This window comes from Phyllobates terribilis, unplaced genomic scaffold (genome assembly GCF_046119375.1).
Source record: "Phyllobates terribilis strain yellow unplaced genomic scaffold, ASM4611937v1 Scaffold_258__1_contigs__length_2716348, whole genome shotgun sequence".
Classification (NCBI taxonomy): Eukaryota; Metazoa; Chordata; class Amphibia; order Anura; family Dendrobatidae; genus Phyllobates; species Phyllobates terribilis.
The window spans coordinates 1,285,148-1,429,326 of record NW_027363018.1 but is presented as its reverse complement, the minus strand read 5'-3'; the positions used below and the strand labels follow the sequence as shown (position 1 = coordinate 1,429,326).

The 144,179-nt window shown below is 45.5% G+C and overlaps 1 protein-coding gene across 1 annotated transcript; it reads left to right on the top strand.

Annotated features, from left to right (window-relative positions):
• The first annotated feature begins 41,886 nt into the window (after positions 1–41,886).
• Positions 41,887–126,603, top strand: LOC141219263 (SH3 domain-containing kinase-binding protein 1-like). The gene is made up of 7 exons (XM_073666032.1): positions 41,887–41,962; positions 48,248–48,337; positions 106,353–106,465; positions 115,678–115,803; positions 117,487–117,740; positions 120,742–120,805; positions 126,562–126,603. The coding sequence occupies exons 1-7, from the start codon at positions 41,887–41,889 to the stop codon at positions 126,601–126,603; spliced, it is 765 nt and encodes a 254-aa protein (XP_073522133.1).
• Positions 126,604–144,179: the final 17,576 nt, after the last annotated feature.

The following is a 144,179-nucleotide window of genomic DNA, read 5'->3' as shown; positions in this document are numbered from 1 at the left end:
TCTTCTTCCAAAGTTGGGAGGTATGCCTGTACACACCTGTTTTCTGTTTGGAAGTGACGGTCAGTCTTTTGATAGTCATATTTCTATATTGTGCACTGACATTAGATCATATAGGCCCTGGACTGATCCTGCACCGACTACAAGACATCACTTTGTAGAGATGGCGGTATATATATATATATAATCTGTGTTGTCCTGTAGTCGGTGCAGGATCAGTCTTGGGCAGGGGTCTTTATAGTCAGGTCTGCAGGGTCTCTATCTCGGGTCCGATGTGATTTGAACATTCATACAGATGAGGGGCGATAACCTCACACTGACAGCGCGACCCCAACCTGCATGAAGGGTCCATCTGCTACAATAAATCTTTCTGATCATCAGCAGAACGTCCATAGATCACATTCAGGATCCGGCCTCTGGACTTGTCAGGAGGTGAACAGCGTCCTGCCACTTCCACACTCTACAAAAAGCATAAATCTCCTGTCCCAGCCCTATCCGGAGCTCAGACTTATAAGAATCAAAGATGTCTGCTCTCCGGTACTGCTCAGCGGATGAAGCTTCTCTCCGGCAGGCAGAAGAATGTGAGCAGTGCCTGCTGTGCTGCGCTGCAGACGCCCGGCCGGCACATGTACACATTTACATATACAGGGCCACCCTGCGTTCTCTAAAGCAGCAGATGGCTGGGCGGCCCTCAACAGCTGCTTGGTGGCCGGCCCGGTGAGCATGTGCCCCTCTGCCCCCTGGCCCAGCCCGCCCCTGCTCAATATAATACCATTTTTTCCATTAGTTGGTTAAGTTAGAAGAAGTTTCACTCAAAGACAGTGGATTTGGTACTTTATTACAGTATATTCATACATAGAAAACATGGTGACGGAAAAAAAAGTGACCCCAAGTACATAACATTGTCCCACCATTAATTAAAAAAACTTTATTAAGATACAGATAATACTTGTATACAAAAATAACACATTTTCAAATTGTATATAAAGTGCACAAAAGTCAATAGCCCTGACATATAGTGTACACAGGGTCCCCCACATGGTATACACAAAATACAATGTCATCCAGGAAATAACAAACATTAAATACATTTAATCTATTCTGAAATCCCGTGTCTATACAAGATAATAATATGCAAAATTATAGTGTCAAAGAAATGGCATAGAGTCCAAAAAAAACATATAAACATATTTTACTTTATACAAAAAATTTCCTTCAGAGCAATGTATAAGTCATATCAAGAAGGTGATGACGGCAGGAAGAGGTTCTGCAGCAGCAGGTTGAATATTACAAAGAATATCGAGCCTCTTTTGTAACAGCCCTGATCACAGAGTGGATATAAATGTCCATAGACTACTACATGGCATTGATGCCTACGAACGAGATAATGCCCAGCTAATACTGTAAATGATACAAATATTACCAGTCACCCAATTAGAATCATGAGGTCCGGGGGAAGTGAATTTTTACAGGTCATTGACCTCTGTGATTACATCTGATATTTTCAATAATTTATAGTGTGGGGGACATTGGGCCTCATTAATAAATCTGCCTACTAGAAAACTAGTTACCCATACTAACCAATTAGAGATCAGCTAAGATTGTTTTAACTGACCTGGAAAAGTAAAAGCTTTTAATAAATGATTCCCAATGTACCGCGCCCCACAATGAATTATATTAATAACAGTAGGGGCCACAATATCCCATGTGTATAAGTGTCACATTAACCTTATATTCTGTGGTTACCTTGGGACATGCTACATTGAGATGTAAGAAGATGATATCAGTGGGGTCCATGAGGCAGAGCAGTGTGTGGTACGTGTGACATTTCCTAATATCCAGCAATCGATACTGTACCTTGGTCTGGAATGCAAAGTCTGCGTGGACAAGGAAGGGGCTCCCAGATGCCAGCTGTAAAACCCGTCGCTCCACCATCACAAGCTCATCACCTTCAGCAAGCAGGGCTCTTTTGCCGATGATCTTAACAGCAAAATGTTTGCGGGTAGATGAATCTTCCGCCAGCAGGACCGTCCCAAAACTTCCCTGGCCAAGCACATGATGGAATAATAATCTCCTCTTGATGGTATCAGTATCAGAGACTGTGCTTTTGGAGCCGGTTGGCCGAACACCGCTGCTTCCTTCAGCTTCTTCAGCTTTCTGGTTTAGATCCATGGCTTTCTGTCCTGATGTAATCCTTCTTCTTTTCTTCTCCTTTTTGTCCCCCGATGAGATGAAGATGGCTCCTCTCTTCTTGGCTCCCATCATCTGACTTTCTACCTCCTCCTTTTCTTCCACTTCCTCTTTCTTCTGGACTGGTTGTTTGACTGAAGACTTCCTCTCATCATCAGATGTGTCATGGGAAGGTCTTCCAGTCTTCAGTCCTTCTCTCCTCACCACGTTCTCCTCTACTTCTTCTTTCTTCTGGACTGGTGGTTTTGTCCTGTTGACTGAAGACTTCCTCTCATCATCAGATGTGTCATGGGAAGGTCTTCCAGTCTTCACTCCTTCTCTCCTCACCACGTTCTCCTCTCCTTCTTCTTTCTTCTGGACTGGTGGTTTTGTCCTGTTGACTGAAGACTTCCTCTCATCATCAGATGTGTCATGGGAAGGTCTTCCAGTCTTCAGTCCTTCTCTCCTCATCACGTTCTCCTCTACTTCTTCTTTCTTCTGGACTGGTGGTTTTGTCCTGTTGACTGAAGACTTCCTCTCATCATCAGATGTGTCATGGGAAGGTCTTCCAGTCTTCACTCCTTCTCTCCTCACCACAATCTCCTCCTCTTTTGCATCCATATTATTGCTTTGCTTTGGGTCAGACGACATCTCCTCCACTGTCGCTGGGCAATTCCAACTGTCTCTTCCAACTGTCACTCAGTGCAATTCATATGGAATCATCATGCATGCACCACCGCTGGTCATGTGATCACACACTGATGACACACTGATCGCACACTGATGGCACACTGATCACACACTATGGCACACTGATAACACACTGATAACATTAATGGAACACTGATTACACACTAATGATACTGATGACACACTGATCACACACTATGGCACACTGATGACATTAATGGTACACTGATCACACTCTAATGATACTGATGACACACTGATCACACACTGATCGCACACTGATGGCACACTGATCACACACTATGGCACACTGATGACATTAATGGTACACTGATCACACTCTAATGATATTGATGACACACTGATCACACACTGATGACACACTGATTGATGACAAATACAATTCTGGGATGTATTAACAGAAGCATACAGTCTAGATCACGTGAAGTCATTATCGGACTTTACTCCTCTTTGGTCAGACCTCATCTGAAATACTGTGTACAGTTTTGGGCACCACATTTTAAAAAAGACATAGACAAACTGGAGCAAGTTCAGAGAAGAGCGACCAGAATGGTGACTGGTCTGCAAACCATGTCCTATGAGGAACGGTTGCAGGATTTGGGAATGTTTAGCTTGCAAAAAAGAAGACTGAGAGGAGACTTAATAGCTGTCTACAAATATGTCAAGGGCTGTCACATTGTAGAAGGATCATCTTTATTCTCATTTGCACAAGGAAAGACTAGAAGCAATGGGATGAAACTAAATGGGAGGAGACACAGATTAGATATTAGAAAAAACTTTTTGACAGTTAGGGTGATTAATGAGTGGAACAGGCTGCCACGAGAGGTGGTGAGTTCCCCTTCAATGGACGTCTTCAAACAGAGGCTGGACAGACATCTGTCTGAGATGATCTAGTGAATCCTGCTTTGAGCAGGGGGTTGGACCAGATGACCCAGGAGGTCCCTTCCAACTCTACCATTCTATGATTCTATGATTCTATGATTCTATGATCACACACTGATGACACACTGATCGCACACTGATGGCACACTGATCACACACTATGGCACACTGATGACAGTAATGGCACACTGATAACACACTGATAACATTAATGGCACACTGATTACACACTAATGATACTGATGACACACTGATCACACACTATGGCACACTGATGACACACTGATGACATTAATGGCACACTGATCACACTCTAATGATACTGATGACACACTGATGACACACTGATCACACACTGATCGCACACTGATCACACACTGATGGCACACTGATGACATTAATGGCACACTGATCACACTCTAATGATACTGATGACACACTGATGACACACTGATGACACACTGATCACACACTGATCGCACACTGATGGCACACTGATGACATTAATGGCACACTGATCACACTCTAATGATACTGATGACACACTGATCACACACTGATGGCACACTGATCACACACTATGACACACTGATGACATTAATGGCACACTGATCACACACTGATGACACACTGATCACACACTGATGGCACACTGATCACACACTGATGACACACTGATCGCACACTGATGACACACTGATCATAAACTGATGGCACACTGATCATACACTATGACACACTAATGACACTGATGACACACTGATCGCACAGTGATGGCACACTGATCGCACACTGATGGCACACTGATGACATTAATGGCACACTGATCACACACTGATGGCACACTGATCACACACCAATGATATTAATGGCACACTGATGGCACACTGATCACACACGGATGACACACTGATCACACACTGATCACACACTGATGACATACTGATAGTACACTGATCACACACTGATGGCACACTGATCACAAACTGATGACATTAATGGCACACTGATCACACACTGATCACACACTGATGACACACTGATCGCACACTGATGGCACACTGATCATACACTATGACACACTAATGACACTGGTGACACACTGATCGTACACTGATTGCAAACTGATCACACACTGATGGCACACTGATGACATTAATGGCACACTGATCACACACTGATGGCACACTGATCACACACCAATGACATTAATGGCACACTGATGGCACACTGATCACACACGGATGACACACTGATCACACACTGATGACACACTGATCACACACTGATGACACACCAATGACATTAATGGCACAGTGATGGCACACTGATCACACACCAATGACATTAATGGCACACTGATGGCACACTGATCACACACGGATGACACACTGATCACACACTGATCACACACTGATGACATACTGATAGCACATTGATCACACACTGATAACACACTGATGACATTAATGGCACACTGATCACACACTGATCACACACTGATGACACACTGATGACATACTGATAGCACACTCACCACACACTGATAACACACTGATCACACACTGATGACATTAATGGCACACTGATCACACACTGATGACACATTGATCGTACACTGATGGCACACTGATCCTACACTATGACACACTAATGACACTGATGACACATTGATCGCACACTGATGGCACACTGATCACACACTGATGGCACACTGATGACATTAATGGCACACTGATCACACACTGATGGCACACTGATCACACACCAATGACATTAATGGCACACTGATGGCACACTGATCACACTCTAATGATACTGATGACACACTGATGACACACTGATGACACACTGATCACACACTGATCGCACACTGATGGCACACTGATGACATTAATGGCACACTGATCACACTCTAATGATACTGATGACACACTGATCACACACTGATGGCACACTGATCACACACTATGACACACTGATGACATTAATGGCACACTGATCACACACTGATGACACACTGATCACACACTGATGGCACACTGATCACACACGGATGACACACTGATCGCACACTGATGACACACTGATCATAAACTGATGGCACACTGATCATACACTATGACACACTAATGACACTGATGACACACTGATCGCACAGTGATGGCACACTGATCGCACACTGATGGCACACTGATGACATTAATGGCACACTGATCACACACTGATGGCACACTGATCACACACCAATGATATTAATGGCACACTGATGGCACACTGATCACACACGGATGACACACTGATCACACACTGATCACACACTGATGACACACTGATGACATACTGATAGTACACTGATCACACACTGATGGCACACTGATCACAAACTGATGACATTAATGGCACACTGATCACACACTGATCACACACTGATGACACACTGATCGCACACTGATGGCACACTGATCATACACTATGACACACTAATGACACTGGTGACACACTGATCGTACACTGATTGCAAACTGATCACACACTGATGGCACACTGATGACATTAATGGCACACTGATCACACACTGATGGCACACTGATCACACACCAATGACATTAATGGCACACTGATGGCACACTGATCACACACGGATGACACACTGATCACACACTGATGACACACTGATCACACACTGATGACACACCAATGACATTAATGGCACAGTGATGGCACACTGATCACACACCAATGACATTAATGGCACACTGATGGCACACTGATCACACACGGATGACACACTGATCACACACTGATCACACACTGATGACATACTGATAGCACATTGATCACACACTGATAACACACTGATCACACACTGATGACATTAATGGCACACTGATCACACACTGATGACACATTGATCGTACACTGATGGCACACTGATCCTACACTATGACACACTAATGACACTGGTGACACACTGATGACACATTGATCGCACACTGATGGCACACTGATCACACACTGATGGCACACTGATGACATTAATGGCACACTGATCACACACTGATGGCACACTGATCACACACCAATGACATTAATGGCACACTGATGGCACACTGATCACACACGGATGACACACTGATCACACACTGATGACACACTGATGGCACACTAATCACACACTGATGACACACTGATCACACACTGATGGCACACTGATCACATACCAATGACATTAATGGCACACTGATGGCACACTGATCACACACGGATGACACACTGATCACACACTGATCACACACTGATGACACACTGATGGCACACTGATCACACACTGATGACACACTGATGACATTAATGGCACACTGATCACACACTGATGACACTCTGGTCGCACACTGATCACAGACTGATGGCACACTGATCACACACTATGGTACACTGATGACAGTAATATCACACTGATCGCACACTGATGACACACTGATGACATTAATTGCACACTGATTACACACTAATGATACTGATGACACACTGATGGCACACTGATCACACACTGATGACACACTGATGGCACACTGATGACATTAATGGCTCACTGATCACACACTAATGATACTGATGACACACTGATGGCACACTGATCACATACTGATGACACACTGATGACATTAATGTCACACTGATTACACACTAATGATACTGATGACACACTGATGGCACACTGATCACACACTGATGACACACTGATGGCACACTGATGACATTAATGGCTCACTGATCACACACTAATGATACTGATGACACACTGATGGCACACTGATCACACACTGATGGCACACTGATCACGCACTATGACACACTGATGACATTAATGGCACACTGATCACACACTGATGACACATTGATCGTACACTGATGGCACACTGATCATACACTATGACACACTAATGACACTGATGACACACTGATCGCACACTGATGGCACACTGATGACATTAATGGCACACTGATCACACACTGATGGCACACTGATCACACACCAATGATATTAATGGCACACTGATGGCACACTGATCACACACGGATGACACACTGATCACACACGGATGACACACTGATCACACACTGATGGCACACTGATCACACACTGATGACTTTAATGGCACACTGATCACACACTGATCACACACTGATGGCACACTGATCGCACAGTGATGGCACACTGATGACATTAATGGCACACTGATCACACACTGATGGCACACTGATCACACACCAATGATATTAATGGCACACTGATGGCACACTGATCACACACGGATGACACACTGATCACACACGGATGACACACTGATCACACACTGATGGCACACTGATCACACACTGATGACTTTAATGGCACACTGATCACACACTGATCACACACTGATGGCACACTGATCGCACACTGATCATACCCTATGACACACTAATGACACTGGTGACACACTGATCGCACACTGATAGCACACTGATCATACACTATGACACAATAATGACACTGGTGACACACTGATCGCACACTGATTGCAAACTGATCACACACTGATGGCTCACTGATGACATTAATGGCACACTGATCACATACTGATGGCACACTGATCACACACCAATGACATTAATGGCACACTGATGGCACACTGATCACACATGGATGACACACTGATTACACACTGATGACACACTGATCACACACTGATGACACACCAATGACATTAATGGCACAGTGATGGCACACTGATCACACACGGATGACACACTGATGACACACTGATGACACACTGATGGCACACTGATGGCATGCTGATCACACTATGGCACACTGATCACACACTGATGGCACACTGATCGCACACTGATCATACCCTATGACACACTAATGACACTGGTGACACACTGATCGCACACTGATAGCACACTGATCATACACTATGACACAATAATGACACTGGTGACACACTGATCGCACACTGATTGCAAACTGATCACACACTGATGGCTCACTGATGACATTAATGGCACACTGATCACATACTGATGGCACACTGATCACACACCAATGACATTAATGGCACACTGATGGCACACTGATCACACACGGATGACACACTGATCACACACTGATGACACACTGATCACACACTGATGACACACCAATGACATTAATGGCACAGTGATGGCACACTGATCACACACCAATGACATTAATGGCACACTGATGGCACACTGATCACACACGGATGACACACTGATCACACACTGATCACACACTGATGACATACTGATAGCACATTGATCACACACTGATAACACACTGATGACATTAATGGCACACTGATCACACACTGATCACACACTGATGACACACTGATGACATACTGATAGCACACTCACCACACACTGATAACACACTGATCACACACTGATGACATTAATGGCACACTGATCACACACTGATGACACATTGATCGTACACTGATGGCACACTGATCCTACACTATGACACACTAATGACACTGGTGACACACTGATGACACATTGATCGCACACTGATGGCACACTGATCACACACTGATGGCACACTGATGACATTAATGGCACACTGATCACACACTGATGGCACACTGATCACACACCAATGACATTAATGGCACACTGATGGCACACTGATCACACACGGATGACACACTGATCACACACTGATGACACACTGATGGCACACTGATCACACACTGATGACACACTGATCACACACTGATGGCACACTGATCACATACCAATGACATTAATGGCACACTGATGGCACACTGATCACACACGGATGACACACTGATCACACACTGATCACACACTGATGACACACTGATGGCACACTGATCACACACTGATGACACACTGATGACATTAATGGCACACTGATCACACACTGATGACACTCTGGTCGCACACTGATCACAGACTGATGGCACACTGATCACACACTATGGTACACTGATGACAGTAATATCACACTGATCGCACACTGATGACACACTGATGACATTAATTGCACACTGATTACACACTAATGATACTGATGACACACTGATGGCACACTGATCACACACTGATGACACACTGATGGCACACTGATGACATTAATGGCTCACTGATCACACACTAATGATACTGATGACACACTGATGGCACACTGATCACATACTGATGACACACTGATGACATTAATGTCACACTGATTACACACTAATGATACTGATGACACACTGATGGCACACTGATCACACACTGATGACACACTGATGGCACACTGATGACATTAATGGCTCACTGATCACACACTAATGATACTGATGACACACTGATGGCACACTGATCACACACTGATGGCACACTGATCACGCACTATGACACACTGATGACATTAATGGCACACTGATCACACACTGATGACACATTGATCGTACACTGATGGCACACTGATCATACACTATGACACACTAATGACACTGATGACACACTGATCGCACACTGATGGCACACTGATGACATTAATGGCACACTGATCACACACTGATGGCACACTGATCACACACCAATGATATTAATGGCACACTGATGGCACACTGATCACACACGGATGACACACTGATCACACACGGATGACACACTGATCACACACTGATGGCACACTGATCACACACTGATGACTTTAATGGCACACTGATCACACACTGATCACACACTGATGGCACACTGATCGCACAGTGATGGCACACTGATGACATTAATGGCACACTGATCACACACTGATGGCACACTGATCACACACCAATGATATTAATGGCACACTGATGGCACACTGATCACACACGGATGACACACTGATCACACACGGATGACACACTGATCACACACTGATGGCACACTGATCACACACTGATGACTTTAATGGCACACTGATCACACACTGATCACACACTGATGGCACACTGATCGCACACTGATCATACCCTATGACACACTAATGACACTGGTGACACACTGATCGCACACTGATAGCACACTGATCATACACTATGACACAATAATGACACTGGTGACACACTGATCGCACACTGATTGCAAACTGATCACACACTGATGGCTCACTGATGACATTAATGGCACACTGATCACATACTGATGGCACACTGATCACACACCAATGACATTAATGGCACACTGATGGCACACTGATCACACATGGATGACACACTGATTACACACTGATGACACACTGATCACACACTGATGACACACCAATGACATTAATGGCACAGTGATGGCACACTGATCACACACGGATGACACACTGATGACACACTGATGACACACTGATGGCACACTGATGGCACACTGATGGCATGCTGATCACACTATGGCACACTGATCACACACTGATGACACATTGATGACACACTGATCACACACTGATCACACACTGATCACACACGGATGACACACTGATCACACACTGATGACACACTGATCACACACTGATAACACACTGATCACACACTATGGCACACTGATCACACACTGATTGCACACTGATGACACACTGATGGCACACTGATCGCACACTGATGGCACACTGATCACACTATGGTACACTGATCACACACTGATGACACACTGATCGCACACTGATGACACACTGATGACACACTGATGACACACTGATGACACACTGATCACACACTGATGACACACGGATGGCACACTGATCACACACGGATGACACACTGATCACACACTGATGACACACTGATCACACACTGATCACACACTATGGCACACTGATCGCACACTGATGGCACACTGATGACACACTGATGACACACTGATCGTACACTGATAACACACTGATTGCACTCTGATGTCATTAATGGCCTAAGTGCAAGAACCCCAACAAGGACCTGTGATGACTTTGATTTGGATGTCAGAATTGATAGAATCCCTTTAATGTAACTTCTAAATTCCAATAATGTTTTGCAGGATAATCTCCACCAGCTTTGATCTTACTTTGCCTGTCACTTTACTTGCCAACACATTATACTGTGCCACTTACGGCTGGACTTATATTTTGTGACTTGTAAAGTGTATAATACCTCGGTGATGATTCGGGGGGCCGGCTCCATGCTGTTTTATAAGGACTGTGTGCAATCATTTAACACTCTGGCATTGTTGCTATTGACCTGTTGACCCATGGGTGATCGTGACTCATTAGGAAGCATCTGACTTTAATGAACAACTATAACTACGCATGACCTGTTACGCCCAATGTGGTTTCCTACCTGATGGCTTCCCTCTTCCCAACATACCAAGGGATCCCATGATCCCGTCCCTGAAATAAAGACGCTACAACCTGTTATTCGTTGAATAAATTTGGCCACAGCGGCCGTTTATTAACAAACAACAAATAACAAACAAAATAACAATGGAATATATATATATATATATATATATATATATATATATATGGAGGGAGGGTTCTTGGAGCTAATAGATCTGGCTTTAAATTAACTTAAAAAATCAACCGCCATGTTACCCTCAGCCGTTCAGCACCAGCTCAAGGGCACCAAAAACTTCCACATTCCGTGAAAGACCAACCAACTAAATGCTCTCGAGGTAAAGCCCCGTCCAGAGCCCAGAACCGACTGCCAGATCACCCCCCACTCAATTTAAACGACCTGGAATTTTCCCAATTCCTTCCACCGACAATTCGGTACCAACTCCAAGAACCCCACCCCCCGCCAACCACAAACAGCCCTGAAACCTTAGGCTCGTGAGTGCCCCAAAGCTACCAACACCCTTCAATCCCCTCCTGTATTGCAAGGGCCCAAAGATCAATACCGATATCATTGAGATGAACACCGTCCTTCAACCAAAAATTACCAACCCCCGATTCCAACTCAAAGTGCCTAAAACTTATCCCACCATTCCTTGACACAAAGCTAGACACGGCCCTATTTAATTTCACTCTTGCTCTATTTATACCTTTTTCTGATCTGACCACCCGCCATTTCTTCCTGGGCTCTATATCTGACCAAACCGTCAGAACCCCCGGGAACGAAGTCCACAATCTCAAAAAATCAAAACGGATATCCCGAATTAACTCTCTCACGGGCCTTGCCCCCAAATCGTTCCCTCACAACTGCACAACCAGAATATCCGGTGTTCTGTCCAATCTGGCCGCTTTATGAAACTCCGACAAAAAACGGCTCCATACCATCCCTCTAAAACCTAGCCCCCTTATAACCACTTGTACCCTCGGAAAGCCCAACTGCCTACCGTCACGCCTTACGTCAGCATGCAGCGCCCCCCAATGCACGTACGAATGTCCGAAAATCCAAGCTAACACGGGGAAGCCACCTAAAAGAATAAGAAACAAGCATATTCAACAACTCACAAATGAACAAAGTCCTGCGTTATTTAACGGCGAACATACGTCAAATAACGGTCCGAACTCCACCTTCCAATCCGCTTTATCACCTCCGCCCCCAAACCGCGCCTATCAGCCTCATACACTGCGCCAATCCTAAAGGAATGTGAACCATAAACACCCGGGCTAACGCCCAACTCCTGCACCCCCTTTTTTAGGACCACTATACACTGGAAACGGGAAAGAAATGACCCGTTGCAATGACGTAACAGTAGGCCGGATCTACACGACCACACTTGCCAATAAACCTCCAAGCACCTTCTTGGACACATCAGAGCGCCGTCCACTCTACCTCAAACGACGCGCTTACCTCTACCCAACTGATCAGTTTTTGCGCGTCTAATCCAAAAATCGATACCCCAGGCCCAGCAACTCGTGTCTTCGGCTAATAAACCTCCCGCCCTATTCCTGCTGGGGGCGACCAACTCGCCTACTCTCATCGCCCCAAAAAAAGCTAAGGAAAAGGCTAACGTAAACAGAGCCGCCTCAAAAGTAGAACAACAAATCCTTTCCAAAACCAGACCTAACCTTTCCAACATACTAAACGTGACTGGCCTACGCTTATCCAAACTCTTGCTACCTTTTCGAAAACCTCTAAGTGCCTGATTGACCAAAAAGGATTTAGTAACATCAGTCAAACCCTGTAACTTGAAACTGAATGCGAGCCCAGCAACAAATTTACTAATTCTAGATGCCGACCACCCTAAGTCCGCAGCCTTACCAACCAAAAACAAGACTGCCAACGTCCTATCCTCGTCACTCTCTATCGCCCCCCAATGCGACACCCAAATTACCACAGACAAACGAATCTGGGGGACCTATGAACAAAAAATCATCCAGGTAATGAATAACGGACTGCACACCTGCAACATCCCTGACCACCCATTCCAGAAAAGTACTGAAAGTTTCAAACAATGAACATGAAATAGAACAACCCATAGGCAAACACCTATCTAGGTAATAACCTTTGTTCCAAAAACAACCCAATAGCGGAATGCTAGCCGGGTGAACCGGAAGTAGCCTAAAAGCTGATTCAATGTCAGTTTTCACTAACAGTGACCCAGGCCCGTACCTACGAACCCATGACACAGCCGCATCAAATGATGTGTATTCAACTGAACATAATTCCGGCGCTATACCGTCATTGACCGAACAACCTTTTGGGTACGACAAATGCCGGATCAGGCGAAATTTATTTGGCTACTTCTTAGGCACTACCCCCAAAGGAGAAATGATCACGCCTTCAACCGGTAGACTATCAAAAGGCCCCGCCATACGACCTAACTCAACTTCCTTTACTAACTTAACACCGACAACCTCTGAATGCAACAAAGCAGACCTCAAATTCTTAACAGAAAAAGGAAACATATGGTCAGGAGGCGGGATCCTGAAACCCTCCAAAAAACCATCATTAATAATCCTGGCCTTCGATTGATCGGGATATCTACTTAGAAAGGGGGCCATCCCTAGCAGATTCACTGGAGTCACCCCCTTGACCGGTACCCACGACATCCTTCCTTTTCCTTTTTTGAAGCATTTTGCAGCCCCATGGGAGCTCCAGTTGCAATGGGAACAAACGTGCTTGAACTTACAGCCGTTCTCTTATTTGCACTAGCCATCATTAAATTGCCAGAACGTTCCCGACTTTTCTTTTCCTCCCTGTGCTCCCTGACTACCTCCCCCCTGTCCCGACGATTGACTCCCGCTTCCCCCGCTCCGGTGAAAGGACTGCCCGTATCTAGCAGGGGCCATCACTTTTAACCAAAGGCCAATATCTTTCTAGTCCCACTTAATCTCAGGCCGCACCGCCTTCCTGTGCCTGAATTGCTCGTCGTACCTCAGCCATGTTTGTCCCCCGTAAGTACGATGCGCTTCCCCAATCGCTTCTAAGTAACAGAATAGACAATTTTCAGGAAACTTTTCCCCAATGACACCAGCCAATATAGCGAATGCTTGAAGCCAATTTGCAAAAGTCTGAGGGATCAAGCGCCACCTGCGCTTCTCCTCCTCTTCCTTTTTGCTATTATCCTTCCTCCCCTTGTCTAAATTAAACTTCTCCAAGGGAAGGAGGGAGAAAATTTCGACATATTCATCACGCCAAATTTTCTCCTTCACCTCTTTTTTTAAATGTGCCCCCAGTGGCCCCTCGAAGCACACATACACCTCACCCTTTGCCCTATCATCCAGCTTCACCGTATCGCCCTTGTCCTTTTCCGTCTGAACCGATACTGAAACGCCCGTAGATGCTACCTCTGTGCCCGCCGCAGACCCTACCGTAACGCAACTGGGTTGCAGCAACACCTCCTGGCCTGGTAACGAAGCTCCTACGGGGGATGGACTTGCCCCACCCGCTGCACCGCTCTCCATTCTAAGCAAAATCTGTGACATGCTATGCAAGATATCCCTAATCCCCGATACCTCTGCACCCCCGGGACCACCTAAACTCCTCCCCCCTGGCCCTACAAACTGACTGCTACCTCCCCTTAGCAAAACAGCCCCTGCGGGCGACAAACAAGACATAGAATCATACTCACGCAGTTGCGCAGGTGCTGTGTCCCCGCCAGCCGGAATTCCTGAGTCCTGACGATCACCTCTTCCGTCACGGTCACTGCTGGAATCGGACCCTTCTGTGTCCATTCGCCACTCAAGGCCCGCGCCCCTGGCCTCCGCGTCACCAGGGGGACCTGAATGGTCACGGATGCTGCAGACTGGCTTCTCCCTGACGATCGCCTCCCGCCAGACCGTCTTGCACTCCTGGATGCAGCTCTGGGCCTCCTCCGGCAACCAGACCCAGACGCACAGGCCTGGACGCTGCCAGGCAGAGCGGTGTCGCTACCCGCCGCTCCTTACCTTCCGCGTCGTCCATGTGAGCCAGGCAGCAGTGGTTCCCTGGACTGCTGCCTGCCCGCAGATGCTTGCCTCCCTGTTGTCATGGCGACGTCTCTGAGCTGGCCCACCAGGGATTCGACGGACGCCATTTCTGGGTAAATCACTCTGCTGCTCCTCAGGGAATGGCGGTTTTCCCATACTTTTCCCTATATATGCGCCTCTCCCACTACCCATCCCCCAACTTCCCATTATCCAATCCCCAAGGCTGCCTCATTCAAAAGGGGGGGGGGGGGTGAAACCTCCAGACCAATCCCGGTCATGGGTGGCTTCCCCCTAGCTGTGCTGTCTCCAGCCCCCTCCTTGCTGATAGTTTTTGGTTTGCTTTCTTATTGCCTGTAGCATTTTACAAGATATGGGTATATTCTGTGAAACAGGACAAGTTTATCTTGGGATATGAGTTTTTGAATGCAAGATTGTTGTAGATATGTGAAAGCTGACATTGATTTTGAATTTAAGGCTGCATTCACACTTTGCTTTTGCAGGGTTTTCTTCATTTTTTTGTTGCTGCAATCGAGATAGAAATGGCAAAAAAATGCAATGCAGCTGCAACATGTGAACTTTTTTTTTATTTTACTTATAGAGCGTCATTAATTCCACAGCTCTTTACAGACATTATCAACACTATCCACATTGGGGGCTAGCAATCTAGATCCCCTATCAATATGTCTTTGGGGTGTGGGAGGAAACCCATGCGAACACGGGGATGTGGCGCCCCTGAGGGTTCGACCGCCACAGGAATGCTGCACTTCTCTAATGGAGTGTAGTGTTCCTCCTCTGAGGTAAGAACAGTGCGATGGTCAGGACCCTTCTTTCACATCCAACACCACACTTCTCCCACCAGAGGGGGCTAGAATGCACTATGTGCTGCCCTCCTGGTTACAGGGAGATTGGGGAACCAAGAGTTAGGGGAACCATTTAGTGGGTGAGGGTGGAGGACTCACATTTTAGTGACACTTTAAATTTCATATTTAGTAAAAAGCCATCTTGGTTCATGGTCTTTTGGGAGGTCCTTTGGTCTTTGACCAGTCTTGGAACTGTGAACACTGTGATCTCCGACCCTGAGTGTGGATCCTGTGTGGACTTGCAGCGGATGGAGACACAGCCCTCGTACCTTGGCCTTGGGACGACTGGAGATGATGAACGTCTCAGCCCGGTCAAGGACCATGACCAAGAAGGCCCGGAGCTTAAGAGTGTAGCTCCATGGCAAATGGATCCCAGGGAGGATGCAGACGGAGCGGTAGACGCCACCTGTCCTCGCCCACCTGATATATTCAGAGGGAGTCCGGCTGCAAGAGGGGTACCGGCCCCCGACACCCGAACTTGCTACTCCACGTCCTGGTCGGTAAGCCCGGTAGGCCCTGAGGATCCCACCGGGTATCGGAAGGAGCGGAGCTGCCACCCGTACCCTTTTTCTGAGAAGAGCTCAGAGGGAGACCCGGCCTATCCACACACACACAGACGGGAAAGGACCCGGTCTGAAGTCTAGGAAAACTCTGGTGCAGGATCCTGATTTAACACTGGACTTGCTCGGAGGTTGTCGGACCCCCGTCCCTGGTGGCCGCAGAACTCCGCGAGGAGCAGGGAGTCGCCTTCCTTCTGCCATCTCTTATGTGAGTAAAGCCTTGGAAGTTCACCCCTATGGCCTCCGGACTTTCTTTAATCGGCGCTACACCGCACGACACAGACTTTCTAGACTACTACCCCGCCTCCGTCCTGTCTCTCTGCCCTGAGGCCTTGCGCCACCTGTGGGGAGTAGTAACAACGCCAGCTGCCCTAACACCAGGCCTCAGCGGACTGCGGCAGCGCTGGTGGCCTTCACCAGGTGCCACAGGTGGCGTAGTTGTAATCAGCCACTCAACCCGGATGAGCCCATACCATCCCTTTTAAATTGTGACGGCCCTGAGCACGGAGCGGGTCCGGGCCACGGCTGCACCCCATCTCTCCATCTTAGGACCCGACTCCGAGTCCCCCATCTCCCAGGGTAAAGAAAAGGGCTTCCGAGAAGAGGCGTCACAGGGAGAACATACAAAATCCTACATTCATGCAATAATGAACCCTTTAAAAATGTTTTAAAATATAGCATCAACCACAAGTATTAACTTCTATCTATTTTAAGGGTTATTCCCATCTTCAAAGTCAGGTATAATTGGAAAGCGCTTGTAAAAACAAGCAACTTTCTAATTTACTATTTATTTAATGCGGCTCAAACTGACAATATAAACTTAGCACATAGACGGGTAGATATATTTAGTGGTACAAATCACTGCCTCTTTTCTTGAGAAACTGAAGTTTAAAGGGAATCTGTCACCTGCTTTTGCTCTGTAATTTGAGAGCAGTATGATGTAGGGGCTGAGAGCCTGATTCCAACGATGTGTCACTTACTGGACTGTGTTTTGCTGTTTCAGTACAATCAGAGTTTTATCAGCAGGAGATTATCACTATAGGACAAGCTGCCCGCATGCCTCCTAGGCCATCCACACACCCCAACATTGAATGGCAGCTTTTTGTCAATATACATTGGCAGCTTTCTGTGTACAATCAGTGGTATGGGCTGGATTACATAGGGCTCAACATTTCAAGGTCTGCTAGACCTTTAGCAGAGAAAATTGTGACTCTATCATAAGTGCTGGACCCAGTAACTAAGTTATACATTGCTGGAATCAGGGTCTCTGTCCCTACATCATGCGGCTGTCACATTACATAGCAAAAACCTGCTGATAGTTTCTCTGTAATCATATATGCTTATTATAGTTCACTGTGCACCCTTAGAGTGGTCTAGAGGCTCAGTGCACCGTTCCGTACACTGGTTTTGCATGCCCCGCCTCCCTCATTAGTGATCGACAGCGCTGCCTTGCCTGGAGCTAGAACTGTCTGCAGAAAAAGCTCAGGCTGACAGTCACCAGTGAGGGTGCAAAATCAGTGGGAGATCGGTTTGCAGAGCCTCTTGGTCACACTAAGGATGCATCAAGCTCCCTAATTTGCTTATTTGATTAAGCTTCAATTACTGCAGAATAGAGGCAGGATTTGGAACTATAGGTGTAATTTTTCGAGTGACTATATCCCCTACAGGGTTTTGTTTTATAATGTCAGATTGGGCTGACAGATTCCCTTTAATACCTGCCCCCTGATAATTAAAATTGCATTTTTTTATTGTTTACTGTTCATAGCCTAGACAGTAGCAGTGGCTAAAGATGCACTTACAAGCTCTTACATAGTGAGCTTGCAAACACGGCACTGAAACTGGACAGGATCTTTGGAACTTGCTATTAGTTCCGATTCTGGCCAGCTTCAGTACCACTGCACTTCTTTAATGCTGCCTCATATAACATCAGGGAGCGCTAGATTCACATCTGGCCTGAACTGTCAATCAAGCAGGAGCGCACTGCTTCTTAGCAAGTAGGTAGCTGTGAGCCTGGAGAGCGGTGCGCTCCTGAAAATAAATCACGGGACAAGCCCTTTAATTCAATTTATGTTGTGCACCATTTTATTTGACCAATAAATAACAGATTAGCAGAATTTCGCGTGCTGCTAACACACCCTCCAGGAATGCATTAGGGCAAGCATAACTAGCGGATTGCCAGATATAGTGGTGCTCATCTTGAGATAAAACAGTACAAAATTATGAGCAAAAACAGCATGAAAAACTGAATGAGAGCGACACTCACAATTGATACGTGAAAATACAGCACAGTATTGTGGTCGTCATATGAGGAGACATAAAGACAGTGCCGGACTGGGGTGCCAAAGGCCCACCAGTAACATTGACTTTGGGGGACCCACTTTTCAACTGCATGCAAATATTACACTACCCTTGTTCACAAATTTACCTATACCTCTATATAATAATAAACTGGGTATTTTGGTGAATGAATGATGGTATGCTGCTTTTTTTCTGTTCCAAGTAAATTATGCCAAGTACTGCCCATATAGTGGAGTTGGGGCCCACCAGAGGATTTACCTGCTGCCCTATGGGCCAGTCCGAGCCTGAATAAAGAGGAATGTAAGCTACAGCTGTTTCACATAAACTACACTTCTTCAGGCTCAGCCGGAAAAAGCATAGTTTACGTGAAACAGCTGTCGCTTATTTATGTCTTTATTAGAGATGAGCGGTGTTCGACTAGAACTGTTCGCCAATCTCAAATTCGAGCTGTTTTGGGCGGTGTTCGAGTTGTTCGACGAACCCGAACGATTTGCAAAAAATTCGGCTGTTCGAGGTTATGTTCGATAACTGTTCGTGCACCAAAAGCGTGTCCTGCATGTCTGGTGCTATTTAGAGCACCAATCATGCAGGGATTGTCTGCCACTCACTGTAATGCCACAGCCATGGTGGTTGTGGCATTACAGTGATTGCCCAAATCGATGGGAACAGTGCCAACAGTGAAACATGAAAAGCCGGCAATTCAGCAGCGGCATACACCGGTACCCGACAATTTAGAACCGAAAGAATAGAGCTTCACACATAGATTAGATAGATATAAACATGTCAGCCACATATATACGAAGTACAGTGACAGTGCTGCTTACTGTACTTGTCATTTAGCGTAAAGGATTTATCAAAAAAAATAATAGTGTTTTCATGCACCGTCTCTTTAAAAAAGCCGGCCGGCAATTCAGCAGCGTTACCCGACAATTTATAACAGACAGAATAGAGCTTCACACATAGATTAGATAGATAGAAACATGTCAGTCACATATATATGAAGTACAGTGATAGTGTTGGTTACTGTACTTGTCATTTAGTATTAAAATAAAGGATTTATTATTAAAAAAATTGGCGTAGGGTTCCCCTTAATTTTAGGCTCTAGCGGAGGTTAAGCAGACGGCTGGGGCAGATGTTTGAAGCCTGGGAAGGGGGTAATACCCACGGAGCTTCCCAGGCTACTAATATCAGCCCCCAGCTGAATACATAGCCTTTACTATCTATTAAAATGGGGGACCCCCCCAAAAAAATGACGTGGGGTCCCCCCTAATTTAATAGCTAGCAAAGGCTAGGCAGACAGCTGGGGGCTGATATTAATAGCCCAGGAAGGGAGCCATGATTATTGGCCCCCTCCCAGGCTAGAAACACCAGCCGTCAGCCGCCCCAGACATAGGATGCGCCAATTCTGGCACTTAGCCTCGCTCTTCCACGCTGCCCTGGTGCGGTGGCAGGGGGTAATAGGGTTGGGGTTGATGTCAGCTTATAATGCCAGCTGACATCAAGCCCAGGTTAGTAATGGAGAGGCGTCTATAAGACACCCCCATTACTAACCCCATAGTCAAAGTTAAAAAAAACACAAACACCCAGAATAAAGTCCTTTAATTGAAATAAAGACACATTCCTTTATTGTTCTAAATTAAACCATACTTACCATCACGCCCATTCCAGCTGAAGCCAACGATCTCCTGCAATAAAAGAAAAATAATAAAGCAACCTCATCCTTACCTTAGAGAGTGTCTTCTGAGCAGTTTGTCAGCTTTTGGACACCTTTGCAGGTGTTTTCTATGTGTTTCTATGTGTTTTTGTTTGCCTGCCATTGGTTTTAACGGTGTTCGACGGTGTTCTAAGGTGTTCCACGAACCGAACCGAACCCGAACACTACGGGGGTGGCTCAACACTAGTCTTTATGTCTCCTCATGTGACAACCACAATAAAGTGCTGTACTTTCATGTACTAGTGGTGAGTGCCGCTCTCATTCAGTTTCAATCTGTTTTTGCTCACCATTTTATTTGCAAATTCTTATGAATGACAGTAAATCACGTCTTATAAAAGCGCTTTGTGTTTTTCAGCCCACTGAAATTGGCATCAGAAACTGTTGGCCAAATGTAAAATTCTGCCTTTTTTTACCATCCTTGGCCATTTATTGGCTGTGTTCTTTTGTGCAAAGAACTGGGTAGATGGGACAGATAATAAGTTGAAATTTCGGCATGTGATGTATTTTAGTCTGTGTTGGTCATCGGTAGCCCAGCAGTTATAGATTAACGTACATCATTACAACTAGAAATCCTATTTATACAAGCAATACATATAAAAACCCAGGATACAATGATTAGAATAGTGTAGAAGCTTCATGGCAGTAGATCACTACGTTGTGGGAAACCTCTGCTCCTGAATGGAGTAAATCTATAACACGAGGCCGATCTCATCATAGAACAGAAGTTCCTCCTGGTTCTTTATATTTCTGGGGAAGTCGACTGAGTACTTATAATACTGATGAAAAGAATAAATGCCCGTGTATAAGACAGAGAAGCTGTTTGACCGTATCCAACTTGAAGAGAAAGAGATGTCACTTAGTTGATAGATTTGTTGCCATATCTGTATTTTATCTGTTAGATGTTGAAGGCTTTGATTCCCTTGTGTCAACTGGAGAGAAACTTAGTCCTCCTACTGCTTCAAGGCCTAAATCCAGCGGGAGACGTCCACCTTCCCAGTCTCTGACGTCGTATGTATGTGCCGCAATTCATGCTCCACACAACTAAATGCTGCTCATGACTAAGGGACGGCCTATAATGCAATCTACAGAAGTGTCCTACAGAATAGGAGACCTGAGCGGCAGGGATCACTTTACACCACTGACAGACCCAGCCTGATACATTCTTCTCATTATTCTGTTTGTCCTGGCTATAAGTCGTCACTCTCCTGAACCCAGCTGGTAAATGTATAGACACGTGCAATTTTCAAGGAGTGTAAAGACTTCTCATGAGTACAGATGCCTTAAAGGGAAGGTGCCATCAAAAAAAATGTTTTCAACATTTGCGAAAATGTAAAGTATTATTGTTTTGATTCGTTTCTCCAATATTATCTTATTTTTTAATGGAGTAAAATATGAAAAATAATTTAAAAAGTTTGACATGTTCCACTTTGAAACACTAGGGGGAGCCGCTACTGAAATTTGGCATGAAAACCTTGTGTAGAGCTGGCATGCATTACGACTGCTGAAAATCTGGGCTGGATTTGCTCCATGTCTGATGTCTCCTCCTCCCCCCTCCCTTTCTGGGTGTTTACAAATGGATAAGAGACAATGAAGTTTAGGAATTAGGATCTCTCACAGTGAGGAGCCATTTTGTTGTAGACACAAAGTGATACCAACACACAACTACATGCAGATCCTTATGCAGCAAGGTCTGATATTAGAGCGTCAGCTCTGCGGCCTAGGCCTGAATATACAGGAGTATATAGTACAAAGCGGTCACTGAGGTCTGATATTAGAGCGTCAGCTCTGCGGCCCAGGCCTGGATATACAAGAGTATATAGTACAGAGCGGTCACTGAGGTCTGATATTAGAGCGTCAGCTCTGCGGCCCAGGCCTGGACTGAATATTGTCCTTGTGTTCTTACTATTTATTTTGTATATAATGTATTTAAATGTTTCAGTTTTATTTAGTAATTTGCATTTTCATTATTAATGCAAATATAAAGGGTCGCCGGTCATGTGACCTCTCATGTTATGGATTAGGTACCAGTGACAAGTAACAGTAGAATAGTGACTGCAGCTCTGGAGGTGACTGGAGGATAAGACGTGCTGTCTTTTTCTTCAGTCACCTCCAGATCAGAATTCACTATTCTGTTACATGATGACACAGAATAGTGAGCGCAGCTCTGGAGGTGACTGGAGGATAAGACCAGATGTAACAGCAGAATAGGGAGTGCAGCTCTGGAGGATAAAACCAGATGTAAAACCAGATGTAACAGCAGAATAGTGACCGCAGCTCTGGCAGATAAAACCAGATATAACAGCAGAATAGTGACCGCAGCTCTGGAGGTGACTGGAGGATAAGACCAGATGTAACAGCAGAATAGTGACCGCAGCTCTGGAGGATAAGACAAGATGTAACAGCAGAATAGTGAGTGCAGTTCTGGAGGTGACTGAAGGATAAGACCAGATGAAACAAAAAATGAATACAAAAAAAAACCAACTGCGGCAATCTTCACTTTAATGCTGTGAAAATAAGAAGGAAGCTGGGGATGGAGGAAACTCAAATGGTCCCAAAGGGTAGACTATAATAAAAAGCGCAACACAGCACTTAGCTAACATATTAGTGTTGTTCTCTAGTCAATTCATTTTCACTAAAGAAGGGGGCTGGAGGCAAGGAACCTAGATGGAAGCCCCACATGACCGGGAGGGGACAGGAGGGTGTAATTTGAGGGGGGGGGTAGATAAAGCAGAAAGGGTGGGGTGAGAAACGGTCAGTTCAGAGAAGAAAGCATTGGAAAAGTCCCAGAGACAAGAACATTGGAGAAAGTCCTTTTGTGTGAAGACACTTACCAAGAATATGGAAACTGTAGATTCCTTGAGCGCAAGACTGAGGGAGGCTGCAAGATCCAGAAGTGGAGGGTGGCTGGAGTCCCAGCTGTCTGGATTGCTGGGGAGTGATGGGGCAGAAGCACCTCCATCGAGATCTGGAAGGGCCAGCAGGAGGACGAGGCCCCCCGTTAGGATTTCTCCGGACACGGTTAGTGCGGGCAGCAGGCGCAGGCCGCGGAGCCCCTCAGGGGACCCTGCGTCCGGTGAGCGTGTTGTTGGAACTCCCCGTCAGCGTGCCCGCCGCGGCAGGAATCCGCCTAGCCGCCCTGCGGGCTCCATCTGCAGTGTATCGCAGTCCTCAACTGAAAGAACCCGGTCGGCTGTGCTGCGGCCTGCTCCGGTGTCACGCCGCAATACCAGGGCCCGGGCCGCGCCAGAAGCAATGCCCACGATACAGCCACGTCAGCTTCCGGTGGGCGGGACATCACCGGAAGTGCTAGCAACGTCACTTCCGGAACCGGCATCACGTGACGGGGCTACTCAGGAAGTCTTCGACGGAGATATGCACACGCCCCCCAGTTCAAGAAAAGGCGCCAATTCAAAGCACCGTGACCACAGAGGACGCGTAGCGGGGGGAGCAGCAGAAGGATCATTTGCACGGCAGGTACACGTGGCGATGCTCCAGTCGGGGTGCCTGCTAGAAACAATGGGACAGGGATGCAGCAGCAGAATTTCACGGGCAGGCAGCGGCAATTTGAAGATCTGCTGCCTGGCTCGATGCAACACATTCAAGGCGGTGGAGCGGCGGGCATTAGCACTGGGATGCCTGGCAGTCAAACTTGGAACACGACAGGCCAGACACGAGAGTCGGGGTCTGGAAATCAAGGAAGGTCACGGACGGCAGGAAGGACCAGAGCCAGGATTGACTGAGGATGAGCAGCGGAGACGGAGGCGAGTGCTCAGGTCCCCCCTGGTGACGAGGAGGCCAGGGGCGCGGGCCTTGCGCTGCAGCAGGAGTCGGACGGATCGGAGAGTGGGGAGGATAGAGGTGAATCCAGGCGTCGGCAGGACACAGGAATTTCGGCTGGCAGGGACACAGCACCTGCGCAGCTGGGTGAGTTTGCTTCTATGTCTTGTTTGTCGCCCGCTGGGTCATTACTGTATGAGGGAGTTGATAGGCAGTCGGCGGGGCCCAGCGGGCAAAATATTAGGGGAGGTTGCGGGTCTGATATAATGGGTCTTAGAGACATTTTGTTTAATATGTCGCAATTTTTGGCTAGAATAGATAGTGGGGGGAGTTAATCAGGGTGGATTGGCATCCGCGGCAGCGACGTGGGTGCCTAGTCAACCGGTGTCTTTGCAGGTGGGAAGCGAGATGGGCAGGTCGGGGGTCAGTGCAGACATTATACCTTCTGGGGTATCGGTTTGTGTGCAGACAGAAAAGGACAAGGCGGATAATGTAAGACTGGGCGATAGGGCAAAAGGGGAAGTTTATGTGTGCTTTGAGGGGCCGTTGGGGGCACACCTAAAAAAAGAGGTAAAGGAAAAAATTTGGCGGGATGAGTACGTAGAGATTTTTTCCCTTCTTCCATTGGAAAAGTTTAACCTGGATAAGGGAAAAAGGGATGAGAGTAGAAAAGAGGAGGAGGAGAAGCGTAGGTGGAGATTGATTCCTCAGACGTTTGTAAATTGGTTACATGCTTTCGCAATATTGGCTAGTGTTATTGGGGAGAAAGCTCCTGATAATTGCTCAGGCTTATTCTACTACCTTGATGCTATCGGGGAGGCCCAGAGGACTTACGGGGGTCAGGCGTGGTTAAGATATGATGAGCAATTTCGGCAGAGAAAAGCAGTCTGACCGGAGATCAGATGGGATCAGAAAGACATTGGGTTGTGGTTGAGGGTTATGGCTCCAGTGAGGTATGGGCAGTCCTTTCACGGGAACAACAGTAGCGGGAATCAATCAGCTGGACATGGGGGAGGTAGTAAGGGGGCGCAAAACATTAAAAAGGAAGCGGGAACTTGCTGGCAATTTAATGATGGCCAATGCAAGTACGGGAACTCCTGTAAATTCAAGCATGTGTGCTCCCATTGTAATGGCATCAAAATGCTTTAAGACAGGAAAAGGAAAGCCGTCGGTGGTTACCGGTCAAGGGGGTTACTCCGGTGAGGGTTCACGCGATGGCCCCCTTTCTAAATAGGTATCCGGATCAGTTGAAGGCTAAAGTTATTGAGGATGGGTTTTTGGATGGTTTTAGAATACCAGCTCCTGATCATGTAGTCCCTTTTTCGGTTAAAAATTTAATGTCGGCTCACCGTTATCCAGAGGTGGTTAAGACGAAGTTAGCTAAAGAGGTTGAATTGGGCAGGATGGCGGGACCATTTCAGGAATTGCCTAGCAACAAGGTGATTATTTCACCGTTAGGAGTTGTGCCCAAGAAAGAGGTGAATAAGTTTCGCTTGATTCAGCATTTGTCATACCCTAAAGGGCTTTCAGTGAATGATGGCATTGCGCAGGAGTTGTGTTCGGTCCAATATACATCTTTTGATGCGGCGGCACAATGGGTACGGAGGTATGGGCCAGGCTCGTTGCTAGCTAAGACTGATATTGAGTCTGCTTTTAGGTTGTTGCCAGTTCACCCGGATAGCATCCCGTTGTTGGGATGTTTTTGGGAAGGGGAGTATTATGTTGATAGATGTTTGCCAATGGGTTGTTCAATTTCGTGTTCTTTGTTTGAAACTTTCAGTAGTTTTTTGGAATGGGTAGTGAAGGACCTGGCTTCTGTGAAGTCGGTCATTCATTATTTGGACGACTTCTTGTTTATAGGTCCCCCGCAATCATTGTTGTGTAGGAATTTGTTAGGTACTATGGAGTGGGAGGCAGAGCATTTTGGCGTACCTTTGGCAGTAGAAAAGACGGAAGGCCCTTGCACAACCCTAAGTTTCCTGGACATTGTAATTGATACTGAAAGGATGGAGTGTCGGTTACCAGATGATAAATTGATTTTGCTTAAACAGGAGGTCGATAGGATCGGGAGATTGTGCAAGGTGACACTGAAGGAGTTACAGTCACTGTTAGGGCGTTTGAATTTTGCGGGCAGGATTTTGCCAATGGGTAGAATATTTTGTCGCAGGTTGGCTGGAGCGACAGCAGGAGTGCGGGCTCCGCATCATTTTATTCGCTTAAATAAAGAACACAAGGAGGATCTGAAAGTTTGGAAGTTGTTTCTGCAAAATTATAACGGAAGATCGTTAATACAGGAGGAGTTTTTGAACAGTTATGATTGTGAGATATTTACGGATGCTGCAGGAGGTGCTGGTTATGGGGCATACTGGAAAGGGCGGTGCAGTGTAGGTGAGTGGCCGAATTTGTGGAAAGAGAGGGGTCTTACAAGGAACTTGGCATTTTTGGAGTTGTTTCCTATTGTTGTGGCGGTGAATATTTGGGGGGAGTGTTTTGCCAACAGGAGAATTCGGTTTCACTGCGATAACATGGGAGTTGTATCGGTCATCAACAGTTTGTCGGCCTTGTCGCCGCCTGTGATTAGGTTGCTGAGGGAACTTGTACTTTGTTGTCTTAAGTTGAATGCTTGGATTACAGCAGTCCATGTGCCAGGTGTAAAAAATTCCATAGCAGATGCCTTGTCTCGTTTTCAGTGGGATCGTTTTCGGGCACTAGCACCAGAGGCAGAGGACGTGGGTCAAGAATGCCCTTCGCGGTTGTGGCAGATGGTTATGGAGGAGTGGGACGGTTAATACAAGAGTCTATCACAAGGCAGACCTGGGCATCATACGTGGCATCGTTGCGAGTATGGCAAAGTTGGATTCGGGAGTGGGGTGGAGGGGAGAGTGAGGTAGATAGAGAGACGGCTGTGTTGTTTCTGCTGGGAAGGGCGGCAGAGAGCGGATAGTCGGTTTCAAAAGTTGGCAAGTTTGTGGCAGGATTAGCATTTGGTTTTAAATTGCTGGGTACGAAGGATGTTACGAAGGCCTTTTTGGTGAAGCAAGCTTTGAAGGGCTTTAGGAAAGGAGGTAAAGTGTTGGATAAACGTAGGCCGGTAACCTTTAGTATCTTGGAACGTTTGGGTTTGGTAATGGATAGGATTTGTTGTTCATTTTTCGAGGCCACATTGTTTAGATTAGCTTTTGCTTTGGCATTTTTTGGTGCACTAAGGGTAGGTGAATTGGTGGCACCAAGCAAGAATAAGGTTGGGGGTTTGTTTGCTGAGGATATGAGCGGTCGAGATGGGGGCATTGAATTTTGGATAAGACGGGGGATGACAGATCAATTGGGCAGAGGAAAACGTGTGGTCTTAAGTGAGGTTAAGGGATCTTTGGTTTGTCCTAGGACATGTTTAATGGCTTACTGGCAGGTTTGGTCAGGGAGGAAGGGCCCATTATTGTGTCATGAAAATGGTGAATTTTTATCGCGTTTCCAGTTTATAGCAGTGTTTAAGAAGGGTATTGCTGAGTTGGGCCTTAGCCCTGAGGTATATGGGTCACATTCCTTCAGAATTGGTGCGTCGTCGGAAGCGGATGGTTTGGGGTTAGGCAAGGAAGTGATAAAACGCATTGGGAGATGGAGTTCCGATCGATACCTGTCTTATGTAAGGAATTAGGCATTCGGTCTAATGTAATTATCTTTTGGTTTTAAATATTTTTGGTTGTCTTGTTGCAGGTGGAGTCCCGTTGTTAGTGTGGATTATGGGGCACTCTTTTGTCCACTGGGGGGCACTGCGGGCGGACGTGAGGCCCGACGGTAGGCAATTGGGCTTCAGCCGAGAGCAAGCCGTGGTTCGGTGGTTGGGTTTCCAAGGGATGGTGTGGAGAAGAGTACTGCCAGAGTTCCATAAAGCAGCTCATTTGGATCGGGCACCGGATATTTTAGTGCTGCACATGGGAGGGAATGATTTGGGGGCTCGACCGGTCAGGGAATTGATGAGGGACATTAAAATTGATCTTTTAAGGCTATGGAGATCGTTTCCTGAGGTGTTGACTGTTTGGTCTGAGGTGGTGCCCAGAAAAACATGGAGGGAGGCCAGATCATTGAAGGGAATTAATAGGGCACGTATAAAGTTGAACAGAGCCATATCAGCTTTTGTTAACAGGAATGGGGGAGTAAGCGTATGGCATCTTGATCTGGAAGCGGGAGTTGGAGAATTTTGGGCAAAGGATGGCGTGCATTTGAATGATATACGCATCGATTTATGGGCATTGGCCATACAAGGCGGGATTGAAAGGGCTTTGGCGGTGTTGGGGCGCTCACGAGCCTGAGGTGGTCAGGGCTGTTCGTTTGTGGCGGGGGGGGGGTTGTGGCCAAATTCATCCAAAGAGAAAATTACAGGTGCAGTGTTTTATTTGGTATGGGTGAAAAGGGGAGGGGGAATGTGAACCATGGAACCCGGGTTGGCCGTACACGGTCAAGAGTCTCTTTATAGCTGTGCTGGTAAGAATAGAGATGGCTGGCTGATTACGCATCTTCTTGTCATGTAGGAAATATTGTTACATTCAGTATACTTTTATTCACTACGATCTTTTGTAGTCCTCCCTTTCCAGTCCTGATTTCTTTGACTCTCCAAGTCCAGAAGATGACAAGGATGATATCAATCACCTGTCACAGAGACCTATAGACTCATCCAAGAAAGCCCCACGTAGTCTTACATCACAGGTAAGTAAGGGGAGCGTGCTCTCTGTTGTGGATCAATACAATTAGGACTGGGAGGGTTAAAAGTCAATCTGTAATCTTACCATGGAGGAAAGGTGTAGATGATCCATGCTTATCGGGGAGTATAGCAATATAGCTGCCTACTGTAGCTGCTCTATTTCCTGCTGCGCTGATGGTCCCTAATGTCACGGGTGTACTCTCTTCCCTTATAAAAGCTAAATAAGTAATTGTGGGAAAACCTTTTTCTAGAAGTAGATTTTTACCAGTTTATCATAGATTGCATGCTTTAAGGCATTGTCCAACTTGACTAAGTTATTACCCATACATAGAATGGTGATAATTTGTTGATTAGAAATTATCAAAAAGATTTGTAGGACCCTAGTCCAGCTGCCATATTGGTAGTCCATGGCTGCCAGAGCAGAGCCCTGTGAACCTCCTCCTACCTGCTGGTGTTCCCAGTGTCTCTTCTGATCCGTAGGCCTGGCTCACTGTCATTGTTCTGGTACAACGCACACATGACGCTTAGCCAGGCCTGTCGATCAGAACAAGCACCAGGGATCCTGGCCGTTAAAAGGAGGTTCACAGAGCTCTGCTCCGGCAGCCATTGACTACTGAAGTAGTCGTTGAACAAGGATCCCGCAAATCTTTTTGATCATCTCTATTGCAGATTGCTTGAGGTCCCACTGCTGTGATTACCACACTCTCAAGATATGAGCACAGCACCACTCCATTCATTGTCTGTGGAACTCTGGCAGGCCATAGAAATTGAATGGAGCAGCAGTGCACATGCACAGCCATCACTCAAATCCTGTACATAGGTGGTAACTTGCTACTTGGGACAACTCCTTCAAAGGAATTATCCTACAAACAAGGTGCGGACATATCATTGGTGCAACCAATGGGGCCGCACAGGGGCCCAAGAGATAAGGGGGCCCATTTCTACCTCCAAAGCAGGTGCAATTTTGCATTCTTAGGAGCTCTTGGACTGCAAAGGGCCATATATTGTTCTTGTACCCGGGCCCTTTTCTGTCTGTATACACCAGTGCTACAAACAACAGGTGATTATATGATGATGCAGGGTCCAACTGCTGGGAGTCCCACCAATCCTGAGGACTGTATTTCACATGTGAATGGAGCATTAGGGCATATGCATGACCGCCGCTCTGTTGACTGCCTATGGCACAGGTGGTCACACATACTGCTGTTCCACAAAACCATAGAAGTGAATGGAGCTGTGGTCACACACTGTGGTGCACTGCTGCTCCATATTGCAGAAATAAGACCCCTGTTCTCATGACTGGTGGAGGTCCCAGCGAACAGACCCCCAGTAATCTTACATTTATCCCCTATCTAATAGATAGCTTATGCTGCATTAGCCAAGTCAGCTCTGTACCATCTATGGGGGTCACTGTATACATTAGAATATTAAATGAAAGTGTTTTTTTTGTGTTTTTTTTCTCGTTAATCAGAGCATTGCCTATGACTGAGCTGTAATTGTGGCTGCAGTTGTGCCTGCATTTTCTTAATATCTTTCAATAATGAAGACCACCTAATAGCACATATAATACCGCTGTATTTAGGCAATGATTTACCAGCATATGGGAAATATTCATTTATGATTACTACATGTGTCCTTTTAATAATAATAGTTTTCTGTACATATTCAGTGTATTCCTGTCTTGTAGGTACCAGAGAACAGAGCTGCATTGCCCCCCAAACCAGGAGGCTTGATTTCAAGTGTTAGTTTCTTACACGGCGCTCCTGGAGCCCCATCAGCATTTCACATTGTCACCTCAAGTAGTCACAGGTCAAACTCTCCGTCCTTTGGTAGCTCCGATGCAAGACACACAGTTGAGCATGGCCAGTCATCACTAGAAGAGCTGCAGGCACAAGTCAAGGAGCTTCGAAGCATCATTGAGACAATGAAGGACCAGCAAAAGTAAGCTTTATTATACCAGATGCCGGCAGCCGGGAATTAAAGGACTTGTTCTGATTTAATATTTTTGTGTAAAGTTTCAAAAATGTCATGGATGACTTTTTTATAATGTACAAACCAAATGAATGGCTATCATGTCATACATAGATAGCCCGAGTCCACAAGATGGAGAGCCGCTGCTTGTCAGGGCTCAAAAAAGAGGTTCCCTGGAGGTTGTCCTCTCTAACAGGTTTTCCTGATGAAAGAAACTCTTAAAATGTCATGATACATTGTATTATTTATGGAGTATTTGTTTATTAATAATTAATCCATACCATTTTTTCCCTCAGCGTGAATTCAGTCGGAGCTTATTTTCATCAGATCGGTGCTAAGAGACACTATAATTGTCACAGTCAGTGATTTCCATCTGGCTAAAAGAAGAATGTGCAAAAGACGAAAAACAAATCTGCAATTATGTTCAAAATATCAATTTAGCAGAGAATAGGAAGTAATTAACACAAACTATTCACACTCATCTAATAACAGCCTGTAATGGATGTTATAAGACTTCATTCAGCACATTGGAAGCAGACAATTTTGCTATACGTTCAGAAAATGGACCTTTTCTCTAGATGGATCTAAAGGTGCAGTGAGCAAATGTACAGCCATATACTTAGGTCCATTTACTATTAGCTTCCAGCATTAAAAGAAATGAGTTGAGATGCTGTTTATGACAGGGCAGAATAAAGCCTCAGACTGTGTGACTATATGACTATATTTTTGCTATAGTTTTTCATACTTTTTTACATTTAGTACATCCCAGTTTGCAAGTTCCGTGAATGTACCTATCTTTCTTCTGCTGGTATATAGTGAGATCCACTGGGAATCTAAAACATTGGGACAGTGCTCTAAGAGGAGAAAAAGAAAAATGAGATCTTGTACAGTACAAGGTGTAGAAAAGGGCTCCCCAACCTGTGGCTCGCAGACCTATAATGTGTGGCTCGCGGCTGTGTGTCAGCTTGTTGCCTTAGCACCATGTCTAACAAACAGATATGAAGAGCAGGTCTCTAGTTCCTGACGTTTGTGGATAACCCCATACAGAAGAGCAGGTCTAGATGCACATATATAAGAGGTTGTCCACTACTAGGACAACCCTTTATCACTCTGAATGTTTGCCCTCGTTAAAATAAAAACCCCTGTCCTCACCTCCCGTGCTGGCGCAGTTCCAGTGGTGTCCGCACTCACGTTCTGGGGCTCTCGTGCGGTTATGTCACGTGAGCCCTGCATCATATAAATACTGGTGTCCTAGTCCTAGTAGTGGACAACCCCTTTAAGAGTTGGAGAGATAAATGAAGTCTGGAGATGAGACTGGAGATAAGATGATACTGCTAGTTAAAGGGTTGCTTGAAGTTGGATGCAATAATGTGGTGGGAGTGCCTGCTGCGAGAATACCGAATATGAGTGTGGTGAGAACCCCTGTATGTAAGCACACTGCCTTGGTTTTATTTCTATGGGGAAGTTCTGGCTGTTATTATACCAGTAATGGGGCTCTGGGTGTAACTACTGTGGGATGGGGAGCGGGATCTGGATGTCACTAGTCGGGGGGCTCTGGATGTTGCTCATGACCCTCTCTCAGAGCTGAATGCGATTCCCAAGGTAAGAAATGTTGGGGATCACTGATCTAGAATTACTCAGGCCTGAGTGCAAAGGGGGGGTAGATTTCTTGATGGTAGTGACTGTAGACATCACTATGGTGGAGCATTTGGGACAGACTAGTTCTTTCTTGGTAGTGAAATTCTGGGATGCATGATATATTATAATCTATACAATCTGTGAGTTCTATTTGCCAACGATAGGTAGCACCAAAGTAATTAATTTCAATAATTTAAATGGATGGTCAGTGGAACAAAAACGTCTTTATATTTAGTGCCATATTAAAATGCGAGAAGGATGGAGTAAATTGAAATATAAGACAGTGGAGTCTCTTGGCTAATGTGATGTAGTGTCTGAAGCAGGTCGTATAGTCACTGAGCATATCACCAGAGCAGCAATAAGGAGCCTGGTGTATCTGGCAGCAGAGTAGAGGAGATGATAGGGTAGCACATGTAACTATGGCACAGCAGGGATTGACCTAGGTGTGATTATAGTGGACGCACATAAATACATAACTGATTGGTTCAGTTGATTCTCACTTGGTTGCCTGAGTCTCTCCTGGAGATGAATACTGTGTCGCATCTCCTCCTAGGGATCCAGTACAATCACCATAGTGGGTAATCCTTTTGTGGACTGTCACTGCCATGTCTCCTCAGAACCTGCCCCCTTGGGTATTTCCAGCCTCAGAGGTCTCGCAAGCCAAACAAACCAAACTCCAACCCAAAGATGAAGGGTTTTTTAGGTGGTAGGTGTAGGTTGTACCACTGGTATCTTGCAATGGGGTGAGAGCTCAACTATGAATTTGAGGCTTCAGCATCAGAATTATTCAGATCCTGTCCAGACTAGGCTTGAAACATTGGTCCATGCGTAAGCAGTAAATTCATGGGCTCTATGCTTAAACATATGTAGGCCTAGGATTATTAAGAGGCTCGATGTGGAACCCAGGATGATGTGTCCACATCAGCTGACTGTTATTTTTTTATATATATTTGTTTTTTTTGCAAATGAGTATTTGTCATTTGAACATTTGTTGCTTTTCTGGTGAACATTTGTCTGTGTCCAATATAAGCACAGGGTGATATATTAGATGAAAATTATCTGAAAATAAGATGCTTCTCCCTATGTATTATTCAGTATATGCAAAGAAGACTGTGAAATAGATAATCTGTGGAGCACATATCATCTCAGATCTCAGCACAGCTTACCCCAAGCAGTATTTCAGGAGTCAGATTCCTACTCAAACTATTTGGTTATTCGGATTCTCCACATGTTTCATTGTCCTTGTTCTTCACTTTGCTGCCTTTTAAAGTATAGTTTAGTATACTCGAGGTTACCCCAGAAAATTAATTCCATCGTTCTTGTATTTTTATTTTAGAAAAGAAATAAAACAATTACTGTCCGAGCTGGATGAAGAAAAGAAGATTCGTCTTCGATTACAGGTACACAATATTTGACTTGAAGCCCTTCCGAAATAGTAGTTTGGAAATGTATGCTGTAGTTGTGCTCTGACCACAGGTTCCAGTGATATGATAAAAGTCTGAAATTCTCAGAGTCCTGTTAGTACATCATCAATCATAGGCTTACTCATTAAAACGGTGTAAAGAAAATCCAGTTGTCTTTTTTCAATAATATACTTTTTATTAAGGGATGTTTTACAAAAGAAGGGAAAGGGAAAATAAAATATGATAAAGACAGTATAGTAGTATTACAACAGTTACATCATCCTAACAAAACTTTTAACTTGGAGGAAAAATCTGGAAAAGGATAGCCGGAGAGGAAGAAAGGAAAGAAAGGAAGGAAAGGGAGAGAGGAATGGGATGGGGAAAAAAGGGAAGGACGAATGAGGAAAACAGGGGAAAGGGAGGTGAAAACAAAATAGATCATCTATAGTATAAATCCTTGTTATGGCATCACAGGATTTCAGTTTAATTATGTTAAAATAATAAATGATTTGTATACTTTCTGGCTAAAAGATGTTATTTGTTTGGAGAGGTATTCTTATTCAGGGAAAAGTATCCAGTATCCAGATCCAGAAAGACCATATAGAATAGTATTTCTTAAGAGAGCTGTTTCTTAACGCATAGGAATGTTCTAAAGAATTGTGAACTAACATCTTATCTATAATTTCTGAGATAGTAGGAACATTAACTGACTTCCATTTAGATTCAATAAGTAGCTTTGTTATAGCCAATATATGAATGGAAATATGTTTTATCTTCTGTGGGAGTAAATTTGAGTCAAGAGATAGAAGGGCTAGTTGTGGTGAAATATTAACTGTAGAGTTGTTGATTTTATTCAACAATTTAAAGATCTCTTTCCATATTAATGCAGCTTTAGAACATGTCCAAAAGATATGAAATACCGTATTTTTCGGACTATAAGACGCACCGGACCATAAGATGCACCTAGGTTTTAGAGGAGGAAAAAAAAAAAAATTAAGCAAAAAATGTGTTCATGATGCACTTTTAAGGGGGAGGGGGTCTTCTGCTGACACTGGTATAGGGGTAATGTTCCCCATTTCTGACAATATCCCCCATCCTGGTATATATGTCTCTCCCCTTCCTTTTATACGTGGTCCCCATCCCCATCCTGGTATGCCTGGCATCCCTCCATCCTGGTATGCATGGCACCCCTCATCCCTATCCTGGTATGCATGGCACCCCTCATCCCTGTCCCGGTATGCATGGCACCCCTCATCCCTGTCCTGGTATGCATGGCACCCCTAATCCCTATCCTGGTATGCATGGCACCCCTAATCCCTATCCTGGTATGAATGGCACAGCAATCCCCATCCTGATATGCATGGCACCCCTAATCCCTATCCTGGTATGCATGGCACCCCTCATCCTTATTGTGGTATGTATGGCCCCTCATTCTAATCCTGGTATGTATGGCCCCCTCATCTTTATCCTGTTATGTATGCCCCCCTCATCCTTACCCTGGTATGTATGGCCCCCTCATCCTTACCCTGGTATGTATGGCCCCCTCATCCTTACCCTGGTATGTATGGCCCCCTCATCCTTATCCTAGTATGCATGGTACCCCTAATCCCTATCATGCTGCACATTAAAAAAAAAACACTCCTACTCACCTTTCTTCTCTCCTCCAGCGCTTCGTCCTGCCTGCCCACACTGATCTCTCCATGTGAGCCGCGCATGGCGTCACTACCATGCGCAAGGAGAGATCAGCTGCCGGAAGTCACTGCTCCCAATGCCGGTACTGTGTGCACGGGGAGCAGTGACTTCATACTCCTTCATAGCCGACACACAGCGTAGCCGCGCTGCGGCTCCTGCTGCTGCCGGGCTACCGCGTGATCCTGCTTATTAAAGGGCATGAATATTCACCCCCTCTCCATGCCCATGGGCGTGGAGAGCGGTTGAATATTCATACCCTTTAACAGCGGGCACAGGTGATTCCGGCAACAGCAGGAGCAGCGCTGCGTCTATACTGTGTGCTGCTATTAAGGAGCGTGGGGAGCACTGAATATTCATTTTCTTTAGCAGCGGGGACAATGTAGGCTGCAGCGGGCGGCTGCTGCCTCCTGTTCCCCGCTCCTCCACCGCTACTGCTCCCCCCACACCCCACATATATATACAACCCCCCCCCCTCCAACATTCGGACTATAAGACGCACCCCCCATTTTCCTCCAAAATTTTGGAGGAAAAAAGGGCTTCTTATAGTCCGAAAAATACGGTAAGTTGGCTTTTTGTCCACAGTATCTCCAACATGAATCAGAGTAGTCCACAAAGGCTTTCTTTAGTCTGGCTGTACAATTCCTCTTCTGGAAGATTCTGAAAAGTTTTTAGGGAGAGGAAGTCTATAATTGATTTGTTTTCTGCTATTTTCTGCTTTGAATAATAATATTCGCTTCAGAAGAAGCCTGGATATTTGGTAGGGCAATTCCCCCTTTTATTTTTGAATAGTAACATTTTTGCAATTCTCTGAAACTTTTTTTGCCATCTATAATTTGACAGTTGTTTATGAAGAGATTTAATCCATATTTCTGGGACTAGGATAGGAATTGTTCTGAAAATATATTGTAATTTTGGTAGTATAATCATTTTGTAGATAGTAATCCTACTCATCCACGAAGTGTTAGATTTATCATAGTTGCCAATGCTTATTTGGATTTGCTTTTGCAATATGTTTAAGTTCTCATCTAGGATTTTATGTAAAAGGTTAGTGAATTTGATTCCAAAATAGCGATTATGGGATTTTTCCATTAATTTTGTAAATTGATAATCTAAGAAAAAAATTAACATTTTTGATTTTTTTGGCATTTATTTTATAATTGGAAACCGCTGAAATTTCTTTGATATTTGGGGTAATAACTCTTAGTGAGTTGATAGGGTCAGTAATGGAAATGAACGTGTCAACCGCAAATAAACTAATTTCATGTTGTCTAAAATTAAGTGGGATTCCCTTTATGAGGTCGTTGGTTCTGGTAATTTCAGCAAAGGGTTCCATTATGAGATCAAATAAGGGTGGAGATAATGGACTTCCCTGACGTTTACCATTAGTAATAGTAAAGGTTTTAGAGAGTAAATTGTTAATTTGGATCTTTGCTGAAGGGCATGAATAAAGAGCAGTAATAGTTTTAAGAATTTGTTCTTGAAATCCAAATTCGTTTAAAGTGGCGACCGTGAAATCCCAGTTGATGCGAACAAATGTCTTTTCGGCTTCTAAAGATAGTAGTATGGAAGACAATTTTTGTTTTTCCACATATATAAGTAAATTTAAAAGTCTTCTTGTGTCATCTGAGGCTTGTCTTCCTTTAATAAAACCCTACTTTATCAGAATGAATTAGTATAGGCATAATTGTAATGAATCTTTCAGATATTAGCTTAGCGTATATTTTCAGTGTCTGTATTTAGAAGAGATATCGGCCTTTGGTTCGACATCTCCTCAGAATTACTATTTTGTTTAGGTATAACAACAATGGTGGCTATTCGGGATTCATTTGAGAATAGGCCATTGTTGGTCGTTTGATATAACAGAAGTTAGGGGGTTAGAGAGATGATGTCTAAATAATTTATAATATTCGGTGGGTATTCATCAAGTCCGGGGGATTTATTTTCCTGCAATTTCTTGATGTCAATATCAGTTTTGTTAGTAGAGAAAGGGGAATTTAATCATTTAATTTGCTCTGAGTTTAATTGCGGGAGTTCTTCTGAAAGGAAATTATTTATTCATTTAATATTTAATTGGGTAGTTTCTTTATCGTCTTTCAGATTGTATAGGGAAGAATAAAATGTAGCAAATTGTTCCACTATAGCTTGCGGGTGTATGTAGTTGATTCCATCTTGGATTTAAGTTCAGCTCTAAGACTTATTATGGCAAAGTGAGTTTTTTTCCGTCGGATTTTGTTGTTGTTTTGCCACTGCCTTGCTAATCTTTTGGGTGATTTTTTTTATATATTTTCTTTTGTTTTCCTTTTGTGTTGTGCATTGAGTTGGATAAGGATCCCTCTAAGTACTGCCTTATGGACATCTCAAATACTAGTATTTGCGCAATAAAATAATGATGTAGCCACTTACGGTTAGACCTTTAAAATGAATTTACTCTGAGGGTCTACTTTTCTTCCTTGTTCTGGATTGTGACCATTCTCGGACATATTCCGTCCGTCCTTTGGGTCTTGAATAAGGTTGGCTTTTCCATTGAAGAAGACTATGAGTCTAGCAGAAAAACACCACTATACGAAATGTTATTCGCTCTTAAGATGCTAGTTATGCCAGCAAAGGATTTTCCTAGCATATCTCTTTTGAGAAGTCCAGAAATATTTTTATTGACTGGTAAGGAGGAGGTAGATATTAATTTTTCTTTAGATAGTCCAGAAGGCGACCGGTCCTTAGTCTGGAAGAAATGTATTCTCGCAATCGCTTCTCTTGAAGTGTCTCCTGACAGAAAACTAGGTTTTGGTAGCCTATGGGCTCTGTCTGTTGTCAGTTCTGCATTAGGAACCGATGGTAGTGTTTTATATATTAAGTCTTTAATATATGGAGCCATTTGTGACGGGGAAACATTCTCAAGTATTCCCCTAAATTTTAGATTGTTCCGCCTGTTGCGGTCCTCTAAATCTGTAAGTTTTAATTTTAATGTTTTAACTTCGCTTTTAAGTAAACAATGATCCTTTTCCAAAGCGTATTGTGTGCCAGATATGGGGATTTTACTTTTTTATTTGTGTCATTGATTTTCTGATTAATATCTTTTCAGTATTGCATTTAGGCTTTGGAATCCATTGACCATAATTATGTTCAGTTGTTGAATGAAAGATGAATGGAGGTCTAGCAAGTATTTTTCTGATGGAGAAAGATTAACAGGTTTCTCTTTTATTAAAATTGTGTTTGCGTTGTCACTATATCTATTAATGGGTATCAGAATAGGAGACATATCAGGAGAAGTTGTATGGTCCCTTTTAGGTCTATGTTTAGAGGGGGTCAAATTGGGAGATATGTCCTCTGAACCATCATCTGTTTCAGATGAGTGTAAGTCCTTTTTATTATCATTGTTACCCTTTATGCCACTTGCCTGCTTCTTTCTTTTATTCCTTGTATGAGATCCACCTAATGTGAACGATGTGTCCATATTAATAGGGGCAGTACGGGAAGTATATGTAATAATATTATCAGACAGTTCCTCATCTTTGCCTGTCATCATTTATCTTGGAGCTGCGCTGTATGCTCAGTATCCAGAAGCTCTGCTATTAAACAGCGTGATTGCGGCGCGTTGCTAGTGTCTGTCAAGAGGGGATTCTCCAAGTGCAGGGACTTCTCCTGAGCTGGTAAGTAGCCCGGCTTCTGAATGACATTGGCGCTGCCCGCTCTATTGCTGGCACGGCGCTCCGTGTCATTAGTGAGGCGTGCGGTGCTGCTCCGGGGTAGAGGGAGTTTACTCACTGCTGCTCTTCAGTGATTCCTGTCAGCGCTGGGCTTTTGCTTCCCACGGTGAGTTCCTTTCTTTTTACCTCAGGTGGAGGTAGTGGTCCCATTGGATCTTGATGGTGGGCCTCATAGGTGGGTCCAGGACTATCTTGAAGGTCCAGGGGGTTCTTCTTTTCTTTGTACAAGAAACAGTTGTTGCTCTAAACATTCTCTATCCATTTTTATTCCAGATGGATGTCAATGAAATTAAGAAATCTCTACAATCCAAATGAGAACAATGGATATGTCACAGCCCACATCAGAAGTCCTACAATCATGAACTTTTCTTCCCTCCAAGGCCAAAATACTTTTGGTGCCAAACGATCTAAAATTTGCCTCAAACGCGACAAGCACAACAGCCGTTCACCTACCAAGGACGCCCTGGTGACTTTTCTAGCTCTCACCCACGTGAATATCGGTGGACTCCACGTTGTGCTCAAGTGTTCCTCCTCGAAACTGCGCATGAAGGAAACTCCGGCAGTTTTACTTCAGAGTGGTACTTTTTTATGATATTTTTCCATGAATAAAGAGTATTTCCAATTGTCTGTTTACAAGCTTTATAATTTTATGGTTGTTTTTTCTTTCCTTTTTTATTACGTCTTTTATCTTGGATTTTCTGAAATCTCTGTGCAGCTGAGTAACCCTTTCCTGTCCTTTCTGTTACCTTCTGAGACATACTATATGGGTTTGGATCTCTGACTGGAAACGTTCATGTGCAAAGTACTGTTCATACAATGTGATGAAACGCTTTGCTTTTCACTGTACTTTACGAATGTGTTCCCTAAGAGAGAAAAGTATGGCGTTTACAGATAATTTGTGCCTTTTTTTAATTTTTGATTCCTGCAGAAACATAGTAGTTACAAGTTGGCCCTAACTATATTGGTGATCGGACCGGCCAGACGAAGCTTGTAGGGTAAGAACGCCCTTCTCCGGACGTCACCTGAGACAGGAGGTTCATAGGACTATTATAATAATAGAAAATGCAATAAAATAACTTAAAAATAAACTTTATCATTTAGGAAGTACGGTTACATTTATTTTAAAGAGACAGGATGCAAATTAAAAATACAAAAAAAAACGATTATCATTCTAGTAATGGAGGAAGAATTATAGATTTATGCTAAAAGTAAAATAAAGATGCAAATGGTTGGTGAGAAATAAGTGACCACATTGAATATTTCTTTAGATTCAGTAGTAATGGAATTCTAATTGGACAATACTTTACAATAGTTAAGTATGCATTACAAGGGATCGTAAATGTATTTTAGGATAGGGCTTTGGATTAGTTTACATTATCTTTCCAAGTAATGAAATAATAAGAAGCAATGAAGAAAGACAATGATTGTGAAAGCCAAGGCGTCCCTTGTTTACAAGCAGCTGAGATTTCTGAACTTCACTCTAGTGGTGACGTTTGGTACTGCGTGCAGCGTATTTGAAGCCACTGGATAGAGTACAACAGAGACCTCTAGTGGTACAAATTGTAAAAGACATGTTATACGAATGACTATATTTTTAATTGCATAGTGCGCAAATGTTTAAATCAAAAACAGCAATATAAGTATATACTGTATTGATGTCCAACATGTTATAGAAAAAATGTATAACAAAACCCAAAAATAAGCATTAATAATCATATTCGTAGACAAACTGGTTAAGATTCTACTCAAAATAGCTTCTTGTGTTGGAGGCGACAATTGTGTGGATTATCGGTGTTGCCATGAGGTCGGTTGCTGCACTTGTATTATTAGACTTGCCTCTTTAGGTTGCAAGAATGAAGAAGATGCTGAATATGTCTCATTTTCTGTCATCCTCGAGTGAACGCAGATGGGAAAGTATAGAAGACAAATCTAATGTGACATGTCCCTCCCATATTTATATGTGACGTTGCCCTTTCTCAAGCTGCACCCCACATGGGGTCTAAGAATCAGGACAAACACCTAGAAATCTGGGTGCTTGAGTGTTGTATGTATATATACAATAAAATGTCTTTAATTCAGCTTTGATGGGACCTGAGAGGTGACAGATGAACTAATACACTGGATTATTGGACTGCCATGTATATGTTGTGGATGAACTCTACCTAGAGAATCTCTAGGAAGAAAGTCCAATGTACAGGTCAGATGCCAGATAATCAGAACTTCTGGACTATCGGATGCCCGATTAAAGGGATTTTGTTGTATGTATATATTTCATCATTTGTATGTAAAGTTAATGTGCAACCAAGTGATCTCAGTGAGAGCAGTGCATGGGGTTATAAGGAATTGGTGACATTTATATAGATGTAACCCATTTTGTATATCACGGTATAACGACGCACTGGTTTTTGCCGTCACTCGCTGTTTCCGTAATTGGCAAATACCACAAGTCAGTGCAGACGATGTGAAGAGGTGGAAGATGACATTACTGCTGAGAGAGTTACGCTAGTTTGTCATAGCATGGAATGAATGTCCCATCATTACAACATGTTATACTTACAGGAACGTCATTGTGTTACCAGTGTATGTTCCTTATTATAAGTTACCACTTCACTGTCATTTATACTCATCACCCAAAACTAAGTGTGAATTATGTTTTACATTTTTTGCTCCCCTTCTCCTATTTTGAGCAAATAAAACTACAGTCTCTTGGCTCGTACAATCGATTCCCTGCATATTTAGTGATGCTGTTTTTAACTTGGATTTTGATAATATCTCTGGTATTTATGTCTTGTCACTTGCCACTCTGTTGTAAGCTTCATAATGAAACAGAATGTTTTTTATATGGATGTGCTGTCATTATGTGATTTATTTCTTCCATGAGCCGTGATGTGTCCAAATAGAATATCCAAACTATTCAGAAAGTGGCCGGACAAGGGGATTTGGAGGATGGTTACTAATGCAAAATGTAGATGATAGATAGATTAACAAAAAAAGGAGCTGGAAAAGCATAAAGAAAGGCTCCAGCACACAGACTGCAACCCACCAAGCTATGGCACATAAGTCAGCGAAAAAGAGGGTAGCACTTTATAGAAAATTACATCAAAAATGGTGTATTTATTGGCCCATGTGAACAGGTGGAAATGCTTCAGCTCAAAAGCAAGTGGATTTTCAACGTAACTAAACAAGCCTCATCGGGTCTAAGAAATCTATGTAATAATGTGAACAGCTTGTATTGTGGAGTCTGCTCCACTTCAGAGTTATCACATATATTGGGAATAACCCTTTCCCGTCTAAGGTAGTTTTCACCTTCCTGACCAGGCCAAATTTTTTAAACCAATGTGCTATTTTATGTGGTAATAATTTTTTTTTTGACACGTTGTATTTTATGTTAGTGGTAGATTTAGGTTAATATGATTGGCATTTATATTAAAGAAATAGAAATTTGATGCATATATTTTGAAAAAATCTCCATTTTTGAACTTTGAAATTTTTATGTCCCTAAAAACTTTATTTTTGTGCCATACTGCAGAATTTTTTTAAATAAATAACATTTACCATATGTCTACATTAAATACGCTCTATTTTTAATTGATATTTTTTTGTTAGGATTTTTTATAAGGGTTAAAAGTTTAGCAGTAATTTTTCTTTTTCTCAATGAGATTTCCAAACTCTCTTTTTTTAGGGGCCCTTTACACATTTGAAGTGATTTTGAGGGGCCTATGTCACGTGTACCCCTCAAGATATTCAAAACTGTATTGAGAAATTTTGTATACCCCACAGGGCTTCATGCTGTTAAATGAAAAATTACTTTTTATGCACAAAAATGTTACTTTAGCTCCCAATTTTGTCATTTCAGTAACGGAGCAGAAGAAAATAGACAATTAATTTTGGGCCAACACCCCACATGTGGCTGGAAGATACTTTTTGGATAAACGGCAGGGCTTGAAAGGCAAGGAGCAAAATTTTACATTGGAGCACAATTTTGGCTGGAATAGATTCCATATGCCATGTCACATTTGCAGAGCTCCTGAGGTGCCCAAAGAACGGAAAGCCCCTAGAAAAGGCCCCATGTTAGTTACTGCATTCCTCAAGGAATTCAACTAAGGGTATGCTGGCCATTTTAGATCCAAAGATGCTTCACAAAAGTTTATAACATTGGAACAAGAAAAATGTTTTCTATGAAAATGTTACTTTAGCCCCAAATGTCTCAGTACACTGAAATCCCATAAGAGGCTGAAACCTATTTTTGGGGCCCATAGCTGGGTTCAGAAGGAAAGGAGCGCTATTTGGCCTTTGTTAAGCTATTTTGGAAGAGATAGACTATAAACATCATGTTACATTTGCGGAGCTCCTGAAGTGCTAAAATCCAAAACCTCCCACAATTACCCAAATTATAAAAACTACACCCACTATGAATTCATTTAGGGGTGGGGTGAGCATCTTGAACCCACAGGCATTTCAGAGAATTTTATAACACTAGGCCTTGAAAAAGAAAAAAAAAGTTTTTTTCCACTAAGATGTTGAAGAAGCCACAAATTTTCATTTTTACAAGGGTAACGTTGAGTACATCAATACTCCATATGTGGTCGGAGACTACTCTTTGGGCTCAGAAGGGAAGAAGCGCTATAAAACTTTTGGCTCACAATTTTACCTGGAATAGATTGCAGATGACATGTCACATTTCAAGAGCCCATAAGGTGAGAAACCCACAAAAACTCCCATAATTGAACCCATTTTGGAAACTGTATCCCTCAAGGAATTCATTTCTGGGTGTAGTGAGCATCTTAAACCGGGTGACAAGTCACTAAACACTTGGAGGTGAAATTGAAGGATGACATTTTTTCAACCAAAATGTTGGTTTAGCCCCAACGTTTTGCAAGGATAACAAGAAAAATTGGACCCTATAAATCATAATACAATTTTCTCCTGAAAATACAAATCTCCAGTATGTGGCCAGAATGGTTTGGGGTGCCATGTCACATCAGCAGAACGCCTGATGTACCAGAAAAGCAGAAACCCCCAAAGTGACCACATTTAAAAAAAAAACTGTACTGTTCAATGAATTTAGAGGTATAGTGCACATGTTGACACCATATGTGTTTCACTGAATTTTATTAATTTATCAGCAGGAGATTATCACAGCCTGACTAGGTCTCATGTGCAGGCCAGTCAGGTTAATCTGTGTAACCCCGCCCCTACCACTGATTGGCAGTTTTCTGAAACTGTACAGTGTACATAGGAAGCTGCCAATCAGCGGTGGGGGAGGGGTTACATCGAGCTCAGCATTTATAGCGCTGCTATATCAACAGCAGATAAAGCATGGATTATATCAAAACTGTACCAAGCAGTCCAGTCAGTGATACATTGCTTGAATCAGGCTTTCTTGCTCTATATTATGCTGCTTTCAGATTACATAGCAAAAACCTGCCGTCAGATTCCCTTTAATAGTGTATATAAGTAATAAGTTGCTTGTAAACTAAAATTTGGTTATACTTTTTTGTTGGTGCCTTAAGTTTTATTCAGTTGAGGCTTCTCTGTGTACATTTAGAAGCACATTCATTTAGACTGGCGTTACGCACATAAGTTTTAATGAAGGGGCTTGCTGGAGTACAATGTGCCTTATTCATTAAGTAGAGTATGACTCTTCATGGACTAGGTGTATCTGATAACCAGCATGCGCTGTAGCCAAACGTGTCCTCCAATTAGTGACTGGAGTACACTTCTGGAGTAAGTTACACCACTAGAGTGGCATAATGTATCATGATTTGAGTAGCCGCGCCCCGTCTATATCCTGCACATTCTATCTCATAATAGTGGAGCTGGCGTTTATGCTAAACATTGCAACTTATTAAGGAGTAGTGATGAGCGAGCACTAAAATGCTCGGGTTCTAGTTGCTCGAATCAAGCAAATTGGAATGCTCGAGTGCTCGACCCCAGCAATGAGCCTAATTTAAGTCTATGGGAAACTCGAGCATTTTTTCGGTGGCACCCCCTCCACCCCGGAGGTCTGCAGGGGGCCAAAAACTGTCCATGCTCAAATGGCATGGGAACAGCATGGGGAAGACCCCTGGAAGCATCTCTGACTCCCAGGTCACTGCTGTGAACAATGTTGTCAGAGTATTACCCCACTTTTACGGATTCACAATGAAACATACAAAAACTAAACCAAAATGGATTTTCGTGGGAAAAATGTCAAGGAACATCCTTTCCAAGGTAATGACTTGTATATAAGGCAAAATAAATAACCAAAAACAAAAATGCTCCTCAATGCGCCCTTGTGAATAGCTTAACTGACACACTGCTACAAACTGTAAATGGAAGACAATATTTTACACGCTCGCTACAAATGGCTGGATTTGTACCGCAGTTATATGTGATAGGTCTGATGGACGCCTACTGTTTTAAATAGCGGGCTTGTAGTTTCCTATTATTCACAGCGACCACGTGTGAATAGCTTCACTGACAAACTGCTACAAACTGTAAATGAAGGATAATATTTTCCACGTTCACTACACATTTCTGAATTTTTATCGCTGTAATATGGGATCACGTCTGATGATGGAAAAGATCTGGCTGTATTCTGCAGTGCTAACAAGCAAATGGAGAAGTAAAATGGTGTACTCTGGATTGCTTTTTTAAGCAAATGATCAGGATTAACATAAAAAAAAATAGCTCTGGCCCCTGATATCTGGGGCTATGTCTACGGATATCTGTAACAGCAGGAGCAGACAGAACGTGCAGTGGACCCTCTTGTGCTGTGTACACTGCCACAAACCCTGCCTGCCTGCCTAACTCGTGCTATCAGGATTAATATATGCAGCTGGATTAGTCCTCAGAAGAACTGTTAGTTCAGATGGATATATATATATACATACTCCTGGAGTACCACTACCTATATGTAACTATTACACCGCCAATTCTCTCCCTCACACAGCAGGACCTCTCCTTACTCTGCCTGTTTCCGGGATAGGCTTTGATGAGCATAGCGGCGCCCGGTCTTATATAGACTCGATGACGCTATTCGGCCAGCCAATCACTGTAATGCCACAACCAACATGGCTACGACATTACAGTGTGTGGCAAACAATCCCTGCATGGTCATTGGCTCTCTAAAGAGAGCCAAACATGCATGGCGGGGAACAGAGCTCCCGCCCGAGCAACCCCGAAAATACTCGCCGAGCATGTCGAGCAGGGTGATGCTCAGGCGAGTACCGAGCAGTGGTGAGCACGCTCGCTCATCACTGTTAAGGAGTTTTACACAATTTCAACATAAACCCCTTAATGAATCAAGCCCTTAGTCTATATAAGGGTTGTCCACTACTAGGACTAACCCTTCTCAATTACTGTTTCCACAAAGTAAAGTAATAGCAGCTATACTCACCTCCGGTGGTGGCGCCATTCCAGCTGGATCACTGAGGGGCTCCTGCAGGAACTGAGCAGTCAATGTCTTTGATCCTAGCTGTTATCTTTAATTTACCTCTTTGATGCCGCAACCTATAGTAACAGTGGCATCTAGGTTGCTAAATAAAGTTAGGGGGCTTTCTTAGTCAATAAACCTACACAATGGCCCCCACAGCTGCAATGTTAAATCATGCCTCGCAGCATCGCGCAATGAAGCAACCAGGTTCACGTTCTGTATAGGGACTAAAATAAAAAAAGTAAAACAATAAAATAAAATGTTTATAAAAAAAATAACATACATCCCTGTTCTTTGATGTGGACTTGGGAACTGAGCTGGCAGATGACGGCTGTGTTATTCAGCTATCATCTGCTTCTAACAGTTGCGAATGGAGGGAAGCTCCACCTGCGGCTGCTACACCCCCCCAGCATCTTAGTGCACGCTGCCTTAGATCTTATCTTTATGGCACAAGGTAATGGAAATCTTTGACAATGACGATATCTTTTATAATGTAACCTCTGAATCTATTGTCTATTATTACCTTTTCTTGTTACATGTTATACCTACTATTGTCACTGACTTACCTTATAAGGTTATTACCTTGAAAGCCACATGTTATACCTACCTTTGCTATCAATGCTCCTTATGTGAAGGTACCTTTTGATACGATCTATGCTTGGTTTTTTACCATTATATTACCTGGCCGGCAGCTTACACTCACATTTGTGATACAATCTATGCTGGTTTAGGGATGTTAGTCTCCTTGCAGGATCTTTACCATCTCATCCTGCCTCTGTAGCTGTCCTCTCCTATCCCCAACCCCTCCCCTCCTTTCCTTATTTATTGTCTTTGTATAACTTTAAATATCATTCAATAAAATTTATATTTTATGATACAAAATCGCTTTTATGTCATTTTGGGTCTACCAACAGGCGGATTGAGATACAAATTGTTATGATCTGCTACAGAGACTAAGGAAAGACAGGAGATCTGTCCCTACAATAGAACTAAACTAGATCCCTACGATGTAACGGGGAACCTGATCCTGCGATCAGACCCGCTAAAGTCCTCGGCTAGTCTGTACGAAGACCTATAGATGTGAGGGAGGTATCCCTACAAGAACTAGGGACTGGGATAAGTTGGACACCTCCTAGCAGAAATAGTAGCAGTCAAAGACAAACACACAACAAAAAGCATAGAGGTCAGAAGACCTAGCAAAACTAACAGAGAACGGCAACAGAGCACCAAGCTAGCTCAAGAGTAGTAAATACAATGAAGTCCAGCAAGGCAAGGAGGGCGGAGCCGGATTAAATAGGCAAAAATTGTCATGTGACCAGCAAACTCAAAAAAACCTAACAGGAGAGTTCTAACAGTACCCCCTCTTCTAAGAGGATCCTCCGGATCCCCTAGGCCCAGGCTTACCAGGAAACCTCCTGTGAAACGCTCTGACAAGTCTGGAAGCAGAAACATCATCCGCCCTCACCCATGAGTTATCCTCAGGTCCTAAACCCTTCCAAGCGACGAGATACTGCAAACTCCCTCTATACTGTCTAGAATTTAGGATGCGGGAAATTTCATATTCCCCGTCCTCCACCACCGGAGAAACAGTGGCAGAGGCGTCACCATCCGACACATCAGCTTTTTTCAATAGAGAAACATGAAACACCGGGTTAATCTTCCAGGACGTAGGAACCTCCAACCTAACAGCAGATTGGTTAACTATCTGAAGCACCTTAAAGGGCCCTACGAACTTGGGACCCAATTTTTTAGAAGGAATCCTCAATCGCAGATTCTTAGAGGACAACCAAACCATGTCACCAACAGCAAACAAAACCTCTTGCCGTTTCCTATCAAAGTACCTCTTAGATTTTTTGTTAGCCTCCTGAAGATTACCACGCACATCCGTCCAAACTCTCTCCAAATCACCGGAAAAGCTCTCCTCCTCAGGCACAGCCGAAACCAATTTGGAGAATGACCCAAAAGACGGATGTCTCCCAGAACAACAAAAAAAAGGCGAACACCCAGCAGAAGAGGATGTATGGTTGTTAAGAGCAAATTCAGCAAGTGGCAGAAACTCAGACCACCCCTCTTGATTGTCTGCCACAAAACAACGCAAGAACTGCTCAACATCCTGGTTCTTCCTTTCAGTCTGGCCATTAGACTCAGGATGATATCCGGATGAAAACGACAAATGAACTCCCAACCTGTCACAAAAGGCACGCCAAAAACGAGCCACGAACTGAGGTCCCCTATCAGAAACAATGTCAGTAGGAACACCATGTAGTCTGACAATTTCCTTGACAAAGGCCTTAGCGAGTGTCTTAGCGCAGGGCAGTTTGATGAAGGGAACCAAGTGACACATCTTGCTAAAACGGTCCACGACCACCCAGATGACCGTGAAACCTTCAGAGGGGGGAAGGTCAGTAATAAAGTCCATAGCCAGATGTGTCCAAGGTGCACTAGGAACCTCCAGAGGGCAAAGCAACCCCGCAGCAGGAGCATGCGAAGACTTGGATCTTGCACACACAGTACATTGGCGCACCCACTTAATGACTTCCTTCTGCCATCCAGGCCACCAAAAACTGCGACCCACAAGTCTCTTGGTCTCAGAAATTCCTGGATGACCTGCCAACCGAGACTCATGACACTCAACAAACAAATCTCTCCTAAAGGTCCTAGGCACAAACAACCTCCCATGGGGAGTGTTAGATAGGGCATTCTCCTGATCTTTAAGAATCTCATCCTCCAAAACGGAGTCCAAAGCAGCAATCACAACACCTTCTTGTAAAATGGTCTCCTCTTCCTCCTCAACACCGACCATGGGAGAAAAGCTGCGAGACAAAGCATCCGCTTTAACATTCTTGGTACCCGGGATGTAAGTAACGGAAAAATTAAACCACGAGAAAAAAAGTGCCCACCTAGCCTGACGGGCATTCAAGCGCTTGGCAGCATCAAGATAGATCAGATTTTTATGATCAGTGAAAACCTGAATGGGAAATTCAGCACCTTCCAAGAGGTGACGCCAGTGTTCAAATGCGAGTTTAATCGCCAGCAATTCCCGATTACCAATATCGTAATTAAGATCAGCCTCAGAAAATTTCTTTGAAAAAAAGGCACAGGGATGTACTCCATCCTTGTTTTCCTGAGACAACACCGCACCGACCCCCACCGAAGAAGCATCAACCTCAACCAAAAACGGCTTAGTCACATCAGGCTGCATAAGGATGGGAGCAGAGGTGAACCTCTCCTTTAGAAACACAAAAGCTTCAATGGCCTCAGAAGTCCACTGAACCGCATTAGCACCTTTCCTGGTGAGATCGGTCAGTGGTTTGACAATAATAGAAAAATTTTTTATGAATTTTCTGTAATAATTGGCGAAACCCAAAAACCTCTGTATCGATTTCAAACCAATAGGCCTAGGCCATTCCTGCACAGCTTGAACTTTAACCGGGTCCATCTCAAAACCTTCACTGGAGATAATGTAGCCCAAAAAACTAATTCTCTGTACAGCGAACTCACATTTCTCCTGCTTAGCAAAAAGCGAATTGTCCATTAATAACTGTAATACCTCACGTACGCTCCGCCAATGAGACTCCAGATCAGGCGAATAAATCAGAATGTCATCCAAATACACAACCACATTTTTGCCGATTAAAGGTCTAAGGATGTCATTAATAAGATTCTGAAAAAATGCTGGAGCATTGGTAAGACCAAAAGGCATAACCAGGTTCTCAAAATGACCCACAGGAGTGTTAAAAGCAGTCTTCCATTCATCACCCTCCTTCATGCGCAACAAATTGTATGCCCCCCGGAGATCAATTTTAGAGAACCACTTGGCCCCCACTAACTGGTTAAATAAATCAGGAATCAATGGCAGTGGGTAAGGATTGCGTACAGTAATTTTATTAATCTCACGAAAGTCCAGACTAGGACGTAAACCGCCATCTTTCTTTTTTACAAAATAAAATCCAACAGCCACAGGAGACTTGGAAGGCCTAATGTGACCGGCGGCCAAGCTTGTCTGTATGTATTCCTCCAAAGCCTTTCTCTCAGGAATAGTCAGATTAAATAAACGACTTTTAGGAAGAGTCGCTCCAGGGACAAATTCAATGGTACAATCATAGTCTCTATGGGGAGGCAAAATTTGCGACTCCTCCTCAGAAAAAACTCTCCAAAAATCCTGAATAGGTACAGGTAATTCCCCTTTTTCCACAGCAGCAATGCGCCCATTACAACACTTGTCATAACACTTAGGGCTCCAGGACTTAATTTCATTGGTAGACCAATCCAATACAGGATTGTGCAATTTTAACCAGGGTAACCCCAATATTACTGGAGAAGGCAAATTATCCAATACCACCAAATCCAAATTCTCTTGATGAATACCATTAATAGTGAGGGGAAATTCACAGACCTTGTGAGTAACACTCTTCAAGGGAGAGCCATCAACAGAAACCACAGAAATAGGGGATGACAAAGTTTTAGGTTCTAATCTAAGTTTTTCCAAGAATCCCCCATCAATCACATTCAGAGTAGAACCACAATCCAAAAATACCCGAAATTCAATGAATTCATCCTGAGCAGCAGTAGTGGCAGATAGGAATACTCCCTTAGAATTTAAACAGGCAATACGGGCATGACTGACCATTTTTTTTTCTTTCTTCATACGAAGCACACAGCTCTTAATAAAATGACCAAGATTTCCGCAATAGAAGCACAAGCCTTCAGAAAGCCTGCGGTCTTTTTCCTGAGAGCGGGGTGCCATCGCCCCAATCTCCATCGGCTCTCCATTGTCAGCACAGACCCTCTCAAGACTCTGAGTTGACATAGCAGAGGATTTGCTTTCATTAATCCTTGCACGCAGTCTCCTGTCCACCCGTATAGCTAATTGCATTGCCTCCTGCAAGTTTCCAGGTGTGGGATAAGCAATCAGTAAATCCTTAACCCTTTCACCTAGCCCTGCAAGAAACAAGCTTTTCAAAGCTGAATCGTTCCACCCCACCTGGGCAGACCACCGCCGGAAGTGAGAACAATATTTTTCCACATTACCCGATCCCTGCCTCAAACGTCTTAATTCAGACTCAGCAGATGAGACACGATCAGGATCATCGTACAACAAACACAAAGCAGAAAAAAAACTATCCACTGATCTAAAGCACGGATCACTAGGTTGGAGAGAGAAGGCCCATCCCTGAGGATCTTTGCGCAAAAGTGACATTATGAACCCTATGCGCTGTGACTCATCACCAGAGGATCCGGGTCTCAAACGAAAATACAATAAACAAGCATTTTTAAAAGAAAAAAAATCTTGTTGTTCGCCAAAAAATAAATCAGGCAGACGTACCTTTGGTTCAACAAAATGTGCTCCAGGACAGCTACTCACGTGTTGTTGGAGCTTGACCACCTCCAGAGAGAGTCCCTGCAAGCGTTGAGCCAAATCTTGAACCGAGACCATGATGGAAAACTGGAGGTCTTTCCTTAGAGAATTTTTTTTTTTTTTTTTTTCTTTTAGGGCTGGACTTACTGTTATGATCTGCTACAGAGACTAAGGAAAGACAGGAGATCTGTCCCTACAATAGAACTAAACTAGATCCCTACGATGTAACGGGGAACCTGATCCTGCGATCAGACCCGCTAAAGTCCTCGGCTAGTCTGTACGAAGACCTATAGGTGTGAGGGAGGTATCCCTACAAGAACTAGGGACTGGGATAAGTTGGACGCCTCCTAGCAGAAATAGTAGCAGTCAAAGACAAACACACAACAAAAAGCATAGAGGTCAGAAGACCTAGCAAAACTAACAGAGAACGGCAACAGAGCACCAAGCTAGCTCAAGAGTAGTAAATACAATGAAGTCCAGCAAGGCAAGGAGGGCGGAGCCGGATTAAATAGGCAAAAATGGTCATGTGGCCAGCAAACTCAAAAAAACCTAACAGGAGAGTTCTAACACAAATAGAGGAGATTCTACCCCTATATTTAACCTCTTCTTCCCAAAATAGTTTACACGTAGGGTTGCCATGACAGCCTTGGGTCTGCTGAACACGCCAGTGCTTGTCATGACAGTACTCCTTTGAACACCAGCCTATGGAGAGTAGGAGACTGTGATTTTTGATATATAAAGAAGCAGGGCTGTCATCAGGAATTTCAGCACCCCATTCTGGCAAAATTTTCGAGCCCCCTTGAAACTCCACCCCAGCTCCGCCTCCATCTCTTGAATCTTCCACACTCCCACCACCCAATCTTGGAAAAACTCCACTTCTGCACCACGTCCTTACCAATCACACATTAACAGTTCCCATCAAACACTATATCACATACATAGCCAGCAGCTTTTGTTTTGGCCAAAAGATTTTTTAAGCCTGCCACCACGACAAGGTAGACTCCTTTGGCAGGGCCCTACTCTACTCTAACCTATTAAACATTTCTTAAAATATCCAATTCTCTGTTTAGTGATATTTTCTTTATTTTTCTTTAAGGGAATGTGTCACATACATTTTTAAACTAATTGAAATCAGATTGTGATAATTTTTTATAATCTGTATTTCTGATTGCAGATTATTGTATTCTGTTTTCTGTACATTTATGGAAGCTGCTCTCTTGCCTATTTGGAGATATGGACATTAGACATTATAGGGGACTCTATGTATTTCCTTGGGACAGTTTTCTTTACATGTTCTTATATTTAGTGACATGCAGATGTCATTGTGCAGGAAAGGGGAAAAGGTGAGCTGTGACACTACCTAATGTGAATGTTGGATTCTGTTATCTCTCATTGTAATCCTGCTTGTTATAATAATGAGGTGACTGATGAAAATGGATCTCTTCTGGATGTGTCAGTCTATTAGAAAAGCAGTTTCTGAATATTTATTATTTTGTGATATAAGGGGTGACAAACTTTAAAGTAAATTCTTCCAAAACTTTAAGCTATGATTAAAAGGATTGGCCATTTTCTGGTTATTGTTGACCAATGTGTTTGAGATGATGATAAGGCACTTACTAATATGGCCTTTCTTGAATTTTGGCACTAAATATGAGATATGGGAAATAGAAATATAGTCTATGTTGAATTTTGTCACTAAGTGCCTTTTATTCCTCTCACAAACACATTGGTTAACAATAACCAGAGAGTGGTCAATGCCCTTAACATAAAAGCTTCGGAACACATTCCCACTAAACATTTCGCTCTTTTTCATAAGAGTCATTTAGTTAAATCCTTTGGTCAATTATGTAAAGTGCAAATTATAGTGTCAGTAACAAAACAAACAGAAAACAAAACAATGACAAGATGTATAACCAATTAATACAATGAAAATAAGGTCATTTTGTGAGGTCAGGAAAATGCAATATAAAAACAACAAACAGTATTGCACACGATCTAAGGAACTGAACCATAATAATAAAGATGTATTTCCATAAATCTAAGAACAACAGACAATAGTGCACTCTATCCTTAGAACTGAGCCCTAATAATAAATGGGTATTCCCATCTGGGGCACTGATAGTACATCGCTGGGTCAGTCAGGTGCAGGTCCCACAACTGAAACATTACTAACTGATCTGTTACATCTCTCTAATACTAGGACTTTGGGTCAGTAATCCGGCAGTCAGGCTAGGATACTCATCCATAATACAGGGGAACATTCATGGCATAAATACACTAATGTAAAACTGGCTGCAATGTAGAAGATGTGAAGATGCAAATTGACATATGTGGAACAGGCAGTCGTCTTACCTTCTGGTTAGCAAAATCATTAATCAGGTCTTTAATATTCAGGCGTCTGGAGAGCTCATGCTCAATTGATAGAAGGGCTAGGCTGTTCAACCGTTATTCTGTCATTGTAGGACGCAGATAGTTCTTTACCAATGAGAGATTGCTAAATGCTATCTGTACTTCTGCTACTGAAAGTGGTAGGATGCTAAAAATTCTGAGTGCAATACACACCTCTCCATATATTCCTTGAAGCTTGAATTTGTAGATGGCGTTTAGTAAATCCAGTGGACCCATATTTTCTGTAAATGTACCTTCATAAACTTTCCGAAGATGTTGCAGCTCAGAAAGTAACGATGATGTTTAGATCCTTAGGGTATGCAGAGATCAATTCTTCAGTGGATGCCACCAGATTTTTTTTCACTAATTGTCCTCACCTTAAGAGCTGGAGCAAACAACTTGCAGACATATTCCATTGATCTGAGGCGCTGGTGAAAATGAGAAATTATAGTGTCCATTGCCACAAGAAGGCCATTAGCTTTGAAGTGCTCTTCAGGATTTGCAGCTTCATGATGCTTTGACTTTCTTTGGCACTATTGTTGAGCATTCAATAGGTCCTTTGCAATCTGGAATCTGCTACCAAACCAGCTTCAGAAAGCAGAGTGGGACACTTTTCCCTGAGTAATATCGTTTCTTCAGAGAGAGGTTTAAGGTTGGCAGCTCCAACTTCCAAAAGAGACAGATCTAGATTGTAGTATTTTGTTTCTCTCAAAAGTCGTAAGAACTTTTACCCAAAATGTTGCTAAAATCACTGCCCTGAAAGACAAAAAATAGTCTTGGACATCTTCAGCTTCTGAATGTGCATCATTTGTAAGTTTTCCGTAAGAAAGAACTTCATCAAGAAACTTCAAAATGCTTGGCAGCCTCTATTCTTGAGCTCCACCGGGTGTCACTTAGACCATGTAAAGGCCTTCCAACTGCATCAAGTTGGAAGACCGTTGCTAAACAGAATGTATAGCCGGTTTAGGCTTCCAAAAAAGTCTTCATTTCAGGACAGCTTGCAACAGCATGAACACCCACAAAGTTTATAGAATGGGCAGTACAAAGACAAAAGAGAGCCCTTGGAAATTTCACTAGAATTTTGGCCCTTACACCTTTAATCCTACCAGACATGTTTGCTCCTTTATCATATACCTGGCCTCTGCAGTTTTTAGGTCAATGGCATGCTCATTCAGTCTTGATATAACCATGTCCTCAATTTCTTCTCGTGTCTTCTGAAAAAAAAATGTATGTCTCTCTGGAGACATACCTCAAAAGTACAACGCTCTGTTCAGTGCGTGAGACATCTGAAGTAGCATCACAAATAAAAATAAATAGCTTCTTTCCTATCTGAAAATATGGCATCCAGGACATGTTTTCTATAAATATTTATACATTTATTTTGTATTGTCCAAGATAGATAATGAGCTGGAATTTTTTTGCTTTTCTTGACTAACCTTGAATTTTCTAGATGCTCTTTTAGTACACTGTCATATTGTGACAGGATTTCCAAAGTTCCAAGAAAATTGCCGTTATGTAGATCTCAAATTCTCTGCAATATTCCCCTGAAAGCCATGTTGCATTAACCTAATTGCAGTGTCGCATCCAAAAGTCTTTCTAGAAGAGTCACGAGCTTCTCCGCTTCCTTCGCTAAACTTCATTGCATCTCAAAGTCAACAGCATGGCCACCTAGGGCATTTTGGAGGGTTCTCCAACTCCAGTAGTGCTTCCTGTTCTGTGCAATATGTTCATGCTCTGGTAACTTGAGGTACAGGCGATTCCATTTGAAAACCAAAGGATTAAAACCTTCTTTCCGATAAAGTCTGCTCCCAGTCTTGATTCTCTGATCAACAGAAAATGCCATGCACGCTACACAATACATTGCTTTCTTACTTGGGCTCCATGTTAGCCAATCCCTGAAAAAATGTTCATGCCCATTAGATGACTTGGCATATAGGAGAAAGTCACTAAAAGAACGGTCATCAACATCCTTAGGCAGAGATTGTACTATCTGCTTCAATACTTCGTTATTAGAAAGCCCTGAAAATACAATCTTCTCCCTTTCCTTGTCCATGATGACATCTGGCCACATTGCTGGGTCTTTCCAATCGATTTCTTCTCCTTGTAATGTTACATGAATGCACTCCTCTGAAGAAAACGACTCTGTGTAGTAGAGGCGAGAGAGCCTTTAAGAGAACTCTTACATGATGCTTCAAAGATGGAGAGAGATTGCCATCTGCTGTCCAGACACAGTCAAGCGGAACCAAGATATACAAGAGAAGTTGAAGACAGAGCAGATTTAGATGCTGGACCCGGTCAGGTGACTTCCAGGAAGGAGTTCCTGGAGATAAGAGGCCAGCGCGCCAAGCCTGAGGAGTTTTTGGCGCCAAGCAGCAGAGAGGAGCAGACGTGCTCCCTGCATGCTGAGAAGACCTGCGTGGCAGGCCTAAGCCGGAGGCCTGCCAGGTGCCATAGCCGGGCAGCGGTGGATGAGCTCCGGATCCCTCACAGATGTGACCCAAGTGCTGTACCTACTGAGGAGAGTCGGAACCTGCTTGCGGTGCTGAGTGAGTTCGCGGAACCCGACGTCGCCCGCCGACAGACGAGATCTGGACCCCCCTATCCCCGGCTTGAGAGACTGCCTCCAACGGCCAGGAAGAGAGGAGTTGAGAGACTGCTGAGCCAGTAAAGTCACGCCAGTGAAAGCAGAAGAGCTGCATACGTGAACAGGGCCGTCACTTCTTCTGTTCACTCACGGTACCGGGGCCAGTTGGGTTTAGGTACTCAGGTTGGGAGGAGAACAGTTGGGGCGGAAGAAGCTAAACTTGCTTTAATTGATTTTGTCCGGAAAAGACTTGCAGCCTAGCGGGAATAACCGGTGACCCCCACTAGAGCCATATACAGAGATAAAGAACTGACGTGGTGACTCCCCTGACTGGGTGCACCACATTACTTTGAGAGACTTCGTATTTTGCTAATATTTCAAATTACCGTTCAATACCCTTGTTGCTATCCCCTTGCTCAAAATACCTGTTTTATATATACATAAACTGTTTATAATCATCTCTGACTGTCCCTGCCTTGTGTCTCTGTGCGTTGCATTCCGGCAACTGCATTACATCTGCACTTTGGCAGCAAGATTGTCCTTCATATACATGTTCTAAAATGGAACATGACCATGAAGGCATTGACTCTTCTTCCATCTCCATAAAAACAGTGGGAGGGAGCATTTTGTGAGAAGGACTCTTTGGTGACATGGTACTGGACCGTGTTTCCGCAGATTCTTCTGTTACTGCACCAGTTGGCATAGCTGCACCCTCTTTTTACAAGTGGGTGTGTGCGTGCACCTCATCACTTTGGGGCTCTCAACTCCTATTGTGCCGCAAGAACCAGGGTGCGCCGGCAGCTTGGGAACAAAGAGCGGGTCGGCAGTGTCTGACGTCACTGATGTCAGATGAGGCCAGCCCACTCTGCTGCGGCCATACAGTGTAAGTAGCTGCGGCTGTGAGTGACTGGGGCCCAGATCTTAATAAAGTCGACGCGGCTTCAGTCACTGCTCAGTACATAGTAATCGGCTGCTCTAACCGCGCACTGGCACTGACTGACAGTGTAAAATGTTCTGCGTATAGCTATGATTATAATGGAGTGCAGATATTGTGGTGCATATACTTACCGCCAGTTTATGAGTAGATCTGCTGACTCCCTTATCTTCGATGTCTTCCATTGGGATCCGCTGTCAACTTTATGCTCAGCTGCATAAAAAAAAAAATCCGGCCTCCTTCCTCCCCTTAATAGCCGGCCATCGCACACCATGTTATTTCTTCTCAGCCCAAGACAGCACCGAAAGATGGAGCTTGTAACATACCTGGCGGCGTCCTTGCATGGTGGTCCATCTCCCACTGTGCAAGAGGGCGCACTTGATCTCCTGTCCAGAATGTCTCTCTGGCTTCCCTCCATGCTGTCTGTTTGTGTCTGTTTCTGCTGCTTAAGGGCGGCGCCCGATCACTTCCTGCCTTTTGTACCTGCTGTGGGTCACACCCCTTGTGCGTCCTCAGCCTATTGCTGTCTGACACTTGGTATATAGCTCAGCAGCTCCCTTCTATCCCTGCCTGAGCATAGTGTTTCCTTCAGTGTGTGCTTGCACTCTGAAGGTGCCAGGTCCCGTCTCTTGTCTCCTGCTTTTTGTATCAGTTCCCGTGTCTGAACTGAGTCCTGTATGTCTCCTGCTTTGCGGTATCAGCTCCCGTGTCTGAACTGTGTCCTGTATGTCTCCTGCTTTGCGGTATCAGCTCCCGTGTCTGAACTGAGTCCTGTATGTCTCCTGCTTTGCGGTTTCAGCTCCCGTGTCTGAACTGAGTCCTGTATGTCTCCTGCTTTGCGGTATCAGCTCCCGTGTCTGAACTGTGTCCTTTTTGTGTTCTCTGGTCTGTCCTGTCTGAACACGCTCCTTGCCTGTTCGTTCCGCCTTCTAGTGGCTGATTTCCTAGACCCGCTCCTGCGTCTGGTCTGTCCTGTCTGAACACGCTCCTTGCCTGTTCGTCCTGCCTCTCTGGGGGCCGTATTCCCAGACCCGCTCCTGTATCCCTCTGCAGTGTCGGTCTCCTCCGTACACTCAGTTCCAGTCTGAACTCTCTCCTGTCCTTTACCTGTTTTGCCTCTATGTCCGTTCCCTTCCTTTTTCTGCAGAGTCTGAACTCGTACCTAACTCCTGCTTGTTGTCTCTGCAAGTACTGTGTGAGTATCTGGCTCTGTCTTTCCCTTCCTGTCTGTTCCGTGTGAACAGAGCCCTGTCCTCCCTGCTCAGCCTTGTCTGCACTCTAGCTGTGCTTGCCTGTAACCCTCTGCCTGTATTGTTCCTGAGTCCCGGTGTGTACTGGGTCCTATCCCGCCTGTGTTCCTACCTGCTAGTGCCTCCCTGTCTGCACTCTAGCTGTGCTTGCCTTTACCCCCCTGCCTGCATACCCGCCTGCCTGCATACCAGTCGTGCCTGCCTATACCCACCAGTCTGTGTGCCAGCCTACCAGCCTGTTCCTGTATTCCCCTGTGTGGGTCAACAGCCGTGTCCGGGGTCTGTCCTGGAGTAGCACCTGGTCCCTCTGCTCGGTTCCTCCTTGGTGCACTGGCGTCGTATGCCGTCGTGCGACCCTGGTCGGATCGGGTGAATACTTAGTCACGCCCCTCCAGGCATTCACTCTCCGGCACGGTCCAGTGGAATCACTACAATCACACGCACACGCCGCTTAGCCCGGGCGTGTGCATAACAGCATGCTCAGGCCATGGTTCCCGTTGAGCCCCACGGCCTTCGCCCTCTGAGAAGTTTTCCAGCGAATATATGCATTAAAATAAATAAATAAATTTTTTTTTTCTCTTAGCTGAGTTCCAGGCGAAATTACGCACCGTCCAGATGGATCTATCAGCTCTCGTTCCTGCGGATCCGCCACGTTACTATGGGGATCCAAGACAGTGTCGTGCATTTGTGGAGCAATGCATGCTACACTTTAAGGCCTACCCTCTCTACTTTCCTTCCGATTGGGCTAAAGTGGCCTTTATGATGTCTTACCTGGCGGGTGATGCCTTGGAATGGATCAACCCCCTATATGAAACACAGGATCCGATCCTCCGGGACCTAATGGCCTTCCTGGTGGCCTTTCTAATGGTCTTCGATGATCCTAACCCGGAGGCTCCTGCTGAAGCTTCACCTCCCAATATCCCGGAGCAGCCCCGATGGGTAATGTGTGTGGGTAGCGCAATAGTCCTCCAGCCCAATGAGACTACTGCCCACCCAGAATCCTCACAGGGTGACTACGCTTTCCGGAATACTTCTCTCAACCTCAAGAGGCAGTCCAGACGTGCTAGACGTAGAGGCAAGCCGTCACGCCAGGGTCTGTCCTCCCTGAGACCTCCTGACCCCAACCTTGAAGTCCCTACTGAAGCTTCATCTCCCTGTATCCCGGAGAAACCCCAATGGGTAATGTGCGTGGGTAGTGCACCAGTTCTCCTGCCCGAAGAGACTTCTGCCCATCCAGACTCCACACAGGAGAACTTCCTGCACCCGGCATCAGATGCTTCTCTCTCTTTAACCGGTGTGCATGTCCAAGGATGCTCCAAAGCTGTGGTTACCTCTGAGTCTGTGCACCTCTACTACCTGGCGGAGGATCCCCTGTTGCCTCCTGAATCCTCCGGGATACCACTCGATGACAAATGGAGAGAGACTTCTCTACACCCGGTACTCAATACTTTGTCCGCTTCGTCCTGTGAGCCTGACAATGGGTACCCCAAAGTGGTAGTTACCTCCGAGTCTCTACACCCCTCCGACCAGGCGGAGGATCTCCAGTTGTCTCCTGAACCCTTCGGGGTGCTACCTGGTAACGAAAGGACAGAGACTCTCCTATACTCTGTACCTGATAGCTCGTCCGCTTCGTCCTGTGAGCCTGACAATGGGTACTCCGAAGCAGAAGTTACTCCCGAGTCTCTACACCCCTCTGACCAGGCGGAGGACCGCCAGCTGTCTCCAGAACCCTTCGGGGTGCCACCTGGTGGTGAATGGACAGAGACTTTCCTATACTCGGTACCCGATACCTCGCCTGCTTCCTCCAGTGAGTCCGACCTAGTGTACTCTGAAGCAGAGGTTACCCGTGAGTCTCTACACCCCTCTGACCAGGCGGAGGACCGCCAGCTGTCTCCAGAACCCTTCGGGGTGCCACCTGGTGGTGAATGGACAGGGACTTTCCTATACTCGGTACCCGATACCTCGCCTGCTTCCTCCAGTGAGTCCGACCTAGTGTACTCTGAAGCAGTTGTTTTCTCTGAGCCTCTGCACTCTTCTGACCCGGCGGAGGACCTCCAGTTGTTTCCTGAATCCTCCGGGATATCACCAGATAACAAAGAGACAGTGACTTTTCCTCATTATGTACCTGATAACCCGTCTATTTCTTCCTGTGAGCTTGACAAGATGTACCTCGAAGCAGAGATTACCCTTAAGTCTCTGTCCCCCTCCAACCCAGTGAACGACTGGCCCTCGAATTCCCTGCGGAAGATTCTGGCAGGCCTGAAGAAGAGGGGGCGTAAGGGGGGAGGTACTGTAACATACCTGGCGGCGTCCTTGCATGGTGGTCCATCTCCCACTGTGCAAGAGGGCGCACTTGATCTCCTGTCCAGAATGTCTCTCTGGCTTCCCTCCATGCTGTCTGTTTGTGTCTGTTTCTGCTGCTTAAGGGCGGCGCCCGATCACTTCCTGCCTTTTGTACCTGCTGTGGGTCACACCCCTTGTGCGTCCTCAGCCTATTGCTGTCTGACACTTGGTATATAGCTCAGCAGCTCCCTTCTATCCCTGCCTGAGCATAGTGTTTCCTTCAGTGTGTGCTTGCACTCTGAAGGTGCCAGGTCCCGTCTCTTGTCTCCTGCTTTTTGTATCAGTTCCCGTGTCTGAACTGAGTCCTGTATGTCTCCTGCTTTGCGGTATCAGCTCCCGTGTCTGAACTGTGTCCTGTATGTCTCCTGCTTTGCGGTATCAGCTCCCGTGTCTGAACTGAGTCCTGTATGTCTCCTGCTTTGCGGTTTCAGCTCCCGTGTCTGAACTGAGTCCTGTATGTCTCCTGCTTTGCGGTATCAGCTCCCGTGTCTGAACTGTGTCCTTTTTGTGTTCTCTGGTCTGTCCTGTCTGAACACGCTCCTTGCCTGTTCGTTCCGCCTTCTAGTGGCCGATTTCCTAGACCCGCTCCTGCGTCTGGTCTGTCCTGTCTGAACACGCTCCTTGCCTGTTCGTCCTGCCTCTCTGGGGGCCGTATTCCCAGACCCGCTCCTGTATCCCTCTGCAGTGTCGGTCTCCTCCGTACACTCAGTTCCAGTCTGAACTCTCTCCTGTCCTTTACCTGTTTTGCCTCTATGTCCGTTCCCTTCCTTTTTCTGCAGAGTCTGAACTCGTACCTAACTCCTGCTTGTTGTCTCTGCAAGTACTGTGTGAGTATCTGGCTCTGTCTTTCCCTTCCTGTCTGTTCCGTGTGAACAGAGCCCTGTCCTCCCTGCTCAGCCTTGTCTGCACTCTAGCTGTGCTTGCCTGTAACCCTCTGCCTGTATTGTTCCTGAGTCCCGGTGTGTACTGGGTCCTATCCCGCCTGTGTTCCTACCTGCTAGTGCCTCCCTGTCTGCACTCTAGCTGTGCTTGCCTTTACCCCCCTGCCTGCATACCCGCCTGCCTGCATACCAGTCGTGCCTGCCTATACCCACCAGTCTGTGTGCCAGCCTACCAGCCTGTTCCTGTATTCCCCTGTGTGGGTCAACAGCCGTGTCCGGGGTCTGTCCTGGAGTAGCACCTGGTCCCTCTGCTCGGTTCCTCCTTGGTGCACTGGCGTCGTATGCCGTCGTGCGACCCTGGTCGGATCGGGTGAATACTTAGTCACGCCCCTCCAGGCATTCACTCTCCGGCACGGTCCAGTGGAATCACTACAATCACACGCACACGCCGCTTAGCCCGGGCGTGTGCATAACAGAGCTGTCATGAGCAAGAAGAAACCCAATTACCGGTTAGTGTAAAAAGTTCTGCACATGTCTATGATTATAGTGAAGCGCAGGTGTTGTGGCGCTTATACTTACCGCCAGCATATGAGTAGATCTGCTGGCATCTCTTTCTTCCACTGGGATCCACTGTCATCTTTATGCTCACCTGTAAAAAAAAAAAAAAAAAAAAAAAAATCCGGCCTCCTTCCTCCCCTTAATAGCCGGCCATCACACACCTTTTCCCAACACCCATGACAGCTTTTTCATGAGTGTGAGGAAATCTTACTACCGGTAATGGTAAAAATGATCATAGACATGTGCAATGATGTTTGTTTAAAAAAAAAATCCGGCCTCCTTCCTCCCCTTAATAGCCGGCCATCGCACACCATGTTATTTCTTCTCAGCCCAAGACAGCACCGAAAGATGGAGCTGTCATGAGCAAGAAGAAACCCAATTACCGGTTAGTGTAAAAAGTTCTGCACATGTCTATGATTATAGTGAAGCGCAGGTGTTGTGGCGCTTATACTTACCGCCAGCATATGATTACAATATCTGGCTTCTCCATCTTTAGAGTCTGTCTTTGGGGTCCCTCAGTGTTGTGTCCATGGTTATCTTCATTCCAGCAGTTTTTCCAGATGATCAGTGATGTTCACTCTTCGGTTCTTCAAGGTCTTCTGGAGGCTGAGGAAGACAGCTCTCTCTGGTGACTATGGAGCTGGTGTCTTGTCAAGGGTTTCCATGTTGACAAAAGAAAATCCCTTGAACATGGCCTGGTCCTTTGCTGATAGAGGTGACTTTTTGGCCTCCGCTGCTTCTAATTTCTCCAGATGGTGTGGTCGAGAACGGTGATGAGCTTTAGTTGGCTATAAAACAAAAAAAGAATCATAACATTAAGAATATGACTTTTTATCACATTCCTGGTTTTAAACTGCACTAAAATTGCCAAAATCTTAATCCTTCTGGAGAAGGATGATGTCCACATTAACTTGAAAGTGAAAAGTGAAATGATCTGAACCATCAGACCAGGACCAGCAGCTCTGGATGATGTTGATTTAACAATGTTAGTGTCAGCGGTAAATAATACTCAACAGAAAGTCAACACCAAAAAATGATAGAAACAACTATCAGCTTTCAATAAGTGTTCTCTACCCATCATTGTTTCCCCTATGCAGAGATGATGGTGCAATGTGATCTGGACATATACTTACTACAGGGATGTGTGGTGGAGGCACTTTCAGGGCTTCCACAGAGACCCAGTCAATACACTGGAAAAACACCTGCTCTCTGATGTTACCATGGACTCCTAAGCGCCTGGCTGGATCTTTCTGTAGGAGCTAAAAACAATAAAGTAAAACCCATGAAGGTAAGTGGTAGAGACAATAAAACATTCTCACGACATCACCATTTAAATGAATATTATACAACCCCTAGTACTAATAACTTGGAATTATACTGACCTGTTTAATGATGTCATCAATGCCGGAGGATGCCTCATCGAGTGTCAGATGGAACGTACACTCACTGGTAACCATATCTTTTAAGATGACACCAAAAGAATACCAGTCTACTCCGGCGTTATACTCCTTGCCAGGAAAAATCTATCATGGAAGAGAGAACAGAAAGGTCAAAATGTTAACACCCCATGGACTATAATTTTTGTGAAAATTAAATAGGAAAGCACTATTGTCTGCACCTCAGGAGCCATGTAGCCCGGTGTTCCAGCGTATTCGGTGGCTGTTCGGTCTCCATGCATGTTGTCAATTGCGAGACCGAAATCTGTGATCTTAATATGGCCCGTTTCAGCCACCAGGATGTTCTCGGGCTTGAGGTCTCTGTGGATGACGCCCTTGGAGTGGAGGTGCTGGATTCCACAGACCAGTTCAGCGGCATAGAATCTGACAAAAAGACATGAATGAGTGTAGCTTACCGAGGAGAAGACAAGAAACACCAAGATCCAGCCAATATTATCTACATGATCAACCAGAACAAGATGACTATATACAGGACATACAACAAATCCTGCCAGATCCCACTGATGAATAATGAAGCCACTCAGGTTTCTGTCGCTGCAGTCTACAATATTTTTGATATAAAAAGCACCAGAACCCAAAGGCATATAATACAGCACCGAAGTGAACAGAACCAACCCTAGACATTTATGTACAGTTATGATCAGGATTGTAGGTAACATAAAATGTACCTTGCGCTGGGGATGTCAAGCCGCCCCTTCGTCAGTAGGAAGGTGTTAAAGTCCCCGCAGCTCACGTATTCCAGACCAAGCAGCACATAGCGCTGTAGCACAGAAAAACGTATAAGTATATTTATATGCAGGTAAAGTTGCCAAAAGATTACAATATCTACACACATACTACAGAATAGGTCAGTATAACTATAGGCAACAGGATAAATGGAAGGTTGATAGTATACATTTCCCATTTAAGAGGGATTACATTTCAGATGTCCCAACATTTTTTCAATGTTCTAGCTGACGACCATATGAGGCACCTCTAATGACAAATGACACCTTAGGGATCATAATTGTGCTCCTGTGGAGGGTTATTTAAATATGCGGTTATGTATAATGATTTTCTTTAGAGTGGCATACGGAGATTTAAAGGACTGCTGTACATTTTGTTCAATTAATATTCAATGTAATTTTATTTCAGACATTTACAGGGGGTGCCCTGTTATTACTGAGGCTCGGGTCAAGCATGGTGCCAGTCAGAGGTTTACTGCCTCAGAGGGGTTTTACTGCAGGGGGATATTTACTGCCTGGGGGGTGTATTTACTGCTTGTAGGGGGGTATTTGCTGTGTGTGTGAGGGCATTTACTGTGTGTGTGAGTGCATTTACTGTGTGTGGGGTTGGTGCAGACACAGTATGGTTAGTGGGGGGATGAGTGTGGACATAGTATGAGGAGCAAGGGGAAAATGTATGCGGACACAGTATTGAGAGCGAGTGTCATGGGTGTGTAGCACCCTGAGGATTCGGCTGCTACAGGGGTATTGCACCTCAACCCAGAGGTGTGGTATTCCACTCCCGGGTAAGGATGGAGTATGGAACTGAGCTTAGTAGGCTGCATGCACTACATACATCCCATTTCCGGGGGACAGAACAACGGTACTCCCACCAGTATATGTGCAGGTACGACAGCGTCTGTCCCTGGCTGGAGTGGGAGTGGGGGTGGAACATCCCAGTAGTGTAGGGGCAGATAGGGGGAGTAGTCTGGGTAAATGTAGGAGCTCATTGGGTGCTGGTCACCTGAGCTCACACATAGAGGGAGTATATAAGGTGGGCACCATCTTAGGACAGGGTCAGTCAGCCAGTCAGTCAGTCTGTGAGTCAGCAGTAACTCCAGGAGAGGAGAAGGAAGAGGGACCCAGAGGCGCAGGACGAGAGGGGACCCCAAGAGCCCGTATGAGAACTGATAAGGGTGAAGGGTCGGCAAAAGGGTACCGGATCCCAAGCTGGCGGAGGCAAAAGCAAACCTTAGCCAGGAACCGGAGGTCGTGGGCAAGATTTGCCACGACCCTCACCAAATCCACCAGAATGGTACACCGAGCATAGGGTCAGGGAAGCCAGAGAAGGTTCAACCACCAAGAGACCCGAGGGAGCCGGACACAGGTGGATCCCTGGTGGGAACGGCCAGAGAGAGAGAAGAAGGGAGCTCAGGACCATACTCAGGAATTGCCCGGGAGTTGACCGAGTCCCGCACCTGGTGGACGCAGCACGGCTTGGGTGGTCACTGCTGTACAGAGTGACCCGAGCAACACCAGTGAGTAAATACCCTGAACTGCATTTCATGCCTAGGAGTCTCCTTGCTGCACCTTCACAACCACCATCCTCCACGTCTGACCCCCTGAGGCTATACCCCTCCCGTTGGGGGTTATACTACCACAGCTGCACACACACCACCAGCCTCAGCGGACCATCCTGCAGCGGCGGCCTTTTGACCGCAAATCAACGGGTGGCGTAGTCGACACTAAGAACATCTACAAGGACTGCCGCACACTGAGTTTGACACCCTGGGCACGGACCGGGTCACAGCCACTCGGAGACTACAACCCCCATCTGATCCGGCTCCGGGTATCCCTAACAACATGGCCCAGGGGGCGCGTCAACTTTGGCGTAGTCGGCAGGATCACATGCCCGCAACCACCGGGTACTGCGTGCCTGAAGAAAAATTCGCAATTACCTCAAAACGAAGTCTCCCGCCAATTCCAGAGGGTCCCCGCCATCGGACGCCATCTCGGATCGGTTCCCGCCATTTGCCCGTCATCTGCAGTCTTTTCCCGCCATCTGCAGTGTTTCCCGCCACTGGGAAGCGATTCCCGCCATCAGAGAAGATTTCCCGCCTTGGCAGAGCGGACGCCATTATGGGCGTGCCAAAGGATGGCAAGAGGACACCTCCCATCGTGGGCCAGGACCGAAAATGACACCAAAAGTGGAAACCGCCCCCACCAGCAGAGACTGTGATGATTGATATGTCCATCAGCGTGAGGGAACTGCCCCTGGAACTGGCAATCACAAAGTTGCCCCAGGACGACCCCCAATGTGGGCGGATACAGAACAAAAGAGTGAAGATGGGAGCAGCTTGGAAGAGTCTAGAGAGAACACACCCGGAGATGGAGGGAGAGTCAGGCAGCACCGACCCAGTGGTCAGGAGCCTGTTGCAGGCCGCCACTCCAGAAGGCCTGCTGGAGATCCTGGCGCAGCTCCCCGGAGATCGGGAGCGTGCACAGACCGCGCTGGAGGGCCTAGCACGAAGGATGGCCCGGGTGCAGCAGGAAACACTGGCGGAGTGGACCCGAGAGATGGCCCGGCAGGCCGGAGCCCGCCAGCGAAGCATGCCACCCGCAGCGAGGAGCAAGTCCACCTCTGAGGACGGCGAAGGATGGACGACGGCCGGAGACGACGCCGCGGAGGGAGCCGAAGAGATGAAGGCAGGTAATGGGGACGACAACATCCCGTGCCCAGAAGCCGTAAACCTGCCCCAGCTCCCCGTCGCAGAGCCCAAAGCCCCACTCACCGTTCCCGTAGCCGCTGCGTCATCGCTCCAAGCTAGGCCTCAAGCGGCCGGAGCCGCGGCCACGCCCCCTGTGACGTCACGCGCCTCAACCCTGAGCGCGGCCAAGCAGGAAGCGCCACCGGCCTGGTCGCAGGGCCGAGTACCCCCGGGCGCCGCCGTCTTCACTGCGCCCTCTACCACCATCATGCCACCGGCCTGGTCGCTGGGCCAAGTAACCCCGGGCGCCGCCGTCTTCACGGTGCCCTTCACCTTCAGGGTGCCCCAGGCCTGGTCGCAAGGCCTGGTGAACCCGGGCGCCATTACCACCACCGCGCCCTCAACGTCCACAGCGCCACACCTGGGTGAAGACACCTGCCCGGATGGGCAGCCCCCTGTGTGGCCACCGGAGTACCACCATCCCCGACTCCGGAAAGAAAGACCCCTGGATGAGCCCCTGATCCCGGCTCCGGCGCCCGCCAAGATCACCCCACTCTCGTTGGAGGAAGCCCAGTTCGAGTGGGACTTTACCGGTGAGGACATAATGGGATTCACTGAGGAGACCCGGGCGGCCGCAGCTGAGCGTGCGGAGTGCTGCCGGCAGCAGTTAGAGGTCTTCGACAGAGAGAGGAAAGAGAGGCGGGTCCGCGAGGAGCGGCTGCAAGTAAAGAGTGCAGAACAAAAGAGCCGGACCCGAAGGAACCCCCGTGCAGCCCACGGTCCCCGTGCCACCGGGACTGTAATTAAATTCCAGTTGCAGCACGGTTGGGGCTTCATCAGAGACCATCACACCCCCGGCGACGTCTTCGTGACCAGAAGAGATGTCGAGTCCCACCTACCGGAGGGACACAGAGGTCGTGACCTATACCTGGGTGATGAGGTCACCTTCACCCGGCATCAGTGCGCCAAGGGCCCGTATGCCCTGCATGTGCATAGACTGACTGAGGAGGAGCTACGGGGTGAGGAGGATCAAGAGGACCCGGACGGGTCTAAATATTACCCTCAGCCAAGAGCACACCGCCACTGATGAACTGTAAATAGAATATGTAAATAGTTACCCGTGTGGGTACAAAAACTGCTGCTACCAAAGTGTAGTCCCTGTCGGGACCAGCAAGTGAATACCCATGTGTCCCTATCCCCTAACAGGCTGAGGACTGTGAACAGCCATTCCTTTTCCCCACTGGCCGAGGACTGAGAGCGGCCATATTCCCCTTTGTACATAGTTGCGCTTTCTAAGGCGCCCCCTACTGGTTTTGTAAGGAACTGTGTTTTTCCAGAAGAGACTGTTGCACTTTACCCGGTCACAAGTTGCACCGTGGCCGGAGGAACAAGAAGGTTTATATGAAAAGTTTTATGCTGCTGATAATGTTTATATGTTTTATATGTTTATGTTATGAAAAAAAAATTGTATGTTTCTGGATGTTTTTATTCTTTTACAGCCCGAGGACGTGCTGTGATTTACCAGGGGGGAATGTAGCACCCTGAGGATTCGGCTGCTACAGGGGTATTGCACCTCAACCCAGAGGTGTGGTATTCCACTCCCGGGTAAGGATGGAGTATGGAACTGAGCTTAGTAGGCTGCATGCACTACATACATCCCATTTCCGGGGGACAGAACAACGGTACTCCCACCAGTATATGTGCAGGTACGACAGCGTCTGTCCCTGGCTGGAGTGGGAGGGGGGTGGAACATCCCAGTAGTGTAGGGGCAGATAGGGGGAGTAGTCTGGGTAAATGTAGGAGCTCATTGGGTGCTGGTCACCTGAGCTCACACATAGAGGGAGTATATAAGGTGGGCACCATCTTAGGACAGGGTCAGTCAGCCAGTCAGTCAGTCTGTGAGTCAGCAGTAACTCCAGGAGAGGAGAAGGAAGAGGGACCCAGAGGCGCAGGACGAGAGGGGACCCCAAGAGCCCGTATGAGAACTGATAAGGGTGAAGGGTCAGCAAAAGGGTACCGGATCCCAAGCTGGCGGAGGCAAAAGCAAACCTTAGCCAGGAACCGGAGGTCGTGGGCAAGATTTGCCACGACCCTCACCAAATCCACCAGAATGGCACACCGAGCATAGGGTCAGGGAAGCCAGAGAAGGTTCAACCACCAAGAGACCCGAGGGAGCCGGACACAGGTGGATCCCTGGTGGGAACGGCCAGAGAGAGAGAAGAAGGGAGCTCAGGACCATACTCAGGAATTGCCCGGGAGTTGACCGAGTCCCGCACCTGGTGGACGCAGCACGGCTTGGGTGGTCACTGCTGTACAGAGTGACCTGAGCAACACCAGTGAGTAAAAACCCTGAACTGCATTTCATGCCTCTGAGTCTCCTTGCTGCACCTTCACAACCACCATCCTCCACGTCTGACCCCCTGAGGCTATACCCCTCCCGTTGGGGGTTATACTACCACAGCTGCACACACACCACCAGCCTCAGCGGACCATCCTGCAGCGGCGGCCTTTTGACCGCAAATCAACGGGTGGCGTAGTCAACACTAAGAACATCTGCAAGGACTGCCGCACACTGAGTTTGACACCCTGGGCACGGACCGGGTCACAGCCACTCGGAGACTACAACCCCCATCTGATCCGGCTCCGGGTATCCCTAACAACATGGCCCAGGGGGCGCGTCAGGTGTGTCAGAGGTGACAGACAGTCGCCCTGCAGTTGGTTGCAGGAGATCTCTACATTTGGCATTACAGACAACTTGCTAGAGGATGGCTGTCTGTAGGACCCAGCGGCTACCTCCCTCTGGCTAATTATCTTCCTCGTGTGGGTGTATAATTAACTGCTGTGTCTTAGAGGGAGGTGCCGGCGATATTCATTACTACTTGTGAGGCTTTAGCAAGAGCAGTACTTCATCCTCTCTGGAGCTTGAGGCCGTGTGTTCATTTGTCTGGAGTCGTCTAAAGCTAAGAATCTGGGCTCCCTTTTACTTTTCCTTTTGTGTTGCACTAGTCTTTCCCACACCAGGCACGACATTATCACCGGCCGAGCACGTTTTGAAAAGGAAAAAAAAAATCTGCCTTTTTTTTTTCTTTCTCTGTGTGTTTTTGGGCATGGACCTTTTTTTTTTCCTTTCTCCCTTCGTACGGGTTCAGTTGCAGAGCTCGCAGAGCAGTTTCACAGTCTGTCTCTGGAGGTGAATGACTTCCGCTGTGAGGTTTAGCAGCAGCATCAGCGGTTACAGGTCGCCAATCTGAGGGTCTCTGCAGGTAGGCCGGTCCAGCCTGAACCCAAGGTTGTCCTCCTGGACAGGTTTTCAGGAGGTAGGGATACGTTTTTTTGTATTTAAGGAGGCATGCAAATTATACTTTAAACTTCATCCTTACTCCTCTAGTAATGAGGAGCTACGGATTGGTATTGTGATATCTCTATTACAGGGAGATCCTCAGTCATGGGCGTTTTCTTTACCGCAGGACTCTGTTTGTCTCCAGTCTGTGGAGGGGTTTTTCGAGGCTCTGGCCCTCATTTATGATGACCTTGACCGAGTCGCCTTGGCTGAGTCTAGGCTACGTCGCCTTAAGCAGGGAAATAGGTCAGTGGAAACATTCAGTTCGGAATTCCGCAGATGGGCAACGGATTCCAAATGGAATGACTCAGCCCTTAGAAGTCAATTTTGTAAGGAGCTTACTGAAAGGTTGAAAGATGCCTTGGCAGTATATGAAACCCCTCAGTCCTTGGAGGCTGCCATGTCTTTGGCCATACGTCTTGATAGACGCCTTCGGGATTGACAGGTGAGACCACCTTCTCCAGGGCCTTCTAGTTGGGGTTGTGTATCCCTGCCAGGGGAGCGGTCTGGGGGTGAACCAGTATTGGGGGAGGTGGAAGAACCCATGCAGTAAGGGGGTGTATCTGCATCATACATCTCCCCGGAGATTCACAAGAAAAAAGGCATGTTTTTTTTTGTGGGGAAAAAATTTCTGTGTTTGCTGACAGTGGAGCCGGAGTCATCATTTTGGATGCTGAGTTTGTGAAAACTCATGGTCTTGTTTGCTGTACTTTAGATAAACCTATTTCCATTTTCGCCATCAACTCGGCGACCCTTGCAGAGAGAGCATTTACTCAGATTGTACATAATGTAAAAGTGAGTGTGGGGTCAGTTCATTGTGAAATCATCCCTTGCTATGTTCTGGACAATCTTCCCACACTGATTGTCTTGGGTATCCCTTGGCTTGTTAAACATAATCCGTTGGTTGATTGGAAAACTGGGGAGATTATTGAATGGGGAGATTACTGCCATGAGAACTGTCTAGATATTTCCCTTGCTACTGTCTCTACGGAAATATTACCTGCTTTTCTGTCTGGTTTTGAGGATGTTTTTTCTGAGAGGGGATGTCAGGATTTGCCCCCTCATCGTGCTTATGACTGTCCTATTAACCTGACCCCCGGAGCTAAACTACCGAAGTCCAGACTGTATAATCTTTCTGGCCCTGAGAGACAAGCCATGAAGGATTTCATTGCGGAAAGTCTGGAGAAGGGACATATCAGACCCTCATCTTAGCCCGTGGCTACAGGTTTCTTTGTGAAGAAAAAAGATGGCGGTCTACGTCCCTGTTTAGATTTCCAGGAATTAAATCAAATTACCATCCATGATCCATACCCTCTTCCTCTGATTCCTGATTTGTTCAGCCAGGTTGTGGGAGCTAAGGTATTCTCCAAGTTGGATTTAAGGGGAGCCTACAACCTGGTTAGAATCAGAGAAGGGGACGGATGGAAAACAGCGTTCAATACCCCGGAAGGACATTTCGAGAGTCTGGTTATGCCTTTTGGTTTGGCCAATGCACCTGCGGTATTCCAGAATTTCATAAATGATATTTTCCATCATTTGATAGGGAGGTTTGTGGTGGTCTATCTGGACGATATTTTTCTTTACTCCACTGATTTTGAGACTCATCAGGGGCATGTTAAGCAGGTACTCCAGATATTAAGGGATAGCAAACTTTAAGCCAGACTAGAAAAATGTGTTTTCGCTGTTCAGGAGGTGCAGTTTTTGGGGTACTTGTTGTCATCTTCGGATTTTCGGATGGATCCGGAGAAGATCCGTGCAGTCCTTGACTGGGAACGTCCAGAGAACCTGAAGGCTCTACAACGTTTTCTGGGCTTTACTAATTTTTACCGGAAATTCATCCAGAATCACTCTGTTACTGTGAAACCCCTTACTGACATGACTAAGAAGGGGTCTAATTTTTCCAAATGGTCGGATTCTTCCATCCAGGCTTTTTCTTCCTTAAAGAATCATTTTGCCACTGCACCTATACTCATTCAACCCGATGTTTCTCAACTCTTTATTGATGTGTCTGATATCGGGGTTGGGGCTGTGTTGTCTCAGGATTCGTCCCCTGGTAAATGGCGTCCATGCGCCTTCTTTTCTAAAAAAAATGTCTTCGGCTGAGAGAAATTATGACGTGGGTAATAGGGAACTTTTGGCGATCAAATTGGCGTTCGATGAATAGCGACATTGGATGGAGGGGGCTGTCCATCCTATTACTGTTATTACTGACCATAAGAACGTGTCATATATCCATCAGCTAAACGTCTCAACCGTAGGCAAGCCAGATGGTCCATGTTTTTTACTAGGTTCAATTTTGTTGTCACTTTTCATCCAGAGGTCAAAAATGTCAAGGCTGATGCTTTGTCCCAGAGTTTCACTGGTGGTGGTGACCATGAGAACCCTGCCGCGATATTACAGAAAGGTGTATTCATTTCGGCACTTTATCCTGAACTGGAGGGTGAGGTGCTGGAGGCTCAGGGGGACGCCCCTGCCTCCTGCCCTTCAGGAAAGTTATTTGTACCATCCAATCTGCGCTGCAAAGTAATTAAGGAACATCATAACTCTGTGCTTTCTGGGCATCTAGGTGGTAAGGCAACGGTAGACCTCCTCGCTAGTCGTTTTTGGTGGCCCGGGTTGCATCAGGATGTAATTGAACACGTAGCTGCTTGTAGTATTTGCACGCGTTCTAAGGTTTCGCATATCCATCCGTCTGGTACTCTTCTTCCGCTACCTATCCCTAGTAGGCCATGGACACAATTGTCCATGGATTTTATTACTGACCTACTGGTTTCTGCAGGCAAAACGGTGGATTTGGTGGTAGTAGATAGGTTCAGTAAAATGGTTTATTTTGTCGCATTGCCTGCACTTCCAAATGCCAATACACTTGTTCAGGTGTTCATAAATGAGATTGTGAAGCTTCACAGGGTTTCCTCCCATGTGGTGTCAGATCGGGGGACCCAGTTTGTTTCCATGTTCTGGAGGGCATTCTGTTCTCGACTGGTGGTGCAGCTGTCCTTTTCCTCTGCCTTCCACCCTTAGTCGAATGGACAGACCGAGCGTGTCAATCAGAATTTGGAGACCTACCTCAGGTGTTTCGTTTCCGAAAATCAGGAGGATTGGGCATCCTACCTACCGCTGGCAGAATTTGCCATTAATAATCATCGTCAAGAATCCACTGGCATGTCACTGTTCTTCGGTGCATACGGTTATCGCCCACAGTTTGATACCTTTAGTGGGGGAGAAGCTTCAGAACGGTTTAACTTCATCACTCTCCTCGGTATGGCAGGGTGTGCTGAGTAATTTAAAGATCATGGGAGACAGGTATAAACGTATGGCTAACAGAAAAAGCTTGCAAGGTCCGGACCTGAATGTGAATGACTTTGTGTGGTTGCCTACCAGGAATATAAGATTGAAAGTTCCTTCTTGGAAGCTGGGACCTAGGTTTATTGGTCCCTATAAAATAACCGCCGTCATTAACCCAGCAGCGTTTCGTCTTGAACTTCCTCAGGCCCTTAAATTCCACAACATGTTCCATAGGCCCTTACTTAAAAAACATGTGGAACTTATTGAACCCTCGCCTCTACCACCGCCCCCAGTAATGGTTGATGTTAATTTGGAGTTCCAGATTTCGAGGATTGTAGATTCTCGTGTCCAACGTCATTCTCTACAATACTTGGTGCACTGGAAAGGCTATGGTCCAGAGGAGAGGATGTGGGTTTCAGCATCAGAGGTGAACGCTCCCAGATTGGTTCGCTCATTTCACACCTCTTTTCCTGAGAAACTCGGTCCTGAGTGCCAGGAGGCCACTCGTAGAGGGTGGGGGTACTGTCACGGGTGTGTCAGAGGTGACAGACAGTCGCCCTGCAGTTAGTTGCAGGAGATCTCTACGTTTGGCATTACAGACATCTTGTTAGAGGCTGGCTGTCTCTAGGACCCAGCGACTACCTCCCTCTGGCTAATTAGCTCCCTGGGCTGGGTGTATAAATACCTGGTGTGTCTGAGAGGGAGGTGCCAGCGATATTCATTACGACTTGTGAGGCTTTAGCAAGAGCAGTACTTCGTCCTCTCTCGAGCTTGAGGCCATGTGTGCATTTGTCTGGAGTCGTCAAAAGCTAAGCAATATCCCCCTGTTTGACTACCCTTGTTGTCTATAGAGTTTAGTGGAGATCTACTAGTGCTCATCTCCTCCCGTCCCTAGCCTTAGCCATACGCCAGAGAAAGTCAGGGCGAGGCACCCGTGTAGCGATTGATGAAGAGCCAATATAGGGAGGGTAGTTGAGACAGGGTGACACTAGACCAGACTAGGAGGTCTCCCCTTCCCCCTTTTCCCTAGAGTCTGGACTCCCTTTCCCTTTTCCCTTTGTGTTGCACTAGACTTTCCCACACCTGGCGTGACAGTGAGGGTGATGGGATGGGTTCAGACACAGTTTGGGGAGTTGAGGAGATGTGTGAGGAGGCAGTATTGTTTAGTGGGAGGGTAAATGTATGAGGAGGAAGGGGTAAATAAGTGAGGAGACTATTGAGGGGAATAGTGCGAGGAGACAGTAAGGGGGGGGATAAAAGTGTGAGTGGGCACAGAATAGAGACTGAGTAGTGTAGGGGGTACCATAGGGGGACAGTGTAAGAGCACAGCCAGGAGGGGACAGTATACCAAGGAGGGGATGAGCAGTGTGATGAGAAGGCACAGAATAGAGATTGAGTAGTTGGGGGTAAGCATTGGGGAACAGTGTAAGGACATAGCCAGGAAGAGATTGTAAGCCAAGGAGGGGGAGAGTATGGTGCAGGGGCATAGTATAGACACTGGGCCCTATAAGGGGGACACAGTGTGAGAGGACAGTGTGAAGAAGGGGCCCAGTATGGAAAGGAGAGTGCAGTGTACAGAGCATGTACCATAGGAGGGACATTGTGGGGGTGATAATTCATGCCGGGAATATAGTGAGGGGCAATTATTTATTCAGGGGTTCAGCATAGGACACATATTTTTATTCAGGAGCATTATAATGCCATTGTTATCTTTAAGGGCATCGTGTGGGATGTGCTGCAGAAGATCAGAGAAGATAGAAGTCTGCAGAGACGAGCTTTGGATGAGAAAACTCATCATGGAGTCTGGACAAGATGAAGAAGAAAAGAAAGAGAACGACTAGAAACAACATCATCTATAAGGTACCTGGATGTAAATGTTATTTGTGATACTAACTCAGTACTGATTCTCATATTTTTATTTATGTTAGAAGCATTAAAAGGATTGTCCAAGTTTGTGGTGAGTCAGCAGTCACTCTATGTGACTGCAGGCTTCTGAATTCTAACAGTGCACTGCACACTGTCAGGATTTTCTTGTGCCGGCGATTTTCATACATGCGGTCACATGCCGACTAGACATGTGTGGCCTAACTCAATGAAAATGAATTGAGTGAGGATGGATACGTCTAGTCAGAATGTGGCCAGAAGTATACAAATCGCATACTTGTGCAAGGGAGACTCCTAAAAGTGTGTACTGCATGTGCTGTGACTGCAGACTTTCATCTCAAACCTGAACAAACCCTTTAATTATAAAATGAAGCCCTGTAGCATGCCAATCCTAACAGTGTGTAATATACTCACTGTCAGGATTCAGCTCTGCTTGTGACGCGCCCCCTGGGCCATGTTGTTAGGGATACCCGGAGCCGGATCAGATGGGGGTTGTAGTCTCCGAGTGGCTGTGACCCGGTCCGTGCCCAGGGTGTCAAACTCAGTGTGCGGCAGTCATTGCAGATGTTCTTAGTGTCGACTACGCCACCCGTTGATTTGCGGTCAAAAGGCCGCCACTGCAGAATGGTCCGCTGAGGCTGGTGGTGTGTGTGCAGCTGTGGTAGTATAACCCCCAACGGGAGGGGTATAGCCTCAGGGGGTCAGACGTGGAGGATGGTGGGTGTGAAGGTGCAGCAAGGAGACTCAGAGGCATGAAATGCAGTTCAGGGCTTTTACTCACTGGTGTTGCTCGGGTCACTCTGTACAGCAGTGACCTCCCAAGCCGTGCTGCGTCCACCAGGTGCGGGACTCGGTCAACTCCCGGGCAATTCCTGAGTATGGTCCTGAGCTCCCTTCTTCTCTCTCTCTGGCCGTTCCCACCAGGGATCCACCTGTGTCCGGCTCCCTCGGGTCTCTTGGTGGTTGAACCTTCTCTGGCTTCCCTGACCCTATGCTCGGTGTGCCATTCTGGTGGATTTGGTGAGGGTCGTGGCAAATCTTGCCCACGACCTCCGGTTCCTGGCTAAGGTTTGCTTTGGCCTCCGCCAGCTTGGGATCCGGTACCCTTTTGCCGACCCTTCACCCTTATCAGTTCTCATACGGGCTCTTGGGGTCCCCTCTCGTCCTGCGCCTCTGGGTCCCTCTTCCTTCTCCTCTCCTGGAGTTACTGCTGACTCGCTGACTGGCTGACTGACCCTGTCCTAAGATGGTGCCCACCTTATATACTCCCTCTATGTGTGAGCTCAGGTGACCAGCACCCAATGAGCTCCTACATTTACCCAGACTACTCCCCCTATCTGCCCCTACACTACTGGGATGTTCCACCCCCCTCCCACTCCAGCCAGGGACAGACGCTGTCGTACCTGCACATATACTGGTGGGAGTACCGTTGTTCTGTCCCCCGGAAATGGGATGTATGTAGTGCATGCAGCCTACTAAGCTCAGTTCCATACTCCATCCTTACCCGGGAGTGGAATACCACACCTCTGGGTCGAGGTGCAATACCCCTGTAGCAACCGAGTCCTTAGGGTGCTACATTCCCCCCTGGTAAATCACAGCACGTCCTCGGGCTGTAAAAGAATAAAAACATCCACAAACATACAATTTTTTTTCATAACATAAACATATAGAACACTATATATATTATCAGCAGCAATAAACTTTTCATATAAACCTTCTTGTTCCTCCGGCCACGGTGCAACTTGTGACCGGGTAAAGTGCAACTGTCTCTTCTGGAAAAACACCGTTCCTTACAAAACCAGTAGGGGGCGCCTTAGAAAGCGCAACTATATACAAGGGGAGGTATGGCCGCTCTCAGTCCTCGGCCAGTGGGGAAAAGGAATGGCTGTTCACAGTCCTCAGCCTGTTAGGGGATAGGGACACACGGATATTCACTTGCTGGTCCCGACGGGGACTACACTTTGGTAGCAGCAGTTTTTGGTACCCACACGGGTAACTATTTACATATTCTATTTACAGTTCATCAGTGGCGGTGTGCTCTTGGCTGAGGGTAATCTTTAGACCCGTCCGGGTCCTCTTGATCCTCCTCACCCCGTAGCTCCTCCTCAGTCAGTCTATGCACATGCAGGGCATACGGGCCCTTGGCGCACTGATGCCGGGTGAAGGTGACCTCATCACCCAGGTATAGGTCACGACCTCTGTGTCCCTCCGGCAGATGACTTTCAACGTCTCTGCGGGTGACAAAGACGTCGCCGGGGGTCTTGTGGTCCCGGATGAAACCCCACCCGTGCTCCAACTGGAATTTTATTACAGTCCCGCTGGCACGGGGACCGTGGGCAGCACGGGGGTTTCTGCGGGCTCGGCTCTTCTGCTCGGCGCTCTTCACTTGGAGCCGCTCCTCGCGGACCCGCCTCTCTCTCCTTTCTCTGTCGAAGACCTCTAACTGCTGTCGGCAGCACTCTGCACGCTGGGCTGCGGCCGCCCGGGTCTCTTGCGTGAACCCGATGAGGTCTTCTCCAGTGGGGTCCCACGCGAACTGCGCCTCCTCCAACGAGAGTGGGGTGATCTTGGCGGGCGCCGGAGCCTGGATCAGGGGCTCATCCAGAGGCCGTTCCCTCCGGAGTCGGGGATGGTGGTACTCTGGTGGCCACACAGGGGGCTGCCCATCCGGGCAAGTGCGCTGGGCAAATAGGTCTTCACCCAGGTGTGGCGCTGTGGACGTTGAGGGCGCGGTGGTGGTAGCGGCGCCCGGGTTCACCAGGCCTTGCGACCAGGCCTGGGGCACCCTGAAGGTGAAGGGCACCGTGAAGACGGCGGCGCCCGGGGTTACTTGGCCCAGCGACCAGGCCGGTGGCTCGGCAGAGGTAGAGGGCGCTGTTGGTACTGCGGCGCCCGGGGGTACTCTGCCCTGTGACCAGGCCGATGGCGCTTCCTGCTTGGCCGCGCTCAGGATTGAGGCGCGTGACGTCACAAGAGGCGTGGCCGCGGCCCCTGCTTGAGGCCTAGTCTGGAGCGGTAGCGGAGCGGCAACAGGCACGATCGGTGGGATTTCGGGCTCTGCGACGGGGAGCGGGGGTAGGCTTACGGTGGCCGGGCTTGGGGTAGTGACGTCCCCTTTACTTGCCTCCGTATCTTCAGCTCCCTCTGTGGCGTCGTCTCCGGCCTCAGTCCCTTCTGCATCCTCTTCAGGGGCAGGCGTGCTCCTCGTTGCGGGTGGTGTGCTTCGCTGGCGGGCTCCAGCCTGCTGGGCCATCTCTCTGCTCCATGCGGCCAGTACGTCTCGCTGCACTCGGGCCATCCTCTGAGCCAAGCCCTCCAGTGCGGTCCGTGCACGCTCCCGATCTCCGGGGAGCTGCGCCAGGATCTCCAGCAGGCCTTCTGGAGTGGCGGCCTGCAACAGGCTCCTGACCACAGGGTCGGTGCTGCTTGACTCTCCCTCCATCTCCGGGTGTGTTCTCTCTAGACTCTTCCAGGCTGCTCCCATCTTCTTTCTTTTGTTCTGTATCCGCCCACATTGGGGGTCGTCCTGGGGCAACTTTGTGATTGCCAGTTCCAGGGGCAGTTCCCTCACGCTGATGGACATATCAATCATCACAGTCTCTGCTGGTGGGGGCGGTTTCCACTTTTGGCGCCATTTTCGGTCCTGGCCCACGATGGGAGGTGGCCTCTTGCCATCCTTTGGCACGCCCATAATGGCGTCCGCTCTGCCAAGGCGGGAAATCTTCTCTGATGGCGGGAATCGTCTCCCAGTGGCGGGAAACACTGCAGATGGCAGGAAAAGACTGCAGATGACGGGCGAATGGCGGGAACTGATCCGAGATGGCGTCCGATGGCGGGGACCCTCTGGAATCGGCGGGAGACTTCTCTTTACGGTAAATATGAACTTTTCTTCAGGCACGCAGTACCCGGTGGTTGCGGGCACGTTATCCTGCCGACTACGCCAAAGGTTGACGCGCCCCCTAGGCCATGTTGTTAGGGATACCCGGAGCCGGATCAGATGGGGGTTGTAGTCTCCGAGTGGCTGTGACCCGGTCCGTGCCCAGGGTGTCAAACTTAGTGTGCGGCAGTCCTTGCAGATGTTCTTAGTGTCGACTACGCCACCCGTTGATTTGCGGTCAAAAGGCCGCCGCTGCAGAATGGTCCGCTGAGGCTGGTGGTGTGTGTGCAGCTGTGGTAGTATAACCCCCAACGGGAGGGGTATAGCCTCAGGGGGTCAGACGTGGAGGATGGTGGTTGTGAAGGTGCAGCAAGGAGACTCAGAGGCATGAAATGCAGTTCAGGGTTTTTACTCACTGGTGTTGCTCGGGTCACTCTGTACAGCAGTGACCTCCCAAGCCGTGCTGCGTCCACCAGGTGCGGGACTCGGTCAACTCCCGGGCAATTCCTGAGTATGGTCCTGAGCTCCCTTCTTCTCTCTCTCTGGCCGTTCCCACCAGGGATCCACCTGTGTCCGGCTCCCTCGGGTCTCTTGGTGGTTGAACCTTCTCTGGCTTCCCTGACCCTATGCTCGGTGTGCCATTCTGGTGGATTTGGTGAGGGTCGTGGCAAATCTTGCCCACGACCTCCGGTTCCTGGCTAAGGTTTGCTTTGGCCTCCGCCAGCTTGGGATCCGGTACCCTTTTGCCGACCCTTCACCCTTATCAGTTCTCATACGGGCTCTTGGGGTCCCCTCTCGTCCTGCGCCTCTGGGTCCCTCTTCCTTCTCCTCTCCTGGAGTTACTGCTGACTCGCTGACTGGCTGACTGACCCTGTCCTAAGATGGTGCCCACCTTATATACTCCCTCTATGTGTGAGCTCAGGTGACCAGCACCCAATGAGCTCCTACATTTACCCAGACTACTCCCCCTATCTGCCCCTACACTACTGGGATGTTCCACCCCCCTCCCACTCCAGCCAGGGACAGACGCTGTCGTACCTGCACATATACTGGTGGGAGTACCATTGTTCTGTCCCCCGGAAATGGGATGTATGTAGTGCATGCAGCCTACTAAGCTCAGTTCCATACTCCATCCTTACCCGGGAGTGGAATACCACACCTCTGGGTCGAGGTGCAATACCCCTGTAGCAGCCGAATCCTCAGGGTGCTACACTTGCAGGTTCCAGCAGTCATCACACAGTCACTTCACTCATATGTGAGCAGGGGAGGGCTGGGTCAGGGGGTAGAGGGGCATATGCCCCCTGGGCCGGTCATTAAGCAGCTGATTAAGGCCACTGGTGGGTTGATGCTGTTGTATACAGTAAGTGCAGACCGGTCGCATCACAGTGGAGCAAACACGTCCACTGAATGGTGTGTGCGTCCGTCTGCTGAAGTAGAGGGAGTGTGGCTGCATCTTCTTACTGATGGAGAGGAGCATGTGGGCGGGACAGACAGGGGGCATCTGTGAGTACGAACTTCAGCTCTCTGTGTGGTGAGGAGATGGCAGGACGCTGCTCACCTGCTGATAAATACAGGGCCGGGACCTGTATTGTGTGGGGTCCTGGATTGTGTCTGTGGCCGATCTGATGATTTCCCCTGAGATTTATTGCAGGAGTCTGAACCCTCAGGGTCGCTCTGTCAGTGTCAGCTCATCGGCTCCAGCGTCATCAGATCCACAGGAAAGTTCAGTCTGCTGCAATAAATCTCTGTCCCTATACCTCAGAGTGACCAGAGACACAATACAGAATCCTGCACTGGACTGATCAACCCTGAGTATGGATACTGGACATCACATGTTATATACAGGTGCTTCTCACAAAATTAAAATATCATCAAAAATGTAATTTATTTCAGTTTTTCAATGCAAAAAGTGAAACTCATATATTAAATAGAGTCATTGCAAACAGAGTGATCTATTTCAAGTGTTTATTTCTGTTAATGTTGATGATTATGGATTACAGCCAATGAAAACACAAAAGTCATTATCTCAGTAAATTAGAAAAAACACCTGCAAAGGCTTCCTAAGCGTTTAAAAAGATCCCTTAGTCTGTTTCAGTAGGCTCCACAATCATGCGGAAGACTGCAGACTTGACAGATGTCCAGAAGGCAGTCATTGACACACTCCACAAGGAGGGTAAGCCATAAAAGGTCATTGCTAAAGAAACTGGCTGTTCAGAGTGCTGTATCCAAGCATATTAATGGAAAGTTGAGTGGAAGGAAAAAGTGTGGTAGAAAAAGGTGCACAAACAACCGGGATAACCACAGCCTTGAAAGGATTGTTAAAAAAAGGCCATTCAAAAATTTGGGTGAGATTCACAAGGAGTGGACTGCTGCTGGAGTCATTGCTTCAAGAGCCACCACACACAGACGTATCCAGGACATGGGCTACAAGTGTTGCATTCCTTGTGTCAAGCCCCTCATGACCAATAGACAACGCCAGAAGCGTCTTACCTGGGCCAAGGAAAAAAAGACCTGGACTGTTGCTCAGTGGTCCAAGGTATAGTTTTCAGATTAAAGTAAATTTTGCATTTCTTTTGGAAATCAAGGTCCCAGAGTCTGGAGGAAGAGTGGAGAGGCCACAATCCAAGCTGCTTGAGGTCTAGTGTGAAGTCTCCACAATCAGTGATGGTTTGGGGAGCCATGTCATCTGCTGGTGTAGGTCCACTGTGTTTTATCAAGACCAAAGTCAGCGCAGCCGTCTACCAGGACATTTTACAGCACTTCATGCTTCCCTCTGCCGACAAGCTTTTTGGAGATGGAAATGTCATTCTCCAGCAGGACTTGGCCCCTGTCCACACTGCCAAAAGTACCAATACCTGGTTTACAAACAATAGTATCACTGTGCTTGATTGACCAGCAAACTCGCCTGACCTTAACCCCATAGAGAATCTATTATAGAGAATCTATGGGGTATTGTCAGGAGGAAGATGAGACACCAGACCCAACAATGCAGACGAGCTGTAGGCTGCTATCAGCACAACCTGGGCTTCCATAACACCTCAGCAGTACCAGAGGCTGATCGCCTCCATGCCACATTGCAGCATTGATGCAGTAATTGATGCCAAAGGAGCCCCGACCAAGTATTGTGTGCATTTACTGAACATACATTTCAGTAGGCCAATATTTCGGATTTTAAAAACATTAAAACATTTTTCAAGCTGGTGTTATATAGTATTCTAATTAACTGAGATAATGGCTTTTGTGGTTTCATCGGCTGTAAGCCATAATCATCAACATTAACAGAAATAAACACTTGCAATAGATCACTCTGTGTGTAATGACTCTATATAATATATGAGTTTCACTTTTTGCATTGAAGAACTGAAGTAAATTAAATTTTTGATGATATTCTAATTTTGTGAGAAGCACTTGTACAGTATATCCTGTGCCAGGTGCAGGAATGATCAGTCCAGTGCATAGTTCATTGTATATCTTTGCACATAGTATACCACTATAGTATAAAGAATAATACAGACATCAGCTGTTATACAGTATACACATTGTGATATATCTGTATATACATGCAGCAATGTATATACTGTATAAGTCATATATTATCCTGTGTGTTAGGACCTGTGCACACATTGCAAAATTATGACAGATTTTTCTTAACATATTCGTCACAAAACTTGAAGGGCAAAATATCTGCAGCATGTAAATTTTTTAAGTATTTTTGCTGCAGATTTCACCCATACTAATGAGTGTTGAAAAATCTGCAATAAAAACGCAAGTAAAAAAAACACATCAAAAACGTGTCTACTATATGCAGCATTTTTTCTGCCAAGAGATGCAGAAAGGGTGCAGAAGTTTCTGCACCAAATACTTAAAGCACCACTCCAGCATTTTTTTATTGCATTGCTGGAGTGGTGCTTTAAATGTAAGTCCCCTGCCCCCTGTCTGATACCCACCTGTAGCCTTCATCAGTTTTCGACACCGCACCCGTTTGTTTCCTGTGAAAAGTAACCTGCTTGCAGCTCCTGTATTTCAAGGAGTGCGCTGGAGGTCACAACTTAATACAAGTCTATGTGAGCCTCGTTCTGGCTCTCATAGACCTGTATTGAGAGCTTGTGACGTAACTTCTGACTTCCGGACACTCAGAAGCTGCACTCACAAGATGGCGCCGCTGGACCGGAGCGGTGTTGAAAACCGGGGAAGATGCTGGAGGAAGAGTATATGACCAGGGGCAGGGGGCTTACACTTAAAGCGCCACTCCAGTGCTGAGAACAAGCAAACGCTGGAGTGGTGCTTAAACGTGTGCACATACCCTTATACTTTGTGTACAGACATGAGATGTTATACAGTATACACACTGTCAGATATATGAATATACATACAACAATGTGTATCCTGTATAACATCTGATGTTTGTATAACAGTACTATATGCAAGTAATATATTATTCTGTATGTGCTAGCCCTCTTTCACACGTCCTGATATTTCCTGTATTGGAAAAAAACAGTACCGGAGATGTCCGTGTCTCCCTGTGTGGCATACGTGTGGCAACCATGTGCTGCCCATATGCCACAGCAGGAACACACGTACCGGCGCCTGGGAATCAGCGGTATAGTTAGCACTGTTCCCAAGCGATGGGTGATGGAGGCAGCTCTCATCATTGTCCCCTGCTGGCGCTGAGATCAGCGCGAACAAGGGACAATTTTGAGAGTTGTATTCTGCCCCCGCTGTCTACAACAAGTGTAAAAATAAGAATAAAATTAAAAACACATTATAAAATCACAGTAAACGATCTATATACACTGCTCAAAAAAATAAAGGGAAAACTCAAATAACACATCCTAGATCTGAATGAAATGAAATATTCTCATTGAATACTTTTTTCTGTACAAAGTTGAGTGTGCTGACAACAAAATCACACAAAAATCATCAATAGAAATCAAATGTATTAACCAATGGAGGCCTGGATTTGGAGTCACCCCCAAAATTAAAGTGGAAAAACACACTACAGGCTGATCCAATTTTGATGTAATGTCCTTTAAACAAGTCAAAATGAGGGTCAGTATTGTGTGTGGCCTCCACGTACCTGAATGACCTCCCTACAATGCCTGGGCATGCTCCTGATGACCTTGCGGATGGTCTTCTGCTGGATCTCCTCCCAGACCTGGACTAAAGCATCTGCCAACTCCTGGACAGTCTGTGGTGCAATGTGACGTTGGTGGATGGAGCGAGACATGATGTCCCAGATGTGCTCAATCGGATTCAGGTCTGGGGAACGGGCGGGCCAGTCCATAGCTTCAATGACTTCATCGTGCAGGAACTGCTGACACACTCCAGCCACATGAGGTCTGGCATTGTCTTGCATTTGGAGGAACCGAGGGCCAACTGCACCAGCATATGGTCTCACAAGGGGTCTGAGGATCTCATCTCGGTACCTAATGGCAGTCAGGCTACCTCTGGCGAGCACATGGAAGGCTGTTTCAGATTCAGATCTAGGATGTGTTATTTGAGTGTTCCCTTTATATTTTTGAGCAGTGTAGTTACGGTACCAACAAATCTAACAATTCACAGAGCTCGTACCTCTTCAAGACAAATTCTAAAATATAACTTTTAATATCTGTATTAAAATATTGACAGCCATAAAATAACAAACCACAACATCAGTGCACAATAAGAGGAGGGGATAGTGCCTCACCCTATTTAGGCCCTATTTCACCCTACCTTGCCGCGGAGGTTGGCACCCTATTTTCCTGTGCAATGGCGCCCCCGCTCAACGATGACTCTCCCTGGGATCCCTATAACACCCTATATTGACGGCCAGTGGGGTACAGGGATTCTTAGTGGAGAACACACAGTTTCTTGTGACAAATAGAAACAATGCAAAAAATACTCAAAAAGTTTTTATATATCTGCAGCCCTGATCAGTACAATTTGACCACAGATACAGAAGGCTGCATGAATATAATCAAAGCGCATAACATGGATCAATTTTTAAAATCTTTTTTGCTTGCTCGAAATCATGCCACATAGAAGGATAAATCTTAAAGTGCACTACTTAATTTCCATGACATGGACAGAGGATCCATCTACTATATAATCGGCTTATCCCGTCTGTCTGTCCAGGAAATCCCGCGTCGCTAATTGGTCCGGCCACGGCCAATCAGCGACGCGGGATTTCAGAACAAGATGGCGGCTGTTAGCGGCTCATCTGCCGCATGGAGGTCAGCGGCGATGCAGCAGGGAGATGACCGGCGCTAGCCGGTCATCTCCCGGCTGCTCGCAGCAGAAGTACCCAGACCGGCGGCCAAGGCGGCGCCGCACCCCTCCTTCACACTTGCCGTCGGGAGATCAGGGGCCCTAGCCGCTGATCTGCCTACGGTAGCCGCATGGAGGTCAGCGCAATGTAGCCGGAAGTACCGGATGTAGCCGGAGGTCAGCTGCTCGCTGCGGAAGTACCCGCACAGGCAGCGCCGCTCCCCGGTCCTCACTAGCACAGAATTCATTAGGGGCCCCGGGAGGATGCATTGGGGGGTTAATTTAAAGTAGTGCACAACCCATTTAAACACTGCTTCGCTGATTAGTCGCGCCCGGTCGGCCGCATACATATTCTAGAATACCCGATGCATTAGAATCGGGCCACCGTCTAGTTTCAAGATAATACTCAATGCCCGATCAGTTTATATATAGCTCATGATCTCAGTTAATAAATTGTCCTGGACCAGGGATCCATTTAATACAAATAAATATTGCTTAGTAGATGTAACCACAATTAAATGCCCAAATAGCTCAAGGCAATTCATATGTAGCTCATGGCCACTGTTTAACTGTCATGAATCAAAATATATTACCAAATCTATACATATATGACTTAATGCCTCCACAACTAAGATTACATGTCATGAATGAAAATATATGGTGCATATATGACTCAATGCCTGTACAACTCAAGGCGTTTCCCCTTTCTATGTGGCATGATTTAGAGCAAACAAGATTTTAAAAATTGATCCATGTTATGCGCTTTGATTATATTCATGCAGCCTTCTGTATCTGTGGTCAAATTGTACTGATCAGGGCTGCAGATATATAAAAACTTTTTGAGCATTTTTTGCATTGTTTCTATTTGTCACAAGAAACTGTGTGTTCTCCACTAAGAATCCCTGTACCCCACTGGCCGTCAATATAGGGTGTTATAGGGATCCCAGGGAGAGTCATCGTTGAGCGGGGGTGCCATTGTACAGGAAAATAGGGTGCCAACCTCCGCGGCAAGGTAGGGTGAAATAGGGCCTAAATAGGGTGAGGCACTATCCCCTCCTCTTATTGTGCACTGATGTTGTGGTTTGTTATTTTATGGCTGTCAATATTTTAATACAGATATTAAAAGTTGTATTTTATAATTTGTATGGAAGAGGTACGAGCTCTAAAAACACATTATACTCACTACTCACCTGTCCAAAGTTGAAATAATCCAGTGTCCCACGCTGTAATCCATCTGACCGACATTTCTTCATCAGTGTGATCGGTAGCTTGAGGCGACCGCACGCGCTGAGGAGCAGAGGAGAATGACTCTCTGCAGCGAGCGGACCCCTGAACTGCTCTGAGCTTAGTGAGTGACAGGACACTGGTCAGTGAACTCAGCGCAGTTCAGGGACCCGCTCGCTGCAGCGAGTCATTCTCCTCTGTTCCTCAGCATGTGTGATCGCCTTAAGCCATCGATCACGCTGATGAACAAATGTCGGTTAGATGGATTACATCGTGGAACACTGAATTATTTCAACTTCGGACAGGTGAGTATAATGTGTTTTTTATTTTATTCTTATTTTTACACTTGTTGGAGACAGAAGGAGCAGAATACTACTCTTAACATTGTCCCCTGCTGGCTGATCTCAGCGCAAGCAGGGGACAATGATGAGAGATGCCTCCAGCATCCGGCACTTCGTAACAGCGCTAACAGTACGCTGATTCCCAGGCGCCGGTACGTGTCATACTTATGACACACAGATGTGCGCGCGTGTGTTGGACATCTTCCGACCCGTACGGTGTGCAAAAAATGGACATTTCAGCATGTTTTGCCTACGGACACATGGTCCGTGGAAACACAGTGACATGTGCACAGGCACATTCATTTAATGGGTCTACATGTGTAAGTGTCTCCAGTTCGTGTGAAAACTGTCACCACACGTACCGGACACACGTGTGAATGAGGCCTTATACTTTGCGTACAGACATATGGTGTCTGTTCACATTGTATATCACACACCAGTCACATATTCCTCTGTATACTGTATGCAACATACTAAGTGCACAGACATTAGATATTATATATAGATAATATGTGATAGTGTAATATCTGATGTCTGTTGTCATACTATAATATATACCAGACATATATCCTGTATACTGTATGTGCAATACTGATATATACTGGTATATACAGCATAATAAGTTAGTCATATATAATATACTTTTACCCGTTTCATGTTGTTGAGTTCAATTGTGACTTGCTTGAGTGTGTAGATTTGCAAAAAAACACAAACAAAAAAAAAGCGACATTTCTAGGTAACTCTGTAGTACCCCTATACTTGTGTGACCACCATTACTCCTGGCATAGGTTTTTCTCAGGGGTGTAGAACAGCACAGCGTACCTTGCTTTACTGCACCTCTAAAAGCGTGTGCGCTGCCTAAAGCTAGTCATACATAAGGCTAGGTAACACTGACTAGTGCAGTGTATGGCTCTGCAGAGCGCAGCCTCTCAATTCCTTCTGTGGTTTTTCTAATGTGCACTCGTTTAGCTAATGCTTAGATTTTAACAAGAACAACCACCTTAAGGTATGTGCACACGTTGCCTTTGTGCTGCGGTTTCCCCACTTTTTTGCTGCAAAAAATACAGCAAAGTGATTGAGATATCTGAAATCTCATGCACACGTTGCTTATTTCTTAATTGCAGATTTGAAGTAGTTTCATATCTGCTGCATGTCCATTCTTTCAGTGTTTTCCCCCATTCCAATGAGTGGAGAAAAACGCATAAAAAACTTCAGCAAAAACGTGTGGATTTTATGCAGCGGTTTTTCTGCCAATGGACACATTTTTGGCGCAGAAACATCTGCAGTAAATACTTAACGTGTGCATATAACCTTAAGTTCTGTGCAAACATTCAGGATTTGCAGCAGAAAATTCTGTTGCAAATCCTGATGTCTTGGCAGGGAAAACTCTTCATAAAATACACCTGTTTTTGCCTCGTTTTTTACTTGCATTTTTGTTGCGTATTTTTCCTCACTCATTAGCATGGGTGAAAAAAGCTGCAAGAATTGACATGCTTCAGGTTTGAATCTGATGCAAATCTGCTAGGAAAAAAATAAGCGATGTCTGCATTCACTTTGCTGGGACAACAAAACGTTGCATATTTTCAGTGCCAAATTTGTGCTGAAAAAGATGCATCAAACATGCAACATTTGCACATGACCTTAAACAAAATTTGCACCACATTTTTAAATGTATCTAGGTCTACTACAAAGAAAGGACATAACCAGAGGTGAGCGGATCGATATGTGGGACTCTGGTCCAGCATTCAGTTAATTGATACCTGGCTGCTGAATCTCTAATCTGACATCACTTGTGGGGGCGACACTTGTCTAATTTTTTACTTACAATGTGTAATGACAGTGAACTCTGTTACCGTCTCATTACTTCTGACCACAGCTGGTGAGAGAGCGCATTGTCACTGTGCACTGAGAAGATGGCTGACTCTAACCGCATGCTAAGTGCATAGTGGGTGTATATAGATTGGACTAGGACTACGTTTCCTAGCATACACTGCATCCTTGAACTTCCTGTTTCCCTAGATGTGGTTTTATGTGGCTGCCGGGGAATACAGTTTCGTACTTGACAGGGAGATGTGGGAGACAGAAGTGTAATATTGTTATTACATAGGGGTGTGGTGAAGATTAGCATTGTGTACAGGGTGGAGAGCGGAGCTACAAGTCCCAGCATGCAGGCAGCTCTGTCATCATGCAAGTACAGTAGGAAGGGGTTAGTATATAGAGAGGGGCTATAATGTGCTGTTATTTACCGGGTAGGATCGGGCACTACAAGTCCCAGCAGCTCTGTCATCAGGCAAATGGAAGTAGGAAAGGGTATGGCACTACAAGTACTATTACTTTTTTGTCATCATTAGTATTAACATAGTCTTAGTGAGGAATAAGGATTACAAGTCTCAGCATTTGGGGGCTTGCACAGGGTAGGAGGTCATGTTGGGGGCTTTCAAAGGGAAGGGGGTCATGTTGAGAGACTTGCACAGGGTAGGATGTAATGTTGGGGGCTTGCACAGGAAAAGGGTCATTTGGGGGCTTGCACAGGGATTTCTCTGCCATATCTGTGGGTCACGTATCATGGTATGTGTTAAAGGAGCCCACTGAGACTCTTTGGCCCGGGACCTGCGGAAACCTGGAGCCAGCCCTGGGAATAAGAAATGGTAAATGGGTGTGGCCAGGAGCACGGCCAAATTTGCCGATCTGTCCTTCTTTCTCTTCTTCCAAAGTTGGGAGGTATGCCTGTACACACCTGTTTTCTGTTTGGAAGTGACGGTCAGTCTTTTGATATTCATATTTCTATATTGTGCACTGACATTAGATCATATATGCCCTGGACTGATCCTGCACCGACTACAAGACATCACTTTGTAGAGATGGCAGTATATATATATATAATCTGTGTTGTCCTGTAGTCGGTGCAGGATCAGTCTTGGGCAGGGGTCTTTATAGTCAGGTCTGCAGGGTCTCTATCTCGGGTCCGATGTGATTTGAACATTCATACAGATGAGGGGCGATAACCTCACACTGACAGCGCGACCCCAACCTGCATGAAGGGTCCATCTGCTACAATAAATCTTTCTGATCATCAGCAGAACGTCCATAGATCACATTCAGGATCCGGCCTCTGGACTTGTCAGGAGGTGAACAGCGTCCTGCCACTTCCACACTCTACAAAAAGCATAAATCTCCTGTCCCAGCGCTATCCGGAGTTCAGACTTATAAGAATCAAAGATGTCTGCTCTCCGGTACTGCTCAGCGGATGAAGCTTCTCTCCGGCAGGCAGAAGAATGTGAGCAGTGCCTGCTGTGCTGCGCTGCAGACGCCCGGCCGGCACATGTACACATTTACATATACAGGGCCGCCCTGCGTTCTCTAAAGCAGCAGATGGCTGGGCGGCCCTCAACAGCTGCTTGGTGGCCGGCCCGGTGATCATGTGCCCCTCTGCCCCCTGGCCCAGCCCGCCCATGCTCAATATAATACCATTTTTTCCATTAGTTGGTTAAGTTAGAAGAAGTTTCACTCAAAGACAGTGGATTTGGTACTTTATTACAGTATATTCATACATAGAAAACATGGTGACGGAAAAAAAAGTGACCCCAAGTACATAACATTGTCCCACCATTAATTAAAAAAACTTTATTAAGATACAGATAATACTTGTATACAAAAATAACACATTTTCAAATTGTATATAAAGTGCACAAAAGTCAATAGCCCTGACATATAGTGTACAAAGGGTCCCCCACATGGTATACACAAAATAAAATGTCATCCAGGAAATAACAAACATTAAATACATTTAATCTATTCTGAAATCCCATGTCTATACAAGATAATAATATGCAAAATTATAGTGTCAAAGAAATGGCATAGAGTCCAAAAAAAACATATAAACATATTTTACTTTATACAAAAAATTTCCTTCAGAGCAATGTATAAGTCATATCAAGAAGGTGATGACGGCAGGAAGAGGTTCTGCAGCAGCAGGTTGAATATTACAAAGAATATCGAGCCTCTTTTGTAACAGCCCTGATCACAGAGTGGATATAAATGTCCATAGACTACTACATGGCATTGATGCCTACAAACGAGATATTGCCCAGCTAATACTGTAAATGATACAAATATTACCAGTCACCCAATTAGAATCATGAGGTCCGGGGGAAGTGAATTTTTACAGGTCATTGACCTCTGTGATTACATCTGATATTTTCAATAATTTAAAGTGTGGGGGACATTGGGCCTCATTAATAAATCTGCCTACTAGAAAACTAGTTACCCATACTAACCAATTAGAGATCAGCTAAGATTGTTTTAACTGACCTGGAAAAGTAAAAGCTTTTAATAAATGATTCCCAATGTACCGCGCCCCACAATGAATTATATTAATAACAGTAGGGGCCACAATATCCCATGTGTATAAGTGTCACATTAACCTTATATTCTGTGGTTACCTTGGGACATGCTACATTGAGATGTAAGAAGATGATATCAGTGGGGTCCATGAGGCAGAGCAGTGTGTGGTACGTGTGACATTTCCTAATATCCAGCAATCAATACTGTACCTTGGTCTGGAATGCAAAGTCTGCGTGGACAAGGAAGGGGCTCCCAGATGCCAGCTGTAAAACCCGTCGCTCCACCATCACACGCTCATCACCTTCAGCAAGCAGGGCTCTTTTGCCGATGATCTTAACAGCAAAATGTTTGCGGGTAGATGAATCTTCCGCCAGCAGGACCGTCCCAAAACTTCCCTGGCCAAGCACATGATGGAATAATAATCTCCTCTTGATGGTATCAGTATCAGAGACTGTGCTTTTGGAGCCGGTTGGCCGAACACCGCTGCTTCCTTCAGCTTCTTCAGCTTTCTGGTTTAGATCCATGGCTTTCTGTCCTGATGTAATCCTTCTTCTTTTCTTCTCCTTTCTGTCCCCCGATGAGATGAAGATGGCTCCTCTCTTCTTGGCTCCCATCATCTGACTTTCTACCTCCTCCTTTTCTTCCACTTCCTCTTTCTTCTGGACTGGTTGTTTGACTGAAGACTTCCTCTCATCATCAGATGTGTCATGGGAAGGTCTTCCAGTCTTCAGTCCTTCTCTCCTCACCACGTTCTCCTCTACTTCTTCTTTCTTCTGGACTGGTGGTTTTGTCCTGTTGACTGAAGACTTCCTCTCATCATCAGATGTGTCATGGGAAGGTCTTCCAGTCTTCACTCCTTCTCTCCTCACCACGTTCTCCTCTACTTCTTCTTTCTTCTGGACTGGTGGTTTTGTCCTGTTAACTGAAGACTTCCTCTCATCATCAGATGTGTCATGGGAAGGTCTTCCAGTCTTCAGTCCTTCTCTCCTCACCACGTTCTCCTCTACTACTTCTTTCTTCTGGACTGGTGGTTTTGTCCTGTTGACTGAAGACTTCCTCTCATCATCAGATGTGTCATGGGAAGGTCTTCCAGTCTTCACTCCTTCTCTCCTCACCACAATCTCCTCCTCTTTTGCATCCATATTATTGCTTTGCTTTGGGTCAGACGACATCTCCTCCACTGTCGCTGGGCAATTCCAACTGTCTCTTCCAACTGTCACTCAGTGCAATTCATATGGAATCATCATGCATGCACCACCGCTGGTCATGTGATCACACACTGATGGCACACTGATCACACACTATGGCACACTGATGACAGTAATGGCACACTGATAACACACTGATAACATTAATGGCACACTGATTACACACTAATGATACTGATGACACACTGATCACACACTATGGCACACTGATGACATTAATGGTACACTGATCACACTCTAATGATACTGATGACACACTGATCACACACTGATCGCACACTGATGGCACACTGATCACACACTATGGCACACTGATCACATACCAATGACATTAATGGCACACTGATGGCACACTGATCACACACGGATGACACACTGATCACACACTGATTACACACTGATGACACACTGATGGCACACTGATCACACACTGATGACACACTGATGACATTAATGGCACACTGATCACACACTGATGACACTCTGGTCGCACACTGATCACACACTGATGGCACACTGATCACACACTATGGTACACTGATGACAGTAATATCACACTGATCGCACACTGATGACACACTGATGACATTAATTGCACACTGATTACACACTAATGATACTGATGACACACTGATGGCACACTGATCACACACTGATGACACACTGATGGCACACTGATGACATTAATGGCTCACTGATCACACACTAATGATACTGATGACACACTGATGGCACACTGATCACACACTGATGACACACTGATGACATTAATGTCACACTGATTACACACTAATGATACTGATGACACACTGATGGCACACTGATCACACACTGATGACACACTGATGGCACACTGATGACATTAATGGCTCACTGATCACACACTAATGATACTGATGACACACTGATGGCACACTGATCACACACTGATGGCACACTGATCACACACTGATGGCACACTGATCACGCACTATGACACACTGATGACATTAATGGCACACTGATCACACACTGATGACACATTGATCGTACACTGATGGCACACTGATCATACACTATGACACACTGATCGCACACTGATGGCACACTGATGACATTAATGGCACACTGATCACACACTGATGGCACACTGATCACACACCAATGATATTAATGGCACACTGATGGCACACTGATCACACACGGATGACACACTGATCACACACGGATGACACACTGATCACACACTGATGGCACACTGATCACACACTGATGACTTTAATGGCACACTGATCACACACTGATCACACACTGATGGCACACTGATCGCACAGTGATGGCACACTGATGACATTAATGGCACACTTATCACACACTGATGGCACACTGATCACACACCAATGATATTAATGGCACACTGATGGCACACTGATCACACACGGATGACACACTGATCACACACGGATGACACACTGATCACACACTGATGGCACACTGATCACACACTGATGACTTTAATGGCACACTGATCACACACTGATCACACACTGATGGCACACTGATCGCACACTGATCATACCCTATGACACACTAATGACACTGGTGACACACTGATCGCACACTGATGGCACACTGATCATACACTATGACACAATAATGACACTGGTGACACACTGATCGCACACTGATTGCAAACTGATCACACACTGATGGCTCACTGATGACATTAATGGCACACTGATCACATACTGATGGCACACTGATCACACACCAATGACATTAATGGCACACTGATGGCACACTGATCACACATGGATGACACACTGATTACACACTGATGACACACTGATCACACACTGATGACACACCAATGACATTAATGGCACAGTGATGGCACACTGATCACACACGGATGACACACTGATGACACACTGATGACACACTGATGGCACACTGATGGCACGCTGATCACACTATGGCACACTGATCACACACTGATGACACATTGATCACACACTGATCACACACTGATGACACACTGATCACACATTGATGACACACGGATGGCACACTGATCACACACGGATGACACACTGATCACACACTGATGACACACTGATCACACACTATGGCACACTGATCGCACACTGATGGCACACTGATCGCACACTGATCACACACTGATTGCACACTGATGACACACTGATGGCACACTGATCGCACACTGATGGCACACTGATCACACTATGGTACACTGATCACACACTGATGACACACTGATCGCACACTGATCACACACTGATTGCACACTGATGTCATTAATTGCCTAAGTGCAAGAACCCCAACAAGGACCTGTGATGACTTTGATTTGGATGTCAGAATTGATAGAATCCCTTTAATTTAACTTCTAAATTCCAAATTCCAATAATGTTTTGCAGGATAATCTCCACCAGCTTTGATCTTACTTTGCCTGTCACTTTACTTGCCAACACATTATACTGTGCCACTTACGGCTGGACTTATATTTTGTGACTTGTAAAGTGTATAATACCTCGGTGATGATTCGGGGGGCCGGCTCCATGCTGTTTTATAAGGACTGTGTGCAATCATTTAACACTCTGGCATTGTTGCTATTGACCTGTTGACCCATGGGTGATCGTGACTCATTAGGAAGCATCTGACTTTAATGAACAACTATAACTACGCATGACCTGTTACGCCCAATGTGGTTTCCTACCTGATGGCTTCCCTCTTCCCAACATACCAAGGGATCCCATGATCCCGTCCCTGAAATAAAGACTCTACAACCTGTTATTCGTTGAATAAATTTGGCCACAGCGGCCGTTTATTAACAAACAACAAATAACAAACAAAATAACAATGGAATATATATATATATATATATATATATATATATATATGGAGGGAGGGTTCTTGGAGCTAATAGATCTGGCTTTAAATTAACTTAAAAAATCAACCGCCATGTTACCCTCAGCCGTTCAGCACCAGCTCAAGGGCACCAAAAACTTCCACATTCCGTGAAAGACCAACCAACTAAATGCTCTCGAGGTAAAGCCCCGTCCAGAGCCCAGAACCGACTGCCAGATCACCCCCCACTCAATTTAAACGACCTGGAATTTTCCCAATTCCTTCCACCGACAATTCGGTACCAACTCCAAGAACCCCACCCCCCGCCAACCACAAACAGCCCTGAAACCTTAGGCTCGTGAGTGCCCCAAAGCTACCAACACCCTTCAATCCCCTCCTGTATTGCAAGGGCCCAAAGATCAATACCGATATCATTGAGATGAACACCGTCCTTCAACCAAAAATTACCAACCCCCGATTCCAACTCAAAGTGCCTAAAACTTATCCCACCATTCCTTGACACAAAGCTAGACACGGCCCTATTTAATTTCACTCTTGCTCTATTTATACCTTTTTCTGATCTGACCACCCGCCATTTCTTCCTGGGCTCTATATCTGACCAAACCGTCAGAACCCCCGGGAACGAAGTCCACAATCTCAAAAAATCAAAACGGATATCCCGAATTAACTCTCTCACGGGCCTTGCCCCCAAATCGTTCCCTCACAACTGCACAACCAGAATATCCGGTGTTCTGTCCAATCTGGCCGCTTTATGAAACTCCGACAAAAAACGGCTCCATACCATCCCTCTAAAACCTAGCCCCCTTATAACCACTTGTACCCTCGGAAAGCCCAACTGCCTACCGTCACGCCTTACGTCAGCATGCAGCGCCCCCCAATGCACGTACGAATGTCCGAAAATCCAAGCTAACACGGGGAAGCCACCTAAAAGAATAATAAACAAGCATATTCAACAACTCACAAATGAACAAAGTCCTGCGTTATTTAACGGCGAACATACGTCAAATAACGGTCCGAACTCCACCTTCCAATCCGCTTTATCACCTCCGCCCCCAAACCGCGCCTATCAGCCTCATACACTGCGCCAATCCTAAAGGAATGTGAACCATAAACACCCGGGCTAAGGCCCAACTCCTGCACCCCCTTTTTTAGGACCACTATACACTGGAAACGGGAAAGAAATGACCCGTTGCAATGACGTAACAGTAGGCCGGATCTACACGACCACACTTGCCAATAAACCTCCAAGCACCTTCTTGGACACATCAGAGCCCCGTCCACTCTACCTCAAACGACGCGCTTACCTCTACCCAACTGATCAGTTTTTGCGCGTCTAATCCAAAAATCGATACCCCAGGCCCAGCAACTCGTGTCTTCGGCTAATAAACCTCCCGCCCTATTCCTGCTGGGGGCGACCAACTCGCCTACTCTCATCGCCCCAAAAAAAGCTAAGGAAAAGGCTAACGTAAACAGAGCCGCCTCAAAAGTAGAACAACAAATCCTTTCCAAAACCAGACCTAACCTTTCCAACATACTAAACGTGACTGGCCTACGCTTATCCAAACTCTTGCTACCTTTTCGAAAACCTCTAAGTGCCTGATTGACCAAAAAGGATTTAGTAACATCAGTCAAACCCTGTAACTTGAAATTGAATGCGAGCCCAGCAACAAATTTACTAATTCTAGATGCCGACCACCCTAAGTCCGCAGCCTTACCAACCAAAAACAAGACTGCCAACGTCCTATCCTCGTCACTCTCTATCGCCCCCCAATGCGACACCCAAGTTACCACAGACAAACGAATCTGGGGGACCTATGAACAAAAAATCATCCAGGTAATGAATAACGGACTGCACACCTGCAACATCCCTGACCACCCATTCCAGAAAAGTACTGAAAGTTTCAAACAATGAACATGAAATAGAACAACCCATAGGCAAACACCTATCTAGGTAATAACCTTTGTTCCAAAAACAACCCAATAGCGGAATGCTAGCCGGGTGAACCGGAAGTAGCCTAAAAGCTGATTCAATGTCAGTTTTCACTAACAGTGACCCAGGCCCGTACCTACGAACCCATGACACAGCCGCATCAAATGATGTGTATTCAACTGAACATAATTCCGGCGCTATACCGTCATTGACCGAACAACCTTTTGGGTACGACAAATGCCGGATCAGGCGAAATTTATTTGGCTCCTTCTTAGGCACTACCCCCAAAGGAGAAATGATCACGCCTTCAACCGGTAGACTATCAAAAGGCCCTGCCATACGACCTAACTCAACTTCCTTTACTAACTTAACACCGACAACCTCTGAATGCAACAAAGCAGACCTCAAATTCTTAACAGAAAAAGGAACCGTATGGTCAGGAGGCGGGATCCTGAAACCCTCCAAAAAACCATCATTAATAATCCTGGCCTTCGATTGATCGGGATATCTACTTAGAAAGGGGGCCATCCCTAGCAGATTCACTGGAGTCACCCCCTTGACCGGTACCCACGACATCCTTCCTTTTCCTTTTTTGAAGCATTTTGCAGCCCCATGGGAGCTCCAGTTGCAATGGGAACAAACGTGCTTGAACTTACAGCCGTTCTCTTATTTGCACTAGCCATCATTAAATTGCCAGAACGTTCCCGACTTTTCTTTTCCTCCCTGTGCTCCCTGACTACCTCCCCCCTGTCCCGACGATTGACTCCCGCTTCCCCCGCTCCGGTGAAAGGACTGCCCGTATCTAGCAGGGGCCATCACTTTTAACCAAAGGCCAATATCTTTCTGGTCCCACTTAATCTCAGGCCGCACCGCCTTCCTGTGCCTGAATTGCTCGTCGTACCTCAGCCATGTTTGTCCCCCGTAAGTACGATGCGCTTCCCCAATCGCTTCTAAGTAACAGAATAGACAATTTTCAGGAAACTTTTCCCCAATGACACCAGCCAATATAGCGAATGCTTGAAGCCAATTTGCAAAAGTCTGAGGGATCAAGCGCCACCTGCGCTTCTCCTCCTCTTCCTTTTTGCTATTATCCTTCCTCCCCTTGTCTAAATTAAACTTCTCCAAGGGAAGGAGGGAGAAAATTTTGACATATTCATCACGCCAAATTTTCTCCTTCACCTCTTTTTTTAAATGTGCCCCCAGTGGCCCCTCGAAGCACACATACACCTCACCCTTTGCCCTATCATCCAGCTTCACCGTATCGCCCTTGTCCTTTTCCGTCTGAACCGATACTGAAACGCCCGTAGATGCTACCTCTGTGCCCGCCGCAGACCCTACCGTAACGCAACTGGGTTGCAGCAACACCTCCTGGCCTGGTAACCAAGCTCCTACGGGGGATGGACTTGCCCCACCCGCTGCACCGCTCTCCATTCTAAGCAAAATCTGTGACATGCTATGCAAGATATCCCTAATCCCCGATACCTCTGCACCCCCGGGACCACCTAAACTCCTCCCCCCTGGCCCTACAAACTGACCGCTACCTCCCCTTAGCAAAACAGCCCCTGCGGGCGACAAACAAGACATAGAATCATACTCACGCAGTTGCGCAGGTGCTGTGTCCCCGCCAGCCGGAATTCCTGAGTCCTGACGATCACCTCTTCCGTCACGATCACTCCTGGAATCGGATCCTTCTGTGTCCATTCGCCACTCAAGGCCCGCGCCCCTGGCCTCCGCGTCACCAGGGGGACCTGAATGGTCACGGATGCTGCAGACTGGCTTCTCCCTGACGATCGCCTCCCGCCAGACCGTCTTGCACTCCTGGATGCAGCTCTGGGCCTCCTCCGGCAACCAGACCCAGACGCACAGGCCTGGACGCTGCCAGGCAGAGCGGTGTCGCTACCCGCCGCTCCTTCCCTTCCGCGTCGTCCATGTGAGCCAGGCAGCAGTGGTTCCCTGGACTGCTGCCTGCCCGCAGATGCTTGCCTCCCTGGTGTCATGGCGACGTCTCTGAGCTGGCCCACCAGGGATTCGACGGACGCCATTTCTGGGAAAATCACTCTGCTGCTCCTCAGGGAATGGCGGTTTTCCCACACTTTTCCCTATATATGCGCCTCTCCCACTACCCACCCCCCAACTTCCCATTATCCAATCCCCAAGGCTGCCTCATTCAAAAGGGGGGGGGGTGAAACCTCTAGACCAATCCCAGTCATGGGTGGCTTCCCCCTAGCTGTGCTGTCTCCAGCCCCCTCCTTGCTGATAGTTTTTGGTTTGCTTTCTTATTGCCTGTAGCATTTTACAAGATATGGGTATATTCTGTGAAACAGGAGAAGTTTATCTTGGGATATGAGTTTTTGAATGCAAGATTGTTGTAGATATGTGAAAGCTGACATTGATTTTGAATTTAAGGCTGCATTCACACTTTGCTTTTGCAGGGTTTTCTTCGTTTTTTTGTTGCTGCAATCGAGATAGAAATGGCAAAAAAATGCAATGCAGCTGCAACATGTGAACTTTTTTTTTATTTTACTTATAGAGCGTCATTAATTCCACAGCTCTTTACAGACATTATCAACACTATCCACATTGGGGGCTAGCAATCTAGATCCCCTATCAATATGTCTTTGGGGTGTGGGAGGAAACCCATGCGAACACGGGGATGTGGCGCCCCTGAGGGTTCGACCGCCACAGGAATGCTGCACTTCTCTAATGGAGTGTAGTGTTCCTCCTCTGAGGTAAGAACAGTGTGATGGTCAGGACCCTTCCTTCACATCCAACACCACACTTCTCCCACCAGAGGGGGCTAGAATGCACTATGTGCTGCCCTCCTGGTTACAGGGAGATTGGGGAACCAAGAGTTAGGGGAACCATTTAGTGGGTGAGGGTGGAGGACTCACATTTTAGTGACACTTTAAATTTCATATTTAATAAAAAGCCATCTTGGTTCATGGTCTTTTGGGAGGTCCTTTGGTCTTTGATCAGTCTTGGAACTGTGAACACTGTGATCTCCCACCCTGAGTGTGGATCCTGTGTGGACCTGCAGCGGATGGAGACACAGCCCTCGTACCTTGGCCTTGGGACGAGGGGCTGGCTGGAGATGATGAACGTCTCAGCCCGGTCAAGGACCATGACCAAGAAGGCCCGGAGCTTAAGAGTGTAGCTCCATAGCAAATGGATCCTAGGGAGGATGCAGACGGAGCGGTAGACGCCACCTGTCCTCGCCCACCTGATATTTTCAGAGGGATTCCGGCTGCAAGAGGGGTACCGGCCCCCGACACCCGACCTTGCTACTCCACGTCCTGGTCGGTAAGCCCGGTAGGCCCTGAGGATCCCACCGGGTATCGGAAGGAGCGGAGCTGCCACCCGTACCCTTTTTCTGAGAGGAGCTCAGAGGGAGACCCGGCCTATCCACACACACACAGACGGGAAAGGACCCGGTCTGAAGTCTAGGAAAACTCTGGTGCAGAATCCTGATTTAACACTGGACTTGCTCGGAGGTTGTCGGACCCCCGTCCCTGGTGGCCGCAGAACTCCGCGAGGAGCAGGGAGTCGCCTTCCTTCTGCCATCTCTTATGTGAGTAAAGCCTTGGAAGTTCACCCCTATGGCCTCCGGACTTTCTTTAATCGGCGCTACACCGCACGACACAGACTTTCTAGACTACTACCCCGCCTCCGTCCTGTCTCTCTGCCCTGAGGCCTTGCTCCGCCTGTGGGGAGTAGTAACAACGCCAGCTGCCCTAACACCAGGCCTCAGCGGACTGCGGCAGCGCTGGTGGCCTTCACCAGGTGCCACAGGTGGCATAGTTGTAATCAGCCACTCAACCCGGATGAGCCCATACCATCCCTTTTAAATTGTGACGGCCCTGAGCACGGAGCGGGTCCGGGCCACGGCTGCACCCCATCTCTCCATCTTAGGACCCGACTCCGAGTCCCCCATCTCCCAGGGTAAAGAAAAGGGCTTCCGAGAAGAGGCGTCACAGGGAGAACATACAAAATCCTACATTCATGCAATAATGAACCCTTTAAAAATGTTTTAAAATATAGCATCAACCACAAGTATTAACTTCTATCTATTTTAAGGGTTATTCCCATCTTCAAAGTCAGGTATAATTGGAAAGCGCTTGTAAAAACAAGCAACTTTCTAATTTACTATTTATTTAATGCGGCTCAAGCTGACAATATAAACTTAGCACATAGACGGGTAGATATATTTAGTGGTACAAATCACTGCCTCTTTTCTTGAGAAACTGAAGTTTAAAGGGAATCTGTCACCTGTTTTTGCTCTGTAATTTGAGAGCAGTATGATGTAGGGGCTGAGAGCCTGATTCCAACGATGTGTCACTTACTGGACTGTGTTTTGCTGTTTCAGTACAGAGTTTTATCAGCAGGAGATTATCACTATAGGACAAGCTGCCCGCATGCCTCCTAGGCCATCCACACACCCCAACATTGAATGGCAGCTTTTTGTCAATATACATTGGCAGCTTTCTGTGTACAATCAGTGGTATGGGCTGGATTACATAGGGCTCAACATTTCAAGGTCTGCTAGACCTTTAGCAGACAAAATTGTGACTCTATCATAAGTGCTGGACCCAGTAACTAAGTTATACATTGCTGGAATCAGGGTCTCTGTTCCTACATCATGCGGCTGTCACATTACGTAGCAAAAACCTGCTGATAGATTCTCTGTAATCATATATGCTTATTATAGTTCACTGTGCACCCTTAGAGTGGTCTAGAGGCTCAGTGCACCGTTCCGTACACTGGTTTTGCATGCCCCGCCTCCCTCATTAGTGATCGACAGCGCTGCCTTGCCTGGAGCTAGAACTGTCTGCAGAAAAAGCTCAGGCTGACAGTCACCAGTGAGGGTGCAAAATCAGTGGGAGATCGGTTTGCAGAGCCTCTTGGTCACACTAAGGATGCATCAAGCTTCCTAATTTGCTTATTTGATTAAGCTTCAATTACTGCAGAATAGAGGCAGGATTTGGAACTATAGGTGTAATTTTTCGAGTGACTATATCCCCTACAGGGTTTTGTTTTATAATGTCAGATTGGGCTGACAGATTCCCTTTAATACCTGCCCCCTGATAATTAAAATTGCATTTTTTTATTGTTTACTGTTCATAGCCTAGACAGTAGCAGTGGCTAAAGATGCATTTACAAGCTCTTACATAGTGAGCTTGCAAGCACTGCACTGAAACTGGACAGGATCTTTGGAACTTGCTATTAGTTCCGATTCTGGCCAGCTTCAGTACCACTGCACTTCTTTAATGCTGCCTCATATAACATCAGGGAGCGCTAGATTCACATCTGGCCTGAACTGTCAATCAAGCAGGAGCGCACTGCTTCTTAGCAAGTAGGTAGTTGTGAGCCTGGAGAGCGGTGCGCTCCTGAAAATAAATCACGAGACAAGCCCTTTAATTCAATTTATGTTGTGCACCATTTTATTTGACCAATAAATAACAGATTAGCAGAATTTCGGGTGCTGCTAACACACCCTCCAGGAATGCATTAGGGCAAGCATAACTAGCGGATTGCCAGATATAGTGGTGCTCATCTTGAGATAAAACAGTACAAAATTATGAGCAAAAACAGCATGAAAAACTGAATGAGAGCGACACTCACAATTGATACGTGAAAATACAGCACAGTATTGTGGTCGTCATATGAGGAGACATAAAGACAGTGCCGGACTGGGGTGCCAAAGGCCCACCAGTAACATTGACTTTGGGGGACCCACTTTTCAACTGCATGCAAATATTACACTACCCTTGTTCACAAATTTACCTATACCTCTATATAATAATAAACTGGGTATTTTGGTGAATGAATGATGGTATGCTGCTTTTTTTCTGTTCCAAGTGAATTATGCCAAGTACTGCCCATATAGTGGAGTTGGGGCCCACCAGAGGATTTCCCTGCTGCCCTATGGGCCAGTCCGAGCCTGAATAAAGAGGAATGTAAGCGACAGCTGTTTCGCATAAACTACACTTCTTCAGGCTCAGCCGGAAAAAGCGTAGTTTACGTGAAACAGCTGTCGCTTATTTATGTCTTTATGTCTCCTCATGTGACAACCACAATAAAGTGCTGTACTTTCATGTACTAGTGGTGAGTGCCGCTCTCATTCAGTTTCAATCTGTTTTTGCTCACCATTTTATTTGCAAATTCTTATGAATGACAGTAAATCACGTCTTATAAAAGTGCTTTGTGGTTTTTAGCCCACTGAAATTGGCATCAGAAACTGTTGGCCAAATGTAAAATTCTGCCTTTTTTTACCATCCTTGGCCATTTATTGGCTGTGTTCTTTTGTGCAAAGAACTGGGTAGATGGGACAGATAATAAGTTGAAATTTCGGCATGTGATGTATTTTAGTCTGTGTTGGTCATCGGTAGCCCAGCAGTTATAGATTAACGTACATCATTACAACTAGAAATCCTATTTATACAAGCAATACATATAAAAACCCAGGATACAATGATTAGAATAGTGTAGAAGCTTCATGGCAGTAGATCACTACGTTGTGGGAAACCTCTGCTCCTGAATGGAGTAAATCTATAACACGAGGCCGATCTCATCATAGAACAGAAGTTCCTCCTGGTTCTTTATATTTCTGGGGAAGTCGACTGAGTACTTATAATACTGATGAAAAGAATAAATGGCCGTGTATAAGACAGAGAAGCTGTTTGACCGTATCCAACTTGAAGAGAAAGAGATGTCACTTAGTTGATAGATTTGTTGCCATATCTGTATTTTATCTGTTAGATGTTGAAGGCTTTGATTCCCTTGTGTCAACTGGAGAGAAACTTAGTCCTCCTACTGCTTCAAGGCCTAAATCCAGCGGGAGACGTCCACCTTCCCAGTCTCTGACGTCGTATGTATGTGACGCAATTCATGCTCCACACAACTAAATGCTGCTCATGACTAAGGGACGGCCTATAATGCAATCTACAGAAGTGTCCTACAGAATAGGAGACCTGAGCGGCAGGGATCACTTTACACCACTGACAGACCCAGCCTTACACATTCTTCTCATTATTCTGTTTGTCCTGGCTATAAGTCGTCACTCTCCTGAACCCAGCTGGTAAATGTATAGACACGTGCAATTTTCAAGGAGTGTAAAGACTTCTCATGAGTACAGATGCCTTAAAGGGAAGGTGCCATCAAAAAAAATGTTTTCAACATTTGCGAAAACGTAAAGTATTATTGTTTTGATTCGTTTCTCCAATATTATCTTATTTTTTAATGGAGTAAAATATGAAAAATAATTTAAAAAGTTTGACATGTTCCACTTTGAAACACTAGGGGGAGCCGCTACTGAAATTTGGCATGAAAACCTTGTGTAGAGCTGGCATGCATTACGACTGCTGAAAATCTGGGCTGGATTTGCTCCATGTCTGATGTCTCCTCCTCCCCCCTCCCTTTCTGGGTGTTTACAAATGGATAAGAGACAATGAAGTTTAGGAATTAGGATCTCTCACAGTGAGGAGCCATTTTGTTGTAGACACAAAGTGATACCAACACACAACTACATGCAGATCCTTATGCAGCAAGGTCTGATATTAGGCTATGTGCCCACTTTGCGTAAATTAAGCAGAAATTTCTGCATCATTTCCACATCCCCCTGCTGCGGGAAAGCGCAAGCCTAATTCACATGCGTTTTCCTGCAAAACACAAGCGCAAATCCAGCGTTTTTGCATGCATTTTAGCATGCACATTGTCAAGAGCTTTCCAAGCGATATTAGCATCACTTGGAAAAGTGCTTGACAGGTTGGTCACACTGCATAGTGCTTGACAAGTGTGACCAACTTTTTACTATTGATGCTGCATATGCATGTAAAAAATAATAAGTCTCCTCACCGCTCCTCCCCGGTAGCTTTGTTCCCATAGATACAGAGCGGCAGGACCTGTGAGGACCTCACGGTCACATGACCGCAGCATCATCGCAGGCCGTTGCCGCAATGCATCTCTGGGTCCGGAGGCAGCGGCGGTGAGGAGATTGTGGGCTGACAGAGGGTAAGTATATTGATATTTATTATTTTCATTATTTTTTTACAACAGGTTTTATGGTACCTGGGCCTGGAGGTGAGTCTCCTCTCCTCCAGACCCGGGTACCATACACATATTGAAGCGCACAATATACACATGGTGGGCATGGACATACGCATAAGGCGGCGATTACACCGCGTAACCGCAAAATTAATGGACATGCTACGTGTTTTTACGCAGCGATAATACGCAGCATGTGCTCATGACTTGCGTTCTCACATAGGGGACCATGGGGGGCATATATACTAGCGTTTTTCAAGTCTTTGCGCTGCGTAATTTACGTGAAAAAAACTCTTAAACGCTATGTGGGCACACAGCCGTAGACACATAGTGATACCAACACACAACTACATGCAGATCCTTATGCAGCAAGGTCTGATATTAGAGCGTCAGCTCTGCGGCCCAGGCCTGGATATACAGGAGTATATAGTACAGAGCGGTCACTGAGGTCTGATATTAGAGCGTCAGCTCTGCGGCCCAGGCCTGGACTGAATATTGTCCTTGTGTTCTTACTATTTATTTTGTATATAATGTATTTAAATGTTTCAGTTTTATTTAGTAATTTGCATTTACATTATTAATGCAAATATAAAGGGTCGCTGGTCATGTGACCTCTCATGTTATGGATTAGGTACCAGTGACAAGTAACAGTAGAATAGTGACTGCAGTTCTGGAGGTGACTGAAGGATAAGACGTGCTGTCTTATTCTTCAGTCACCTCCAGATCAGAATTCACTATTCTGTTACATGATGACACAGAATAGTGAGCGCAGCTCTGGAGGTGACTGGAGGATAAGACCAGATGTAACAGCAGAATAGGGAGTGCAGCTCTGGAGGATAAAACCAGATGTAAAACCAGATGTAACAGCAGAATAGTTACCGCAGCTCTGGCAGATAAAACCAGATGTAACAGCAGAATAGTGACCGCAGCTCTGGAGGTGACTGGAGGATAAGACCAGATGTAGCAGCAGAATAGTGACCGCAGCTCTGGAGGATAAGACAAGATGTAACAGCAGAATAGTGAGTGCAGTTCTGGAGGTGACTGAAGGATAAGACCAGATGTAACAGCAGAATAGTGACCGCAGCTCTGGAGGATAAGACAAGATGTAACAGCAGAATAGTGAGTGCAGCTCTGGAGGTGACTGGAGGATAAGACCAGATGTAACAGCAGAATAGTGACCGCAGCTCTGGAGGATAAGACAAGATGTAACAGCAGAATAGTGAGTGCAGTTCTGGAGGTGACTGAAGGATAAGACCAGATGAAACAAAAAATGAATACAAAAAAAAACCAACTGCGGCACCTTCACTTTAATGCTGTGAAAATAAGAAGGAAGCTGGGGATGGAGGAAACTCAAATGGTCCCAAAGGGTAGACTATAATAAAAAGCGCAACACAGCACTTAGCTAACATATTAGTGTTGTTCTCTAGTCAATTCATTTTCACTAAAGAAGGGGGCTGGAGGCAAGGAACCTAGATGGAAGCCCCACATGACCGGGAGGGGACAGGAGGGTGTCATTTGAACTTAAAAGGATAGGGATTGGATATAGGTTGAAGGGCGGGCATTTGAGGGGGGGGGATAGATAAAGCAGAAAGGGTGGGGTGAGAAACGGTCAGTTCAGAGAAGAAAGCATTGGAAAAGTCCCAGAGACAAGAACAATGGAGAAAGTCCTTTTGTGTGAAGACACTTACCAAGAATATGGAAACTGTAGATTCCTTGAGCGCAAGACTGAGGGAGGCTGCAAGATCCAGAAGTGGAGGGTGGCTGGAGTCCCAGCTGTCTGGATTGCTGGGGAGTGATGGGGCAGAAGCACCTCCATCAAGATCTGGAAGGGCCAGCAGGAGGACGAGGCCCCCCGTTAGGATTTCTCCGGACACGGTTAGTGCGGGCAGCAGGCGCAGGCCGCGGAGCCCCTCAGGGGACCCTGCGTCCGGTGAGCGTGTTGTTGGAACTCCCCGTCAGCGTGCCCGCCGCGGCAGGAATCCGCCTAGCCGCCCTGCGGGCTCCATCTGCAGTGTATCGCAGTCCTCAACTGAAAGAACCCGGTCGGCTGTGCTGCGGCCTGCTCCGGTGTCACGCCGCAATACCAGGGCCCGGGCCGCGCCAGAAGCAATGCCCACGATACAGCCACGTCAGCTTCCGGTGGGCGGGACATCACCGGAAGTGCTAGCAACGTCACTTCCGGAACCGGCATCACGTGACGGGGCTACTCAGGAAGTCTTCGACGGAGATATGCACATGCCCCCCAGTTCAAGAAAAGGCACCAATTCAAAGCGCCGTGACCACAGAGGACGCGTAGCGGGGGGAGCAGCAGAAGGATCATTTGCACGGCAGGTACACGTGGCGATGCTCCAGTCGGGGTGCCTGCTAGAAACAATGGGACAGGGATGCAGCAGCAGAATTTCACGGGCAGGCAGCGGCAATTTGAAGATCTGCTGCCTGGCTCGATGCAACACATTCAAGGCGGTGGAGCGGCGGGCATTAGCACTGGGATGCCTGGCAGTCAAACTTGGAACACGACAGGCCGGACACGAGAGTCGGGGTCTGGAAATCAAGGAAGGTCACGGACGGCAGGAAGGACCAGAGCCAGGATTGACTGAGGATGAGCAGCGGAGACGGCGGCGAGTGCTCAGGTCCCCCCTGGTGACGAGGAGGACAGGGGCGCGGGCCTTGCGCTGCAGCAGGAGTCGGACGGATCGGAGACTGGGGAGGATAGAGGTGAATCCAGGCGTCGGCAGGACACAGGAATTTTGGCTGGCAGGGACACAGCACCTGCGCAGCTGGGTGAGTTTGCTTCTATGTCTTGTTTGTCGCCCGCTGGGTCATTACTGTATGAGGGAGTTGATAGGCAGTCGGCGGGGCCCAGCGGGCAAAATATTAGGGGAGGTTGCGGGTCTGATATAATGGGTCTTAGAGACATTTTGTTTAATATGTCGCAATTTTTGGCTAGAATAGATAGTGGGGGGAGTTAATCAGGGTGGATTGGCATCCGCGGCAGCGACGTGGGTGCCTAGTCAACCGGTGTCTTTGCAGGTGGGAAGCGAGATGGGCAGGTCGGGGGTCAGTGCAGACATTATACCTTCTGGGGTATCGGTTTGTGTGCAGACAGAAAAGGACAAGGCGGATAATGTAAGACTGGGCGATAGGGCAAAAGGGGAAGTTTTTGAGGGGCCGTTGGGGGCACACCTAAAAAAAGAGGTAAAGGAAAAAATTTGGCGGGATGAGTACGTAGAGATTTTTTCCCTTCTTCCATTGGAAAAGTTTAACCTGGATAAGGGAAAAAGGAATGAGAGTAGAAAAGAGGAGGAGGAGAAGCGTAGGTGGAGGTTGATTCCTCAGACGTTTGTAAATTGGTTACAGGCTTTCGCAATATTGGCTAGTGTTATTGGGGAGAAAGCTCCTGATAATTGCTCAGGCTTATTCTGCTAGCTTGATGCTATCGGGGAGGCCCAGAGGACTTACGGGGGTCAGGCGTGGTTAAGATATGATGAGCAATTTCGGCAGAGAAAAGCAGTCCGACCGGAGATCAGATGGGATCAGAAAGACATTGGGTTGTGGTTGAGGGTTATGGCTCCAGTGAGGTATGGGCAGTCCTTTCACGGGAACAACAGTAGCGGGAATCAATCAGCGGGACATGGGGGAGGTAGTAAGGGGGCGCAAAACATTAAAAAGGAAGCGGGAACTTGCTGGCAATTTAATGATGGCCAATGCAAGTACGGGAACTCCTGTAAATTCAAGCATGTGTGCTCCCATTGTAATGGAAGCTCACATAGAGCATCAAAATGCTTTAAGAGAGGAAAAGGAAAGCCGTCGGTGGTTACCGGTCAAGGGGGTTACTCCGGTGAGGGTTCACGCGATGGCCCCCTTTCTAAATAGGTATCCGGATCAGTTGAAGGCTAAAGTTATTGAGGATGGGTTTTTGGATGGTTTTAGAATACCAGCTCCTGATCATGTAGTCCCTTTTTCGGTTAAAAATTTAATGTCGGCTCACCGTTATCCAGAGGTGGTTAAGACGAAGTTAGCTAAAGAGGTTGAATTGGGCAGGATGGCGGGACCGTTTCAGGAATTGCCTAGCAACAAGGTGATTATTTCACCGTTAGGAGTTGTGCCCAAGAAAGAGGTGAATAAGTTTCGCTTGATTCAGCATTTGTCATACCCTAAAGGGCTTTCAGTGAATGATGGCATTGCGCAGGAGTTGTGTTCGGTCCAATATACATCTTTTGATGCGGCGGCACAATGGGTACGGAGGTATGGGCCAGGCTCGTTGCTAGCTAAGACTGATATTGAGTCTGCTTTTAGGTTGTTGCCAGTTCACCCGGATAGCATCCCGTTGTTGGGATGTTTTTGGGAAGGGGAGTATTATGTTGATAGATGTTTGCCAATGGGTTGTTCAATTTCGTGTTCTTTGTTTGAAACTTTCAGTAGTTTTTTGGAATGGGTAGTGAAGGACCTGGCTTCTGTGAAGTCGGTCATTCATTATTTGGACGACTTCTTGTTTATAGGTCCCCCGCAATCATTGTTGTGTAGGAATTTGTTAGGTACTATGGAGTGGGAGGCAGAGCATTTTGGCGTACCTTTGGCAGTAGAAAAGACGGAAGGCCCTTGCACAACCCTAAGTTTCCTGGACATTGTAATTGATACTGAAAGGATGGAGTGTCGGTTACCAGATGATAAATTGATTTTGCTTAAACAGGAGGTCGATAGGATCGGGAGATTGCGCAAGGTGACACTGAAGGAGTTACAGTCACTGTTAGGGCGTTTGAATTTTGCGGGCAGGATTTTGCCAATGGGTAGAATATTTTGTCGCAGGTTGGCTGGAGCAACAGCAGGAGTGCGGGCTCCGCATCATTTTATTCGCTTAAATAAAGAACACAAGGAGGATCTGAAAGTTTGGAAGTTGTTTCTGCAAAATTATAACAGAAGATCGTTAATACAGGAGGAGTTTTTGAACAGTTATGATTGTGAGATATTTACGGATGCTGCAGGAGGTGCTGGTTATGGGGCATACTGGAAAGGGCGGTGCAGTGTAGGTGAGTGGCCGAATTTGTGGAAAGAGAGGGGTCTTACGAGGAACTTGGCATTTTTGGAGTTGTTTCCTATTGATGTGGCGGTGAATATTTGGGGGGAGTGTTTTGCCAACAGGAGAATTCGGTTTCACTGCGATAACATGGGAGTTGTATCGGTCATCAACAGTTTGTCGGCCTTGTCGCCGCCTGTGATTAGGTTGCTGAGGGAACTTGTACTTTGTTGTCTTAAGTTGAATGCTTGGATTACAGCAGTCCATGTGCCAGGTGTAAAAAATTCCATAGCAGATGCCTTGTCTCGTTTTCAGTGGGATCGTTTTCGGGCACTAGCACCAGAGGCAGAGGACGTGGGTCAAGAATGCCCTTCGCGGTTATGGCAGATGGTTATGGAGGAGTGGGACGGTTAATACAAGAGTCTATCACAAGGCAGACCTGGGCATCATACGAGGCATCGTTGCGAGTATGGCAAAGTTGGATTCGGGAGTGGGGTGGAGTGGAGAGTGAGGTAGATAGAGAGACGGCTGTGTTGTTTCTGCTGGGAAAGGGCGGCAGAGAGCGGATAGTCGATTTCAAAAGTTGGCAAGTTTGTGGCAGGATTAGCATTTGGTTTTAAATTGCTGGGTACGAAGGATGTTACGAAGGCCTTTTTGGTGAAGCAAGCTTTGAAGGGCTTTAGGAAAGGAGGTAAAGTGTTGGATAAACGTAGGCCGGTAACCTTTAGTATCTTGGAACGTTTGGGTTTGGTAATGGATAGGATTTGTTGTTCATTTTTCGAGGCCACATTGTTTAGATTGGCTTTTGCTTTGGCATTTTTTGGTGCACTAAGGGTAGGTGAATTGGTGGCACTAAGCAAGAATAAGGTTGGGGGTTTGTTTGCTGAGGATATGAGCGGTCGAGATGGGGGCATTGAATTTTGGATAAGACGGGGGATGACAGATCAATTGGGCAGAGGAAAACGTGTGGTCTTAGGTGAGGTTAAGGGATCTTTGGTTTGTCCTAGGACATGTTTAATGGCTTACTGGCAGGTTTGGTCAGGGAGGAAGGGCCCATTATTGTGTCATGAAAATGGTGAATTTTTATCGCGTTTCCAGTTTATAGCAGTGTTTAAGAAGGGTATTGCTGAGTTGGGCCTTAGCCCTGAGGTATATGGGTCACATTCCTTCAGAATTGGCGCGTCATCGGAAGCGGATGGTTTGGGGTTAGGCAAGGAAGTGATAAAACGCATTGGGAGATGGAGTTCCGATCGATACCTGTCTTATGTAAGGAATTAGGCATTCGGTCTAATGTAATTATCTTTTGGTTTTAAATATTTTTGGTTGTCTTGTTGCAGGTGGAGTCCCGTTGTTAGTGTGGATTATGGGGCACTCTTTTGTCCACTGGGGGGCACTGCGGGCGGACGTGAGGCCCGACGGTAGGCAATTGGGCTTCAGCCGAGAGCAAGCCGTGGTTCTGTGGTTGGGTTTCCGAGGGATGGTGTGGAGAAGAGTACTGCCAGAGTTCCATAAAGCAGCTCATTTGGATCGGGCATCGGATATTTTAGTGCTGCACATGGGAGGGAATGATTTGGGGGCTCGACCGGTCAGGGAATTGATGAGGGACATTAAAATTGATCTTTTAAGGCTATGGAGATCGTTTCCTGAGGTGTTGACTGTTTGGTCTGAGGTGGTGCCCAGAAAAACATGGAGGGAGGCCAGATCATTGAAGGGAATTAATAGGGCACGTATAAAGTTGAACAGAGCCATATCAGCTTTTGTTAACAGGAATGGGGGAGTAAGCGTACGGCATCTTGATCTGGAAGCAGGAGTTGGAGAATTTTGGGCAAAGGATGACGTGCATTTGAATGATATACGCATCGATTTATGGGCATTGGCCATACAAGGCGGGATTGAAAGGGCTTTGGCGGTGTTGGGGCGCTCACGAGCCTGAGGTGGTCAGGGCTGTTCGTTTGTGGCGGGTGGGGGGGTTGTGGCCAAATTCATCCAAAGAGAAAATTACAGGTGCAGTGTTTTATTTGGTATGGGTGAAAAGGGGAGGGGGAATGTGAACCATGGAACCCGGGTTGGCCGTACATGGTCAAGAAGGGGGCTGGAGGCAAGGAACCTAGATGGAAGCCCCACATGACCGGGAGGGGACAGGAGGGTGTAATTTGAACTTAAAAGAATAAGGATTGGATATAGGTTGAGGGGCGGGCATTTGAGGGGGGCGTAGATAAAGCAGAAAGGGTGGGGTGAGAAACGGTCAGTTCAGAGAAGAAAGCATTGGAAAAGTCCCACCCACCCCTTTTTTCGGTTGTTTGTTAGTTTCTTTTAAATTGCATTGGAAAAGGGCGGGTTTTGTAGGAAGAAGAACAGGGAGGTCTAATAATTAGGGTGTATTAGGAGGGGTTTTATATATATATATCTATATCTATATATATATATATATATATATATATATATATAAAAAAATTTTAGTGATGTGTTAAGATGTCTTTGTCGCAGTGGCTGGTGGGGGGGGTTGGGGTTCTTGGAGTTGGCACGGAAGTGTCGGTAAAAAAGGAGATTATCAAGTTACAGGCATTGGCTTGATTAAGGGGGGTGATCTGGCATTTTGGTTTTGGGGGCTCTGGACGGGGTTTTACCCTGGGAGCTTTTGGTGCCCTTGAGCTGGCGTGGTACGGCTGAGGGTAACATGGTGGTTCAAGTACAGTTTGGTTTATGCCAGATCAATTTTTTAACTCCAAGAACCCTTACCCTTGTTATTATAATGTTTATATGTTTAATATTGTTGTTTGTTAATAAAACGGCCGCTGTGGCCAAATTTATCCAAAGAGAAAATTACAGGTGCAGTGTTTTATTTGGTATGGGTGAAAAGGGGAGGGGGAATGTGAACAATGGAACCCGGGTTGGCCGTACACGGTCAAGAGTCTCTTTATAGCTGTGCTGGTAAGAATGGAGATGGCTGGCTTATTACGCATCTTCTTGTCATGTAGGAAATATTGTTACAATCAGTATACTTTTATTCACTACGATCTTTTGTAGTCCTCCCTTTCCAGTCCTGATTTCTTTGACTCTCCAAGTCCAGAAGATGACAAGGATGATATCAATCACCTGTCACAGAGACCTATAGACTCATCCAAGAAAGCCCCACGTAGTCTTACATCACAGGTAAGTAAGGGGAGCGTGCTCTCTGTTGTGGATCAATACAATTAGGACTGGGAGGGTTAAAAGTCAATGTGTAATCTTACCATGGAGGAAAGGTGTAGATGATCCATGCTTATCGGGGAGTATAGCAATATAGCTGCCTACTGTAGCTGCTCTATTTCCTGCTGCGCTGATGGTCCCTAATGTCACGGGTGTACTCTCTTCCCTTATAAAAGCTAAATAAGTAATTGTGGGAAAACCTTTTTCTAGAAGTAGATTTTTACCATTTTATCATAGATTGCATGCTTTAAGGCATTGTCCAACTTGACTAAGTTATTACCCATACATGGAATGGTGATAATTTGTTGATTAGAAATTATCAAAAAGATTTGTAGGACCCTAGTCCAGCTGCCATATTGGTAGTCCATGGCTGCCAGAGCAGAGCCCTGTGAACCTCCTCCTACCTGCTGGTGTTCCCAGTGTCTCTTCTGATCCGTAGGCCTGGCTCACTGTCATTGTTCTGGTACAACGCACACATGACACTTAGCCAGGCCTGCCGATCAGAACAAGCACCAGGGATCCTGGCCGTTAAAAGGAGGTTCACAGAGCTCTGCTCCGGCGGCCATTGACTACTGAAGTAGTCGTTGAACAAGGATCCCGCAAATCTTTTTGATCATCTCTATTGCAGATTGCTTGAGGTCCCACTGCTGTGATTACCACACTCTCAAGATATGAGCACAGCACCACTCCATTCATTGTCTGTGGAACTCTGGCAGGCCATAGAAATTGAATGGAGCAGCAGTGCACATGCACAGCCATCATTCAAATCCTGTACATAGGTGGTAACTTGCTACTTGGGACAACTCCTTCAAAGGAATTATCCTACAAACGAGGTGCGGACATATCATTGGTGCAACCTATGGGGCCGCACAGGGGCCCAAGAGATAAGGGGGCCCATTTCTGCCTCCAAAGCAGGTGCAATTTTGCATTCTTAGGAGCTCTTGGACTGCAAAGGGCCCATATATTGTTCTTGTACCCGGGCCCTTTTCTGTCTGTATACACCAGTGCTACAAACAACAGGTGATTATATGATGATGCAGGGTCCAACTGCTGGGAGTCCCACCAATCCTGAGGACTGTATTTCACATGTGAATGGAGCATTAGGGCATATGCATGACCGCCGCTCTGTTGACTGCCTATGGCACAGGTGGTCACACATACTGCTGTTCCACAAAACCATAGAAGTGAATGGAGCTGTGGTCACACACTGTGGTGCACTGCTGCTCCATATTGCAGAAATAAGACCCCTGTTCTCATGACTGGTGGAGGTCCCAGTGAACAGACCCCCAGTAATCTTACATTTATCCCCTATCTAATAGATAGCTTATGCTGCATTAGCCAAGTCAGCTCTGTACCATCTATGGGGGTCACTGTATACATTAGAATATTAAATGAAAGTGTTTTTTTTGTGTTTTTTTTCTCTTTAATCAGAGCATTGCCTATGACTGAGCTGTAATTGTGGCTGCAGTTGTGCCTGCATTTTCTTAATATCTTTCAATAATGAAGACCACCTAATAGCACATATAATACCGCTGTATTTAGGCAATGATTTACCAGCATATGGGAAATATTCATTTATGATTACTACATGTGTTCTTTTAATAATAACAGTTTTCTGTACATATTCAGTGTATTCCTGTCTTGTAGGTACCAGAGAACAGAGCTGCATTGCCCCCCAAACCAGGAGGCTTGATTTCAAGTGTTAGTTTCTCACACGGCGCTCCTGGAGCCCCATCAGCATTTCACATTGTCACCTCAAGTAGTCACAGGTCAAACTCTCCGTCCTTTGGTAGCTCCGATGCAAGACACACAGTTGAGCATGGCCAGTCATCACTAGAAGAGCTGCAGGCACAAGTCAAGGAGCTTCGAAGCATCATTGAGACAATGAAGGACCAGCAAAAGTAAGCTTTATTATACCAGATGCCGGCAGCCGGGAATTAAAGGACTTGTTCTGATTTAATGTTTTTGTGTAAAGTTTCAAAAATGTCATGGATGACTTTTTTATAATGTGCAAACCAAATGAATGGCTATCATGTCATACATAGATAGCCCGAGTCCACAAGATGGAGAGCCGCTGCTTGTCAGGGCTCAAAAAAGAGGTTCCCTGGAGGTTGTCCTCTCTAACAGGTTTTCCTGATGAAAGAAACTCTTAAAATGTCATGATACATTGTATTATTTATGGAGTATTTGTTTATTAATAATTAATCCATACCATTTTTTCCCTCAGCGTGAATTCAGTCGGAGCTTATTTTCATCAGATCGGTGCTAAGAGACACTATAATTGTCACAGTCAGTGATTTCCATCTGGCTAAAAGAAGAATGTGCAAAAGACGAAAAACAAATCTGCAATTATGTTCAAAATATCAATTTAGCAGAGAATAGGAAGTAATTAACACAAACTATTCACACTCATCTAATAACAGCCTGTAATGGATGTTATAAGACTTCATTCAGCACATTGGAAGCAGACAATTTTGCTATACGTTCAGAAAATGGACCTTTTCTCTAGATGGATCTAAAGGTGCAGTGAGCAAATGTACAGCCATATACTTAGGTCCATTTACTATTAGCTTCCAGCATTAAAAGAAATGAGTTGAGATGCTGTTTATGACAGGGCAGAATAAAGCCTCAGACTGTGTGACTATATGATTATATTTTTGCTATAGTTTTTCATACTTTTTTACATTTAGTACATCCCAGTTTGCAAGTTCCGTGAATGTACCTATCTTTCTTCTGCTGGTATATAGTGAGATCCACTGGGAATCTAAAACATTGGGACAATGCTCTAAGAGGAGAAAAAGAAAAATTACATCTTGTACAGTACAAGGTGTAGAAAAGGGCTCCCCAACCTGTGGCTCGCAGACCTATAACGTGTGGCTCGCGGCTGTGTGTCAGCTTGTTGCCTTAGCACCATGTCTAACAAACAGATATGAAGAGCAGGTCTCTAGTTCCTGACGTTTGTGGATAACCCCATACAGAAGAGCAGGTCTAGATGCTCATATATAAGAGGTTGTCCACTACTAGGACAACCCTTTATCACTCTGAATGTTTGCCCTCGTTAAAATAAAAACCCCTGTCCTCACCTCCCGTGCTGGCGCAGTTCCAGTGGTGTCGGCACTCACGTTCTGGGGCTCTCGTGCGGTTATGTCACGTGAGCCCTGCACCATATCAATACTGGTGTCCTAGTCCTAGTAGTGGACAACCCCTTTAAGAGTTGGAGAGATAAATGAAGTCTGGAGATGAGACTGGAGATAAGATGATACTGCTAGTTAAAGGGTTGCTTGAAGTTGGATGCAATAATGTGGTGGGAGTGCCTGCTGCGAGAATACCGAATATGAGTGCGGTGAGAACCCCTGTATGTAAGCACACTGCCTTGGTTTTATTTCTATGGGGAAGTTCTGGCTGTTATTATACCAGTAATGGGGCTCTGGGTGTAACTACTGTGGGATAGGGAGCGGGATCTGGATGTCACTAGTCGGGGGGCTCTGGTTGTTGCTCATGACCCTCTCTCAGAGCTGAATGCGATTCCCAAGGTAAGAAATGTTGGGGATCACTGATCTAGAATTACTCAGGCCTGAGTGCAAAGGGGGGGTAGATTTCTTGATGGTAGTGACTGTAGACGTCACTATGGTGGAGCATTTGGGACAGACTAGTTCTTTCTTGGTAGTGAAATTCTGGGATGCATGATATATTATAATCTATACAATCTGTGAGTTCTATTTGCCAACGATAGGTAGCACCAAAGTAATTAATTTCAATAATTTAAATGGATGGTCAGTGGAACAAAAACGTCTTTATATTTAGTGCCATATTAAAATGCGAGAAGGATGGAGTAAATTGAAATATAAGACAGTGGAGTCTCTTGGCTAATGTGATGTAGTGTCTGAAGCAGGTCGTATAGTCACTGAGCATATCACCAGAGCAGCAATAAGGAGCCTGGTGTATCTGGCAGAGTAGAGGAGATGATAGGGTAGCACATGTAACTATGGCACAGCAGGGATTGACCTAGGTGTGATTATAGTGGACGCACATAAATACATAACTGATTGGTTCAGTTGATTCTCACTTGGTTGCCTGAGTCTCTCCTGGAGATGAATACTGTGTCGCATCTCCTCCTAGGGATCCAGTACAATCACCATAGTGGGTAATCCTTTTGTGGACTGTCACTGCCATGTCTCCTCAGAACCTGCCCCCTTGGGTATTTCCAGCCTCAGAGGTCTCGCAAGCCAAACAAACCAAACTCCAACCCAAAGATGAAGGGTTTTTTAGGTGGTAGGTGTAGGTTGTACCACTGGTATCTTGCAATGGGGTGAGAGCTGAACTATGAATTTGAGGCTTCAGCATCAGAATTATTCAGATCCTGTCCAGACTAGGCTTGAAACATTGGTCCATGCGTAAGCAGTAAATTCATGGGCTCTATGCTTAAACATATGTAGGCCTAGGATTATTAAGAGGCTCGATGTGGAACCCAGGATGATGTGTCCACATCAGCTGACTGTTATTTTTTTATATATATTTGTTTTTTTTGCAAATGAGCATTTGTCATCTGAACATTTGTTGCTTTTCTGGTGAACATTTGTCTGTGTCCAATATAAGCACAGGGTGATATATTAGATGAAAATTATCTGAAAATAAGATGCTTCTCCCTATGTATTATTCAGTATATGCAAAGAAGACTGTGAAATAGATAATCTGTGGAGCACATATCATCTCAGATCTCAGCACTGCTTACCCCAAGCAGTATTTCAGGAGTCAGATTCCTACTCAAACTATTTGGTTATTCGGATTCTCCACATGTTTCATTGTCCTTGTTCTTCACTTTGCTGCCTTTTAAAGTATAGTTTAGTATACTCGAGGTTACCCCAGAAAATTAATTCCATCATTCTTGTATTTTTATTTTAGAAAAGAAATAAAACAATTACTGTCCGAGCTGGATGAAGAAAAGAAGATTCGTCTTCGATTACAGGTACACAATATTTGACTTGAAGCCCTTCCGAAATAGTAGTTTGGAAATGTATGCTGTAGTTGTGCTCTGACCACAGGTTCCAGTGATATGATAAAAGTCTGAAATTCTCAGAGTCCTGTTAGTACATCATCAATCATAGGCTTACTCATTAAAACGGTGTAAAGAAAATCCAGTTGTCTTTTTTCAATAATATACTTTTTATTAAGGGATGTTTTACAAAAGAAGGGAAAGGGAAAATAAAATATGATAAAGACAGTATAGTAGTATTACAACAGTTACATCATCCTAACAAAACTTTTAACTTGGAGGAAAAATCTGGAAAAGGATAGCCGGAGAGGAAGAAAGGAAAGAAAGGAAGGAAAGAGAGAGAGGAATGGGATGGGGAAAAAAGGGAAGGATGAATGAGGAAAACAGGGGAAAGGGAGGTGAAAACAAAATAGATCATCTATAGTATAAATCCTTGTTATGGCATCACAGGATTTCAGTTTAATTATGTTAAAATAATAAATGATTTGTATACTTTCTGGCTAAAAGATGTTATTTGTTTGGAGAGGTATTCTTATTCAGGGAAAAGTATCCAGTATCCAGATCCAGAAAGACCATATAGAATAGTATTTCTTAAGAGAGCTGTTTCTTAACGCATAGGAATGTTCTAAAGAATTGTGAACTAACATCTTATCTATAATTTCTGAGATAGTAGGAACATTAACTGACTTCCATTTAGATTCAATAAGTAGCTTTGTTATAGCCAATATATGAATGGAAATATGTTTTATCTTCTGTGGGAGTAAATTTGAGTCAAGAGATAGAAGGGCTAGTTGTGGTGAAATATTAACTGTAGAGTTGTTGATTTTATTCAACAATTTAAAGATCTCTTTCCATATTAATGCAGCTTTAGAACATGTCCAAAAGATATGAAATACCGTATTTTTCGGACTATAAGACGCACCGGACCATAAGATGCACCTAGGTTTTAGAGGAGGAAAAAAAAAAAATTAAGCAAAAAATGTGTTCATGATGCACTTTTAAGGGGGAGGGGGTCTTCTGCTGACACTGGTATAGGGGTAATGTTCCCCAATTCTGACAATATCCCCCATCCTGGTATATATGTCTCTCCCCTTCCTTTTATACGTGGTCCCCATCCCCATCCTGGTATGCCTGGCATCCCTCCATCCTGGTATGCATGGCACCCCTCATCCCTATCCTGGTATGCATGGCACCCCTCATCCCTGTCCTGGTATGCATGGCACCCCTCATCCCTGTCCTGGTATGCATGGCACCCCTAATCCCTATCCTGGTATGCATGGCACCCCTAATCCCTATCCTGGTATGAATGGCACAGCAATCCCCATCCTGATATGCATGGCACCCCTAATCCCTATCCTGGTATGCATGGCACCCCTCATCCTTATTTTGGTATGTATGGCCCCTCATTCTAATCCTGGTATGTATGGCCCCCTCATCTTTATCCTGTTATGTATGCCGCCCTCAGCGTTATCCTGGTATGTATGGCCCCCTCATATTTATCTTGTTATGTATGGCCCCCTCATATTTATCCTGTTATGTATGCCCCCCTCATCCTTACCCTGGTATGTATGGCCCCCTCATCCTTACCCTGGTATGTATGGCCCCCTCATCCTTACCCTGGTATGTATGGCCCCCTCATCCTTATCCTAGTATGCATGGTACCCCTAATCCCTATCATGCTGCACATTAAAAAAAAAACACTCCTACTCACCTTTCTTCTCTCCTCCAGCGCTTCATCCTGCCTGCCCACTCTGATCTCTCCATGTGAGCCACGCATGGCGTCACTACCATGCGCAAGGAGAGATCAGCTGCCGGAAGTCACTGCTCCCAATGCCGGTACTGTGTGCACGGGGAGCAGTGACTTCATGCTCCTTCATAGCCGACACACAGCGTAGCCGCGCTGCGGCTCCTGCTGCTGCCGGGCTACCGCGTGATCCTGCTTATTAAAGGGCATGAATATTCACCCCCTCTCCATGCCCATGGGCGTGGAGAGAGGTTGAATATTCATGCCCTTTAACAGCGAGCACAGGCAATTCTGGCAACAGCAGGAGCAGCGCTGCGTCTATACTGTGTGCTGCTAGTAAGGAGCGTGGGGAGCACTGAATATTCATTTTCTTTAGCAGCGGGGACAATGTAGGCTGCAGCGGGCGGCTGCTGCCTCCTGTTCCCCGCTCCTCCACCGCTTCTGCTCCCCCCACACCCCACATATATATACAACCCCCCCCCTCCAACATTTGGACTATAAGACGCACCCCCCATTTTCCTCCAAAATTTTGGAGGAAAAAAGGGCTTCTTATAGTCCGAAAAATACGGTAAGTTGGCTTTTTGTCCACAGTATCTCCAACATGAATCAGAGTAGTCCACAAAGGCTTTCTTTAGTCTGGCTGTACAATTCCTCTTCTGGAAGATTATGAAAAGTTTTTAGGGAGAGGAAGTCTATCATTGATTCGTTTTCTGCTATTTTCTGCTTTGAATAATAATATTAGCTTCAGAAGAAGCCTGGATATTTGGTAGGGCAATTCCCCCTTTTATTTTTGAATAGTAACATTTTTGCAATTCTCTGAAACTTTTTTTGCCATCTATAATTTGACAGTTGTTTATGAAGAGATTTAATCCATATTTCTGGGACTAGGATAGGAATTGTTCTGAAAATATATTGTAATTTTGGTAGTATAATCATTTTGTAGATAGTAATCCTACTCATCCACGAAGTGTTAGATTTATCATAGTTGCCAATGCTTATTTGGATTTGCTTTTGCAATATGTTTAAGTTCTCATCTAGGATTTTATGTAAAAGGTTAGTGAATTTGATTCCAAAATAGCGATTATGGGATTTTTCCATTAATTTTGTAAATTGATAATCTAAGAAAAAAATTAACATTTTTGATTTTTTTGGCATTTATTTTATAATTGGAAACCGCTGAAATTTCTTTGATATTTTGGGTAATAACTCTTAGTGAGTTGATAGCGTCAGTAATGGAAATGAACGTGTCAACCGCAAATAAACTAATTTCATGTTGTCTAAAATTAAGTGGGATTCCCTTTATGAGGTCGTTGGTTCTGGTAATTTCAGCAAAGGGTTCCATTATGAGATCAAATAAGGGTGGAGATAATGGACTTCCCTGACGTTTACCATTAGTAATAGTAAAGGTTTTAGAGAGTAAATTGTTAATTTGGATCTTTGCTGAAGGGCATGAATAAAGAGCAGTAATAGTTTTAAGAATTTGTTCTTGAAATCCAAATTCGTTTAAAGTGGCGACCGTGAAATCCCAGTTGATGCGAACAAATGTCTTTTCGGCTTCTAAAGATAGTAGTATGGAAGACAATTTTTGTTTTTCCACATATATAAGTAAATTTAAAAGTCTTCTTGTGTCATCTGAGGCTTGTCTTCCCTTAATAAAACCCTACTTTATCAGAATGAATTAGTATAGGCATAATTTTAATGAATCTTTCAGATATTAGCTTAGCGTATATTTTCAATGTCTGTATTTAGAAGAGATATCGGCCTTTGGTTCGACATCTCCTCAGAATTACTATTTTGTTTAGGTATAACAACAATGGTGGCTATTCGGGATTCATTTGAGAATAGGCCATTGTTGGTCGCTTGATATAACAGAAGTTAGGGGGTTAGAGAGATGATGTCTAAATAATTTATAATATTCGGTGGGTATTCATCAAGTCCGGGGGATTTATTTTCCTGCAATTTCTTGATGTCAATATCAGTTTTGTTAGTAGAGAAAGGGGAATTTAATCATTTAATTTGCTCTGAGTTTAATTGCGGGAGTTCTTCTGAAAGGAAATTATTTATTCATTTAATATTTAATTGGGTAGTTTCTTTATCGTCTTTCAGATTGTATAGGGAAGAATAAAATGTAGCAAATTGTTCCACTATAGCTTGCGGGTGTATGTAGTTGATTCCATCTTGGATTTAAGTTCAGCTCTAAGACTTATTATGGCAAAGTGAGTTTTTTTCCGTCGGATTTTGTTGTTGTTTTGCCACTGCCTTGCTAATCTTTTGGGTGATTTTTTTTATATATTTTCTTTTGTTTTCCTTTTGTGTTGTGCATTGAGTTGGATAAGGATCCCTCTAAGTACTGCCTTATGGACATCTCAAATACTAGTATTTGCGCAATAAAATAATGATGTAGCCACTTATGGTTAGACCTTTAAAATGAATTTACTCTGAGGGTCTACTTTTCTTCCTTGTTCTGGATTGTGACCATTCTCGGACATATTCCGTCCGTCCTTTGGGTCTTGAATAAGGTTGGCTTTTCCATTGAAGAAGACTATGAGTCTAGCAGAAAAACACCACTATACGAAATGTTATTCGCTCTTAAGATGCTAGTTATGCCAGCAAAGGATTTTCCTAGCATATCTCTTTTGAGAAGTCCAGAAATATTTTTATTGACTGGTAAGGAGGAGGTAGATATTAATTTTTCTTTAGATAGTCCAGAAGGCGACCGGTCCTTAGTCTGGAAGAAATGTATTCTCGCAATTGCTTCTCTTGAAGTGTCTCCTGACAGAAAACTAGGTTTTGGTAGCCTATGGGCTCTGTCTGTTGTCAGTTCTGCATTAGGAACTGATGGTAGTGTTTTATATATTAAGTCTTTAATATATGGAGCCATTTGTGACGGGGAAACATTCTCAAGTATTCCCCTAAATTTTAGATTGTTCCGCCTGTTGCGGTCCTCTAAATCTGTAAGTTTTAATTTTAATGTTTTAACTTCGCTTTTAAGTAAACAATGATCCTTTTCCAAAGCGTATTGTGTGCCAGATATGGGGATTTTACTTTTTTATTTGTGTCATTGATTTTCTGATTAATATCTTTTCAGTATTGTATTTAGGCTTTGGAATCCATTGACCATAATTATGTTCAGTTGTTGAATGAAAGATGAATGGAGGTCTAGCAAGTATTTTTCTGATGGAGAAAGATTAACAGGTTTCTCTTTTATTAAAATTGTGTTTGCGTTGTCACTATATCTATTAATGGGTATCAGAATAGGAGACATATCAGGAGAAGTTGTATGGTCCCTTTTAGGTCTATGTTTAGAGGGGGTCAAATTGGGAGATATGTCCTCTGAACCATCATCTGTTTCAGATGAGTGTAAGTCCTTTTTATTATCATTGTTACCCTTTATGCCACTTGCCTGCTTCTTTCCTTTATTCCTTGTATGAGATCCACCTAATGTGAACGATGTGTCCATATTAATAGGGGCAGTACGGGAAGTATATGTAATAATATTATCAGACAGTTCCTCATCTTTGCCTGTCATCATTTATCTTGGAGCTGCGCTGTATGCTCAGTATCCAGAAGCTCTGCTATTAAACAGCGTGATTGCGGCCGTTGCTAGTGTCTGTCAAGAGGGGATTCTCCAAGTGCAGGGACTTCTCCTGAGCTGGTAAGTAGCCCGGCTTCTGAATGACATTGGCGCTGCCCGCTCTGTTGCTGGCACGGCGCTCCGTGTCATTAGTGAGGCGTGCGGTGCTGCTCCGGGGTAGAGGGAGTTTACTCACTGCTGCTCTTCAGTGATTCCTGTCAGCGCTGGGCTTTTGCTTCCCACGGTGAGTTCCTTTCTTTTTACCTCAGGTGGAGGTAGTGGTCCCATTGGATCTTGATGGTGGGCCTCAGAGGTGGGTCCAGGACTATCTTGAAGGTCCAGGGGGTTCTTCTTTTCTTTGTACAAGAAACAGTTGTTGCTCTAAACATTCTCTATCCATTTTTATTCCAGATGGATGTCAATGAAATTAAGAAATCTCTACAATCCAAATGAGAACAATGGACATGTCACAGCCCACATCAGAAGTCCTACAATCATGAACTTTTCTTCCCTCCAAGGCCAAAATACTTTTGGTGCCAAACGATCTAAAATTTGCCTCAAACGCGACAAGCACAACAGCCGTTCACCTACCAAGGACGCCCTGGTGACTTTTCTAGCTCTCACCCACGTGAATATCGGTGGACTCCACGTTGTGCTCAAGTGTTCCTCCTCGAAACTGCGCATGAAGGAAACTCCGGCAGTTTTACTTCAGAGTGGTACTTTTTTATGATATTTTTCCATGAATAAAGAGTATTTCCAATTGTCTGTTTACAAGCTTTATAATTTTATGGTTGTTTTTTCTTTCCTTTTTTATTACGTCTTTTATCTCGGATTTTCTGAAATCTCTGTGCAGCTGAGTAACCCTTTCCTGTCCTTTCTGTTACCTTCTGAGACATACTATATGGGTTTGGATCTCTGACTGGAAACGTTCATGTGCAAAGTACTGTTCATACAATGTGATGAAACGCTTTGCTTTTCACTGTACTTTACGAATGTGTTCCCTAAGAGAGAAAAGTATGGCGTTTACAGATAATTTGTGCCTTTTTTTAATTTTTGATTCCTGCAGAAACATAGTAGTTACAAGTTGGCCCTAACTACATTGGTGATCGGACCGGCCAGACGAAGCTTGTAGGGTAAGAACGCCCTTCTCCGGACGTCACCTGAGACAGGAGGTTCATAGGACTATTATAATAATAGAAAATGCAATAAAATAACTTAAAAATAAACTTTATCATTTAGGAAGTACGGTTACATTTATTTTAAAGAGACAGGATGCAAATTAAAAATACAAAAAAAAACGATTATCATTCTAGTAATGGAGGAAGAATTATAGATTTATGCTAAAAGTAAAATAAAGATGCAAATGGTTGGTGAGAAATAAGTGACCACATTGAATATTTCTTTAGATTCAGTAGTAATGGAATTCTAATTGGACAATACTTTACAATAGTTAAGTATGCATTACAAGGGATCGTAAATGTATTTTAGGATAGGGCTTTGGATTAGTTTACATTATCTTTCCAAGTAATGAAATAATAAGAAGCAATGAAGAAAGACAATGATTGTGAAAGCCAAGGCGTCCCTTGTTTACAAGCAGCTGAGATTTCTGAATTTCACTCTAGTGGTGACGTTTGGTACTGCGTGCAGCGTATTTGAAGCCACTGGATAGAGTACAACAGAGACCTCTAGTGGTACAAATTGTAAAAGACATGTTATACGAATGACTATATTTTTAATTGCATAGTGCGCAAATGTTTAAATCAAAAACAGCAATATAAGTATATACTGTATTGATGTCCAACATGTTATAGAAAAAATGTATAACAAAACCCAAAAATAAGCATTAATAATCATATTCGTAGACAAACTGGTTAAGATTCTACTCAAAATAGCTTCTTGTGTTGGAGGCGACAATTGTGTGGATTATCGGTGTTGCCATGAGGTCGGTTGCTGCACTTGTATTATTAGACTTGCCTCTTTAGGTTGCAAGAATGAAGAAGATGCTGAATATGTCTCATTTTCTGTCATCCTCGAGTGAACGCAGATGGGAAAGTATAGAAGACAAATCTAATGTGACATGTCCCTCCCATATTTATATGTGACGTTGCCCTTTCTCAAGCTGCACCCCACATGGGGTCTAAGAATCAGGACAAACACCTAGAAATCTGGGTGCTTGAGTGTTGTATGTATATATACAATAAAATGTCTTTAATTCAGCTTTGATGGGACCTGAGAGGTGACAGATGAACTAATACACTGGATTATTGGACTGCCATGTATATGTTGTGGATGAACTCTACCTAGAGAATCTCTAGGAAGAAAGTCCAATGTACAGGTCAGATGCCAGATAATCAGAACTTCTGGACTATCGGATGCCCGATTAAAGGGATTTTGTTGTATGTATATATTTCATCATTTGTATGTAAAGTTAATGTGCAACCAAGTGATCTCAGTGAGAGCAGTGCATGGGGTTATAAGGAATTGGTGACATTTATATAGATGTAACCCATTTTGTATATCACGGTATAACGACGCACTGGTTTTTGCCGTCACTCGCTGTTTCCGTAATTGGCAAATACCACAAGTCAGTGCAGACGATGTGAAGAGGTGGAAGATGACATTACTGCTGAGAGAGTTACGCTAGTTTGTCATAGCATGGAATGAATGTCCCATCATTACAACATGTTATACTTACAGGAACGTCATTGTGTTACCAGTGTATGTTCCTTATTATAAGTTACCACTTCACTGTCATTTATACTCATCACCCAAAACTAAGTGTGAATTATGTTTTACATTTTTTGCTCCCCTTCTCCTATTTTGAGCAAATAAAAATACAGTCTCTTGGCTCGTACAATCGATTCCCTGCATATTTAGTGATGCTGTTTTTAACTTGGATTTTGATAATATCTCTGGTATTTATGTCTTGTCACTTGCCACTCTGTTGTAAGCTTCATAATGAAACAGAATGTTTTTATATGGATGTGCTGTCATTGTGTGATTTATTTTTTCCATGAGCCGTGATGTGTCCAAATAGAATATCCAAACTATTCAGAAAGTGGCCGGACAAGGGGATTTGGAGGATGGTTACTAATACAAAATGTAGATGATAGATAGATTAACAAAAAAAGGAGCTGGAAAAGCATAAAGAAAGGCTCCAGCACACAGACTGCAACCCACCAAGCTATGGCACATAAGTCAGCGAAAAAGAGGGTAGCACTTTATAGAAAATTACATCAAAAATGGTGTATTTATTGGCCCATGTGAACAGGTGGAAATGCTTCAGCTCAAAAGCAAGTGGATTTTCAACGTAACTAAACAAGCCTCATCGGGTCTAAGAAATCTATGTAATAATGTGAACAGCTTGTATTGTGGAGTCTGCTCCACTTCAGAGTTATCACATATATTGGGAATAACCCTTTCCCGTCTAAGGTAGTTTTCACCTTCCTGACCAGGCCAAATTTTTTAAACCAATGTGCTATTTTATGTGGTAATAATTTTTTTTTTGACACGTTGTATTTTATGTTAGTGGTAGATTTAGGTTAATATGATTGGCATTTATATTAAAGAAATAGAAATTTGATGCATATATTTTGAAAAAATCTCCATTTTTGAACTTTGAAATTTTTATGTCCCTAAAAACTTTATTTTTGTGCCATACTGCAGAATTTTTTTAAATAAATAACATTTACCATATGTCTACATTAAATACGCTCTATTTTTAATTGATATTTTTTTGTTAGGATTTTTTATAAGGGTTAAAAGTTTAGCAGTAATTTTTCTTTTTCTCAATGAGATTTCCAAACTCTCTTTTTTTAGGGGCCCTTTACACATTTGAAGTGATTTTGAGGGGCCTATGTCACGTGTACCCCTCAAGATATTCAAAACTGTATTGAGAAATTTTGTATACCCCACAGGGCTTCATGCTGTTAAATGAAAAATTACTTTTTATGCACAAAAATGTTACTTTAGCTCCCAATTTTGTCATTTCAGTAACGGAGCAGAAGAAAATAGACAATTAATTTTGGGCCAACACCCCACATGTGGCTGGAAGATACTTTTTGGATAAACGGCAGGGCTTGAAAGGCAAGGAGCAAAATTTTACATTGGAGCACAATTTTGGCTGGAATAGATTCCATATGCCATGTCACATTTGCAGAGCTCCTGAGGTGCCCAAAGAACGGAAAGCCCCTAGAAAAGGCCCCATGTTAGTTACTGCATTCCTCAAGGAATTCAACTAAGGGTATGCTGGCCATTTTAGATCCAAAGATGCTTCACAAAAGTTTATAACATTGGAACAAGAAAAATGTTTTCTATGAAAATGTTACTTTAGCCCCAAATGTCTCAGTACACTGAAATCCCATAAGAGGCTGAAACCTATTTTTGGGGCCCATAGCTGGGTTCAGAAGGAAAGGAGCGCTATTTGGCCTTTGTTAAGCTATTTTGGAAGAGATAGACTATAAACATCATGTTACATTTGCGGAGCTCCTGAAGTGCTAAAATCCAAAACCTCCCACAATTACCCAAATTATAAAAACTACACCCACTATGAATTCATTTAGGGGTGGGGTGAGCATCTTGAACCCACAGGCATTTCAGAGAATTTTATAACACTAGGCCTTGAAAAAGAAAAAAAAAGTTTTTTTCCACTAAGATGTTGAAGAAGCCACAAATTTTCATTTTTACAAGGGTAACGTTGAGTACATCAATACTCCATATGTGGTCGGAGACTACTCTTTGGGCTCAGAAGGGAAGAAGCGCTATAAAACTTTTGGCTCACAATTTTACCTGGAATAGATTGCAGATGACATGTCATATTTCAAGAGCCCATAAGGTGAGAAACCCACAAAAACTCCCATAATTGAACCCATTTTGGAAACTGTATCCCTCAAGGAATTCATTTCTGGGTGTAGTGAGCATCTTAAACCGGGTGACAAGTCACTAAACACTTGGAGGTGAAATTGAAGGATGACATTTTTTCAACCAAAATGTTGGTTTAGCCCCAACGTTTTGCAAGGATAACAAGAAAAATTGGACCCTATAAATCATAATACAATTTTCTCCTGAAAATACAAATCTCCAGTATGTGGCCAGAATGGTTTGGGGTGCCATGTCACATCAGCAGAACGCCTGATGTACCAGAAAAGCAGAAACCCCCAAAGTGACCACATTTAAAAAAAAAACTGTACCCTTCAATGAATTTAGAGGTATAGTGCACATGTTGACACCATATGTGTTTCACTGAATTTTATTAATTTATCAGCAGGAGATTATCACAGCCTGACTAGGTCTCATGTGCAGGCCAGTCAGGTTAATCTGTGTAACCCCGCCCCTACCACTGATTGGCAGTTTTCTGAAACTGTACAGTGTACATAGGAAGCTGCCAATCAGCGGTGGGGGAGGGGTTACATCGAGCTCAGCATTTATAGCCCTGCTATATCAACAGCAGATAAAGCATGGATTATATCAAAACTGTACCAAGCAGTCCAGTCAGTGATACATTGCTTGAATCAGGCTTTCTTGCTCTATATTATGCTGCTTTCAGATTACATAGCAAAAACCTGCCGTCAGATTCCCTTTAATAGTGTATATAAGTAATAAGTTGCTTGTAAACTAAAATTTGGTTATACTTTTTTGTTGGTGCCTTAAGTTTTATTCAGTTGAGGTTTCTCTCTGTACATTTAGAAGCACATTCATTTAGACTGGCGTTACGCACATAAGTTTTAATGAAGGGGCTTGCTGGAGTACAATGTGCCTTATTCATTAAGTAGAGTATGACTCTTCATGGACTAGGTGTATCTGATAACCAGCATGCGCTGTAGCCAAACGTGTCCTCCAATTAGTGACTGGAGTACACTTCTGGAGTAAGTTACACCACTAGAGTGGCATAATGTATCATGATTTGAGTAGCCGCGCCCCGTCTATATCCTGCACATTCTATCTCATAATAGTGGAGCTGGCGTTTATGCTAAACATTGCAACTTATTAAGGAGTAGTGATGAGCGAGCACTAAAATGCTCGGGTACTAGTTGCTCGAATCAAGCAAATTGGAATGCTCGAGTGCTCGACCCCAGCAATGAGCCTAATTTAAGTCTATGGGAAACTCGAGCATTTTTTCGGCGGCACCCCCTCCACCCCGGAGGTCTGCAGGGGGCCAAAAACTGTCCATGCTCAAATGGCATGGGAACAGCATGGGGAAGACCCCTGGAAGCATCTCTGACTCCCAGGTCACTGCTGTGAACAATGTTGTCAGAGTATTACCCCACTTTTACGGATTCACAATGAAACATACAAAAACTAAACCAAAATGGATTTTCGTGGGAAAAATGTCAAGGAACATCCTTTCCAAGGTAATGACTTGTATATAAGGCAAAATAAATAACCAAAAACAAAAATGCTCCTCAATGCGCCCTTGTGAATAGCTTAACTGACACACTGCTACAAACTGTAAATGGAAGACAATATTTTACACGCTCGCTACAAATGGCTGGATTTGTACCGCAGTTATATGTGATATGTCTGATGGACGCCTACTGTTTTAAATAGCGGGCTTGTAGTTTCCTATTATTCACAGCGACCACGTGTGAATAGCTTCACTGACAAACTGCTACAAACTGTAAATGAAGGATAATATTTTCCACGTTCACTACACATTTCTGAATTTTTATCGCTGTAATATGGGATCACGTCTGATGATGGAAAAGATCTGGCTGTATTCTGCAGTGCTAACAAGCAAATGGAGAAGTAAAATGGTGTACTCTGGATTGCTTTTTTAAGCAAATGATCAGGATTAACATAAAAAAAAATAGCTCTGGCCCCTGATATCTGGGGCTATGTCTACGGATATCTGTAACAGCAGGAGCAGACAGAACGTGCAGTGGACCCTCTTGTGCTGTGTACACTGCCACAAACCCTGCCTGCCTGCCTAACTCGTGCTATCAGGATTAATATATGCAGCTGGATTAGTCCTCAGAAGAACTGTTAGTTCAGATGGATATATATATATACATACTCCTGGAGTACCACTACCTATATGTAACTATTACACCGCCAATTCTCTCCCTCACACAGCAGGACCTCTCCTTACTCTGCCTGTTTCCGGGATAGGCTTTGATGAGCATAGCGGCGCCCGGTCTTATATAGACTCGATGACGCTATTCGGCCAGCCAATCACTGTAATGCCACAACCAACATGGCTACGACATTACAGTGTGTGGCAAACAATCCCTGCATGGTCATTGGCTCTCTAAAGAGAGCCAAACATGCATGGCGGGGAACAGAGCTCCCGCCCGAGCAACCCCGAAAATACTCGCCGAGCATGTCGAGCAGGGTGATGCTCAGGCGAGTACCGAGCAGTGGTGAGCACGCTCGCTCATCACTGTTAAGGAGTTTTACACAATTTCAACATAAACCCCTTAATGAATCAAGCCCTTAGTCTATATAAGGGTTGTCCACTACTAGGACTAACCCTTCTCAATTACTGTTTCCACAAAGTAAAGTAATAGCAGCTATACTCACCTCCGGTGGTGGCGCCATTCCAGCTGGATCACTGAGGGGCTCCTGCAGGAACTGAGCAGTCAATGTCTTTGATCCTAGCTGTTATCTTTAATTTACCTCTTTGATGCCGCAACCTATAGTAACAGTGGCATCTAGGTTGCTAAATAAAGTTAGGGGGCTTTCTTAGTCAATAAACCTACTGTCACGCTGTCTCTGTATACTGGAGGTAGGGGGCCTAAGCTGACCCTAAGCTGGGGCCCTGACTAATCCCTCAACCTGGAGGTACTGTTAAAGGTACAGAGGTCCAGGCCGCCAGCGTAACCCCTACCTCCTGAAGATCCCTGCACCTCAGTAATCTAGTCCTGAGAAGGACCCCGATCACAACCAAAGGGAACAAGAAATAATATGCCCAAACACAGTATTTAGACGAACGAGACAGTACAAGGGAAAAACCAAAACCACCTTGCATACAAACAACTTCTCAACTACAACAGAGGGAAAACCAAAGGGAAAGGAGATAAATGATAAAGCGAGGAAAGGGAAAAAACACTTCCAAGTACACTTATCTCAGCAACTCCAAACACCACGATCCGCTCTGTCAGTCTGAATGAAATGCTTTCACCGACACCTCCCAGACAGACCAGCAGGTATATGAAGGAGTCTCACTACAGAAGTATTGATTGCAGCTGGGCGAGGCTGGACCTCATCTAGCCCAGAGAGAGAGAGAGAATTAACTCCCTCACTGCCGAGAAACACAAAGCACCAACAAGTCAGCTGCGAGAAGTCAGGCTGTGTACTCGTGACGATCTTCGTGGCAACACACCCGTGACAGTACCCCCCCTTCTACGAGGGGCCTCCGGACCCTCAGGGCCAGGTTTATCCGGGTGAGTCGTGTGGAAGGCCCGAACTAATCGGTCTGCGTTAATATCCGACGCAGGAACCCACATCCTCTCCTCAGGACCATACCCCTTCCAATGAACCAAGTACTGAAGGGACCGGCGATTAAAGCGTGAATCAATGACCCTCGATACCTGGAACTCCAAGTTACCATTGACAACCACTGGAGGGGGAGGTAAAAGTGACGGTACCAACGGCGCCACATACCTCTTAAGCAATGATCTGTGAAACACGTTGTGAATTTTAAACGTAGGGGGGAGGTCAAGACGGAATGCCACCGGATTAATAATAGAACTGATTCTGTACGGCCCGATGAACCTGGGACCCAGTTTCCAGGAGGGAACCTTAAGTTTTATATTCCTGGTAGACAACCATACCCGATCGTTCACACTTAGGTCCGGACCAGACACTCTCCTCCTATCAGCCATACGTTTGTATCGGTTCCCCATAGTATTCAGATTCTTCAGCACCCCTCTCCATACTGAAGCGAGTGATGAGGAAAATCGTTCCTCCTCAGGAACCCCCGAAGAGCCCCCCCCACTGAAAGTACAAAACTGGGGGTGAAAACCATATGCCCCAAAAAACGGGGACTTACCAGTGGACTCGCTCCGCCTATTATTAAGAGCAAACTCTGCCAGAGGTAAGAAAGAAGCCCAGTCCTCCTGGTTCTCTGACACAAAACACCGGAGATATGTCTCCAAGCTCTGGTTCATACGTTCCGTCTGACCATTGGTCTGAGGATGAAAAGCCGATGAGAATGACAACTGCATCCCCCGCCGTGCACAAAACGCCTTCCAGAACTTAGACACAAACTGAGACCCCCGATCAGACACCACCTCGGAGGGTACCCCGTGAAGCCTCACAATCTCCCCAATGAACACCTGCGCAAGAGTTTTAGCATTAGGGAGAGCCGGAAGAGCGATAAAATGTGCCATCTTGCTGAACCTGTCCACTACAACGAGTATGACCGTTTTACCCGAAGACGGAGGGAGGTCCGTAATAAAGTCCATAGACAGATGAGTCCAAGGACGCTCCGGGATCTTCAAAGGTAAGAGGGCCCCAGACGGACGGGTATGTGAGGTCTTAGAGCGCGCACAAACCCCACAGGACGCGACAAAAGTTACCACCTCCTTATGTAAATTAGGCCACCAAAACCGACGCGAGAGGAGATCCACAGTTGCTTTACTCCCCGGGTGTCCTGCAAAAACTGAGTTATGGTGTGCCTCGATCACCTTTTGTCGCAACTGATCTGGAACAAACAATCTCCCTGGAGGTCCAACAGGGGCGTCCCCCTGAGCCTCCAATACCTCCTCCTCCAGCTCAGAGCATACTGCCGAAACCACCACCCCCTCCTGAAGGATAGGAATCGGGTCGTCCGTATTCCCGGCCCCCGGGAAACTACGAGATAAGGCATCCGCCTTTACATTTTTTGACCCAGGACGATATGTAACGACAAAATTAAACCTGGTAAAAAACAATGACCACCTAGCTTGTCTGGGATTCAGACGTTTCGCGGACTCCAGATATAGCAGGTTCTTGTGATCGGTGATGACGGTGACCGGATGAACTGCCCCCTCCAGAAAATGGCGCCACTCCTCAAAAGCTAACTTAATGGCCAAGAGTTCCCTATTGCCGACATCGTAATTCCTCTCAGCGGACGACAATTTTTTAGAGAAAAAGGCGCACGGATGCCACTTACCAGGGGACGAACCTTGTGACAATACTGCTCCCACCCCTACCTCGGAAGCGTCTACCTCTACAATGAATGGCTGAGACGCATCAGGTTGAATGAGTATGGGCGCCGAGGCAAAGCATTTTTTCAAAGAGGAGAATGCTTGACAAGCCTTGTCAGACCACCTAGAAAAATCCGTCCCCTTTTTAGTCATGTCAGTGAGAGGCTTAACCATGGACGAGAAATTACGAATGAACTTTCGGTAATAATTAGCAAACCCCAGGAAACGTTGTAGTGCCTTAAGATTCTCTGGCCGATCCCACTCAAGAACTGCCCGCACTTTCCCAGGGTCCATACGAAAACCGGACGCTGAAACCAGGAAGCCTAAAAACTGGAGTTCCTGTACGGCGAACACACACTTTTCCCACTTGGCATACAGTTTATTATCCCGCAAGATCTGTAACACCTGCCTAACGTGCTCCTGATGAGACACCAGATCCGGCGAGTAAATTAGGATATCATCCAGATATATGACAACAAACTGTCCCACCAAGCGGCGAAAAATGTCATTAACAAAGTGTTGGAACACCGCCGGGGCATTAGTCAGACCGAATGGCATGACAAGGTTCTCATAATGCCCCTCCGGAGTGTTAAACGCCGTCTTCCACTCATCCCCCTCCTTCATCCTAATCAGATTGTACGCCCCCCTGAGATCCAACTTAGAAAACCATTTGGCACCCACGATCTGATTAAAGAGATCGGGAATAAGTGGGAGCGGATACGGATCTCGGACCGTAATCCGATTAAGTTCACGGAAATCCAGGCAAGGGCGTAGGCCTCCATCTTTCTTCTTAACAAAGAAGAACCCCGCAGCCACCGGTGAAGATGAAGGTCTAATATGCCCCTTAGCCAGACTTTCTGAGATATAATCCTTCATGGCCTGCCTCTCAGGACCAGAAAGGTTATACAACCTAGCTTTAGGTAACTTGGCCTCTGGGAGCAGTTTTACAGAACAGTCATACACGCGATGAGGAGGTAGTTCCTGACACCCTTTCTCCGAGAATACATCCTCAAAGTCCGCCAGAAATGGAGGTAAGACCCAAGGAGTAACCGCACCAATGACCGTGTTCATGCAGTTTTTATTACAGAATTTACTCCATTGGCTTATCTCCCTGGTTTGCCAATTAATAACCGGGTTATGCTTAGCTAACCAAGGAAGGCCCAACACAATAGGAGTGGGAAGACCCTCCAACACGTAGCAAGACAACAGTTCTTTATGTATTGCCCCCACTTGAAGTTTTACGTCATGCACAACTTGCAAAAAACTTCCCTGCCCGAGAGGCCTGGCATCGATCGAGAATATGGGGATGGGTTTAGCCAACTCACTCAACCGCATACCTTGAACCCGGGCAAACCGAGCATCAACCAGATTAGCCCCGGCCCCACTATCCAGAAGAACAGATATCTTCTCAGTTCTCGTACCCACCACCACCTCCGCCGGTACGAGAAACTGAGACGAACCTAGGGACGAAATACCTACTCCCAGATTGCCGTCCACCACACAACCTGGGATCAACAGTTTTCCGACGACTCTTCACTCTGCAAGGGACGGGATGGACACCCCCCAATAAAATGTCCCTTTCTCCCGCAGAAGAAACACCTTCCTGCCTTATGGCGCACCACCGGTCCCCTCCCCCGAAATGATGTCCCTCCTAATTGCATAGGCTCCTCTGGACTGACCAGGGGAACCACCATATGAGGGGACCTTGTAGGAGGTGGAGTCATCACAGGGGGTAGAGTTATCCCGCACCTCTCCCGAAGCCGTCTGTCCACGCGAATAGCGAGGGCCATAGCGGCTTCCAGAGACACGGGAGAGTCATACTGTGCCAACACATCCTGTAATTTGTCGGATAAACCATGACAAAACTGGCTCCTAAGAGCCGGGTCATTCCACTGGGTGTCCGTGGCCCACCTACGGAACTCCGAACAGAATTCCTCCGCCGGACGATCTCCCTGCTGGATCCTACGTAACTTAGACTCAGCAAGAGAGATCCGATCTGGGTCATCATATACGAGTCCCAGGGCAGCGAAAAACCTATCCACTGTCTGGAGAGCCGGGGAACCCGGGGGAAGAGAGAACGCCCAAGATTGTGGGTCCCCTTGTAGGAGCGAGATGACAATTCCCACCCTTTGTTCTTCACTCCCCGATGACCGAGGCCGCAGCCGAAAGTGCAATTTACATGCCTCCGGGAAAACAAAAAACTTGTCCCGCCCCCCAGTGAACCTATCAGGGAGAGCTACTTTAGGTTCTGGTCCGGCTTGCTCCTGAGGATGCCAAACCTTGGACCTAACGTCCGCCAGCTCCATGGACAAACTCTGCAATTGCCGAGCTAGACCGGCTACTGGATCCATAGTAGCTGGAGAAAAACTAAGTGGGTCGGTGAAAAATGTCACGCTGTCTCTGTATACTGGAGGTAGGGGGCCTAAGCTGACCCTAAGCTGGGGCCCTGACTAATCCCTCAACCTGGAGGTACTGTTAAAGGTACAGAGGTCCAGGCCGCCAGCGTAACCCCTACCTCCTGAAGATCCCTGCACCTCAGTAATCTAGTCCTGAGAAGGACCCCGATCACAACCAAAGGGAACAAGAAATAATATGCCCAAACACAGTATTTAGACGAACGAGACAGTACAAGGGAAAAACCAAAACCACCTTGCATACAAACAACTTCTCAACTACAACAGAGGGAAAACCAAAGGGAAAGGAGATAAATGATAAAGCGAGGAAAGGGAAAAAACACTTCCAAGTACACTTATCTCAGCAACTCCAAACACCACGATCCGCTCTGTCAGTCTGAATGAAATGCTTTCACCGACACCTCCCAGACAGACCAGCAGGTATATGAAGGAGTCTCACTACAGAAGTATTGATTGCAGCTGGGCGAGGCTGGACCTCATCTAGCCCAGAGAGAGAGAGAGAATTAACTCCCTCACTGCCGAGAAACACAAAGCACCAACAAGTCAGCTGCGAGAAGTCAGGCTGTGTACTCGTGACGATCTTCGTGGCAACACACCCGTGACACCTACACAATGGCCCCCACAGCTGCAATGTTAAATCATGCCTCGCAGCATCGCGCAATGAAGCAACCAGGTTCACGTTCTGTATAGGGACTAAAATAAAAAAAGTAAAACAATAAAATAAAATGTTTATAAAAAAAATAACATACATCCCTGTTCTTTGATGTGGACTTGGGAACTGAGCTGGCAGATGACGGCTGTGTTATTCAGCTATCATCTGCTTCTAACAGTTGCGAATGGAGGGAAGCTCCACCTGCGGCTGCTACACCCCCCCAGCATCTTAGTGCACGCTGCCTTAGATCTTATCTTTATGGCACAAGGTAATGGAAATCTTTGACAATGACGATATCTTTTATAATGTAACCTCTGAATCTATTGTCTATTATTACCTTTTCTTGTTACATGTTATACCTACTATTGTCACTGACTTACCTTATAAGGTTATTACCTTGAAAGCCACATGTTATACCTACCTTTGCTATCAATGCTCCTTATGTGAAGGTACCTTTTGATACGATCTATGCTTGGTTTTTTACCATTATATTACCTGGCCGGCAGCTTACACTCACATTTGTGATACAATCTATGCTGGTTTAGGGATGTTAGTCTCCTTGCAGGATCTTTACCATCTCATCCTGCCTCTGTAGCTGTCCTCTCCTATCCCCAACCCCTCCCCTCCTTTCCTTATTTATTGTCTTTGTATAACTTTAAATATCATTCAATAAAATTTATATTTTATGATACAAAATCGCTTTTATGTCATTTTGGGTCTACCAACAGGCGGATTGAGATACAAATTGTTATGATCTGCTACAGAGACTAAGGAAAGACAGGAGATCTGTCCCTACAATAGAACTAAACTAGATCCCTACGATGTAACGGGGAACCTGATCCTGCGATCAGACCCGCTAAAGTCCTCGGCTAGTCTGTACGAAGACCTATAGATGTGAGGGAGGTATCCCTACAAGAACTAGGGACTGGGATAAGTTGGACACCTCCAAGCAGAAATAGTAGCAGTCAAAGACAAACACACAACAAAAAGCATAGAGGTCAGAAGACCTAGCAAAACTAACAGAGAACGGCAACAGAGCACCAAGCTAGCTCAAGAGTAGTAAATACAATGAAGTCCAGCAAGGCAAGGAGGGCGGAGCCGGATTAAATAGGCAAAAATTGTCATGTGACCAGCAAACTCAAAAAAACCTAACAGGAGAGTTCTAACAGTACCCCCTCTTCTAAGAGGATCCTCCGGATCCCCTAGGCCCAGGCTTACCAGGAAACCTCCTGTGAAACGCTCTGACAAGTCTGGAAGCAGAAACATCATCCGCCCTCACCCATGAGTTATCCTCAGGTCCTAAACCCTTCCAAGCGACGAGATACTGCAAACTCCCTCTATACTGTCTAGAATTTAGGATGCGGGAAATTTCATATTCCCCGTCCTCCACCACCGGAGAAACAGTGGCAGAGGCGTCACCATCCGACACATCAGCTTTTTTCAATAGAGAAACATGAAACACCGGGTTAATCTTCCAGGACGTAGGAACCTCCAACCTAACAGCAGATTGGTTAACTATCTGAAGCACCTTAAAGGGCCCTACGAACTTGGGACCCAATTTTTTAGAAGGAATCCTCAATCGCAGATTCTTAGAGGACAACCAAACCATGTCACCAACAGCAAACAAAACCTCTTGCCGTTTCCTATCAAAGTACCTCTTAGATTTTTTGTTAGCCTCCTGAAGATTACCACGCACATCCGTCCAAACTCTCTCCAAATCACCGGAAAAGCTCTCCTCCTCAGGCACAGCCGAAACCAATTTGGAGAATGACCCAAAAGACGGAAGTCTCCCAGAACAACAAAAAAAAGGCGAACACCCAGCAGAAGAGGATGTATGGTTGTTAAGAGCAAATTCAGCAAGTGGCAGAAACTCAGACCACCCCTCTTGATTGTCTGCCACAAAACAACGCAAGAACTGCTCAACATCCTGGTTCTTCCTTTCAGTCTGGCCATTAGACTCAGGATGATATCCGGATGAAAACGACAAATGAACTCCCAACCTGTCACAAAAGGCACGCCAAAAACGAGCCACGAACTGAGGTCCCCTATCAGAAACAATGTCAGTAGGAACACCATGTAGTCTGACAATTTCCTTGACAAAGGCCTTAGCGAGTGTCTTAGCGCAGGGCAGTTTGATGAAGGGAACCAAGTGACACATCTTGCTAAAACGGTCCACGACCACCCAGATGACCGTGAAACCTTCAGAGGGGGGAAGGTCAGTAATAAAGTCCATAGCCAGATGTGTCCAAGGTGCACTAGGAACCTCCAGAGGGCAAAGCAACCCCGCAGCAGGAGCATGCGAAGACTTGGATCTTGCACACACAGTACATTGGCGCACCCACTTAATGACTTCCTTCTGCCATCCAGGCCACCAAAAACTGCGACCCACAAGTCTCTTGGTCTCAGAAATTCCTGGATGACCTGCCAACCGAGACTCATGACACTCAACAAACAAATCTCTCCTAAAGGTCCTAGGCACAAACAACCTCCCATGGGGAGTGTTAGATAGGGCATTCTCCTGATCTTTAAGAATCTCATCCTCCAAAACGGAGTCCAAAGCAGCAATCACAACACCTTCTTGTAAAATGGTCTCCTCTTCCTCCTCAACACCGACCATGGGAGAAAAGCTGCGAGACAAAGCATCCGCTTTAACATTCTTGGTACCCGGGATGTAAGTAACGGAAAAATTAAACCACGAGAAAAAAAGTGCCCACCTAGCCTGACGGGCATTCAAGCGCTTGGCAGCATCAAGATAGATCAGATTTTTATGATCAGTGAAAACCTGAATGGGAAATTCAGCACCTTCCAAGAGGTGACGCCAGTGTTCAAATGCGAGTTTAATCGCCAGCAATTCCCGATTACCAATATCGTAATTAAGATCAGCCTCAGAAAATTTCTTTGAAAAAAAGGCACAGGGATGTACTCCATCCTTGTTTTCCTGAGACAACACCGCACCGACCCCCACCGAAGAAGCATCAACCTCAACCAAAAACGGCTTAGTCACATCAGGCTGCATAAGGATGGGAGCAGAGGTGAACCTCTCCTTTAGAAACACAAAAGCTTCAATGGCCTCAGAAGTCCACTGAACCGCATTAGCACCTTTCCTGGTGAGATCGGTCAGTGGTTTGACAATAATAGAAAAAAATTTTATGAATTTTCTGTAATAATTGGCGAAACCCAAAAACCTCTGTATCGATTTCAAACCAATAGGCCTAGGCCATTCCTGCACAGCTTGAACTTTAACCGGGTCCATCTCAAAACCTTCACTGGAGATAATGTAGCCCAAAAAACTAATTCTCTGTACAGCGAACTCACATTTCTCCTGCTTAGCAAAAAGCGAATTGTCCATTAATAACTGTAATACCTCACGTACGCTCCGCCAATGAGACTCCAGATCAGGCGAATAAATCAGAATGTCATCCAAATACACAACCACATTTTGCCGATTAAAGGTCTAAGGATGTCATTAATAAGATTCTGAAAAAATGCTGGAGCATTGGTAAGACCAAAAGGCATAACCAGGTTCTCAAAATGACCCACAGGAGTGTTAAAAGCAGTCTTCCATTCATCACCCTCCTTCATGCGCAACAAATTGTATGCCCCCCGGAGATCAATTTTAGAGAACCACTTGGCCCCCACTAACTGGTTAAATAAATCAGGAATCAATGGCAGTGGGTAAGGATTGCGTACAGTAATTTTATTAATCTCACGAAAGTCCAGACTAGGACGTAAACCGCCATCTTTCTTTTTTACAAAATAAAATCCAACAGCCACAGGAGACTTGGAAGGCCTAATGTGACCGGCGGCCAAGCTTGTCTGTATGTATTCCTCCAAAGCCTTTCTCTCAGGAATAGTCAGATTAAATAAACGACTTTTAGGAAGAGTCGCTCCAGGGACAAATTCAATGGTACAATCATAGTCTCTATGGGGAGGCAAAATTTGCGACTCCTCCTCAGAAAAAACTCTCCAAAAATCCTGAATAGGTACAGGTAATTCCCCTTTTTCCACAGCAGCAATGCGCCCATTACAACACTTGTCATAACACTTAGGGCTCCAGGACTTAATTTCATTGGTAGACCAATCCAATACAGGATTGTGCAATTTTAACCAGGGTAACCCCAATATTACTGGAGAAGGCAAATTATCCAATACCACCAAATCCAAATTCTCTTGATGAATACCATTAATAGTGAGGGGAAATTCACAGACCTTGTGAGTAACACTCTTCAAGGGAGAGCCATCAACAGAAACCACAGAAATAGGGGATGACAAAGTTTTAGGTTCTAATCTAAGTTTTTCCAAGAATCCCCCATCAATCACATTCAGAGTAGAACCACAATCCAAAAATACCCGAAATTCAATGAATTCATCCTGAGCAGCAGTAGTGGCAGATAGGAATACTCCCTTAGAATTTAAACAGGCAATACGGGCATGACTGACCATTTTTTTTTCTTTCTTCATACGAAGCACACAGCTCTTAATAAAATGACCAAGATTTCCGCAATAGAAGCACAAGCCTTCAGAAAGCCTGCGGTCTTTTTCCTGAGAGCGGGGTGCCATCGCCCCAATCTCCATCGGCTCTCCATTGTCAGCACAGACCCTCTCAAGACTCGGAGTTGACATAGCAGAGGATTTGCTTTCATTAATCCTTGCACGAAGTCTCCTGTCCACCCGTATAGCTAATTGCATTGCCTCCTGCAAGTTTCCAGGTGTGGGATAAGCAATCAGTAAATCCTTAACCCTTTCACCTAGCCCTGCAAGAAACAAGCTTTTCAAAGCTGAATCGTTCTACCCCACCTGGGCAGACCACCGACGGAAGTGAGAACAATATTTTTC

What these genes read in the sequence shown, in the direction of transcription:
- LOC141219263 (XM_073666032.1), top strand. Translation starts at nt 41,887, where the DNA reads ATGATTGTGAAAGCCAAGGCGTCCCTTGTTTACAAGCAGCTGAGATTT. An exon ending in TCTTATCTTTATGGCACAAG is followed by an intron (nt 48,338 to 106,352) that starts GTAATGGAAATC and finishes TTTATCTGTTAG; the next exon opens with ATGTTGAAGGCTTTGATTCC. An exon ending in AGATTCGTCTTCGATTACAG is followed by an intron (nt 120,806 to 126,561) that starts GTACACAATATT and finishes TTTTTATTCCAG; the next exon opens with ATGGATGTCAATGAAATTAA.